We start from the raw sequence: 144,179 nt of genomic DNA, 5'->3' as shown, positions 1-144,179 counted from the left end.
CAACTCTTGATTTTGGCTGAGGTCATGATCTCCTGGTTTGTGAGATCAAGCCCCGTGTCGAGCTCTGTATTGACAGCCACAGCCTGCTTTGGAATCTCTGTGCCCTTCCCCCACTTTCTTTCAAAATGTATAAATATATTTCTCTTTCAAAATATATAAATATTAAAAAAAGAAAAGGTTATTTAACTTGCTCAGGCCAGCAGAGTAGACCCACGCAGGCAGTGGAGGATTTGACATTTGGGAAGATGTATGATGTGAAACAGGCCAGAGGAAGTGTTTAAAGACTCAGGTTGTGATGAAAGGAACCAGAGACCAGACACTGGCCAAGTGTGTCAGGGCTAAGGGCCAGTTTACTATCTGTGAAGAGGCACACAGAGCCAGCGAAAATTACGTCAGCCAGTAGAAAACGTTAGCATTTATAGTGCAGCAGCAACATGAGGGGGTGGATGTGCAGTGAAGGCAGTGGGGGGTTATACTGCAACATCAGCAATTGACAGCTGCAAGTCCTCTGAGAGGCCATCTCAGCCAATCTTTTAGAGCTGAGAAAGTGAAAACCAGGAAAGGCAGACAGGCAACGTACCCAAGTTCATACCATTTATTGGAGGTGGAGTCGGACTAGAAACCAGGTGTCCTATGTCCTAGGCTGGTGTCCAGCTCACACGTACTTGTGGGCACTTATGAAGTAAGTGAAACATAGACCCTATTCTTTCGTAAGAGATTATCACTAGCATGAAGACAACATACCTAATTGTATGCGAGCCATGAAAGGGAGCCTACTTTACAGTTGATGGGGACAGAATTCCAGAGAGGGTGAGGGTATTTCCCTAGGTCTTACCGTTGGTTAGTAACAGAGCTAGATCTAAAGTCAGGTTTCCCACATCTTAGCCCCATAGTCGTTCCCCTCTCTCATTCTTCGTCCTAAACCCTCTCATCTACTGCCATAAGTGCAGGTGGCCCTGGGTTCAACAAGATATTATGAGAAAATAATCCTTACCAAAATTGCAACTAATAAGCACCTCTTTAGAAGAACAGGAGTCTTCAATATATAAAAGAATGAATACTTAATGATTAGAGATAAATAATGGAATAATAGAGTAATTAAATTCAGGACAACACTGCTTATTGACATTTATTTCAACTATGCATTGATTGCATGCTGGACATGCAAATAACAATAACTGCGCTTATAATTATAACAACTACTATTTGTGGCCACAATCTTCATATGCTATCTCATTTGACCCTTAAAACAATCCAGTAAGTAAACATCCTCACCTTTGAGGCAAAGAATGCTAGCTGCCTACCTCCATATCCATCCTGCCCTTCCTTTTAGAAATATAGACAATGTCCAACTGGATATATTTTTGCTCAGTCAGCTAACTGTATTTCCTAGATACTCTCACACATAAGCATGGCTCTATAACTAAATTTGGCCAATGAAATGTAAGCAAATACTCACAAGTCTTCTAGGAAGTTTCCTTAAAAAGAGGGGACATGTCCCTTTTTTGCCTCCTTCCACCTTCCTTCTTCTTGGAAAATGCATGTGATATCTGGAGCTCTAGCTTCCTTTTTTGTTTTGTTTAGTTTTAATGTTTATTTATTTTAGAGAGAGAGAGACAGAGCACAAGTCAGGGAGGGGCAGAGATATAAAGAAACACAGAATCTGAAGCAGATTCACAGAGCCCGACGCAAGGCTCAAACCCACGAACCATGAGATCATGACCTGAGCTGAAGTCAGATGCTTAACCGATGGAGCCACCCAGGTGCCCCTCTAGCTTCCATTTTAAACCCTGAGCATAAGGGCTACATCCTAGATATAGTTAAGCACAAAGCTATAAGGATTCAGAGCCCCTGACCATTTTGTGGAAATTGTGTACCATTGCTGGACCATTCACTCTGAACATCCTTTTGTACACAAGAAACAAAGGAGAAAATGGTTAAGCAGCAGAACTTGAGGCTTTTTATTATATATGACCAAACCTAGTCCTAACTGATGTAATTCCACATTGCCAATGAAGGAAAGGGATCTGAGAGAGGTCAAGGACTGTGACAGATACATTGGTATATATGTAACATAAACCTATCTCACTTTCTGCCGGGAACATATGAAGAATACATTTCTGAGGCTCCTTTGCTGTTAGACTGAGTCCATGTGGCTGAATTCTGTCCAGAGGATTATGAACAGAAGTAATATATACCACTTCCAGTCCGGGCAATAAAATCCCCTCATTATCCTCCATACTTGCTCTTCTATTTGGTAGTGATCATCCATGCTGAAGATGGAGGTATCACAGGATACAAGGACTCTGAGTTCTTGAGCAACTGTGGTCAGCAGCAACTCCTGCCCTGCACACACAGACTAATATAACAGACACATAGATTGACATAACAGAGAATTAAGCCTTATAAGCCTTAGGGTGTTAAGGCATGGAGACTGTGGGGTTGTTACTGCAGCTAGTGTTAATCCTTACCAATTAAAAGCCATTGAACTAGTAAGTAGAAGAGCTGGAATTTGATCTCTGGGACTGTTTGACTCTAAAAACTGTGCCATGGTCCCTGCCTTGGAGGAGTTCACAGCGTGTCATGGGAAGATGGGTAGGTACATCATTAGGTTCAATGGAGTGTCAGAGGCCCATCACAAAGTCTACATTGTACACAAGGTGGCACAGAGGAGGTAACGGTCAATTCTGAAGGCCTGAGAAATTATCAGCCAGGGGTGGGAAATGGTGACATTATACCACGTTTGTTTGTTTGTTTGTGTTTTTTTTTAGGACACAAAGAAGCCTCCAGTGAAGCCCCTGCCTTCCATTACCCCATAAGCAGGCTATGGAAGCAGAATAAATGTAAATGAAACAGGAACATCAGTGGGAGGCAGTGCGGTGACTGAGAGATGAAGAGACACACACACTGAGAGCTTCTTGATGGAATCTGGAGCGGTCAGGGAAGGCTGCCTGGAAGAGACTACCTCCTACCTAGACCTGGAGGACAGGTGAGATTTGAATTGGTGGAAGGAAGATCAAGGAAACACATCATGGGAGACAAACAGCAAGGGAAAAGGGAAAAGTGGAGTTTCTCATTTAACAAAAATGGATTGAGCCCCTACAACATGGCAGAGAGCTTACCTAACACTTGAAACACAAAGATAAATCAGATGCAGTTCCTGTCCTGAAGCAATCTGTGGTCTAGAGAGAGTGATAATGTTTACTGATCAGTAATCACCACAGAATGGAAAGTTCTCTCAGAGGCATATACAAATTGTGATGAGAGCACAGCAGATGAAGGAAGACCAGCGAGGGCCTCAGTGAGGGTCTGGCCAAAGGGGCAGGAGACTTCATGGGATCCCCAGAAAAGAGTAGTTGTTTTCCAGGCTAATAAGATGCAGGCAGGGAAAACCATTCCAAACACAGGAAACAGCCTCTGCAGAAGAGGCAAGGAAGAATACGGTGTGTCCAAGGATAGTAAGGCAAGTAATGTGGCTAGAGTAGAGATTTGCAGTGGGGTAGAGCCATGGCAGGCAGAGCTGGATAAATAGAATCAATTTAAAAAGATTTTGAAAATCCAGGCAGAAGCATTTACATGAAATGTCCACAGCATATACTAAAGCTACACGGAGTACCTTTAGAAGTACGTATGGAATCCAGACCTTGCTTTTGTCATTTGGAAGCATGTTGGAAGAGGAGATGCATTTTCAATGTGGCTTAAAAATTTGCAAGGAAAAATGTCAGTCAAGTTAGAGTGCAGAGGGTATTTTCATCTCAGACCTCAGTGACCCACAGTAAGACAGAAAGCTGGTAGTGGTAGAAACAGCTGTGCACACAGGAGAGATGAGAACAAGATGTGGATGATAGAGAGGGAGGTAGTTAGGGGAAAGAAACTTCAATAGTGAAGGTGACTGAGAGTGGAAATCCAGGTAGACTAAAGGTACCTATTGTTTTTTCTTCTTCCCCAAATATGGGATACCTTCTATGCCTTTTTCCATATATGATTATGGTTTAGAAATGAAAAACCATAAGCGAAAGATCGGTAAATTAGACTTTACCAAAATTTTAAACATCTGCTGTTCTAAAACCATTTCTAGGAAAAATTTAAAAATAAGCCACAGACTAGGAGATGGGTTGCAACACAGAGATCAACACATGTGATGAAGGACTTTTATTCATAATATATAGAGTACTTAAAGCCCAATATGAAGAAAACAAATGACCCAATTTAAAAATGGACAAAAGATTTGAATAGATACTTCACCAAGACAGAGTTATGGATGACAAATAAGCAGATGGAAAGGTACTGAACATCATTAATCACTGGGGACATGGAAGTTAAAACCATGAGACAGTACTATATACTATTGAGATGGTCCAAATTGGAAAAAAAAAAAAAAAGACAATACCAAATGTTGGTAAGGATGCAGACCAAAAAAGACCACAGTGCTGGTGGACATACAAAAGTGTAGTCGCTTAGAAAGCAGTTTGGTAGTTTATTATAAAGTTAAACATACACTTAACACAGTACTAGTAATTCTGCTCCTAGGTATCATTCAAGAGAAGTGAAAACTTATGCCCACATAAAAACCTATCAGCAAACGTATATGGCAACTTTATTGATAATCGCCAAAAACTGTAAGCAATCCAAATGTTCATCAGGTGGTGAATGGATAAACCAAGTGTAGAACATCCGCATAATAAAACACTACTCAGCAATAAAAAGGAACAAACTGCTAACATGTGCAATAAAAAAGACAAAACTCAGTGTTTTGCAAAGTTAAAGAAACCACAGTCAAAGGTCTCAATATTCTGTGATTGCATTTCCATAACACTGTAAAAGCAGCAAAACTACTGGAACAAGGAGTAATTCAGTGGTTGCCCAGGATCGAGGTAGCAAAAGACATTCGAGAGAACTTTGTGGGGAGACAGAAGTATTCTACGTCTTGATGGTTGTGGTGATTGCAGAACCATTTATGTTATCACCATTCATAACTGCCCACCAATAAGGTAAATTTCATTCTAGGTACATCATAACTCAGTGACTCTGACTGAAGAAGTAAAAAAGAGAAAAACAAAACACTAGTGCAGAGAAGCACTGTTTCCTTAAGGAGCTGCATTCATGCTTCTTCCAAAGCAACCCCTGGCTGACTCTCCTTAGATGTGGCCTTGGATGAAGTGTGGCAGAGATCTTGAAACAGGCTTTCTAAACCACTGGGAAACACGGGACAGGGGCTTCCAAAGTTCTAAGTACCAGGCACAACAGGCAAACGGAATGCAAGATGTCCTTGGGGAGTTATGTTCAAGTTGCATTTTATAGCAAGCCCACTGGTCTTACTCAGGGGCTTACACATAGATTTTAAAAAACAATAACAACAAAACCTCCTGAGGAAGCTTTAGTCACACTTTACATATGATTAAGAAACTGTCCACTGTCTACCCCAAATGAAAAGTTTTAAAAATTTGCAGTGGCCTGGGAAGGTTGGCCACCCCATGGATCCCTCACTGCAAGTCGGCCTCTGCTGACATAAAGAAGAAATGAGCGGCCGTTACTTGCAAAGCTAGGATCTTGCCTAAGCTTCCCTCTTGATACAAATCCCTCAAGGAAGAGAATCTCTTTTGCAGGGGATTTGGACAGTGACCTCAGCAAGGAACGTGTACAGCTCCAGGAACCAAGAGTATTCAAACACCTTGATGCTGACCTGGACCTTGAGGGTTTACTTCTAACACAGATCATGTCATGCTGCTAGTAGGTTTCTCAGAAAAAAATTTCCTTTCCTCTTTAAGACATCTGAGGGAAATATTTTACAAATTGAAGTATGTTTTCCCAGAGGGGACAATTTCTTCATCTCATTTGATTATCCATGAGGTTTTAAACACCATAGTTTAAAGAGGTTTCACTAGAATAAATTTTTGAATCAAACAGCTCTGAAATCCCAATGGGCCCCCAACTGCTTTACTTTGGTAGCACACCATGAGCAACTGAAAATAAAATGGAACCAGCACCGATAATTTCTGCAAAGATAAAGCCAACTGAAAGGTAAAAATAAATGGGAACAAATCAGCCACACAGTGGAACATTCGCAGCTCCAGGAAAATATCAATTAAAAGTATTAGCTGCAAATATTTCCTGAGGAACTCACACTAAAACCCCCCACTGTGGCTCTCTTCCTATTTACCTAGGTGTTTTAATTTGTACCTAATGCAAAATGCTTGTCTTCATAGTTTTGGTTTCCCATTTGCTTTGTTCCTCTCTAGGCGGAATTATGACTGGATGTTTTAAAACATATGACTGTTTTGACAACCTAGAATAAAATAAGTGAGTTACCTCTTTATCGCTAAGGAACCTTATAATTTGGTAATTTGGCACTCAGCTACCTTCGATGAGAACTCAGCTTAGCTGAATATCAACCATGTCTCAGACGTTGTGCTAGGCATTGTGGTTCAAGAGGCAAATAAAGGCTAAGTCCTGTCTCAAGGAGCTTGTGGTCTGGAAGAGAGTGGTGGCATGTAAACAAATTGTTACACTTTTGGATTAGTGACATAGCAAAGGTGCATTGCATGGAGAAGGAAATAAGTTCCCCTGTCTGTGAGGAGTCTTTGAAGCTGTCTACTAAGCCCACCATTTGAAGGACGAACAGTAATTCCCCAAGTAAACAAGGGTGGAAGGGTATTCCAGGCAGAAGAAATAGCAAGTGGGAAGAGCAAGGAGTGTTGACAACATGATGCATCTCAGGGACCACAAGGACTCTGATATTGCAGGACCATCAAGTGCAAGGTAAAAGAGGAATATAAGAGAAGCAAGCAGAGGCCAGATCACAAAGAACTTTGTCTGTTGTGTCAAGGAGTTCAGACCTCACTAGTAGGTAATGGGGGCACCAGGGCAAGGGTTCTAAGCAGGGCACAGACATAATCATATTTCCACTATAGGAAGAGAACACTGTCAGCAAAAGGAATGTCAAACTCTGAACTAAAGCCCATGGCAGAGTAAACAGCAAGAAGAGAACTCATTAGAGAGAAAGCAAAGAGATAGAACGAACAGTCCTTGGTACCTGACTGGAAGTGTGGAGTAAGGAGAAGCAGAAGTTAGGATAAGTCCTAAGTTCCAAACTTAGAAGGCTATGTGGTTGATGGTGCCACCCCAAGAGATGGAGAATACAGGAGACAGAATAGATTTGAGAGGTAAAAGGTGGAGGTGGGGAAGATGATCACTCAGTTTTTTGAATGAGAAAATGAAGTATTCTTTGTAGGTAGAGGTATCTGGAAGTGATTCCCAAAAACCCTCAAGTGAAAAATCACCCAAGGAGTAGGTGAGAATAGTAGAAGACCAAGGCAGACCTGAGAGAATGCTCCCAGACTGTCCTGAGAAAGCAATTCCAGGCACAGGTGCTAAGGACAAGAGCAAGGTGTTCAAATTAGAAATATTCAGCCTCTGATTAGCTGATTGAGGGCCCTTTCCTTGAACAGAAACTTAGCTGAGGCCCACAAGTAGAGTTGTCTACCTGAAGGAACCCATCCTGTAGTGGATAGAGTACACACAGCCTGGAAAGCACAGGACTGAATGATACCATGAAAGTCAGGGAGCACAGACACTGTGTCTCAAACAGCAGGAGGTTTGAGGCACAGATCTCTCCCAAAAAAGTGAGTCAAGAAAAAGAGAACTATAAAGTTATGTCATTATAAAAAGTGCAAGACAGGGGCCTCTGGGTGGCTCAGTCAGTCAAGCGGCCAACTCTCGGTTTCGGCTCAGGTCATGGTCTCCCAGTTTGTGAGTTCGAGCCCCATGTCAGGATTTGTTCTGGCAGCATGGAACCTGCTTGGGATTCCTCTCTCTCCCTCTCTTTCTGTCCCTCCCTCTCCCTCCCTCCCTCCCTCTCTCTCTCTCTCTCTCTCTCAAAATAAATAAATAAATAACAATTTGTTTACATGCAAGACAAAACTGGGGTTTGGTTTGGAGCATATTTGACAATTATGAATATATAGCAAACATGTTAGTACCAGAAAACCACCTCCTTGTCTCCCATTGAAGAAACAGAGATGCAGAGCTAGTTAGTCAGGTTATTTGTCCTAGGTCACAGTCTAGAGAGTGGCTCAGTGAGGACTAAGTATCTAGGTCAAAATTCTTATTATTTCATTCACTCCTTTCCAATTTGCCTCGAACTGAAACCCAAGCCTGAGACAGAATTCGCAATTCCATCGAAAGCTCTTCAAGGGTGACAGCTCCAGGTTGTGACGCCTATCTTGATACCGGGATCCCGGAAGAGCTCATCAAGCACTTCCTGCATGAATGTCAGAGCATATCTGAAAAAACGCATTTGGGAACCTGGATGTTCTTCTGAGAACAGGAGGCCTTTTGACTGAAGACCATATCTTCACCTATTTGGCATTGACCACCTTGAACAATTCCTTAGTCCCATGTAGATGGTAGTAGAGAAGTAGAGAAGTATGAATACTTTTGCCAGTCAGATGGCAAAGCCAGCCAGAAAAAGATGATAGATGATCATCACAATAGCACTGTAGAATGCCAGCCTTCTCTGTGTTCAGTGACTCCAAGATACCTTGTGAGGATACCATTGCTAAGATGGCAGGACTAGCCATGAGACCAGAGTAGCGGGGGGGGGGGGGGGGTTGGGTCTTATGCAGGCAGAGATGGCAGGAACATGGACGGAAATGGAGGGCCGGAGCATGGCAGTGCTGGCTCCTCCCATGTCATGCAACCTCTCACTGCTACAATATCCTAGGAAGAATTGACCATAACCTAAAAAGAAAGCAAGGTTGAAAGATTTATTTTACACCAACGTTAAGCATCAGTCTGAGACAGATACTGGAAGAAGAAGACAGAGCATGCAAGCAATTTGCCTTTTAATTTATTTTGCTCTCTGGATGACATTAGTCTTTGGCTTTGCAGCACAATTCACCTCTAAGTTTGCTGCTGACTTAGTTTAGTGACTTAATGCTTGCTGTAGCTTTGGCACCATGAAGTCCCACCACCACCTCCCAACCTCCTTGTAGGTATGTGTTTTCCTCCTTTACACCAGTGGAGTGAAGATAAGGGGTTTTAAGGTTGGTCTGACATAGAATCTCCCTCACTTCAGTAACTTGTCTTGACACAGACTGTGGGGGTAACAAGAAGAGTAAGGATATAACTCATTTTTCCATCCAGAGAAACCCAAGTCTCTTTCCTGTCCAGAGGCACTATCAGTGGTAATTTCAGCAGACACTATAAAATGATCCAAAACACAATCTGGCTTGGGAGAAGAGGGTTCCACTCTCAATGTTCCCAAGTATTAGGATGTGGATTTTGAGGATCAAATATAAAACAGAGGTTAGCTAAAGATTGCTTAACTTCCAAAAGTCCCAGCAAGTAACTCAAGTTATTTGATGCCCTCTTAATGCTATTCTGGAATCCTGTTAGTGGAACAGAATGTTCCATAAGATTCCAAGAATTTCTACATCTGCAACACAAGTACAAATAATTTTCTGCATACTTTTTAGCCTTTGAGGTAGGTGGAATGGAGTCTATGGAGACTGCCACTGACTTTTTAAGATAAACGTGGCCTAAAAGCCAAAGGAGAACCTCTCAGTCCATCATCGGAACATGTCTCAATGTGGGTAGTATGAGTCTTATGTTTTGGGGATGGTCTACCAAGTAGCCCTTTTGGGGAAATGAAACGACAGAAAACTATAAGGACATAACTTTAGGCCAGGGTTCCACAACACAGGATCCAGCATGATGAAATACAGAGGCAATTATCAGTAACCAGGGTATGGATCTGAGTTCATCTTGAGGTGTTAAGAAAAACTAGGCAGACAGTGGAAAACGTAGTGACATGTGGGCTCCCTGCCTTTTGAGGCATCCTCATGCACTTTCCAGGTCTCAGAAGCAAATGAGAGCAAGAATACCTGTAAGCTGAACCAAGTGCCGCCACCAGGCTGGACTCTGGATTTGGCCTCAACAAGGAAGTTAAAGGGAATGAAGTTAAAGTATGATCCACGTTGACTGAACCCAGCCACTCTCCCTACTTACTTCATCCTTAGAGCTACTCATTAAAGTCCTACAAAAGCTCACAGAGGCTGTTTAGTAATAGCTGGTCATATTAGTCAGCATCTAGTGGGTACTATGTAGGCATTATATATACATTATACATACATATTTTACATATATGCATATACACATGCAATTCTTTAATTTGATCTTCACTAAATTCTTACATTACATGAGTATTTTCAACTCTATTTTTCAAATAAGAAAACAGAGGCTTAGAAGGGTCAAATACCTCTCTTAGAGCTACAAAAATAGTAGGCAGTATTCAAAGCCAGGTTGGTCTAGCCACATGCCTGTGCTCTCGCCACTCTAAAAGATGTGGGGACAAAATAGCTAGCCTAGTACATATCTCTAATGGACCACATTTCCAGTGTTCTTCTGAGGGATGCCTATCAGCTCACTCTACTTGGCTCATTCTGCTTGCCTTTCTAACCACCACCCCATTGATCCACAAAAAAGGCTAGAGGAGGCTCTAAGTGGTATTGCTGGCATTAAGAGTGGACCAGAGAGGATCCAGGCACTCTCTTCTGTTAGACACATGTTCCTGAATGTTGAGTCCTAATCAAATAAGTCCTGTATAAAGGGAAAACAACTTTCCCAAAGGAAAAGAGAGGGAGGTATAGACTGACAAAGCTAGGGGGAATAACATGCAGAAAATGGAACTACTCTAAGGGATCAGGCATAGAAAATTAAAGATGCTGGAGGGGAAGGCAAAGTGTGTGTGCATGTGCATGTGTTTTAAATGTTTGTGTGATTTTATGTGATTATCCAATTTTATATGCTATGTAATCAAACTTCATAAAAACGAGGAACTTTTTATCCCATATAGTCATGTCTACCTCCCATCTAGTGACTTCTTTAAATACAATTATAGTTAGTTGTATTTGACTCTATTTCCCTGAGGGCAGGGCTGGTCTTTTAAATTTCCGTTCCCCTTTCACGGTGCCTATCCCTGGGCTTCAAGCAGGAAGAGTTGGTCTCCAAGACACGGATGTTCAATGTATGAACAAACGGAGGAACGAGGGAGTAAGTGACTAGATTTTACTCATGGGATGAGTGGCCATGTTTCTACTTTCTTTGTAAAAATAAATTTTAAGCTATCTTTCCTTTTAAAAGAACCAGTTTCCTATAAAATCTTGCAGTTGGCTAATTTCATCATTTGCAGCCTGGGCAGAGGCACTGTGGCTTTGGCTAGTCTGGGCTGCAGAACCATTTTGCATGGCCTCTTTTTGATGACTGGTGCCTACCACTTCCCCCTTCTACAGAGAAGAGGGAATAGTCAAGTACTGCAACTGTCTCCCCAACCCTGCCTTACAACCCCTTACTCCTTACTTGGCCCCATGAACACCTAATTTTCTTGTATACATGATAAATACTCCCATCCATCTGTAAAGTTCTCCTATAGGATGATAAAATGTGAAACATTTGAGTCCATGGGAATAGAGGTACCAAAACCCATCCTCAACTTAAAAGAAACCACACAGGAAGCTGTAGAAACCTCCTACACAACCCCCAACACACCCCCACCTGATGCTATCTCATCTTTTACACTCCATGGCAGACCATATGGGGGAGTGCTGTGTCTTATGCTTAAATGCTACTTTCTTTGGAAGGGAAAAGCCAAGGTCTGAACTCAGGAGAGAAGGGAACAGACAGAAGCTCAGGTGGGTTCCCTGGGAGCACAGAACTATGAGCACTGATCAGAGCCTCAGCTCCATCCTGTTGTCAACCCATTACCCCTGGAATCACTGCTTTGCACAGATACCCCGGTGGTCAGAAAGACCCTGCCAACATGTACACTGCACTAACTCACATACCCTTACCCATTTATTCATGGATTTGGAAGGCAGTAGAGCAGAGATGTTAAGAACACAGGCCAGGCAGCTTGGGTTCCAATCTTGATTCAGCCACATACTAACCATAATCTTGGCTTAGCTTCTCTCGGTTTATCTGCAAAATGGAGGTGATGATGCTAACAATAGTACCTGTATTATCAGATGGTTATGAAGATTAATGTATCAGGTACTTACAAAGATCTTATAACCATGAGTTTGCCATGTTGAAAATCCTTTACTTGTTGGCACAAAGGGCTACCAAAAAACTCCAAGAAACTTAAGTTCTTCAAAGAGAAAAGCTATATGCACATTCACATCTAGAAGTCTAGGTCCCAAGTGGTAAGTTCCATAACAGAAATTTAAGGAAGTATTATGGGATTTCTGAGGAGGAGTCATTTCTTCCAAATTGTTGGAGTAGGGATTGGGAAAACATGGGAGAAGGTGGCAATGGAACTGCAACTAAAAAGGAATAGGAATTATCAATGCAGATATGGAAAATGTGGGCATTCCATGAGAAGAAAGTGTACGATCAAAGATAAAGAGGTCGAAGAATCTGAGGTATGTGTGGGAAGAGAAAATTGGTTGGTTGAGGCAGTCTAACTTTTTTAAAAACAACAATGCTTCAGACCCCACCCCATCCCCCTAGGTTCTGATTTAACTGATCTCTGTTAGGGTCTGAACATGAGTAAGGCAGTGGCAATGATGAGTAAAAACTAGTACTAACTAGAGAGGTATACAGGCCTCACAAGTGAAAGTTCTTGAGGGCTACGTAGGAGGAAGAGAAGGTGCCTGGGAAGACTCTCCAGGCTCAGACTTAGCTACTGAGGCTCAGAGCAAAGATGAAGAAGCAGAGAATAAGGAATTTGGGGAGGGCTCTCTGGTCTTCCTTGTCATCCCATCATACATTTGCCATATTCTGAGAAGAGCCGTTTATATGGAATTTACCCCATCTGGGGATGATGAGAACCACAAGTTTAGTGCCTATATTCTAAGTAACATTCCTTTTCTTGGTTCTAAGCCTACCTCTCAGCCTCTTCTCCATTTCAGTTCTTTCCTTTGTGACTCCTCAGTCACCCTTCACATATTTCACAGATGATCCCTGGGTACATATGGCTGGGCTCTGTTGGACATGACCTCACGCATTGGGTTCAATTCCTATGTGCATGTGTAGGCGGTTGACATGTTCCTCTTCTGCCTCAGTCTTTTCACATCAGAGTTTCAGCTTTTTCAATCATCCTCCTGTCCCTTGAATCACTGTCCTGCTCTTTCTCTGTACCTTTTCCAGCTATATCTTATTTTTCCAGATGTGAAAGGACCTCAAATAACATTCCAGTATCACAGATGTGGATTCTGTGTGGTTCCACATACAACCCTTCCTCCACCAAAGAAAGGGCTGCTCCTTTCTCACCAAAACCCACCTCCTTGCTGAGATCTGATTAGACCTCTGGATACATAAGCTTTCCCCCTATTGTATTTATGTTTGTATGTATGTTTGTATGTACACATGCACATATGTATGGTAACTGGTTCCAGATTAAAACTAAGTATGTGCTATACTCAAAATGCAAAGTAGAACTCTTTTAGATTAAAGAGGCTTATTTTGAACCAAGTAGAAGGATGTCCTGTCTTCAAGACACGAGAGGCCTCCTTTGATTTTATATTCCTTGGTCCCCATCTATCTGAACGCTGCTCAGCAAACGAACTTCTGCAGACGAGAACAAGCTGGGACGGCATCACTGACATCCTCAAAGAACAGAGGAACATTTTTAGCACAAGTACCATCATATGCATTTTCCACGGCTTCGATAAAATGACATGCACTGTATGAAAATGACACCTGCCATCTATTCTTAAGTACATCACAAAATAAGTGATTTTATACATAAATCTTTAACAGAGGAGGAACAATGAGACACGAGCTCAGAGTTCCTTTGTTTCCAGTGAGCCGTGGGTGTGGCGGCCACAGGCGCAAGGTCCGGAACAGGCCTGTCCCTGCAGCCTTACTGCAAAGGAGACAAGGAGCCACAAAACCTTCCCACACCAACCCAAGCCCACTGTTTTTAAAGTGTGATTTTTTTTCCCCTCATTTCAAAATTATCCTAAGACCAATTGGTTCCAGGCAGCTCTTTCTGTATATTAATTTTTAATTGGAGAAATAGCAATTAGATGGCTGCATTGATTGCTAGTTCCCGTAATCTTTTTTAATTTGAGATAACAATCTATTCAAAAAATGAGTTTGTCCCTAAAATATCTTTCCTTAATGGCAATAATAACTGAGGTTATATACAAAACCAGCAGAGCAGCCCACAGGGAAGGGGTCTAAATTATACATGGAATATTCTGCACCTGGTTTGTCAGTTACAACAAAAACCTTACCACGGGTGCCCTATGAAAACGGTCAATTTCATATGTTGTCTTTATTAATATCATTTTTGAAACAATCAGATCATCTCTGAAGAACAGATTTTCACGAAATGAGGCCTGTTTTTCTATACACAAGAAACTTAAGACATGTAGATAATAAAATTCTTACTTAGCTCCTTGCTGAGGACCCTGGCAAGAGGAAGATTATGAGAGAGAAAGAGGAATTAGAAATAGACTTCCCGCTTAGGAGAAACTCCCAGGATAGAGCTGAGCCAAGTAAACGTAAGTTCAATACACATACCTGCAAGTCCCCAGCAACCCCCAAATCTGTTAGCCATCAGGAATGTTGAAGGCTCCAAGGAAGTTTACGATAGAAAGGTCTCCTTTTCCAACCAGGCTCTGAACAGTTTGAGAAACACAAGAGTGGTCAAGAGAGAGGCCAAATATCACTTTTATTACTCACAGAAGCTAAGCAAGAGAATACAGCTTAGGTGAGAGTCCAGGGGACCAGCTAACTGCATCCCGGAGCTGGGAAGTCTTCTCATCAACCTGGTCCTAACAAGACAACCTGCCCAGGAAAAAAAATGTGGATGGAAAAGATAGGACCTCAACTGTTCTCTAAAAAGGTAGGGAGAATTTCCAAGACCAAGAACATAGGTGTTGCTTAACTGAGCAAACTTACTTACTCTTTCCACATTTACTAACCAGACAGGTCCACTGTACACACCCCGGGGGTATGAGAAAACAGAGAAGAGAGGCTGGGAAGCATGTATAGGGCAAATTATTCCTCAAGAAAACCAAGATTGAGAAAATGGATTTTCCTGTAAAAAGTTGATGGAATTGGAGTCCAGAAAAGGTAATTGAACGTGATTTGCTTCCACTCAGTAAGGTTTTTCTTTTTTGGCTCTCTCATTATTTTGTCTTAAAATTTCATAGGATTTTGTATTCTGTTCCACAAGTAAAGGTTTTGGCCAGATCATCTGAGAAGTTTTATGTTGGAGAGGTCATGTAAAGAAGTCTCTGAGATTGAACAGATCTAGGGTGGAATTCTGCCCTTCCAGGTGGAATAAGTTGTCTGTGTCTCAATGTCCTCATCTGACAAATGTCAGACATTTTCTCATGTCCTTTCTTAGTGGGACATTAAAAATGATTAGAAAACAGAGATCGGAGAAAAGGCTCCTGCGTGTGGCAAGCACATGGAATAAGCATAAATGTTATATGAATTAGTGTCAGTGATCATATTCTGGAATGATTTTGTGTTTATGCTATGCTCTCATGCCTCCTGGTCCCTCACTGAGAACCCATGGTTCGTGTTCTCTAACAAGAGAGGCTTTGTTTTTGCCCATTAGCTGAACATTCATTCTCTGCCTCCTGAGCCGCTCATCCTACGCCTTCAACCACACCTGGGTTCCCATCTATTGATGGTCTGTGAAGTAAAAGGCTGGGAATGGAGACGGAGAGGAGGAAAGAGATACAAAGATGACCCCTCAAGAATTTTTGTTCTGGCAAGTGAAAAAGCCCATTGTTCACAAGTACAGTAGGATGGAAACAGTACAGATGGAAATGTATTATAACCTGGAGAGGGGATGGGGTGGAAAACCCTCCCTCCCAGCTTGCTGTGTTCCCTCAGGAGTTTGTTTCAATGTGCTCACTGGAGACATTTAAAAAAGATGATTATCACCTATGATCAAAACTTACACAATTAGGAGAACACCATTATGAGCAGATAGGTTCACCAGAACCCATATGCAAATGAATTAGCCTCCGTGAACATTGAAAGGTAGAATAGTGGGGAAAAAGGATAGACAATTTATTCCTAGGGATACCTGCTTCAGAAACACGTTACCCACTGGGACTGATGAAGTCTAAGATATAGATAATTTAAATAATGTGATGGATAAATTCACAACTAAGACTCATACCTACTGTTTATTGTACAGTTGCTACAATACTAAGGATTTGACTTGCATTATCTCATTTAAAAAATGACAGATTCCCATAAAGCTTGGAACAGAAGGAGTATGTCTCAGCTTGAGCTCTCTAGGAAACAAACTTTAAGGCAGGGATTTGTAGGCAGGAATTTTATTGTGGAAAGCTGGCAGTAACACTGGTGAGGAGTGAGGGATGCAGGTTGGGCAAGAGGGAAATGGAAACAGTGCAGTCTCAAAAGTCTCAGGCAAGCCCATGATCCCACAAGGAGCTATGAACCTGAGATAGCCCTTCAGGGATATCTCCACACCAAGCAAGGGGGCCAGAACTTGCATCCCTGCAATGACCAGTCACTGGGTATGGGCTGCCCCTGAAGACAGGACATAACTTGAATGAGGCAGCACCCTTCAGGTGAGGGCAATCGCTAGGAAGAGATTCCGCTGTGAGCCTGCAATGGCCAGTGTTCCCGGTGATTAGGAGATTGAGTGTTTCAGTCCTCAAGTGGGGATCTAGTGACACACCACACTCTCCATGCCAGGGAGACAGGAATGAAAGGAGCCTAAATTTACTGAGCCCCTTCTATACCCCAGCCACTGTGTAAGGTACTTCCCTTATTGTCTTTAATCCTGCTCTACGGTATCAGTGACTCATTCCAACCTCCAGAGAGATTTCAAGATCCCCTGCTTCCTCTAACCAAGTGGGGGTTCTCAACTGGAGATAATTTTGATCCCAGGGGACATTGCCAGGGCCGCCTACAGGCATTTTCCTTGTCATAATTGGGAGTGGGGGTGCTACTGACATAGGTACAGACTACGGATGCTGCAAAACATCCCGCAATGCATTGAACTGCCATTCACAATAAAGAATCCTCCAACTCCATGTGTCCACGGTGCTGAGGTTGAAAAAGTCTGCTGTAACCCATGGGAAGGAGAACCATACTATGGAATTGGGCCCTAGCAGCAAGGCAAAGAGTTCTCAATCACGTCTTGTTCTCTTGGCTTTTTCCTCTCCTGGTTCTCTCGCCATCTCTGAGACTCTGGAATTTTCTGAGTGGAAGGCCTCAATCCATACAATTGGTATTACACGATGGGCCCGAGGCTGCTTCCCCTCTGGCACTCCTCCAGCTTGGTAGACCCGGTGGATTTCAGGACAGGGATCTAGGGTTCAGGAGACAGATTAGGCTGGTGTTACTCTAGCTCAGGGTGAGGGGGATGCTTCACACTTTGCTTTACGTTTGTACCTCTTCTTGCCATCAGAGAGGTAAGACTCTGAAGGCCCAGGTAAGGTAAGGGTTAAGGAGCTCAGGAGGCTACCTTTTTTCTGGGTCTTTGGCCAATGGAGCAACGGCTAACACCACGGTCATAACCAACGTGCATTTTCCTGGAATGACCCCTCGGCAGTTCTTCGACAAACACTTCCAGCTGATGAGGAATTCAGGATGCCAACCACCTCTACCTTTCCTATCGGAAGAGTAACTAAAAAGAGTCGTTACTGTCACCATGTTACACATGGGAAAAAAAGGCTCATACGAAGGTTATACAACCTGTCTATGGTCACACAGTTAGTCAACAGCAAGGTTGAGATTTATAAACCAGGTCTGTATGGTTACAAAACCCACGATCATTTGTTTAAGAGACACACATACTCTTTGAAAACAATCAGAGGGGACATGCATGTCTTCCTATATGTCCCTTGGTACCCTCAGATACAGCCTGGGTGGAAGCGTAGTCGCCTAAGCTTTCTGTTCTTTCCCAATTTGAAGTGTAAAAACTCTGAGCTTTCCCATTTCTAAGGGAAAGCAAGAAATGAAAGACAGGCTGGGTGATTTATATAAAGTGATAATGTGAGCCCATCTCCTTGCAGCCATCATTTTAGTCTGCAATAAAAATGACTGGTCTGACACCCTCCACTTCCTGAATATCCAGAAGGCCTAACTGCTTGGACTCTCAGACATAAAGCTCTCTGTTAATGGACCTGTCAATTTCTTAAAGTGAGCAGTTTTTCATAACACTCCATAAAACAGGGAAAAAATAAAATTAAAAAAGAACATAGCATTTAACATGAAAATAGGGGTATCATTTCTTGAGCATGAACTAAAAGCAGCAGAAAAAGAAACTAATAGAGGAACGGTGGCTGATGATGGAAAACAGAGAATTACCTTGGAGAGGGCTCTTTACCTACTTAACAGGGCTCCTGTTTTTAGCAACAACAATAAACAGACATTAAGTATTAAACTTTAAAGTAAAAGGCTCTATATTCTTCTAATAACAATCTAGTGTCCTTATTATGATAGATTTACTAACCTCAATTTAGACTCTGAGAGATCAGATTCATATCCCATAAAACATACAGGGAATATAATACTGAGCAAATACATAGTAATAGATTATATAAATATCTATGCCCTATTAAATTTTCAGTTATAAACTATGTTCTTTTCTTGAGCCATTTTAATTCATGAAATTATTTACAAGTTTACAGACACCAAGGAGCTGAATATACGGTGTTAGGGAAATGTATTTTTCCAAATATGGAAGTCATAAGAATGGAACACATTTAGTGATCAACATAAAATTATAAAGAATATTTCAAGGTTTCATTAATGGCAGCTGTTCACATGATACTTGGAAGTTTTTAATGATATTTATTAATGCTCTATACATATAGCTTATTTATAAATATAGCCATTTATTCATCCTCCTCTACATCAGCCTATTATCATTTGCCCCAACTTTTAACTCTGTTCAAATATAATTTAGAGGTTATGTTCCTACACAAAGTAAAATCTGAGAATGCAGAGGCTAACCTCAAAATGATGTGTTTATAATCTTTCTTTAGAGAGTGTAACACAATAAACAATCACTAGAGTTTGAGTCAGTAGAGAGGAGTTAGGATTTCATTCTATTGCAACCAAGCCGCATGACCTTGGGGAAGTCACTGAACCTCACTGTAGCTGTTTTTTATATGGAACTGGATGTACTAAGCTCTGCCCCATCAACCCCTTAGTGTTGTTATGAGGACATGTGAGATGGTTATGTGAAAATACTTTGTCCACTGAATGAAATTAAATAGGATATCATCAGGAGAAAAATAATTATGTTTTTGGAGAACATTCTGTTGGCAAAGAAGCCATGATCAAGTGCAAAAATATTCTCCAGTGAAAAGATATATTGCTTCACCATGTCTAGGGCTACCATAAGGTTAATGAAAACATACTGAATGCTGTAAAGCACTACTGAAATTGTATTTAATATGTCAAGTAATTTTTTTTTCAACCATAAGTATACCTCAAATACTGCATGGGACATACTTACACTAAAAATTATTCACTGTTTACCTCATGTCAAATTTAAATGGGCATGCTGGGTTTGGTTTGGTTTGATTTAGGGTGGGGAATGGGACTAAATCTGGCAATCCTAAGGTAGAAGGGCTTTGAGAATTCTTTACCCACTTCCCCAAGCAAGACAAACCACCTTATCACTGAGACTATTTGCTTCTTGCTTCATCTCTCATTTCGTTTATCTCAACAGTTAAGGACTTCCAAGATGCCTCCTCTTATGGCCACTCCGTATGTGTCTCTAGGCTAGAACATTATTATTCTCCAGTATATTCAATAGTTAATTTTTCCATCCAACTAAACAGTGAATTTACTGAGTGAAGAGACTTGCTCATTTTGATCACCCACAGCCTGGTTCAACGCCTGGCACATAGTAGGTAACCAGAAATGCCTTATGAATTGAAAATCACAACTTTCTTCCTCCTCTGTGCTCTCATTAAGGGGAACCTTGCTCATGTCTGCTACATAAATGATCAAGAACCAATGGACAAGTCCATAATCCATGTCTCTAATCCGGCCTTCTCTCTTCACTGACCTCTGGATTATGTCTTACAACAACTACTCGATGTCTCCATCTAGATTTCCATGAGCACCTCAAACCCAACATCTGCAAGACTGAATGCATCTCCTTCCCCTTAAAGCTACTTCTCTCTTGACATCTTATCGTATAACTCAGGTCAGAAAACCAGAGTCCTTCTAGATTACTTCCTGTCCCTTAATTCTCTCATCACTAAGTCCTTTCTGTCAAAAAATTTTAAGGAGCTTTTAAAAGGAAAGCTCTGACTCAGGTGGTTTGGCCTGTGGCCAGAGTATGGGTGTTTTTTAAAAGCACTCCACTCAATTCAGAGGTATTTAGGAAACAGTGTCCTACAGAACATAGCAGAAGACTTAAGAAACAGAATCTCTGTATAGGCTTACTTATCCCTTCTGAAATATGAAAATACTCCCAATTATTTTGTATTCATAATTTTGAAAACCTAATAGCTGCTGACTGTAAATATTATTTTCATTTGTGTATGGGATTTTTATTGTTTTTTTGCATTGTTGGGTGAAATTTGGGACAGCTTCCCCACATGCACACATACATACTTTAAGAATATATTTCTCATTTTATAAGGAAAATCATAAGAACTTTAACCTAAAAATTCATGTTATAAGTAGCATTTGTTTGTTAAAGTATTCATTTTATTACATGTCTTCTCACCTGAACTCTAAAAGCACCATTAATTAGTAGTAAAAGAAATAGGGAAAATAAAGATTTTGGATTATTGGCATTATTAGTGTATATACACACATGTGCACACACACACACAGTACATATATACATACACACCCACACGTATATACATGCACACACAGAACAATTAGGATGGTTTGCCAGCTAGGGATTTACAGATGTCCTGACTTATCTACCACCTTTCTTGTAATATGCTTCAAACCCAGAATGGTGATTAATTGTAAATACTCAAAAACACACCCAATTTGCTATACCTCTAGATAGCTAGCCATTTACCTCCCATACTGCATCCTCTCGCACAGAAATGGTAACTCTGAAAAATCTTACAATCAATGAAAAAATGTTTTTTTCTCGACTTTTAAAATAAATTCTTTTCCCAAGGGTAAGACCTTTTATACCATCTTAGGTAAGAGCAAATTTCCCTAGACAAATTGGCTGGCTGCTTCTTGAATTCTCAGCTGAAATTGAGGCACTCCTATTATTGATATCATCTGGCCATGCTTTTTTTTTTTAATCCACATATTTTGTTTCACTGGAAGAAAATTAGATTATATTAGGTTGTGTACAACACAGAACTTCAAAACACTCACCCTGTCAAAATAATTTCTTAATTAGTTGTACAACATACTTTTTTGAGACAGAACTTGTCAGAAAAACATCCTGCAGTGGAGAGCTTAAGCGAATTCATTCTCAGGATTTTAATAAGACTACATTTTGCCTCCTCTATGGAGGGGGAAGAAAGTAATTGTCTGGCAATTCTTTGCTTCCTTGGAGACCCACTTCAGGAAAAAAAAAAAGTTTCAGTTACTTTTTATAAAGAAATTCCTTAAGTTTTTGTTGAGAAAATAAAAAATGCATTAAATTATTATATGTTGGGTTGGTGACAAAAGTTATAGAATAAGGTGTTGAAAGAAAAAAACAAACCTTCTGCCTTAAAAATACTATCCACTTCTGAGTTTTCATAAAATGAACTGATTAAATACAGGGATCCAATTAAAGAACACACCATGCTGTACCCGCAACTGATGTAAAAATATTTTCCACTCAGTCTGTAAGTCCTTTAAAGGCATTGCTTTATTTATATTGAGCATCATCTATCATAGAGTTTCAGGTTTAGAAAACAGAAGATTTGGATTTTCGACCTTCAGTCAAGACATTTCTGAGTAATATTAAGAAAACCAGTTAACTTTTCCAGACTTCCTTTCATTCATCTATAAAAGAGCAATAGTAAATGCACCCTACTTGATTTACAGGGTTATTATGAAAAGTAAATATCATGACTGTGGCCACACTTTGGAAACTCAAAAGCAGCACATATCAGATGCCACTTACTTATTAGGTGTCTACCCTAAGCAGGCACAATTTTAGATGCTTTATACTTTATCCTCAGAAATGAAATATGGACAAGGAATCTTCAGCACTTAAAAGCTGAGGGCAAGTTGAGATTCAGAGAGGTTAAACAACTTTCTCTGAATCAAACATCAAGGAAACAGTAGAACCGAGATTTGAACCTGTGTCCAGAGGACCCAGGCCTGTCACCGCTCTTTTCTACCCTTCCTTAGTTCCTTCTCCACTTTTACCTCTCAAATTCCCCTACTGGGCTTTGGTAGAGGGCAGAGAGAAGAGCCTAGGACTAACCCTTGACACAAGATGATCAAGATATGTTGTTCCTAGAAAATTAGTACCTTGGAGTGTTGTCAATCACCACCATGTAGATCAGCCTGAAGTGGGATTTGGGCTTGGCTACTCAATCCTAATTCAAAGGAAAGTTTTAAATGGGACCTTTGGGATTCAGATTTGGGATTTACAAAGCCACAGATGGCACAGTTTAAAAACAGAGGCATTTGTCCCCTCATTACCATCCAGTATGGTGGCCATGAGGTAATGATAGGTCTTATTGGTCAATGCAAATATTAATGAACACTTGCTTTGTACACGGAGCTCTGATAGGTATCCTAAGGAATATTTAGAAGTTTGGCCATGATTCCTGTCTTTATAGAGGGCAAAAAGGCAAAAATAAACACATGAAAATTAAAATGGCAATACCTGATTAAATTGTTCAAGAGAATGGATAAGAAGCCATCACAGGGCAATACATAAAGGACTGTCATTCATGTGATTACAGATAATAAAGTGTTGTGAGAAGTCAGATGGGGAGATATCTTTCAGGCCAAGAAGGTCAGAAATACTTTAAGGAAGAGATCAAATTAATCCTTTATGACATTTTAGGTACTTTCATTCCCTCCCACCCTAAGAAGAGCATTTATTCTTGGCTCCTTGCAAGAAGATATTGCAAGATATTGCACTATCTTTTACAACATACCCATTGGCCAGAGGTCCTTGTTGTGTGTGTAAAGGAGCTATACGAGCACATCAGGGCAATGTATCATTAACGCCTACTTTATTAAGAATCACAGACCCAGACCACAAAGCATTAAGTAGACCCTGTAGAATAGATGGGAGAGTGGAGAAAAGACTGTGGGTGAGAGGCAACAGCATGTGCTAAAGCAAAGAGAAAGATCATGGCAACATGTCATCACAAGAGTGAAGGTAAGATTACACGGCGGCAGAAAGAAGAGCTGTAGAGAAGAATGCTCATAGGAGAGGAAAAACGCTGGAAAGTAAGTTTGAAATGGTGACTTAGAGGCCCCTGGGAGCCAGGCTAAGGAGTTAGAATTCCATCATATGGGCAAAAGGGTATCACTGAAGTTTAGGAGCTCAGCATGGTCAGAGATAACTGCACAAATGAATTTAGGGAAAGTGTTCAGGAGAGATGTGGTCCAGAAGACAGTAATGAAAAATAGCTCAGGCAACATATGATGAAGGTCTAGGCAATGGGTGTGGCTGGAGTGGTGTGAGCCTGCTAGAGAAGAGACTGGTGTAAATAACTGGATGTGATGAATGACTGCCTAGGAGGAAGAGGAAGGGTGATGGAAGGTATCAGGAATTCATTCATCAAGTATTAAGTGCCCTTTATGTGCCAGGCATTATTTTATTATTTTTTTGACAGAGTGTGAGCAGGTGAGAGGGGTAGAGGGACAGAGAGAGAGAGAGAGAGAGAGAGAGAGAGAGAGAGAGAGAGAGAGAGAAAATCTCAAGCAGCGTCCATGCTCAGTGCCAAGCCCATTGCAGGGCTCGATCCCATGATCCTGGGATAATGACCTGAGCTGAAACCAAGAGTTAGTTGCTTGACAACTGAACCACCCAGGCAACCCCAGGCATTATTTTAGATTTTGGGGGGTGGGTCCATCAGAAAAGCATAAATATCCTTGTTCTCATTGGAAGCTATATTGGAATAGGGATAGGCAGAGTAAACAATAAACATAATAAACAAGTACAGAATATGCTAGAATCTGAGTATAGCTGGGTAGGATAAGAAGGATTGGGAGCACCAGGAGTAGGATAGGGCAAGTTTCATGGAGAAAGTGGCATGTTAGCAAAGATGTGAAGGTGAGGGTGATAGCTATGCAGATATCTCCAAGCAAAAGGAACAGGTAGTGCAAAGGGCTTTAGCAATGAGTATGTCATGTTCAAGACATGTCAAGGAAGCCAGTGCATCTGGAGAAGAAAAAAATGAGGAGGATCATAGGAGATGAAGAAACAAGTGGGGGGAGGCTTTGTATCATGTAACACCTTATGGATCACTGTAGGAACTTGGGCTTTTACTCTGAGTGGGATGCAGATCCACTGAAGGGTTTTGAGCAAAGGAGTGACATAATCTCTGTTTTAAAAGGATCACTCCAGCTGCTGCACTGAGGAGAATCTGTAGGTGGCAAAAGGACAAAGACCAGCTAGGGGATCTGAGAAGTGATTCCAGGGAGAGGACACAGATGCTTGCACTAGAATGGCAGTGGTGCAGTAGTTCCCACGGTGGAAACAGCAGGCAGAACATACATTCCAAGGACAGGGGAGGGGACAAGAGGCTTTGCTCAGGTGCAGCTCATGGGCAACCTGTAGTTATGTCTTCTTGATGACCTATTCCAACACTACTACTGGCTATTTTGCTTATGACTTTATTGGTGATCTATTTATCCATTTACTAAGCATTAACTATGCACAGAGATACTACATGACCAGTCTGGTGCGCTGGGAATACAAAGATGAGGAGGGTGCAATTCCTGTTCTCCAGAAGCCTATAATTTCTACTCCTCTCTTCACAGGCCCATCTTCATGCTACTGGGAGTTCAGAGTTTCCATCTCTACATACTCATAGCTAGCTACAGGGAGAAAAAAGGAAATAGGCAGAGAGAGAAATTATCTTTTTGCCATCTTTGCTTATCAAAATCCTACTTAACCCCTCCATGGCCCAAATCAAATGCCACCTCCTTAATGAAGTCTTTCCTAATAAACCCAAGGTGACCTTTATCTTGTTTAAGCCAAAGCTCTTTGGGTGGGGGTTTCATATGGCCTTTAATGCACAGACTCTAAAATTACATGCTTTGTATACATTTGCATGTCCCAGCTAAAGTCGGAGTTACTGGAGGTCAGTGTTCTGATTTCTTTTTCTGTTTCTGACTTACTTTTACGTCTGACAAAGATGGAATTCAAAGACAGGTATTAGGTGATCAATGAACATTTGTTGAAAGAATGAATGAATGAACAAAAACATAACTTACTGAAGGCCTTCTGCTTCCTCCCTTACCCCTTTCCTTTCTTCCTCAGCACTAGTAAATGCTGAGATTTTCAAAAATATTTTTGTATACTACTTATTTGTTTTTCTGACGATAGAAGCAATATATGCATTGGAGAAAGAGGAAAATGTAAAAGAACAAAAATACCCCTAATCCCAGAATATAGCCACTGTTTAACATCTTAGCATATTTCCTTTCAGTCTATGCATATGCAAGATTCAAACAAAATTGCCATCATGCTCTTTGTAAAGTTTTGTATTCTAGCTCAGAGATATGTCACAGCAAGAATGTCAATGCCCATACATTTCAGGCTGAATTAACACAAGTTGGAAAAGGAGGCTGCCCTAGAATATTCTTGGACCAAACTAAAGGATGGGTTTCTATCCATTTGTTTCACAATCTTCTCATGTAATGGTATCTCCTGGAACCTCAGTGATTGTTCATTTATTAAACTGGGAAAGGGGCACCTGAAGGACTCTGAGGTCCCTCTGCTTCTGAGACTGCTGTATGACAATTCAGTTGCATTTTATGGGGGGAAGTGGGCTACTGTTGGGTGTAGTTACTCTGAAATCTTGAGCTAGTAATAAATGATGAAAAAAACCTGAATCTCAAAGAGGCCAAGTTCATGGCAGAGTTCAGCTTCAAAGCACTATTGTCTAAATCCAAGTCTGCCCATATTTCTTGGTACTGGAATTCTTCTCATTTAGAACCAGAACTAAGATGAGGTCATGTCTAGCTGCTGGTTATGGGAAAAAATTAAGGGGATCATCAATGCTGAATCAACTTCCAAGCCATCTGTGGTGTTGTTTTCCAACACTAGGATAGATGCTGGTTCAAGAACGCAAGTGAGGTAAAATCCTTTTAAAGAAGCTTAGATTCTTATTGAGAGGGCAGGCTTGTGTCAAAACACTATCACATACTGTCCATGGTTATTTACTAGTCAAGAGCCAATAAGCATTGCAGGACATCGATGGTGCAAGCTGTCAAGGCCAGGTGGAAAAGGTAAAGCCAATGACTAGTGGGAAAGTCAGGAGGTTTGAAAGCCAGGAGAGGGAAGTGGGATGCCAAAGCCCGGGAGCATAGCAGGAGTTTAAAGCAGGGGAATGGCCAGGTGTAAGCAATCAGAATAGCCAACAGAAGACATCGAAGCCCCAACTCAACAAATCCAAGAGATGGGCTTCTTTGCCAGTCTGGGTTCAAGCAGCCAATGTGTACTCACTAGGACTGAAACATTGCTTTGGGTCAAATTGCTGGTATTCCTTCTGAAAAATCTGTGCTCCTGAGACCCCACCTGCACTCAGAGCCTGATGTCTAATTCCATCTGACCCCCATTTCCAGGACCTGTATCATAGTAAGATGGCACCACAGACCTGGGCTAAATTTAAGCCACATAGTTTTGGGTAAGAGACTCCACTTCTTAGCCTCATACTCAGACTCCTTAGTGTAGCCACCCTTTAGACCCCATCTGATGGACGTTAGCAATGTCTATGAAGACACAGTATGGCAAACATGAAAAATTTCGTTTATAAAGGAGCTCACCGGTTAAACTAACTGAAAGAAAGTTTCTAAGCACATTTTCAAACCTAACACCATACCAAGGGGTCATGAAACCAGAATTTTGGTCACTATAGCTCCTGAGGTTTGGAACTCTGTTTCTTTCTTTTTAAAATAAGAGAAATAGATTAGATTATCTCAAATTTCATTTTTTAAATAAGTATTTTATTTGAAATAATTTCAGATTTTGAAAAGTTGCAAAGGTAGTACAAAGAGTTCTACTTTCACCAATTTCCCCTACTGTTCACTTATTACATAACCATGATCCATTCGTCAAACTAAGAAATTAACATCAGGGCATCAGTATTAACTAAACCAGAGACTTTATTCGTATTTCACCACATTTCATTGTGACTCCAAAATACTGTTGCTTTAAGAAATGAAGGCATCTGGTTTTATTTGTTGTTTGTTTTTTGATGTAATTTTTAAGGGCCTATTTTGGGGTGGAGGAGGTCTAGCGGTGATGTACTCATACTTTGGGCACAGTCTCAGGAAAAAGTTCTGAAATGGGAAACAGATGCCAATCAGAGCTTCTAGGCTGAAGATCCAGGGACAAAAGAATTGGCTGGTAGGGATAAGGGCCAGCTATTGTGGGTAAGAAGTGAGTATGTGGTATGGTTTTACATTTTACTCAAATAATTCCAGCCTTCTAGCCCCCCACCCTGAAATCTCAAAGTCTCAAAATACAGCAGGGAAACCTCGCTTCTGAAATAGCAGAACTCATTACCTATGTACTTGGCAATCCATTCTTTTCAACTTGGTTGATTTTGCTTTGTGTTTTCATTTTTAACAAGGATCTAGTCTGGATTAAGATGGTAAAATATATATAAGTGGCCTCTAATTTACATATGCTCACCAGAGCACTGCAGTAATAACCATAAGCTAATCGATCTTACGTTTTTAATCGGTTTGGTATTTTCTGCCTTTCTAATTTTCTAATTCATTCTATTTCTTGGAAATTAAACATTAATAATTCTGAAAGGAATTTCTTCAAGTGACATCACTGTTACAGCAAATTAGTTAATATGTAGACTAGCACAATAATTCATTGAAGGCTTAGGAAGACCTCTGATAAGCATGCAGGTAAAAAAAATGTGAGTCACTGTAATGACAAGTTTATAAATATTAGCTCCTTTATTCCTTTATTACTATTCCCATTTTATAGATGAAGAAACTGAGAATTATGGATATAACTTGCCCAATTCACACAGCCATGGAAAATGGTGGAACTGGGATCCCACGTTCTCAACTTCCCTGTTCTGAGAACTAGTTCTAAGAACTAGTTGTAAAGACATGATTAATACACATGAGACAATTAGAGGGACATTCAGTAGTGTAGCCATCAAAAAGAATTATGTGTAACGGTACTCAGAACTGCACACAGCTATACAGCATTAATGTTTGTTTAATGTTATTTTTTGATCCCAAAGACTAGAATTATCATTTCCCCTCCCCCACCCTTAAGTTTTAAACTGGCACACAATTACTACAGTTAATTAGTGGTTACTTACTTTTCCATCTCCTTTGGTAGAATACCAAGCCCATGGACCAATTGTAACAAAAAAAGATGAAGGGGATAGAGGCAACAGGAAAGGGAGAGGGAAGTATTTTACATTTTTCAGAACCTGAATAAGAACATCTAATGTTTTATGACTGGTTCGAAAGGGAGAGAATACTTCTGGAAAAACAAACAAACAAAGAAACAACCTTTCAAAAGTTTCCTTTTCAAAGAGATTATCATTTCTAGAGACAAATCCCACTCTCCCTTTCCAAATCCATCCTTTTTTCCTTGAGAAAATATTTTTTAGAAAATAAATACATCTGGACAGTTTACAAAGTCCTCAGAGGCTGAAAAACTAGCTATAACAAGGACTGTACTTGACACATTTTTCTTCAGGCTAAGTTACTTCATTCAAGGTTTTAATGTTTAAATAAACTGCTGCCCAAATCAATAATCTACAAAATCATTCACTCGGGGAGAGGTCTTCAATCCTTCTGCCCCATTTAAGGCTGATTTGTATGGTGAATGAATGCATTTTATTATATTTCAGACAGTCCGCTCCTAGCACTCCTGAAAGAGTGGGGAGTATATTTTCAGTGAAGCTAAGGCAAACCTCATACTATGGTTCCACAAGTAGTACTTAGTACAACTAAGAGATTGAATCTGATTTGGGAATGCGAGGGGGCAGACCTTAGGAAAATGTTCTTTGTTCCTTGTCACTCACACAGGCAAAGCAGTGAGGGGGTTGAACTGGCAGACTTTGAAGCAGGCTGGACCAACTCTGTTTAAATTCCAGTTCTGCTAATTGCTCACAGTGACACTTTAAGTAAGGGGCTTAACCTCTCTGTACCTTATCCTTATCTATACAATGAAAAGAATAGAATACTTACTTCTTAGGTTATATAACTGATATACAAATCTTAGCCCATTATTATTTATCATAGACTTATAGCAAAATAAATTTACACAACTTATATTCCTAAAGACTATAGTTTCTGAGGCTCGACCCTGTCCCAGCAAACCCTCATCTAAGTTTTCTAAGGGAGAATTGTGTGCCCTCTCCTGAGACAGCTCTGCAATCCGCTCTCTTCTTGCTTCCACACAGAGCACAGAGTATTCCCATTGTAGATCCCAGCAACCCCAAAATTTAAAATTATACTCTGTAATAAAATTTTCTATCTTCCTGGTCAATAGTTATTATTGGGAAACAAACAATGATCCTATGAAACTTATGTAACAGTGAGGAAAAGTTCATTAAAAAGTAAACAGGTGAATACTTAGCACCCCTCTCATCCCCAGACATGTTATTTTATGCTATTTTATATGGGGATCAGGGATGACCTCTCTGACAAGGTGGCACTAAAGTAGAGAACTGACAGATGTGAGGAAGTAATCCAGACAGAGGCATAAACAAATTCAAAGGCCCTGAGGCAGGGATATACCTGATGTGTTCAATGAATGGCAAGAAGCCTAGAATACCTGGGAGTCCAGCAAGCAAAAAGGGAGAGCAATGGGAGAAGAGGTCAGAGAGAGAGGCAGGCATGGCCATAATGGGGCTTGTAGGCCACAGTAAATGGTTTGGATATTTCAGTGGGGATCCACTGGAGGGTTGTGAGAAGAGGGCTGACCGATCTGATATATGTTTTCGAAGGCTACTCTGGCTGCTGGTGGTGTAAAGGTCATTAGGGTTCCTTGGCAAATAGAAGAGAGGGACCAAGGAGGCAGTGACTACAATGTGTGATGGTCATCCAAGAGGATAGTGGCTTTGGCTGTGATGGAGAGGGACAAAAGGGCTAGATTCAGCTAATATTTCAAAGACAGAGGCACTAGATGTGGTGACACGCTGTGCGTTTGACGGTGGGTGAGTGTGTGTGGAAAGGGGCAATGAGAGAAAGAATGACAGGGTAACCCAAAACTTTCTTAACATTTAATGAGACAGAGCTGATTACATGAGTCTCTTAGCCATCTTGATTTGTATCACCAAGGCTGAATACACAGTATCAAAGCCACATCATCATCTAAGAGCTTGGTTGTATTCATTCACTAACTAAAGGATCATTGATTCAACAAACATTCCTACCCACTTTGTGCTAGACACTGTCCTAGGTGCTGAAGATGGAGTGCTAAAATAAGACCCTCTCTCTATACTTAGCAAAGTTTCCAATTACTCCATACCACAGCTCTTAAAGTTGGCTGGGAGTAGTTAACAACGCAAACATGAAGTGTGGGGATTGTGAGGATCCACCTACATACAGTTCTCTGAGATCCCCATGTGAGTTCCCTGCTCCATGACTGCATATTCTGCCAACTCCTCTCCATCTTGGCTGGACAATCCTGGTCATTTAACCCAATTAACTCAGCTTTATCTACTCCTAGAAATCCTGCCCTGAATCTTCCCTGCCCCCAGAAATGTTGAGTCCACTCATCATTCTTTGTGATCTGCTCCTTGAGAGCACTCCTTAGACTTCCTATGGTAATTATTAGTTTGCATATCTATTTTCCCTGAGTACAAACATCTTTACAAGGACCAGGTCTTAATTTTTGTGTTTGTAGAGCCTAGAACAGGACCTGACACATAATAAACACTCAATAAATATACAAGGGGAAAAGGAATGAACCAAACAATCAGATATAACTGCCAAATATGCCCTCTTTTAATTTCACCATTGATTCCTAGAAGCGAGGGACTATAAATTCATACCTCTGAAATACCACGGTGTCTACTGCTTTAATTTCCACCCAGAGAGATCCTAAAACTTCATCTGTTCAAGATTTATTGAAGATATGACCTTGAGAAGGAGATTTTTGAGTATTCACTATTCCTTGAATGGGGCTCAAGTGCTGGTATTTTCTAAGTTAGAGAATCTGGAAAGAAACTTATTTTTCTCTAGCCATGAAAATCTTTCTGCAACAGAAAAAAAAGGAGTCAAGCCAAGAAATTCAGGCTTCACACAAACCTCACTGTCTCTAGAGAAGAGCCTTTTTTTTGTTTGTTTTTTGTTTGTTTTTTGTTTTTTGCTATTAAGTATAGAAGAGAATTCTTAAAAAGAAAATTAAAAACTAAGCTTCAGATAATGGTGTTCATTTTTTGAGACTAAATATCAATGGGGAAGTAAAGAACATTAAAGGTCTTTACCATGGAATGTGGTATTGAACATTAAAAAAATAGGCATTGGGGACTCCTGGAAAGATGGCATTTTGAGGACATGCGTCTGACTTACTTCCATTATCATCTTTGAAATGATAAATAGAATATAAAAATGAATAAAATGTCATATCAAATTATAAATCTGGAAAAGAGGACATAAGAAACTTTGAAGACTTTTGATTGATAAAGTTCAGGTGGGCTACAGGGAAAACCATTTATTTTGGGGGTCAGCAAACAAAGGGCTATTTTTGTAATTCAATTTCACTGGAAGCCACCAAGCTGATGGCTGTCTTCTCAATAAAACAGCAGATGGAAGTAGTTTTTACAGAGATAGTATCACCTGAAAAGCCTAAAATATTTACTATCTGGCCCTTTACCTAAAAAGGTTGGAGCTCTTTGATCTATTCCTACCCCTCCCAACCCATAAAGGAATAGCTTACCTAGGAAGTAAGAGTAAGACATCCACTGACTGGGAGGGATGAGGGCTAGAAATTAAGGCAAGCAGATGGACAATCAGCCTCTGCAAACACAGAAACACCAATGGCCATCCCAATGAGGTAGGCCACAGCTGTGTGACTCCTGAGCCACCAATGGTATCGTGGGCTTCCCTCCACTAGGCAAAGACATGAAGTGGTATCCAGATAATTCCTGCCTACCATCACTAATCATTAATTTTTCAGCTGAGAGGTATAGCCTCCTGACACACAGCCTCTGAATTTGGCATCTCCCCTATACCCCCAGGCTGCTTCAAGTACACACTGGCAAAGGAAAAATAAACTTCCCCCTTTGGCTAAGAGATTTGAAATAGAGCACACACAGAATCTGACAAGACCCACCTCAGTCCCTAGTTTTAGAAAAGCATAAAACTCCTTTGGAAAAAATAGGTACAGGTAGAAAAATCACTAAAAAAAAGACCAACTTTCTACAGTTCACAAAAGGAGGACCCAGACTGAGAAATCTGAGCTAATGTCTTCCAAAGAAAATTGCTGTAGAAGAAAACAATTTTGAAACTTTCTAACTTCATTCTCAACGTATTCTAAGAGGCTGTTGTGTGTATGAAACTGGAACAGGTAGTCACAAAGAGGGAAGAAAAAACTTCACTGAAGCAAAAAATGCCATCGCCAAATTGGAAAGTACAATCAAGTCAGTAAACAGTGTTGTCATGCCAAAGCAAACCCGGCCTCCCAAAAGACAAAGATCCTTTCAGTTTGTAAAAGGTTTAAGATGTTGGCAATCCGAAGATATACAGAGGCATCATGGGAGCAGAAAAGGCATTTCTATAGGGACAACCCCAAGGAGGAAATATGCACCAAAATACATACAGTTTATGCTTTTACCCACAGAGTAATAGCTTTCCCCATTTCCAACCATTTTACCTCCATTTCTTTTTCCACATCCATAGCAATTGAAAATATTACCACGTAAAGTAGGAGGGGAGGGTGTCTGGGAGTTTAATTGTGTAAGCATATTCCATTTGATGCTTTCACCTTTTTTTGTACCCTGACATCTAAAGTACTTGTCAAATAGCACACCAAAAGACTCAGACCCGACTGACTGTAATGTCCTAGTATCAAAACCTCTAATTATATATATGCATATAAAATACACATATTAGGTAAGAAAAGTGCCACTTTTCGATAAATCCCATAGTCATGAGCAGGAAAGGAAGAAGCTCAGTGATTCTGGCCCAACTATATCCTGATCTAGGGGTTCTTAAAGCAGGGTCTCCAGGGCATCTGCATCACCTGGAAACTTGTTAGAAATGCAAATTATTGGATCTTACCTCAGACCCACTACATCAGAAACTAGAGGGAGGGACCCAAATCTGGTTTTAAGAAGCCCTCTAAGTGGTTCTGATGCAAATCACAATTTGAGAACCTCTGCCATCACCACACACACAAGATAGGCTAATGAAAGGCCTTAGGACAGTGGTTCTCAATCTTGGTTGCATATTAGCATGACCTGAGGAGCATTAAATATTTCTGATGTATTCTGAACCCCAGAATAATTAAATGTGCATCTCTGAAAACGGGTCCCTAGGACTCCAAAAGGGAATCCCAAACGTGAGTAATGGTGCCAAGGTAAGAAATGAAAATATGTGCCATTGAAGAAGGTACCAGTTGATAGAGACAAGAAACAAACCCAAGCAATAATGCAATTTAGGATTTGAACTGTGCCAAAGAAATAAAGAAAGATACCTATAAACTTACCTGATCTGAAGAGCAAATGGAGAGAAAGTCGAGCTGACACAGGTCATTGAGTTTTTCTTTCTGTTGGGTGCACAGGGGAGCACACCTAAAAACAATGAAGATAAAAGAGAGTCATGGAAAGCGAATTCAGGACACGCAACTTATCTGTGGTTCCCAAAGTTGTCTGCATGTTGGAATTCCCGGGGAGCTCTGAGAGCTTCCATGTTCCGAACCTCCCAGAGAATGTAATTCAGTAAGACTGCAGGTGCCTTGAACTATGGATGTTTTTAAGGATCCCCAGGTAAACTAAATGTGTAAACAAGTTTAGGAACCACTACGATATATGTTGAATAGAGATTCTAGGAGAATATGACCAAGCACATGGGAGAAGAGCACAAAACAGCAAAGAGAAGAAAATGCTCCTAAATGAAAAAAGTCTGCACCTCATCATCAAAGGCGCTCACCAGTGCTTAGGAACACGTTAAAAGACACCAACTCAAGTAATACCTTCCTGACTTGTTGAATTTCAGTGACAAAGAAAATATCGGAAAAGAAACCAGGCAGGGAAAAAAATCATGTTAATATGCAACTCAAAAAGAAAAAGGAGTGACATCTACAACTTCTAACCAGAGATAGTAAGACATAAATAGTAATCTGAACACAATAACCCACCAAATTCTCATTCATATGCAAAAGAAACCAATGATATTATCTTTGGCTACAAAATCAGATAAGAATCGTGAAAAGAAGAATAAAATTGAGAAGTCAAAAACGAGGGTGTTTGGGTACAAAAAAAAAATGGTAGTAAGTGGTGCAACCACTAAACCAATGAGTTCTTAAACCTGGCTGCACATTGCAATGTCTGGGGAGCTTCTAAGAGTACCATTTCCTTGTTGCTGTGCCCAGATATACTGACTTAATTGGTCTACAATGGACTCCCCCAGAAGTATTTTTAAGTAGTTCCCCAGGTGATTCTAATGTGCAGATACAGTTGAGAAGTACTGTACTAAAATACAGTTAATTAAATAATTATCACTAATAACAATTATTGAAAGATGTATAATGAAAATAATTAAATAACAATTTGGCTCTAAACTTCCATATTATATTTACTCCTTCCTCGAGGGAAAAACAATTAAGTCAGTGTATTATTCCAGTCTAAACAGTTCTGCCTGAGGGACGTTCTCAGTGCCCACAAGCAGCAACCTTGGCTATTGTGTATGCGCATATCCCTCAGAGGTCAGGGAATGTCTGTCTCCTGCCTCCAGCTGAGACTCAGATCCAGTGGGATAACAAAGTGGGGAGGTAGGGAAGGCTGGAGCTCAAGAGGCCACTTGTGCTTTTATTTGAGTTAGTCTCCATCTGTGAAGGGAATAGTATCCCTTATACGTGCCACTCTCAAATAATGCCTCAACTCCTGGGCAGCATGCTCGGGAAGGGTGGGGGCGAAGTAAATAAGTAACAGAGATGTTTCATCAAACTTGGGGGTGTTGATTTTTCAATAGAATAAATCATGAGAGATAAATTAAGAAAGAACATAGTATGAGGCGCCTGGGTGGCTCAGTAGGTTGAGTGTCTGACTTCAGCTCAGGTCATGATCTCAGAGCTCATGAATTTCAGCCCCGCATCGGGCTCTGTGCTGAGAGCTGAGAGCCTGGAGCCTGCTTTGGATTATGTGTCTCCCTCTCTCTCTGTCCCTAACCCACTCGCATTCTGTCTCTGTCTCTCTCAAAAATAACATTAAAAGAAAGAACATAGTATATATACAATTCCTTTTCTTTTTGTTTTCAATTTTGAAATTAGAGGAAAAAAGCATGTGTGATGGTAAAATTTACTTAGCGAGTGTAACCAAACAAAAGTGTAAGCCAGAATTTCTTGACTTCAGCACTACTGACATTTGGGGCCAGATGATCCTTTGTCGTAGGGGTTGTCCTGTGCATTGTAGGATATTTAACAACATTTCTGTTGTCTACTTACTAGATGCCAGGAACACAACCCTTCCCTCTGTTGTGGCAACCAAAAATGTCTCCAGACTTTTCCTGATATCCCCAGAGGGGGTCAAAAATCACCCTTGAGTGAAAACCAGTGGTGTAAACTAAATTTCTGTATTCTTTTAGAAAAATCAGAGATTCATTTTCACCCTCCCAGGTTTGTAGTTAATAAGATGCTGTATTTTTATGTTTTCTTCTTGACATTAGAGATTAAAAAAATATTGGTTCATATACATTCTGGAATAATGTAAAGGTAACCATTAATAGAAAGAAAACAGACTTTATATCATCTAAATCACTTAAGATAGAAAAAATAAAAAACCAATGCCTACTGGAGTGCCTGGGTAGCTCAGTCAGTTAAGCACCTGACTCTTGAATTCAGCTCAGGTCATGATCTCAGGGTTTGTGGAATTGAGCCCCAAGTTGGGCTACACTGAATGGAGCCTGCTAGGGATTCTCTCTCCCTCCCTCCCTCCCTCTCTCTCTCCCTCTTCCTCTCTCTCTCTCTCTTTCTCTCTATTTCTCAAAATAAAAAATAAAAAAAAAACAATGCCTATTTGTTAGGGAATATAAATTACTAAAAGTACAAAGTTAAAGCACAATGACAGAGAACCAAACGTAACTAGTAAAAATGAATGTGAATGGGATAAACTTCCCCATTAGAAGATGAAGAAGTGCATGTGAGGGTCAAAAACCATGTATTTGACTATTAAGGAAAAAAAAAAACAACAATTAAAAGTCCATGCAAAATTTACTTGGCAAAGCAAGCCAGAAGCAAGTAGGAGCAGGGATACTATTTTTCAGACAAAGTTGAAGTTAAAGCTTAAAGCTTTAGAACCCAAAAGATTTATTCTATAGTTAAATTAAAATAGTCTTAAACACAGAACACAGACTAATGAGCTATTATTATTTTCTTCTTTCTATACTGCTGTAATTTCTAAACTTAAGTTCCTTGAAGGCAGCAGCTGTATCTTATTTATTGTGTATTCACAGTGCCACCGTGTCTGCCAAGGAAATCAACCTCATTTATAAATGTTTGTTGGCTAAATGACTATGTTTACATGATCCATGCATCCTGATTAAGTTCAATGATTCATTCCCAAGTGCCTGCATTTCCTGGTCTATAATATGACAAGTCTCATCTCTCCCACCTCTATATTGTGATGTTTTATCCTCCCAGCCCCTACTTTTTTAAATGCCAGTTGCCTAAATGATGCCTTGAAATTAGTGTCAAGCTTACAGGACATGCAGACATTAAGGATCTCCCACATTAAGCAGTTTATATTGAGAAACCAGTTATTAGTCTCAAATGCTATAAGACCTACTATATTCAGCAAAACTATAAGGTAGTGTTGCTATGAGAACAGTCATGTCAGATGGGATTACATTTTGACAGCTCTTTCTAGCCCCATATCTTTCAGAGAGAATATTGCCTGGGAAGGATAGGCAAGCCTATAAGCTCTTTGAGATTAGCCACACTGTTTTCGAGTTTGCTATCCCCGAGCATGGCTCACAGTAGGTGCTTAGCAAATGGGTGTAGAAGGTGAATTAAATAAAGGTCCCACATTTTTCTTTCCTGGATGGGTCCCTCAAAGTCCCATTCTCTCCCTCTAAATTTCTTAGTAACTTGAAATGAGTCTTTTAAATATACAACCTACATTTGAATGAGGAGGGTGTGACTATATGGGACAGTCTTAATGGCACCCATAACATGGTGACATTCAATTTGTCACCACTGAGCTAAAACTGCTGTACAGAGGAAGCCACAGAAAAGAAAATCATGACATTTACGCCCAGCAATTGAGTGAAGCATGTACCCATCTCTCACCCATCCTTCCTGTTTTCTGCCCCTCCAAATTAAATAACATAGAAGAAAAAAAATCAGTCTAACAAGGGCTTATTTAATGTTCCAGACTGCCTCAAATCCATATTGATCAAGTTTCAATTTGAAGCTGGAGCCTGCAGCAATAAGTGAGATCAATATGAGGCCTTCATTCAAATATCTCATCTGCTAACAAAAAAAAAAAAAAAAAAAAAAAAAAAAAAAAAAAAAGATTCTAACACCGTACAAAATACTAGGTGGATGAAAAAGTCAGGTTTTTTTTTTAATAAGCTATTTAAAAAGATATAACCAAGTACTTATGCTTATGATAGATTTGAACATTTTCAAACAGAGGAGAAAAGATATTTTTAGGCAGAAAAAAAAAAGGAAATCACTAAGACTTGCTTAAAGCTCTTACTGATTTAGGTGCAAGGTTTACCTTCTGTGTTTCTATGTTTTTTTTTTTCCTTAATAAAGTTCCAAAAATACCTTTTGTGGATGCTGAACATGGCTTTTTACATTTACTTCATCAGTGAGTTCCCCTTATGTGCCCAGCATTGTGCACAGTGCTAAGAAAGATCCCAAAGGAATAATGCATGACATAGCCCCTATTGTCGAGATAGTTGCACAGTCCTGTGTGGCAAAGGGAAATGGAAAAAACAGAAATGATTAAGATATAAAACAAGACAATAGTGCATTAAAAATCAAAATAAGTGATCCAAATAAAGACTTTTTAAAAAGACTAAATAAAAGCCTTAGGAAGGCAAGTAAGGAATAGCTTGAAGAGTGAGATTTGGAAAAAAGAGACCTCTGCCAGTAACTGTTTCCTTAAGATAATTTCCAACCTTTTCGTGTACATTTCCTCAATTATAAAACAAGGAATGTGATACATCTACATCATGAGGCTGTTGGTGGGAACAGGTGTCAAGAACACAGCTGGCAAGTGACAATTTAAAGAAAGGAGATCTGTGTTTATCCTCACAAACCAAAGACCTAGTACAGGAGGAATGCCTTATAACCTGGCAGAATTGGCGAGGTAGAGAAAAGGTGAGTTTGGGCAGGTCATTTCCTTTTCTGGGTCTCAGTTTTTTTAGCAGGGTAATGAATGCATGTTTTAGCACACTGCCTCTAATGCTGAGAAACAAGTGACCCCAGAACGTAGTGGCTTAATACGACATTTAGTTTCTGCACTAGCTGCAATGTAGGCAGTCCTTGGTGGGGACATTTGTCTCTTCTCTACAGGGAATCAATCAGGGAAGCTTGAAACCTGGGGATTTCAATCATCTGAAGGTGGTTGATAACTGTCTGGGGTCTTAGTTGGGGCTGTTGGCTAGAGCACCTACATGTTGCTTCCCCCTGTGGCTCATGCTTCTATATAGCTAGTAGCTGGGTTCCAAAGGTAAATGCACAAAGAGTGAGAAACTGTACCCTTTCCTATGACCTAGCTGAGAAGTGAAATAGTTTCACTACCCCTACATCTTAGTGGTTGGAGCCTATGTTGGTTCACAGAGACGGAAAACTGACATCACCTCTAGATGGGGAGTGGCAAGACCTGAAAGAACATGTGACGCTAGAAATATCACTGTAGTTATTTTGGGGAACTACAGTGTGCTACACCTAATGTACTTCTTAAGACGTTTGTAGTCAGTAGTAATAATAACAACAGTACTAAAAAGGGGACGCTTGATGAAAGATGTCAACAACTAGCAAGGCATTCAGAAAACATGTATTTATTATGGACAAAAATATAAATAAGACACAGATCCTACCCTCAAGGGACTTAGGATCACAGAAACAACTATAACTTAACATGTTAAATTCTAGAACAGAGAACATGAAAAGCACTGGAGAGAAGCAAAGAAAAGAAAATTTTACGGAGATGGGACATACTTCAGTGACACGGTGGCCACCATGGGGTTCAGGAGCAGATCCAGGTTTTGTGGGGTCTGTACCTTATACAATTTGAGGGCCCTTCTATAAGAAAAATAATATAGGGACACCTGGGTGGCTCAATCGGTTAAGCATCGGACTTGGGCTCAGGTCATGATCTCATGGTCTATGAGTTCCAGCCCCATGCTGGGCTCTGTGCTGACAGCTCAGAGCCTGGAGCCTGCTTCAGATTCTGTGTCTCCCTCTCTCTCTGCCTTCCCCTGCTCACGTCATCTCTCTCTCTCTCCCTCTCTCAAAACTAAACATTAAAAAATTAAAATAAATTTAAAAAGAAAATTAATACAAAATTACAAATGCAAAATCAGGTACAGCACCTTTCAAAAGTCCTGTGAAAGTAAGGGGCCCTGACACTTCAGCTTCAGGATCACGGAAAATTGGCTCTAAGGATATCTAAATCAAAGAGGAAAGGAAGTGAGACCAAGAGGGAATGGACAGAGTTGGAGAAAACGGAGGGATTGAAGGACGAAGGGCCTTACTAAGGATGAAGAGATCAAAACAGGGAATAAAACAGTGAAAGGGCAGGAAACATCTTTGGAGGGGAGGCAACAGCAAGGATTAAGGCCCAATTCAGAGCTGGCTCTGGTTTGGAGAGCCTGGAATGTCAGGAAATACAGTATGAACAACTAAAATTCACGGGAAGATTCTGAAAATGGGAGTGAAATTATTTATGAAGTTTAGTAGAGAGAAAGGATCGGAGTGGGGAAAACACTTGTCACAGACAATCTTTTGATACCTATGAGCTATTTGTCAAAGTCTCGGACCAGATAATTGGCATTTAGCTTTACTGCTTCTGTTAAACACATCAATGGGTCATTCATAATGGCCCAAGATGGCAAATCAGAGTATTTTAAAACATGGAAATGTTAGGTTTATTTTTGGCATATTTGTCCTTTGGGACATTATTATGCAATTCTTAAAATTATATTTATGAAGTCTTGACAAACAGAAAACCCTTAAAATTTCAAGTGAAAAAAGCAGGATATAAAATTATGTATCTGTATATATATACATATATGTGTGTGTGTGTATACCTATATATCCCATGTATACATGTACTTTTAAGTTAAATACAATATATTTGAGTACATATAAAACTACTCTAAGAGAACATCTCAAAATAGAACAATGTCCTTAATTGGTTGCCAAATGGACATTTTTCACTCTTTTGTCTTTATGTATTTTTAATAATGTGCATGTATTGATTTAATAATTGGATACAAAAAAAAATTTAAAACATCATTTTTCAAGGTCTATTCCCAAATACTACCTCCTCAGGAAGACTTTTCTGATGACTGATGCCTCTCCACATTACCCCACGTCCCCAGACCACAAACATGCATTCTTTTCTTCCAAACCCATCAGAAGTGCTTGTATTTCTCGTCACAAAATCATAGTCAACATTCTGTGCTAGCCTCTGTAATAGTGCCCACAAGCACATAAATCCCACAAGGAGGTACTAAGGCTGCAACCCTATTTCAGTACCTTGAACATACATGGTGTTAAATACTTACTGAATTGAGGGGCACCTGGATGACTCAGTCGGTTAATTATCTGACTCTTGATTTTGGCTCAGGTCATGATCTCATGGTTCGTGAGCCCCACGTAAGGCTGTGCACTGATAGTACAGAGCCTGCTTGGGATTCTCTGTCTCCCTCTCTCTCTCTGCCCCTCTGCCGCTCATGCTCTCTCACTCTCAAAATAAATAAACTTAAAAAAATAGTTACTAAATTGAATTGGGTTCAGGATATGTTGGCAATTATGTAGGACAGAGTACAAGGTATTCAAGCAATAAGGTACATGTGACAAGTTCCATAAAGGGAAAGTGCAAAATACTTTCCAATGACCAGTGACCATTCAACTTAAATGGTAACAATAATAATACTAAGGCAGTTGGCATCTGCCATCTCATTTGACCCTTGTAGGAGTTCTGTAAAGAACAGATATTCTTTTCCATAAGATTATATGAAACTGTATATGTGAGGTGCTTACATGCCTGCACTGAGTAGGTTAATATGGTAACTGTTTATTGTTTCCTGTGATTTGTTCAAAGTCACAAAATTCAACAAAGTACTAGGACCAGAATTTTCTAGCCCTATCTCCTACTTTTCCATTCTGGTCCCTTCATAGACCTGGAAATCAATGGTCTTTCTTGTCTCTAAGGACTCCTGGTGCTGATCTGCTCCTGTAGCTAACAAGGGTGAATGGCCTCTTGATATCTTGTGCTTTTTAATCCAATGATTCAGTTACTTCTCTAGTGACTCTGATCACCATTATGGTTCCAGAAAAGGCCATTAGACATTTTGAAAACTGAAAAGTATTATATTTAGTATCATCAGCCCACAAACTTCCCAACAACAAATACAATTCTTCTTAAAATGAAAGCATCTCTCATGGCCACTATTCTGCTGATAATAGCATTCATTTACTGAATGACCACTATGCGTTCTACCAGGTAACCTACATGAATTAGCTCCATGCGATTATTAAAGAAACCCTATGAGGTATGCATTAGCATCTTCATTTTTCACGTTTTCATCGAGGCTCAGGGAGGTCAACTAAATTGCCCAAGTTTCCAAGCTAGTAAATAGCACAGAAGTCAGTCTTGCTGCAAAGACCATGCTTGTTTCATTTTGTTATATAGTGATCAATACGCTACAGTATTGATCATATAGTAAGCAATCAACAAATACACCACAGTAATGACCATAGAGTAGGTAATCAATAAGTACCATACTGTAATGACCGTGTAGTAAATATAGGTTGAGGTGACATTAACTGTGACCTTCTTGTCACCACTGATTCTGCCATCTACACGTAAGGTGGACGAGAGAAAAGAAGAGTGAAAGATGTTCTTGTCCCATTAAAACTGTTCCATTTATTCATCTCCTACTAGACTCAAAATGAGTATCAAAACCCAGAAGCCTGATTGTCAATTCAATGCTACTTTAATTGTTCTCCAGGTCCTCAAAGTAGAGACTGGACATCATTAGCCCTTCTTTTCGCAGACCTTGACCTTCCCCTCTCCTCCCCTTTCCTAGCTGTTCTCTCCATGCGCTCCTGGAATGTTGGCAGTCACAGCAGGCACATCAACAAAAGGTGAGGAAACACACTTAGAATGAACAAGGGGCTTAGGGGATTAGGTCAGAAGCTGTGTATCTGTCAACTTGGAGGCAATGGGAGCAAAAATGGAAGCTTCTGAAGGGTGGAGAAGCAGCCCATGGTTTTCAGAAGCTCAGCCCGGTTGGCTGATGTGGCAGCCCCTTCTCTTTGGGAAGGTAGTGGGCAGAATAATCACACTGCTCCTCAAAGCTGAAAGTTTGGGTTTTCTCCTTTTGTGTAAAGCTGCAGGGCTGTTTCTACCACCTGCCAAGGGCCAGCTGCCAGCTCCTTTGGGAGGCATTGTTTCGTTTTAAAGCAGGGGTGGAGGGAGATGGAGCGACTCTGGCTCTTTTCTTTCCGGAGAGCATTTTGTTCCTTCTGCTGTCAAGAAGCCTTTGTACAGACAGGTCTTTATTCCCAGGGCAGAAGAACTGGAGACAAGCATTAGACATTTGCCAATTCTTGGTCACTTTCCTCACCCTTTATACTTTGTTCTCTTGAAATTTGTTTAGACCATGTCTTTTCCCTGAAAGGCTTTGAGACCTTTTTCAAAATAAGGTTTATCTACAGTAAGGATATAAAAGAGGAACAGAAAAGAGGAAACCCGAGTCAAGGGAAAAAGTGGCAGTACATATTTTAAATGTAAAGATAAGCAAAGCTGCTGTGCCTAAGCTTTAAAAATTAAGCTTTGCACTGTAAGTTAAAAATCAAGCTTTAAAAATTGTCTCTGAGACAAAAAAAATCTAATTGTCTCTGAGATCCCTGCCAGCTAGGACAAGAGGGGATACACAGCATGTTACGTAACTGTCATACTAGGATCAGACAGGAATATGATGTTAGATGGCCACTTTGGGCATTTGTTTATACCTGCCTTAAAATAGTCCAGACTACAGTCATTACGGCCATGTTGCATGGAGTAGAACTCAGCAGCTCTCAGGAGCCATTCATATGGGCATGAGAGAGAATAGATACAAAATTACTTTCTATGTTCAACCCTGGTCCAGTCAAAGAGGTGGGTACTCTTCTGTCTGAGATCCTTAGTTCTCTTAAAAGGGTATTAACTCAGCCTCCTTTTCAGTTGGCTGTTACAGCAAATGGCACTACACTTAACTGGCAACATAGGAGAACTCTACTCTTCATGTTTGCTGAGGAGTCTGACCTCAAGCTTTCTAACACCCTGAATCTATCAAGTTTATTGAGGGAAGCAGTATTTATTGTGGGGAGGGGATCATTCAAAACTTCCTTGTCTACCTTCTTCCAGATACACGACACCTACCGCGGGATTAGGTCAGGTCAGCTAGGCAGTGAATGATGTCCATAGTGACAAATTAATGACTTCTCCCCCACACCTTGACAGGACCTTCTATGAATTGCTTAAATAACTTAACTGAGTTGCCTCTTAGTGTGATGCCATCATCCTATGGTGAGAGGTGGCCAAAATAAAATAGGGACGCCTGGGTGGCTCAGTCGGTTAAGCGTCCAACTTCGGCTCAGGTCATCGGCATCAGGACCTTGCAGTTTGAGTTCGAGCCCCGCACTGGGCTCTGTGCTGTCAGCTCAGAGCCTGGAGCCTGCTTGGGATTTTGTGTCTCCCTCTCTCTCTCTTTCTCTCTCTCTCTCTCTGTCCCTCCCCTGCTCATGCTTGCTCTTTCTCTCTCAAAAATGAATAAACAGTAAACATTTTTTAAAAATATTCCCATTGAACTCATTTCTGTATCTCCCTGCAGACGCTGAGGCAGACCTCTTCCAGAGAAGCCTTGAGAGAAACGTGTCCCTCGCACCAGGAGCAAGTACCCTTCTGAGGAACTGGCATGATTTTGTATTTTGGACACAGAGTGGTAGGACTGATCTTATTTTTCCTTTAGAATCAGCTGATTTGAAGCTCAGGACAGAATTTGGTTTCCAGTAAGAAAGTATAGAGGACTTCATCCTACTAATGCTTGAATAAGCCTTGATGCTGAAGCCCGTGGATGAAGCTACTCAAGTTCTCTCTCTGCCTCATCTTTTTTTATCCGTCTTCAATTTTGCAAAGATTTCTTTATTTCATTAAGCTGTCTTTAGTTCTTTCTGGAACAAAGTGAGATATAATAAGCACACTTACTAAAAGAAAGGAGGATGCATACTAATTTCTCAAGGGAGACAAAGGTTTTCCCTGGCACGAAATTCTGAAAGAAATAGCTAAAATGAGTGTATGACTCAGAGGTTATTGAATGATGGAATGGACAAGATCCTCAAAGATAATTTTATGACAAATACAGAAACTGCATTTTTACTTTAAAAAAAATTTATATTAACAAAATCCAATATAATTAACATAGAGTATTATATTAGTTTCAGGTGTACAATATAGTAATTCAATAATTCTGTACATAACTCAGTACTCATAGGGATAAGTGTACTCTTAATCCCCTTTATTTTACCCATCCCCCAACCACCTCCCCTCTCACAATCACCAGTTGGTTCTCTCTATTTAAGAGTCTGGGTTATTTTGGTCTCTTTTTCTTCTTCTTTTTCTTTTTCTTTTTTTTAAGTAGGCTCCACACCAGCATGGAACCCATTGCAGGGCTCAAACTCCTGACCCTGAGATCAAGACCTGAACTGAGATCAAGAATCTGATGCTTAACTGACTGAACCACCCAGGTGCCCCACTTTTTTTTTCCTTTTAAAATAAGTCTTCAACAAAAGCTAAGAGCCTAGGTAGTTGCTCAGTGCCCATGGACAGCAAAATGGATAAATAAATCATGATATATCCCACAAGGGAATAGTATACAGCAATAATAATAAACAACCTACAAATACACACAACAGTATAGATAAACATCAGAAAGGTAATGTTCAGCTAAGGAAGGCAGACAAAGGAGCACATATGGGTGATTCCAATTACATCAAGTTCAAGATCAAGCAGAGCATCTAGGGTGCTAAAGGGCAGAGCGGTTGCTTCACCTGGCAGTGACAGTTCTTGGAAAGGGACACAAAAGAGGTTAATGAGATGCTACTACTGGTCTGTTTCCCGATTTGGGTGCCAGTTACTTGGGTTTATTTACCACACTTAGGATTTAAGTACTCCACTATAGGTAGTATTTCAATAAAAAGTTGTTTTATTTATTTAAAAAATTTTTTTCAATGCTTATTTTTGAGAGAGAGTGAGCAGGGAGGGGCAGAGAGAGAGGAAGACACAGAATCTGAAGCAGACTTTAGGCTCCAAGCTGTCAGCACAGAACCACGCTTGAACTCATGAACCACGACATCATGACCTGAGCCAAAGTCTGATGCTTAACCGACTGAGGCATCCAGGGACCCCAATAAAAAGTTGTTTTTTAAAAAAAATCAGTACTGGGGAGCCTGGATGGCTCAGTTGGTTGAGCGCTCAACTCTTGGTTTCAGGTCAGGTCATGAACTCATGGCTTCGAGGGATCAAGCCCTGCCTCAGGCTCTGCACTGGTGGCGTGGAGCCTGCTTGGGATTCTCCCTCTCTCCCTCTTTTGGTCTCTCTCAAAACAAATACATAAACTTAAAAAAAAAAAGATGAGTACCTACACTGAGTGAGGAGTAAATTGAAAACCAGCCTCACCCTTGGAATTGGCCATAAATCTGGTTTCAGCCTCAGTTTTGAAAGGCCTAATAAACAAATGCCTACTTCAAAGTCATCTCTGGCTTCCTTGAACTTATGCATGATCAATGATCATGTGACTATAGGCATTATTGCTAATTATTACATTATAATTATATCAGCAATACAAATGAGGTATGTCATTTGATTTCATTGGTATTTTCAAACATAGGAGAGGCATTCTAGCCATAACAAGAAAAATCTTATGCGGTTTAAAGTTGAATATTATTAGTCAATTAGTGTATGATGCATATTTATTACTTCAAGAGCAAAATGCTGCAATGATTAATTCTGCACAAAATTTTTTGTATCAAAAACAATTTCAGCATTCCATTGGTTAAATAAATAGAAACATAAGTTCACAATATAAATGCTAAGAGAATATGGTAGCTAGTTAACTTACATCCTTTTTGAGCCAACAAATTATTTAAATATAGAAATTTAAATAACAATGCAAGGTGGAATAATAAGAGATTCAATTGTATCATATTTCTAATCCTTGTAGAATTGTTTGGTGTATTAGCATCCATTATATTGAAAAACCTTTAAGAAGTGTATTTAAATTGTCATTATTTAATTCCATTTAGGCCAAGAATCTTTTAAGAAAAACTCTTATTTGGGAATTCTTCACATTTTGTGAGGACAAATTAAAAGGAGAATGTCAAATGCACCGCATCAAAATTTCATGAGGAGGAAAAACTCCAGAATCTTGTACAATAACATCCACAAGAAATTACCTTTGGTCTGGACAACATGAAAAATGAAAAGAATATGGTGGGAATGTAAAGTGGTACAGCGACTAATGGAAACAGTATGACATTTCCTCAAAAAGTTAAAAATAGAACTAGCATATGATTCAGTAATTCTACTACTATGTATCTACCTGAAGAAAACAACACTAATTCAAACAGATGTATGGACCTCCTTGTTCATTACAGCATTATCATAGCCCAGCTAGGGAGACAATCTAAATGTCCATCAACAGATGAATGGATAAAGAAGATGTGAGGTATATACACCTGATAGATTATTAGTCAGCCACAAAAGAAATGAAATCTTGCCATTTGCAACAACATAGATGAACCTTGAGTATTATGCTAAATAAGCTAGAGAAAGACAAATACTACATGACTTCACTCATATGTGGAGTTTAAAGAATAAAACAAATAAAACAAAACAAACCCAGACTCATAGATACAGAAAATAGATTGGTAGTTGCCAGAAGGGAAGATGGTTAGGGGACAGGGGAGAAATGGATGAAAGGGAATGGACAAGTACAAACTTCTAGTAGTAAAATAAATAAGCCATGAGAATGTAATGTACAACATAGGGAACACACTCAATAATTTTGTATGAACTTTGTAAGGTAACAGATGGTAACTAGACCCTATTGTGATGTCCAGTTCACAATGTATACAAATGTTGAATCACTATGATATATTCCTGAAACTAATACTGTATGTCAATTATACCTCAGTAATAATACAGCCAGAGGGCTTAGAATGGTGTCTGGGACACAGTAAAAGCTCAATAAATGTCAACCATCATTAAAAAAAAAGGAATATGAAGAAAAAAGGAAATTAATACAAATAAGGAATCCAAAGAAACACATTTTATTTTCACCAAATTTCAACAGAACAATTGATTTGGCAACACTATATAAGGAAGATAATTCTTAAAGTATTCCCCCCCTCCATGGAAGTAAACCTTTAAACAAAAAGATTGTTTAAAAGATGTTATACCACATAGTACTAAATACAAAGCACTTTCTTTATTTGAAAGGAAAAGTCTTTTAGATTGACCAATCTATGTGTCCTAAAGACAAAGTTCCTTTTAGAACATGTGCTACTGAAAACCTTTTATCTTGAATTATATTCTGTTGTGTACATTAGTCTAGTGATGTTATTAAATATGTCAGTTTAAACTGAGTTTCTATGTAGTACTGGAAGTTCCTGCACTGTAATGACAAACTTTAAAATCTGACTAATAAAATTTTAATAATAAAATTGTCATTGCACAGCAAAGGAAACCATCAACACAATGAAAAGGCAACCTACAGAATGGGAGAAAATACTTGCAAATCATATATCTGATAAGAGATTAATACCCAAAATAGAATAGCAACTGAATAACAAAAGAACAACCCAATTTTAGAAATGGGCAGAAGAGGGGCGCCTGGGTGCTCAGTCGGTTAAGCATCCGACTTCAGCTCAGGGCATGATCTCATGGTTCGTGAGTTCGAGCCCCATGTTGGGCTCTGTGCTGACAGTTTAGAGACTGGAGCTTGCTTCAGATTCTTGTCTCCCTCTCTCTCTGCCCCTCCCCTGCTCATGCTCTATCTCTTTCTCTCACAGATAAACATTTAAAAAAATAAAGAAAGAAAGAAATTAAAAAAAAGGGGCAGAAGAACCAAAGAGACATTCTTCCAAAGAAGACACCCAAACAGCCAACAGGTTCATGAAAAGGCACTCAGCATCACTAATCATCAAGGAAATGACAGTTCAAACCTGTAAGGTATCTCCTCACGCCTGCTGGAATGACTATCATCAAAAAGAGAAGAGATAACAAGTGTTGGGTGAGGACGCGGAGAACAGGGAGCCCTTGTGCATTTTTGGTGTGGATATAAATTGGTGCAGCCACTACAAAAAGCAATACAGGGGTTCCTCAAAAATTTAAAAATACATCTACCATATGATCCAGCAATTCCACTCCTGGGTATACATCCAAAGCAAAGAAAATCAGTCTTGAAAAGATATCTGCACCCACATGTTCACTGCAGCATTATTTACAATAGCCAAGACATGTCCTCAAAAGCGAAGGAAGAAAAAAGGGAGGGAATCCTACCATTTGCAACAGCACAGAGAGACCTCGAGGGTATTACACTGTGTGAATTAAGTCAAAGACACATTCTGTACAATCTCACTTGTAAGCAAAATCTAGAAAACCTGAATTTCTAAACACAGAGAACACTGGTCGTTGCCAGTGGCAGGGGTTGGGCATTGGGGAAAATAGGCGAAGGGTGTCGAAGGTACAAACTTCCAGTTATAAGTAAGTTGTGGAGATATCATGTACAGTGAGGTGACTATAGTTAACAACACTGTGTTGTGTATTTGAAAGTTGCTAACAGAGTCAATCTTAAAAGTTCTTATGGTAACAAAAACCTGTTATTACATGAGGTGATTGATTTCAACTACACTTACTGTGGTAATCATTTCAAAATACACACATATGTCAAATTATGTTGTACACCTTAAACTAATACATGTGACACGTCAATTACATCTCCATAAAATTGAAAATATGACCTATTTGATGACCTAACTAGTATGTTAGATTAACTCTTATCCCCTAGAAGTTCATTCAACCATTACGATATTTGGCTTGAGTACTAATTTTAACATTTGGTCAGTTTTTCACTCAGGCAACATTTCTACTTAAACTGCACACATAATTTAAGCACAATGTAGATAGGCAAACCTGCCAGGAGCTAAAGTCTCCTGGTCAAAGTATTTGTCCTTGTGAAAGCCTTAGCTGAACCCGCCTCAGGGCCTTTGCACTCACTGCTCTGCCTGAAACACTTTTCCTCAGGTTATTAACATCACTAGTGTCTTGTCGCCATTCAGGAATTAGGTCAAAGTCCCTTTTCCAGAGGCCTACTCTGACATCCTAGTGAAAGCAAAAATGCACCCAGCTGCATCACATTCTTTTTTTTTTAATGTTTATTTATTTTTGAGAGACAGAGGGGGACAGTGTGAGCAGAGGACGGGCAGAGACCGAGGGAGACACAGAATGTGAAGCAGGCTCCAGGCTTTTGAGCTGTCATCACAGAGCCTGATATGGGGCTCAAACTCACGAACATGAGATCATGACCTGAACCTAAGCCGGACAGTTCACCGACTGAGCCACCTAGGTGCCCCTGCGTCACATTCTATCCCTGGCCCAGCACTCTGGATTACTTTGTTCCCCTGAGGATTTATCACTAGTTGCAGCTTACAGGTTTTTTCCTGTTTGTGGTCTGTTTCTGTTTAATCAGGGTCTCAGTCCTGAGGATGCCATCTGAGAGAATAGACTCTTTCTCCTTCCTCCCTCCTCACTGGTGCTCTAGAAGTTTCTGTGTAGCACCTCCAATCATTGTCTCAGTGTTCCACCGCCCAGAAGACGAGGTGTGATATCACAGAGCTAGGCAGCAAGCCCTGACTCTACCATTCACTAACTCTGTGACTTTGGACAAGTTACCCAGCTTACTTGAAAGGCTACTTTTTAAAAGCTCTATTTTATTTCTTAAGCTGTGTGATTAGGTATAGATTGTTTTAAATGTATATATATACACACACTCACACTCTCTTTTTATGTATTTAAAAAATCTTTGAGGCCCTAGTACAAAGCACATAATCAACAAAGTTTAGCTTCCTTCCATACCCTTCCTCCTCTCTATTTTTGGAGCATATTATTTTCCCCTGTCCAAAATGTCCCCTTGCCTTCCAACCACTTTTCTATACAGAAAGTTCCTACTTATCCTTTTTCCTCTTTTAAAGTTCCTACTTATCCCTTTCCTTCTTTTAAAGGAAGTCTTCCCAGGGCACCTGGGTGTGGCTCAGTCGGCTGAGCGTCTAACACTTGACTTTGGCTCAGGTCATGATCTCACGGTTTGTAGGACTGAGCCCTGCATAAGGCTCTGGGCTGACAGCGGGCAGCCTGCTTGGGATTCTCTCTCCTCCTCTCTCTCTCTGCCCCTCCCCTGCTGGCGCTCTCTCTCTCTCTCTCTCTCTCTCTCTCTCTCTCTCTCTCTCAAAAATGAATGAACATTTTAAGAAATACAGGAAGGAAGTCTCTCCTGTCCTACTGGCAAAGTTTGTTTTGCTCCTTATGTTGCCCCCAACTTGTATGTGCTGCATTAAGATGTAACTATTGCCTGCATGCTCACCTTCTCCACTGATCTATAAGCTGATTCAGAGCATAAAATATCCTTTATCCACCTCCTTATCCTCAGCACTGACCCCAGTCTCCTTTGTAAAGTAGTGACTTGGCCATTACTACATAAATAAGTTAAGGTGCTGTTAACTACCCATGTAATCTTGAGCAAATTACTGTATCTCTCTGTACTGTGTACCTCAGCTGCTTCCTTTGTAAAATGAGGATATTATTACCCATATTATAAGGTTGTTTAGAAGAATCATTACAAAGCTCCAAGAGGGCAGGGACATAGGTTTTTTTGTTCACGGCTGAATCCCTTGTGCCTAAAACAATGCCTGGCACACAAAGTAGGCACTCAGTAAATATTTCTAACATGACCCAAGTCAAATAATCCATGCAAAGTGCTTGGCATAGTGCCTGACCTATACGTGCTCAATAAATGTTAGCTATTATTAGTAACTCTATTTTGGCCAGTGTCTGCCTCATTGAACACACATGAAGGGTGGAAAATTATCAGACACTCTTTCAAGATGACATTTTCCCAGTCATGTAGCAATTCCCTCAGTCACCTGCACCAAGCCCTCCCTCCTTCACAGATCATCTGCCTTCCTCAGTTCCCAGGGAGCATCATCTCTTCTAAACTAGACCAATCTGCATTGCTAAGGACCCAGGCTGGACCATGGTCATCCTGAGTCCCCAGTGAGCCTGTGAACTCCATGAGGTGCTTTCTATTACCACCCCCAGCAATGCAGAGTGACTGATGGTTGGGTCCTTCTATTTATGGAGCTGGCAGGCTGCCCCATGACCCCCTACCTTTAATATACCCTCCTCCATCTCCACCCTCACCCCCCTCTTCAACCTCTCTCTACCCCAACCTCATTTCCTTGAAGAATTCTACCCACAATTTACAAGATTCCATCTGTGGGGCTTGCTTCAATTCAGTAGCTCACCACCTGTTTCTCATTCCAGGACTCCCCTGCCACCCCTATAGGACTGCACACATCCCGGGAGATCTGGCTTTCTTTGGGAATAGTGGTCGCAGCTGCAGCATGCCTCAGGCCTGATTCCACCCTGCCTGAGCCCCTCATGCTCAGCCCAGCCCATCCTCTCTGTATCTCCATTAGGACCTGTGCTTACTGCACATTCATAAGGTGCACTCTCTGGTCTCCAAATGTGCCCCATTTGCCTTCCAGGGAAACTCCATCCTCCACCTACCCTGCTCAGGCCCTGGCCCACAGATGTCCCCTTGGTGTTCAAAAGGCAGTATTTCTTGATGAAGGGGCTGAGTGAAGAACACAGCTTCCCATTGCAGGGGGCTGACAGGTGGGCTGGGTCAGAAGGGGAATAATGACCTGAGGCTGCCCTTCAAGGGAAAGGCTCCAGGAGCAGACAGCTATGGTCTCCCGGAAGAGTTTTAGATACCTTGTACACATAGAGAAACAGCTGGCCCTGGGGATGTGCAATGGACCAACTTGTTTGGGTTCCTGCTGCCTAGGACCTCTGCACTATTGGCTTGAGGCCCCAGGGTTCCTTCCCAGAAAACCAACTGCATCTCTGCCCTGGGCCCTTCCAGCCGCTACATGGCTCTGGGGCAGCACATGACCAGTTCACTCCCCTAGCCTGGCCTGTGGTTCCTCCCCTGTACCTGTGGGCCAGGCCCTGTGAGACTAGACGGTGCTGCTCTATGACTGGGTGGGTTAGGGTGGGGTTTGCAGGATGGGTGGTGTGTAATGAGACTTTAAGCTATTTCTGAGGTGTGGAGGGTACCCTAGCTGACTCAGACAGAGTTCTTAAGGTCGAGGAGCCCAGAGAAGTAGAAGATATTTTCCCAGCCATTCATATTTATCTCACCCTTCAGAGGCCCGTGAGGAAATGCCGCACTCTAGGAAGTTCCTCTCCAAGGAAGCCCACCTCTGTTCTGAGTATCCCTTTCTTCTGCGGCCCCTCAGGGGCTGTGTATTGCAAGAGGGGTGGGGACACACATTCTGCACTTGTACCTGGGGTGCTCTTGGTAGACAGGCTTTCCCTGAGGGCTTTGGAGTGCTGGGAACATGCTCAGCATCTGCGTCTCTCACAGGAGCTCCCGGCATGCAATGGGCACTTGATAATTGTTTGTAAAGTACTTACGCAGATTCTAGTCCTTCCTTAGAATCAAGCTGATGAGGGGCACCTGGGTGGCTCATTGAGGTAAGCATCTGACTCTTGGTTTCAGCTTAGGTCATGATCTCAGTGTTGTGTGAATTTGAGCCCTGTGTCAGGCTCTATGCTGCCAACATGAAGCCTGCTTCGGATTCTCAGTCTCTCCCTCTCTCTCTGCCCCTCCCTTACTCATGCTGTCTCTGTCTCTCCCAAAATAAATAATAAATAAACTATAAAAAAAAAAAAAAGAATCAAGCTTATGATTCTCCAGGGCATGGAGTTGCTCTCTCTGTTACACAGGAATACTTAAAGGTCGCCTCAACTAAAGAAGTAGGGACCATTGCTTCAGAAAACCCACAAGCCCTGCCAGGAACAACCCAATGACCTATTGACAGTGTCCTGTTCCTGCCTCTACTGTGAGTATTTAAAGTGCCAACTCTCACAGCTGGTTTCCTACCTGTGATTTATGATCTATTTGCCCTTGGGAAAGCTGACTCTTTGAGCCTTGGTTTTCTCATCTGTAAAATGGAGGTTAATCTACCTTTCACAGTTGTTGTGAGGATTAGAGCTGGTGTTTTTAACAGTGCCAAACAGTTGTAACTATTCGTAAAAATTATAAAACATGTAGGCTTTACTAGGTACTCATCACTGTCCTAAGTACTTTATACATGAAGGGGATCAGAAAATGTCACCCCCAAATATGCCACTTTAGCATGAGGATTATTTGGAGCTGAAGGCAATTGAGAATCAGCAGACGCAGAATATCTGCCCTTCCTTTATCTGCCTGAAATTAAGGCATAAATTTTCCTTTGTGAAGGTGCTTCCCTAGCTGCTCTGTGTACCAGGAAAAGGTGAGCAACTCTTATCACCAGAGATGGAGAGTCAACACACAGAGGAGCTTGCATAAACAGACTTACTAAAATAACCCTTATCTCCCATTAGTCCCACATTTCCCCCATATACTTCCTCATTTCTTCCCCACAGTGGATCATCCCTCAAAGCCCAAACCCCCTCTCCTTTGTTAAAATGGTACATATGCCCCCAAATGTAACCATTTCCTTGAGCTTAGTTCTTTTCTGTGAACTCCCATGCATGTAAATATTAATAAACACTGTGTGCCTTTTCTCCTGCTAATCGACCTTTTGTTAGTTTAATTCACGGGTCCCCAGATACTGAATCTAAGAGGGCAGATGAAAAGTTTTTCCTCTCCAACACATGAATGCGCTCATTTAATCCTCGTAACAACCGTATGAGACAGGTGTTATTATTTTCATTTTACATAGGAGCAAGCAGGCACACGAGAAGTGACCTGCCCAAGGTTGCATGGCTGAGATTGTAGAACTGGTGAGATCCAAATTGCTCAGGCATTCTGACTCCAGGTCTTAGCCCTTGCTTAATAAAGAGTCGTTTTTACATGAGCTAACAATAAACTGTAGTTACTATTCCCATAGCTAAAAATATACACATTCTCTACCTTCAAGGAATACTCTGAAGATAGCCCTTTGTATTTCTCAATTTAAAAATATTTGAAGGTGGAAAAAAGCCATAGTTTATTCAAAGGTGAAGCCCCAGGGAAAACATGGACATTACTGTGTGGAATGTTCAGGACCCTGAAATATTATGTGCAAACCTTAAACTTCTCATTAAACTATTTGCTAGAAGATGAAGTTCCCACATAAAATACTACCTAGAACATACACTTCTGCCTCAACAATATTAATTTTAAAGCTTCCAATTTAAATAAAAGCTGTAATTCCAATTTTCTTTCCAGGCCCTGTGCTCTTTTTGACTTCCCCAAAGTCTTCATACAAATCCACTTTATCGTTCCATCATAAATTGTGGATCTATGGTTTTCCTGGAATTGAAGAGAGAATTTATTCAAATTTGACCTAAAACTATAGATAATAAGCCACTGAAAACAGTTTCACCAGACACACAACTATGTCCCTACCCAATATAGTAGCCCCAAAGGAATTCTTATGGCCTAGTTATATCCTCCAGGGATGGGAAGTCGGGGGTGGGAGGGAGTTTCAAACTGAATATGCTGACGCTGCACTAACTATATAGCAGGCACCCTGTAATGACACCTTTGGATAACACAGAAAATGATTGTGTTCCAAGGATGGGCTGTAATGAGAGGGGAGGGTACAGAGAGCCACAGGCGGCATTGTTTCCAATCTAACAACACAACTGGGGGCAGGGGCACGTGTATGCTTGTTTTCGAAATAACAAATACTGCTATGGTGTTTCTGCATGGGCTCTTGAGGAGAGCACAAAGTTTGAAGGGCCAACCAACACTATTAGATTTCTAGTTCCCCCTCAAAGGTGGAAGTAGGAAGAATGTCCTTATCCATGTATTTATGTATGGCACTTTTTGGTCACTGACAAATTTTTCAACCAAGAATTTACAAAACTTCCTCTCTGCTGAAGCTCTATTACTTAGGCAGACAACTGGGCAAAGTCCTTCAGCCTCAGTTTTTTTAGCTGTTAACTGGAGATACATTATTATAGCTAACTCATAGGTTATTGTGATACACACGCCATATCTACGTAACATTTTTATGTGTTGGTAGGTAGGTTGTTAGGTAGGTAGGTAGGTAGGTAGGTAGGTAGATAGATTAGATAGATAGATAGATAGATAGATAGATAGATAGAATCAACTTAAACAATACTTGGATCATAGTAAATAAATAATAAATGTTAGCTCCCCCATGTCCCCAAAGTTTCCCCTAGTTTTGATAGGAAAAGAAAAAGCAAAATCAGCCCATTCGGCATGGCAATGAAACCCAACCTTTCACATGCTTTATGAAGACAAGATCCATTCCGTGTAAAGAAAGAGCTCAAAGTCAAAAAGCATCATTCTATAATCCTTTACAGAATGGTGACACTTGGCTGATTTGTCAAAAATTCTGCTACATATCCACACTGGGTGCTTTTAATGAATGTCAGATTTTAAGAATCTACGACATTGACATTACTCCATGGAGCAAAGACTGACGGCCCAACTTATAAATTCCCTGATGCATGTATTAGCAAGGAGGCAAGATGAGTTTTCTGTTCCCTGGTCTTGTTCTGCTGTCAAATTCTGGGGGACTTGCATTTCAAGCAATATATCTAATCTCTTTAAATTAAATTATCTTCCTTTCACCAGCCACACATTTTTTTAGAAGAATATTATCAACTAAGTGGATCAGAAAATGTGGGTTTAAGTCTTGCTTCCTTGGTGAAACGATATTAAAATGAATGTTATTCCCCAGATAAATGATGTGTTCCAAGGGTCATGTACTACAGCTGTTAGAAACGGTTTTAAAAGAAACTTCAAATCAAAGGAGGAGGAGATATAAAATTAGAGGGAATTTCCTTCTTCAAAGGGATAGTGGGTATAATTTGCCTCCTATCAGAACAATGATCTCTTCCCCCACCTCAATTTGGCTTCTCTGTTGATTCTGTTTAATCATCGCTGTTGAATTATTAGAATATATGTAAGATATTCTTTTGTATGAAAAATACTCTCAGCTTATCACCGTTCATTCGGAATCTGTTTTTAAACTAAAACCCCCACGTATCTACCACAGTCATTAAAAACCCTAACTTCTGCCTATGTCTCCTCTCTGGTCATACAGTCTCACTACAACATAAAGCTTCTTGATGGTGATGGTCACAATAGTAGATGCTCATTTTGAGTTCCCCTAAAACACATACTTAGACATGAAAATCTTCCTCGTGATTTCAAAGCTAAAACAATCCAGGCCGAGTTTACATCTAGTAGTTGGTAATGTAGGACCAGAAGCCAGTTCTCTTCATACCCTAATGTCAAACCAAGCTGAAATCACTGACAACTGTACTTTTATCTTTGCTTTTAGGCTGCTATATTAGAAAAACCTTCCTCCATAAAGTCTAGACCAGGGGTCAGTATGCTTTTCCTGTAAAGGTCAAGATAGCAAATATTTTAGGTTTTGCGGACCATGTGGTTTCCATCCCAACTAGCCAGTCCTGTGGTGTAGTGAAAAAGCAGCTATAGACAATAAGTAAATGAATAAGTGTAACCATGTTCCAATAAAATTGTATTTACAAAAATAAGCAGTGGGCCACAAATTATAGTTTACTGAGCCTTGGTCTAGTTCATATTTGTCATTTGCATCTTGGTTAGGTTCATAAAAACAAATCATTAGCTATGCTCATATTTTACTTTTGGGATTAAGTTTGAAATTTGTTAGAGTACAGAACCATCTTACCCTGTTCTGACAGCCAACCTAAGTCATCTAACACAATCTTGACATCTGGTGGTTTCTTTTCCTTTTTTTTTTTTTTTTAATGTTTATTTATTTTTGAGAGGAAAGAGACAGAGTGTGAGCAGGGGAGGGGCAGAGAGAGAGAGGGAGACACAGAATCTGAAGCAGGCTCCAGGCTCTGGGCTGTCAGCACAGAGCCCGATGCAGGGCTCAAAACCACAGGCCATGAGATCATGACCTGAGCCGAAGTAGGACCCTTAACCAACTGAGCCACCCAGGCACCCCACATCTGGTGGTTTCTTAAACAATACCTGGTAAATGATCAAGTGAGGGAGGGAGGCGGGAGTGTATATACTTCAAGAGTTCCTCCTGGAAACTTCTGGTCACTAGTTTCAGCATGTGGCCAGATAGTTTTAGTTTTACATATGATAATACATATATTGCCATGTTCTGAGAGAGCTCTAAGGATCTTAGGATGTTTCACTCATTTCCCCCCTAATTCACCCAATATCTATTTTTTTAAGGAATGTTATTGCTAGTAAATAATTCTAGAAAATTAGATTGCTAGATTAAAATCACTAAATTGCTTTCTTAGTAAATATTAAGAACACACTTACTTTTAAGTGAAACTTTCCAAAAAATGAAGGCTGAGAGGATAAAACAAACCCTAAAAAAGATGCCACCATGCTTGCACATATTGGCACCATGAGAAGCCTCCAATGGGCTACATATTTAAAGCAAGATAATATTTTCAGTAACTTGATAGCTCTCTGATAGTACCCCTTCCTATTTCCATATTATCACAGAGAAAGCATTGAGTTTAATGTGTGGCCATGGATATGCTGTCTCAAAGATAAGAAATAGATTGTGCAACTTATAACTCATGCCATTTTGCACTTATAAATTACCAAGTAATTACTAAATGACAGACAATATTCAACTACTATCCCAGTTTGTTCGAGTTTTCTGTTCTATAATCTAGTCAAGTCTAGACTGCCATTACAAAATGGACAATGGTTTTCACCCCACAATACAGTAAGAAATAAAATAACCTTGGGAAGGCAGAATTTTTTCCCCTCCTACAAATGAACTGATACATTGGCGATTTTAGCGCTCTGTAAGGTAATTATTTCTGAAGGCTTATAATCTATCATGTGTAGTTTTATCCTCTCTGAGGAAGGGGATAAAGCTACCCCTGCACGAGGTCAATATCAAAACATATGACTTTACCATGACCAAGGAGAACATGGATGAGTTTTAAAAGTGAGATCAACAGCTTTTCATGAAGAATACGAAATTCTATATGACTTTAAAACATCAGCCTCCTCACTTAGGATGATAACAAAGAAAGCCATGGGTGTAGCAAAAAAAAAAAATGACAGGAGCCTCCACAGCCCAATAGAGGAACACTGAACCATAAATCAGGAATAAGGTGAGGGACTGGAACTTGAACACAATTTTTAAATTTTTTTTTTTTTAACATTTATTTATTTTTGAGACAGAGAGAGACAGAGCATGAACAGGGGAGGAGCAGAGAGAGAGGGAGACACAGAATCTGAAACAGGCTCCAGGCTCTGAGCTGTCAGCACAGAGCCCGACGTGGGGCTCGAACTCACGGACCGTGAGATCATGACCTGAGCCGAAGTCGGACGCTTAACCGACCAAGCCACCCAGGCGCCCCGAACACAATTTTTAGATTCAAATGACTAAGATTAACATGGATTTTATGAATGATTTTAACGCTGAAAAAAAATCTAAAAATCAACTTTAGTGTGGAAATAGTATAGTGTATTCATTTAGAGGTTAGATTTTAGCTCCTATCAACCTGGATGTAAATCCGAGCTCAGCCCATTTTCAGCTGGGTGACCTCTGGCAAATAATTTGAACACTCTCAGGCTCATTTTATAGATGAGGTGTTAATCTAAATAAGAGGGATAGTCCTATAGTACTCATGTTAAGGGGTTATTTTGAGAATAAGCAGAACAATGTATCAAAGGTGCTTGTCCCATGTCTGCAGCACAGAAAAAACAAACATGCAAGACATGGTCGATTTTACAGGATACTTGTGGCGAAAGTTGAATAAAGTACACCATAATTTCAATAACACTAAAAGAACACATAATTCTAGAAGGTACCTCCACCATAAAACTTGACCTGGCTGTGCCAGTGCTTATTGTTGTTATTATTATTATTATTATTAATTATTATTATTCCCATAGGCAATACTCAACGATTCTTTCAACAAGATTTTACTGAGCATCTGCTATATTTTAGGTGCTTTACTAATCAATGATAACAACAAATTAGACACTTTCTGTTAGCCTGGGTACTCTCCCAAGTCACTATCAAGGAGGGAAGGAAAAAAAAAAATCTAAAAAGAGGAATGTACATATTGGACACAGAGATATGAACACTGAACAAGAAGGTGGGGGGGTAGAAGGAGATAAAGAGAATCTGATTGGGAGAAATCACAGGCAGCTTCCCAGAACAGCTGACATTTGACTTGGGAAATAAAGGATGAATAGGATTTTGATAGGCAGAGAAGCAGTAGGGAGAAGTGAATTCCAAATGGAAGGCTCAGCGGAGGAAAGTGGCAGATGTGATCAAGTACTGGGCCCACTGAGGGTCCATTGAGTACTCTAGTTGCACTGGATGACAGAATGGGTGGAAAACAGTATTAGGTGAAGTCATTGGGAAGGTACGGTGGGGCCAGTGCATGGACCCTGAGTGCCAGGCTCATTCAGAAGAATCTGCCCTCCAAGAGGCATGCTTTCAGAAGAAATACCCACTGGTGGTCAAGTAGGATAACGCCTGAGACAAGGCTACAAGTTCTAACATTAGGAAGCCACCAAGTGCAGTTGCTATGGGATAATAGGGGCAGGAGCCAAGTGCAGAAAACTGAGAAGTTAGAAGTTGGTGAGGAAATGTATTTTGACTTCTTTTTCAGAGAAGTCTGTCTAAACCTTGATAACAGAAGAGCAGAGTTCTGTGATTGTTTTTGTCTCAAGAAAATAGAGGCCTAAGCATATTTTAGGCTGAGGAAAGGCAGCCAGAAGGGGCAGAAGAAAGAGAAAAAAAGAATGTATAGTAGAACTATCTCCTCCAAAAATATACTTCGTACCAGTCATTGAAGCTTCCTTATTTTGAAGAGTTTGAATTCTGTGAAAATGAAGCTATTTCTTTTGCAGACATAGGAATGAGAGCAGGATGGTGAGTAAAAATCCTGAAAGTTTCTGTGGTTAAAAGGCAGTAGACTAAAAGCTCTTGAGTCGTATAGCCTTGAGCAGTAAAGATGATGGGTTTTCATCTTCTGTAAGTGCAAAGGAAATAGACAGAGGAGTCTAAGAAGCCCAGAGAAGGGTTGGCTCAGCCACTGTGGATAATGCAGCAGGAAGCTGACAATATATTTATGGATTCAGAGGCCAGCTGGGGGTAATATAGACCAGCTATTTAGTGGACCACATTACCACCATTTTCATGACTTTCTCCAGTCACGGCAGATGAGAGGGCAGTCAATAGAGGTTATTCAGGTCGGACACTGACAAGGATGGATGGAGGACATCACTGGTAGTGTGAGAAGATCGGGAACAAGAGATCCCATGACAGGTGACCACTGGGGCTTTGGCCAGAGGAAAAGTAAAGTGGATCTGGAAGAGGAGTGATAGAGTGGAAGAACAGGGAGGGCTCACGCCATTGATGGTCTTGATGCTGAAGGCCAACAAGTGCCTCATTAGGGACTAGAGAGAGGTAGATGGTAGAAGGTGAGGGAATCTTCCCAGAAAAAAAGAACTTGCAACTTCTTGACCTTTTCTGGCCTGTGCATTTTTGGCACTGCGAATGCTAAAATTTAAGGTGGCCAGATCTTGCTTGTATTAAGTTCTGTGCTTAATATACACTACCAAATATATTATGTAACACCTTGTTAATGTAATAGGATGGTGGGTTTCCTAAGGGCAGGTGTAAACACACTCCTTTCTTCGATCATTGTTGAAATATGTATTAGAAAGACAGCTTATTATCAGCGGCCAATAATTATAGGTGAATTGAAGTGAAATTCATTGACAATCACGGTGCTTGCCTCCTCAAAATCACTGTTTTTCTCCTCTGTAATTGCCAAGGATTCTACTATGAGACATGCAACCAGGACATTGTACAGGTCCCTTCCAAGGCATTTGAACTCCACATATGGCACTTAGGATCTAGAATATGCTTATGGATCCATGGAACAACTGTTAGTAGCTTTGGTCCACCCAGGGATTGAAAAACAGCTTATTGGTGTGGTTTTTAGAAACCAGCAGCCCTGGGTTCTAGTCTGAGCTCAGATGCTTATTAACACTGTGACCCTATAAATTACTTGGCTTCTGTAATCTGCTGTTTCCAACCTGTTACAGAGGAAAAAGGGGGGAACAGTATAAGCTTCATAGGATCTTTGTGCAAAGCATTTAGCACAGATCCTGATGTATAGAAAGCTGCCAATAACAACAGTGGCTGTTCAGGAAAATACCCTGCAATGCTTGCACTACCTCAAAGCTTTAAGCAAAATTCTGGAGAATTTTGACAGGAGAGAGAGAAATCATACGGTCTCCATTAATCTTAACCTCTCTTGTGTCAATCTCCTTACCTGAAAATAAGAATAATATAATGCCTACTTCAGAGAGTTAGGGTCACTCAATGAATATTAATTAATAGCATAAAATCCTTGGAACAGGGTCTGAGCACAATCATCATCCTTCAGATATTTATAGGGACTCTGGGTTTGTGATGAAAGTTTCTACAGTCAGCTGTCATTTGCAGTTTCTTCTCAGGAAGATTCTTTGAGACTAATGATGTTAGGAATAAAATTGTGGCCATCATTCTGTAAAGCCTGGACTACAAGCCAACTTCTCAGAATGGCTTGTCTGAACAGGCTGTAATCCCCATTATCTTTATATAATAGTCTAACAGAAAATTACAAACTCTTCTCATTACTAACTTCTTCTTTCCAATTCCCATCAGAATCATTTTGGCTCTTCTCCCAAGTCCATGGCATACATCTCCCAGGTTGCTAGAAGCTGGGTTTAAGCATCTTGCCCTTACGATGGCAGCAGATGTTCTGTGTGTGTGTGTGTGTGTGTGTGAGACAGGTCTCATAAAGGTGGCCAGTTCTACCTTTGAAGCTCCTGTATTCCTCCACCATAGGACCTACAAGTGGGACCCGCAGGTAGAATAAGGTGGGAAAATGTCAGATGACTGGAGTTCAAATCCATTCTGCAATATTCTAGTTGTATAACCCTGGGCAATTTGCCTTGCCTCTCTGGATCCCAGATTCCAAATTTATGAAACGGGGGTGATCCCACTGATGACGAGACTTATCTCAGAGAACTTTTGTGAGCTGCAAATGAGCTAATATGCATAATGATATCTCACAGATGTAAACTATTACTATAAGTGTTCTCATGAACCCATCCTAATTGCAGAAAATGGGTCATTTGTTGTTGTTTAAAACAAGCGAAGCCCCACACTGTGAGAAAAGTGGGCCAGATTCTGCCCCTCTTCTGGTAAGACGGTAAGGTGGCCAATGAGCGTTCTGGTTCACATCTCCCCAGTCCGTCTGTCTCTCCACCTCAGAGAGGGTACAAGGAGATGCCACCTCCAGCCAAGTCAGCCCACAGGACCCTGACAATTCATCAGCAGAGTGACAAGTGCTCTGCTAGGTCAGCCTCAGAGCTCAGTTGAGATGTCACTTAGAGGAGAACGATTTGAAGGATTAAAGAGGAAAAGGGGGGTGTCTTCTTTTCATATCTGAAAGCAAAACCACACGGGCTAGTCTTGGCAAAATTGCCAAGTAGGTACATTTCGTAGAGCAACACTTGACTCCCTCCCCTCTGCTGTCCTTTCATGCCTATGACTGCCACACTTCCATCTAATGCCTTGACTCCTCCTGGATTTTTCTGGCTCCCAGAACCAGCAAAGTTGGCGTGGCTGGCCAAGCACAAGCTTAGAACACTCATAAAACAGACAGTGACATAAAATGCTATGGAAATATTTTGGCATCATAGGAAAAATCAAAACTGATTATGACTTTCTTACACTAATTTTATAGTATAAAACTGTCTTTATTTTTGCATTGCATACTGGAGGCAATGGACCACTTTGTTTTTTAGCGCTTGGGGCTTCAGGGCTCTGAAAGCATTTGCCTCTGGCCTGCGCACCCCCCCCCCCCAGGTCACTAGCCCCACTGGTCCCTCAGGGCCCTGATACAGATTGCTAAAGCTGATACCAAATGTTTGTAACTACCAGTGACTTAGCAGGGGAGTTCCTTCCAGAAAACCTATTTGTATCTTAATAGGGACTTCAAGAACATAGGCAGACAGACAGACAGCTAGATTAAAGCAACGGAGAATTCCAAGCACCTTTAATAGATGAGAAAAGTAGATATTTCTAGAAAGAAATGTTTCTACTTCTCTCAAATCTTATTGCATCAGTGGCTGTGGTTGATCTTGGAGTCTGTGTTGCAGACTATTTTCATCTAACTTTCCAATAACAAGTCTGGCAATAGCGCTGGTGGGTAAGGGTGGGGGAAACACATCATTTGAGTCCTTTACTTCCACTTGATCTTCAGTTATCCACAGAAAGTAACCCTAGGCACCTTTCCTACTGTGCTGTTAGTTTATTTTTCTTCTACACTCTGTACCCAAATATATAATTTTTCCTCTTCTTGGTTTGCAAACGGCTCAGTCATGAGGGGAAAAAAAGCACAGCGATTACCAATGAGAGATGCCACTAAAGTTCCAGCTGCGAACAGGAGAAATCCAAGATGACCCATCATCTAAATGTCACGCAAACACCATGCCATTCAGAATGAAACGAGGAAGGCTGCGTGCAGGCAGCCAGAATATATTACCAATTGCATATTTAGCTCCAGAACTCGCAAATCTTTGCAGGCAAATTTAGGGGTTTCTCGCTTGATTAAATAGCCTATGATGGAGGGTTCAGTTGTTCCCCACAATAGCTACATGCAAATGAGAGATTCACATGAACTACAGCACAGAGAGCCCTTAGGGGGCTGTACATTTTTAAGTAATTCTGCCATTGTTTTTGCATAGTAATTGGAAATGTACATTCTATTGTGACGTGATTCTTATTAGAAGAGAAGGTAGCTGCTCTCTGCTACAGGATTCTATTCATTTAGGGTCACAGGGACTTAAAAACAGAGGAAGAGTCTGCACTTATGCTCTAAATGGGGGTCTGTATTAAACACCAGCGATCTCCAGCCTGCATTAAAAGCTAACTTCCACTCTCTATTTTCCTGTCTCTTTTCCCAGCTTCCTATTATTTATTTAGCCTGATTCTGCTTTGTGAATAAATGACTCCCTAATGACCGAGTAGTAACTAGAGTTAAATTAGTCATGTAAGAGCAGTAAATTAGTAACGGCACCCCAGTTACCAGAAAGGCTATTTCATGCCATGTGCTTAACGTACTATTATCATCTAGGAGTCAAGAGCCGTCCTGTACAGATGACTCTCAGTGGGGTCCCACTCACCGTGCAACATAAGACCTGGCCAGGATGGAAAGCTGTGGGGTCCACCTAACCATACCCTCCCACTTGTTTCTCTCTGTGCTTCTTAAATATTTGAGTCAACGCTGGCCTGGGTCAGGGTCATGGAACATAGCTGACAGCTTCACGGGAAAGGTCAACTCTGGGATATTGTGAAACTCCACTGACATAAATGAGTTCAATCAGCCAGTAACTCAAGGGGCGGGGGTGGGGGGGTGGGGCGGGGAACAGAAGTACTCTGAATCGTTGCTACTCAAAATATAGGTCTTTGACCAGCAGCACTGGTGTCACCCAGAAGCTAATTAGAATTGCAGGATTTCCAGCCCCACCCAGGCTTCCCGAATCTGCATTTTCACAAGATCCTCAGAGGATTTTCATGCACAGTAATGTTCAAGAAGCACTATCTTACATCGCTACATGTCCACATCTAAAACACAGAGACCCTGTGAGCCTTAGGCAATCCTTTGTTGACAGTGCCTGGATCAGTGCCTGGCACACAATAGGCACTCAAATATCTGTGATACAAATTGAATGAGAATGAAGGGAAGGAGAAGATCTGCATGGTAACATAAAACAACTTGTGCAGAGAAATCAAGTTCCAAAGTAAAAATGAAAATCAAAGGCGGTAGGAAACATACAGAGGACTCCACCTGGCTGGTGGAGATGGGCTGGGGCCCCACCTGCTGGCCAGAGTCACTGGTGTGCCATCCTTGTCCATGACCTTCATTCTAAAGTCTCTACCTCTCCCACCAGCTTTAGGATGCTGGCCTCCTATCTGGCTCCACCAGGCCTGTTAGCCACGGTTATCTCTTCCACACAGCACTATCAGGTCACTTCAAAGCTGAAGCCCAAATGCACCCATGTCAATCTTTACAATGTCTTTAAAGTTCTGACCTCTGGGTTTAAGTGGATAGGAGGTCAATGATGATTTAAAATAATCAGTCTCCTGGGGGGGCTCATGAGCCCAGAGCTTGAGCTTTCCAGCAAGAGAGGAATCATCAGGACCCTAAATATTAGGAGAGAGAAAATAAGTCTATGTGTCTGGGAAGACCAAAAATAATCAACCACAAACCTTGCTTTGCTCCTCAATTCCCTTTTCATCTGGTCGTATGAGGAACTGTATGGCCATACATATGAAGCCAGCACTCAATGTGCACAAAACTGTGGTATGTGGAGAGGAGGGTGTGTCTGCCTAGAAAACTCTGGATTTTCCTTGACACTGCAAAATAAAGACAGTAATTTAGCTCCCAAATCAGGTTAATCCAAATATCTGATTGTTTTCAATTTCTTAATTAAGGCTGGTATAGAAAATCACAAGGTGAGTGGATTCACTGGAGTAAGATGCGTTTGATAGGACAATGGCTAATATTTCTTAGGATCATTTGGACACTCGCCACTTTATAAGCAGTATCTCATTCAATCTTAACAATCCAATGAGATAGGTACTATTATCATCTTTTTATATGTGAGAAAACGGAGGCACAGAGAGGTTATGTAACTTGCTAAGGGTCACACAGCTGATAACTATGTAGAGAGTAGAAAATGCAGAACTCGATCCCTGGTCTACATTGTCGTGGCCAGTGCTTTTAACCTCTCCACTATCCTGCACCTCTCTTATGCTGTCTTAATGAGGAGAAAAAGAGAGAGACACTGAGGTCAGAGATGGTTAGGAAAGAGAGATGGAAGATGGAAAATTACTCCGGGTGGGTAGGACTTATGCACACTGTATAAAGAGAAAAGGCTTTTGAGGAGGGTGATGGTTTTAGAGAACTATTTGCAAGGTTGAATTCACCTCTTCTAGCTACTCAGAGACAATTTTTTAGACTTCAAGAGTTATTTAGCAAATGGATCGTAGTGACCTGAGGAGAGAAAATGCTGTTCTTAAGAAGGAAAAATGTATTATTTTCCTCTGGTAGGATCAGGAGCTACCACTGCTTTGAGAAGAGAAATGGTCTCTAAAGATAAGACAATAAGAGAGAGTCACAGCTCTGTCTTTCTATGCCCAGACCTTCTGTGCCTGATTGAGCCAGGCCAGTAATTAGTCTAACTCCATATAAAATGTAATCACCATTCTCTGAAGGGGTCAAGCTCACAACGGAGGAGATTCTGCAGTCTAGTTTGCCTAACTTCTCATTTTTTGTGGCCATGTTGAGGTATAGCTCTTTTGGCAATGCAGTTTAATAATTAAAAAATAACCTACTGGAAACTAAAAGTAGCATTTCAAAATTTGCAATGCATATAATTCTATTATGATTGGGACCTCCAAAATAAGTCATGGCATTTATTTATTCATGCACCACATACTCTGTGGTCCTCTGGGAAAAGAAATGTTTAAATTAAGATGTATTATAAGACAGCATCCAGTGTCTTGTGTGCTCAATTATAGCTCACTAGCACGTCGCTTTTACACAGAATACTTGCTCCCTTGTACTCTGGCCTTGATGCTAGGCATTTTTACACAAAATTTGTCCCTCCAGACTCACTCCAATTTTGAAAACCTATTATTATTCTTGCTATCATCATCATCATAATAATAATAATTATTATTATTGTTATTATTACATATACTTTTATTTTTCATTTCTAACGAGTAAGGTCTAGTAACTTGAATGGCAGGGGGAGAAACATCAAAAAGAAACTCGCAGTACATGCAAATATAGATTAAAATCCTCTTTGCTTTATTACAATTTCCACCCTTAGAACATGTACATAATTCATGATGGGGGATAAGGGGAGAATATCAGATGTAGGGCTGGGGACCAACTTTTTAAGAGCGACCTAGTGCTGTGAGAGTAGAAGCTGTTTTTCTAATGACTCAAGAGCATAAGAGAGAAGCTCAAAGATGCAATGCCAGTTTGATCTATCACCTTCACATCTTTGGAAATGAGGAGAATAAAAGAAAAGTTTACCCTTTAAATTTTCTGAAATGACCACACGGTTAATGAACTAAAATGTCAAATATTTGAATCTTGGAAGAAATCTTGCTATTTTGCTTGACACGCAAGGTAGTGTTTTAAAAAATACTCAGCAGATGTATTCACATCCATAACCTTATCTTTCTAAAGGGGAAAAAAAATGCATGGAAGTCCGGGGGCGGCGGTGCCTGAGTTGCTATTTTACTGCACTTCACCTTGCCCAAGGACAAGATTTGCCTTCAGGGAGCGAGACCTTGACCCAGTCAAAGGGAAATGGCCACTGTGAGAGCAGCCCTTCTTTTTCCTGGACACAAGTGCAAACTTTAATGAATCCTCTCCCTCCACCACATGCCCCAGACGGCGATGGGAAATCTGAGTGCACCTGCTGCATCTCCCTTCATATCACGTTGCTGTTATGAAAAATAGTTTGCTATTTTGGAACCCCCTGGCAGCCAGAGTGAATCGCCGAGGGCCCCAAGCTCGTTTATCTTGTGTCAGAAGCAAAGCCAAATGAACGCCACCTCACCCAGCACCTGAAGAATGGGAAGAAGCTCGGAGAGAGTAAAAATAACCAAGGGCTCAGGGAAATGGTGCCGAGATGAGCGGCCTGTGCAGGTTAAGTAGGGCTTCTCACAACCCACTCGGACTTTTTGGAACACCGCACTTTGAGACAGTTAGAGGAGAGCTTTTCCCACAACGAAGTGGACTTTGTGGGTCCAAGACTGAGGTACAAAGGGCTGCTCCTGCCCCATTTCATCTAGTCCTGGAAAGCTGGGGCTCTGATGACAGGAACCAGAACCCCTGGTGGCATCCAGGCCATTCAACTAGGGATCTGCTTGGCTTGAATGGCAGGGATGGAAACAGAGGAGTGCACTCCAAAGACCAGCCTCAGGCTTCATTCCCTACCCCTCCTTCAGACCACAGAATGGCTGAGGCTGAGATCAGGAGAGTGGATTTGAACTAAAAGGAGTTTTGCTTTGTTTTGTTTATTTTTAAGGCAGAGAGATAAACAGAGAGGGAGAGACAGAGAGACAGGTCGAGAGAAAAAGAGGAGCTAGAGAAGGTATATGGCAGAGACCGAGCCAGTATTAGACTTTCTTTTTTTTTTAAGATTAAAAAAAATTTTTTTTAATTTTGAGAGAGCATGTGTGCACCAGCAGGGGAGGGGCAGAGAGAGAGAAAGAGAGAGAGAGAATCCCAAGCAGGCTCCTCACTGTCAATATGGAGCCTAACGCTGGGCTTGATCCCATGAACCGTGAGATCATGACCTGAGCCAAGATCAAGAGTCGGACAATTAACTGCCTGAGCCACCCAGTATTGGACTTTCCAGGATGCATAGGATTAAGCTTGGAGAAGAGGAAGATGAAGGTCTATCAGTAGGGGTGTGTGAGGGGGGGCATAAAAACAAATAGGTAGTTGTAATAATGAGCTTGCTCTGTGCAGACCTGAATAATTCTAGGTGAGATTCTAAAGAATATATTAGATGTGCACATTCTTGGGCTTCGTGCTAGACCTACTGAATCAGAATCTCAGGCAGCCAGGTATCTATGTTTTACATGTTCTCCAGGTATTTTTTTCTGGACACTAAGTTTGAGATGTAGGCTGAAGACAAAATGTCAAGATTTGCTGACATGGAGAATAGGGTGGCCTGGAGAAGACCCAGGTTCCGCAGACATGAAGCTCAAGCTTGTTGAGTCATGAAGACTGGTATAAATCCTTAGCTCTCTTCCCGCTTCGTGTCCCCACTGTCATCTTGAGGAAGACATTAGGCTAATGAGGAAAATCATTTCACAAAAATTGAAGCACAACCCAAGAACAAAGCAGTGATGCTGCTTTTTTTTCCCTTCCAGTCCCAAACTCTATGACATTGGTATGATTGTAGCAGACATGAGAAAATATTTGGAATTTTATACAAATGTTACTGCCCTAAGAGTATAATGGGTCAGCAAATCCACTCACGACTTGATTAATACGTGATTTTTTTTAAAATTGAGCTCTTTCAAAACAAAAGTAATTTCCCCCCTACCCCGAAGAAAGAACAGTTTCATGAGAATTATGACTGTGATTTCTTTCCAATAATTAAATCATGGAGATTCTTTTAAAAATGGTAAGTTCCAGCACTTAAAGACTATGCTGGCTCAGGGATTGGTATAGAAACTGAACACGACTTTAACCAAAGTTCCTATCAGTCTGGCTAGGTCCATGAAGAACCCAAACTTGCCCCTAACCATCTCAAACACTCAAAGTTCTTGTGTTAAGAGACTAGGAAACAATTTTTAAAAAAAAGTTTTTTTAAAGGAATCCTGTGGATCCAGACGCAGGAATTCTTTATCCAGAGGAAAGACTATATTCACATGTCTGGAATAGTAATGACAGGCAAATTACTTAGTTTGTTTTAGTTTCCTCACAGGTTAAATTGAAAAAATAAAAGTAACTACCTCTAAGGGTTGTAAAAATGACTTAATTGGAGGCATCTGGGTGGATGAGTTAGTTGAGCATCTGACTCTTGCTTTCAGGTCAGGTCATGATCCCAGGGTCACAGGATTGAGCACCCCATCAGGCTCTGGGCTGAGCATGTGTATTGCCTGGGATTCTCTCTCTCTCTCTCTCTCTGTCTCTCTCTGCTTTTCTCCCTCTCCCTGCCCCCAAATAAAAAAAAAGACTTAATTAAAATCCTACCCATCTCTCAAGGCCTACCACAAGGCCCATTTTCATTTTCTTTCCAGAATATTCCAGCACACAATGCTATTTTTCTAAACACAAACCACTTTAGAGTAGGGTCATCAAATGTACAGCATACTCCAGGAATTTACTACCATTTGATTGGTGATTATAGGAGAGGTGAAATGCCTTTACCATCTTTGACTGAGGGCCTGAAAAGCTTATTTGACAACCGTTATTGTACACTCACTGCATAGCATGAAACACAGGGTTGTTAATTAGTTCAAAGGAATATAATACAGAAGCCATGTCCTTGGAGAGTTTATATTCTATTGGGAGGCATGTCACAGATTCTTGAAAAGTTAAAGATTGAAATTAAACATGAACACAAGAAATGACACAGAGCCCTCCAGTCTTGCCTCAAGATAGTAGGTGAATCAGAAGCTCAGAGAAAGCAGAGTCCTTCTGACAGTGGGGCGTGTCTCAGAGAAGGAGCAGACTTGAGAATGTTCCCCAGCAGTAAATCAGTTTGCAGAGAGAGGGTATGATAGCTTACCTGGAATTCACAGTAAGAAAACCAAACCAGATCACTGCTAACATCCTTCCCTGAGATTCTATCATCCTCTGGACTAGACTTAAACTGGAGGATCAAATACCAAACTGTAACGGCATGATGCATTTTCCCACAAAATTCAAAAAGATAAACACATTTGGCCCACAGTCTACTTTAACAGACAGATGCTCTGTTTTTCCAGGTTGTGCTGCTGGTTCCTAAAATGCACCACCAGATGGTAAAACCTGAGTCAAATAAGTTATCAGGGTGGAATGTTGTACTGAGACTTCTCATCAACTTAATTCTTAGGGTACAGGCATTTGCCTGATCCTTTTCTGAGAATGGACCGACAGTGAGGGAGGAGATTTGTCAAGTACTTACCAGGCACTGGTACTTTTCAAGAAATTTAATTGGCATTATTTTATTTAATCCTTACAACCTTATAAAGTAGATATTATTATTCTTCTCATCTTGTAGATAACGAAGCTTTGACACTGAGAAATTAATTAATTCTCAGGATTCACGTCTACACCTCTATCTCCAGGGTTTAAAACAAACCCCTTTCTCTGTGTTATACTGAATAGGAAGCACTTAAAACTATAATATGAGCATTCTTGAAAATTAACAACTACCAAATCTATTGAAGATGTGTTACCTGTCAGACTGTGCCATGCACTTTGTATACATGATCTTTGGTTCTCACAACCCTATAAGGTAGGGATCATCCTCATTCTCAATAAATAAGGAACTCAGAGAATAGAGAATTTTAGGGTAGTGAAAATACTCTTCACAATATCCTAATGATGGGTACATATCATGATATGTTATTTATCCAAAATAACAACGTACAACATCAATGATGAACCCTATGATAAATTATGGACTTTTTATGATGTATCAGTGCAGGTGCATCGTTGGTAAAAAAAATGTATTCTGATGAGTGATGGCAATCGCGAGGGAGGCTCTGCATGTGTGTGGGCAAGGACTATACAGGAAACCTCTGTACCTTTCTCTCAATTTTGTTGTAAAACTAACACTACTCTAGGAACTCCGTTCAAGAAGTAAATGATCTGTCAGTAAATGCTGCTTTTAAAATTCACAACCTGATGTTTTGGTTCCAAAACCTGATACTCAAGTTCTGACTCTGTATTTACTTTCTGTGGCCTTCAGCCAGTCACCACTCCCTTAATAAACTCCCAGTTTTCCTACTCTTTTTAAAACAAAAGGAGGGATAAATATTCCTACCATATACAAGTCAGTCACTATGAGGATTAAGCTGGAAAATTGAATGTGTCTAACAAAATGCCTAACATGGAATGAGTGCTAAGTAAATACTGTCAAATCATGGAGGTAGAGTTTTGAGAAGGGGCAGCATTTTTGAGGAGAAAAGGCAACACTAGAGAGGAAAGCAGAAATCATAGAGGAATTCATGAACTACCTCTGGTCATTCAGGAACCACAAAACTGCAGCCACAAGTATAGTGACCTTCAGCTTCCTCTATAATTCTGGAGTTATCCAAGAAAAAAAAAAGGAGTGTACAGGCCCCCCAACACCTTGAAACAGAAACAAAGTCCGACAACAACAACAAATCAGAAATGATGCTGGGTTCATTAACACCAGAATTTAAGAGTGTTCTATAATTTCAGATTCACATTTCAGCATTCTGGTGTCAATCATTTACAATAATTAAGCAGAGAGACAACACTGAGATTATGTAAGCTAGAAATAAATGTGCGTCTTCAGTGAACGACCCAAATCTGTTATAGTCGAAAGGTACTGGAAGGCATTGAGATCTTAAGGCATGAAACCCCTCTTCAGCTTTAAGAAAAATCAAGCCCAAATCAGCAGAAATGGAAAGTTTACCATCTGCTTGTTGGCTTCTGACATGGTTATTTCAGTTCAATTCCAAAAGGAAAGTTGTATCCAATACAATTATTTTTAGAATATCTCAAAATTATCCTTATTGGGGATAAATAAAACAAGGAAAATGTTATTCAGCAAAATTTAGCCCATTAGTTTCAAAGACTGTGTCCTATCTTTCTGCAAGCAATACAATCTGGCAACAATAACAATCCTTGGATTTGAGGACCAAGGACATGCAACAAGGCACTTCAGTGTTTCCAAATGCCCTAACCAGTCATTCCTGTAGAAATGGGATGTATGGGGCATACAGCTAACATAGGCAAAGTACTGGAACAAACTGGAATACGTTGCTTGATGCAGGCCTTCAATCCTACTCAGTTGGAGGTGTGGCTGTAAGTCAGCTATGCTTAACAAATTGTAAGTGCTGTTGCAATGGAAGTGTGTGGCTTTTTATAGGCAAGGCAGGTAGCACACTTCAAATGTCATGTGCACGCTCCAGGCATTCAGGTTACACGTTCATAGGAGGACAAAGTGTGACAAGGTCCAGCTCAGAAACCCCTCCCAGTTCTCTTGACAGCGTTTTCAACCTATCACCTTGTGCCCAAAGTGAGTGGGATGGTCTCAACCACAGGATACCTATGACTGTTCCTTTCAGGGTTACACAGATGACTTATTTTTAAACAAGCTAATATCCACTTCTAGAAACAGTTACCTAAAGAAAGCTGCCTGAAGTGGTTGTTTGCAGAGGGTATTTCTGTGCTATTCTCTGTTGGTATGGATCTTCTGGGAATTCTTCATAGGTGTTCTGTGAATGGATGCTTAGAAAAGTCAGTGCGGCCAACAGTTCTTGGAGACCAACCTATGACCAACTCATCTGTCATGGCACTCAGAGCTTCATCTTACATAACAAATGGTTTCCTTAAGGGGGACACATCCATGATAAATTTGTCTCTGATCCTGAAGTACCTGAATTAGTTGAACACCTCCGATTCATCCTTCACTATACTTGGCCTTATATTTCAGATTTGCTTGAAATGTTCTTTTGTACTCAAACTTTTTGTTTTCAGAAGAAATGCAGAAGTATGTACCTATAATTTTATCATCATGCATTCTGATTGCAACTGTTAGACACTGATCCTTATACCAATGTCTCTTCAGTCATTCGGTAGATTCCTTAGCTGTTCCTGGAGTTCCTACATGTATATAACATGTTGCTACAATTTTTATATTTGAAGAGGTGTAAACTGGCTGGGTATAAACTCCTTGGCTCACTATTTTTGTCCTTGAATATTCCAAATATGCTTCTCCATTGTCTTCAGATAATAAACCATTGCTTTTGGAAAGACTCAGAATATGATTTGTTTTCCTGTCTTGTGAACAATGCAGTATAATGGTCTGGTTGCTCAAAGAAGCTGTTCTTTTTTTAAGCCAGTTTGGCCACACTGGATTGATTTTCCCAGAAATAATATGTTCCTCTTCAGTGTATGATTTTTATTTACCTTTTATTTCAGGAAAGTTTGTGTGAATTACAGTTTTTAATATTAATTCTATTCCATGCTTTGGTTTCTTTTGGGGGGGGGGACTCCTATTACACATGTATTGGATCTTTACTGCCTATTTTCTGTGTCACTTTCTCTCTAACCTGTTTTTTCTTCATTTCTTTTTGATTTAAACATTTTCCCCCTCTTTTCCATCTTCTAGTTCTCTTAAGGGATTTTCTATAGTGGCTATTCATTCTTGTGTCTCTTCTCATTTAGTCTTCATTACTAAAATAGTATTTTATTCTTTTGTTTTAAATTTTTTAATGTTTATTTATTTTTGAGAGACAGACAGAGAGAGAAACATAGAGAGGGAGACACAGAATCTGAAGCAGGCTCCAGGCTCTGAGCTGTCAGTGCAGAGCCTGACATAGGGCTCAAACCCATGAACTGTGAGATCATGACCTGAGCTGAAGTCGGACACTTAACCGACTGAGCCACCCAGGCACCCCAACTAATACTTTATTCTAAATAATTGTCTGAGCTTGGACAGATCTTTTACCAACCTTATTTTTATTTTTTCTTCATTTATATCATTTCTAACTTTTTCTAATTCTTTTTTGTGTTGTTCTTTCATAGCTTTTGTTATTTCCTTACATCTACTTTAAAATATTAGTTTATAATTTTCATCTATTTTGTGGGCACACTGCTCTGGTTTCTCTGTCAAGACACGGATGCTGTTCTGGTTTTTGTTTCTTTTCCTTATGATACGTTATATGGGATTTGCCCACAATCACATTAACTGAGATCTTCTGGCTCTGCATCTATTCCCTGCTTTTGCTTTTTTTCTTAGTTCCTCCTGTCCTTAACCTAACCAGTTTGGATTCTACTCGCAGAAGTTTCTTCTCCCAGGAGAAATCATCTCATAAGGATGATTTGGACGGTTGCTATCAGAAGTACCTAGGTCCCAGACTTCTCTGGCAATATCAGCCTTACTCATGAATTCTAGTCTGCTAACCTCCTTTCTGGATTTGGCTGCTCACCTTACATTAGCCTGCTAAGCTTTCCAGTGAGTGTCCATTGTCAGTTTGGGAATTCTTACTCAGTTTATCAGATTACCCCAATTACCCCACTCTGCTTCCTCCTTACTATACTGGTCTAGTTTATACTGTTCAATTTTTGGCATTTGTGAAGATACCCTTTCATTTAGTTTTGTTATATATGTTGTACATGGGTTTTGGGTTTTGCTATCCTACTCAGATTTGTTTTTTCTTTTACAGATGGATATAAAGAGATTAAAAAACTACATCATTGCCACTGCCATCATCCGGATTCCAACCAATACCATTTTAACTACTGTCAAAATGTAATTCTGGGGGGTGCCTGGGTGGCTCAGTCAGTTAAACATCTGACTTCGGCTCAGGTCATGATCTCATGGTTCATGAGTTCGAGCCCCCCCCCCCCCGTTATTGGGCTCTGTGCTGACAGCTCAGAGCCTGCAGCCTGCTTCAGATTCGATGTCTGTCTCTCTGTTTGTCTCTCTCTCTCTCTCTCTCTCTCTGCCCCTCTCCTGATCACAATCTGTCTTTCTCTCCCCCCAAAATAAATAAACATTAAAAATTTTTTAAAAAGTAATTCTGGGACTACAATACATCAAACAATTAAAAAACAAAAACTACTGACACATACAATTATATGGATTCATCTCAAAAGAGTATGTAAGCAAAATTAGGCAGACATACAAAAAAGTATGCACTACATGATTCCTTTCATATAAAGTTCATGAGCATAAAACTAATATATACTGGTAGAAGTTAGAATATGGTTAGTTCTATGGCAAGCATAATTACCAGGAAATTACCAGGAAGGAGCATTTTATCTGGGGGATAAAAATATAACTTGATCTGGGTGGTGGGTACCTGGGTGTGTGTGTGTGTGTGTGTGTGTGTGTGTGTGTGTGTGTGTATGTGTGTATGCGTGTGTGTGTATACATATATATATATATATATATATATATATATATGTATGTAATTATCTAACTAGATACTTAAGATTTATACATTTTACCATATATAAACTATACCTCAATATAGAATTAAAAATAAATTTTTTTTAATCTTCATTTATTTTTGAGAGAGAGAGAGACAGAGTGTGAGCGGGGGAGGAACAGAGAGAGAGGAAGACACAGAATCCGAAGCAGGCTCCAGGCTCTGAGCTGTCAGCACAGAGCCCAATGCAGGGCTCAAGCTCACGAACGTGAGATCATGACCTGAGCCGAACTTGGATGCTTAACCGAATTAGCCATCCAGGCTCCCCTAAAAATAAAAGTTTTAAGTAATTGTGATTGCTCCCAAAAGAACTTCAAACCATATCCTAGCTTCCTTCAGCTTAGCACTATGCCTGCAATGTAATAGGAAGGCAGTAAATAACTATCAAATGAATAAAATCATGAACCATTCACTGAAGCCGTGAATGACCTCATCTCTCACTACCGTGTGTCAGCATCTTTTCCAAAATCCAGTCTCTCCATTTCTTATTAGAGGACTTGTTGATGACTGCAGAAGGCCATAGTCATTTCTTTTGTTCGATTTAGAGTATTTGCATGGTGTATCTACTAAGTTTTAGGTATTGCTTTGGGCACCAAGGAGTAGAAAATCATGAATAAAACCATTCTTGACCTCCAAGTTCTCACAACAGAGCCCAGTTTTTTAAATAGCACTCCATAAATTTCAAATGGGAAGATCCTCTTCTACTACATTAGAAAAAAGTTGCAAACTAAACAATGGATTTCAAGATCATTGTTTCCAAAAGATATTGATCAATGTACAGCTACTAAAAAAATTCTCCAGCAAAATAGTAGGCATCATTAGGAAGGAAATGCTGAGCAGGAACAAGAATTTGGGTATCAGTACTGCTAGTTGGATGCCGGTGACAAAAAAATCACAACATTGGGAGGGAGACATTTGCTCCAATTCTCTGAAAAACTCAGCATCCCAAAGACTAGCAACTTTGGAAACAACAGGAGACAGAACCACAGACATGGTGTTCTCATGATGACCACATTTAGCAGTGGCTGCAGTATCAGCCACGCCTCTTCCAGTATATCCCCATTCCTGGCCCAATTAAACCAGCAACACCAGAAGGGAGAACAGTACGTGTAGTTCTCACAAGTGTAGATTCAGAACAAATACATAAAATGAAATTCTTCTTCATACAGACAGGAGTCAACATAGGAGCTTATTGAATCAAGATGAGATATTAGCTGAGATGATAACCTATAGATTGATATTTGAACAATGTATAATGACGCCATATGAAAGGTTGTTTAGTTTCTATTCCTACACTTATGATGTCAGCACTGACAGTCCTGAAGCTGTTGGAGCACATTTTGAGCTGGATAGAATATATGTCTGACCCTAGATCCCATGTCTTATGATCAGTTAATATTCCATGGGTGATGTGAGACAGGAAATCTTATGAGAATAGAACAGGGTGTCTTAATATCATCCCTCCTCCTATCAAGTCCCAGAGCCTCTTCTAAAAGGCCAAATGAGCATGTATCACATCCCACTATTCTCCTTGAACATTAAAATCTTCAATATGCGGATGTCAGATGAAGCACATGTGCCAAAGTTAGAGGTGTCTTTGGTGACTTTTTTCCTGGATCAAGGGGGCAAAGTCACTTGGGGAAATGAGCTGACAGATCAACAAGGTTCTAAATCATTCTTTTGTTGTTGTTGTTGTTGTTGTTGTTGTTGTTGAAGTATAATTGACATACAATATCCTATTCATTTCAGGTGTACATCATAGTCATTCCTAAGTCAGTACTGCAATTAATTTACTATCACAAACCACCAAAATATTTATAGCTATTTTTTCCAAAGCTTAATGCACATATAAAGTAGTTTTTACAAATAGCAATTAAATACATCACTGATGTTAATTATAATAATTTGCATTAATAGAGAGGAAGTAATTTGAGATTTCCTAACCAAAGATCACAGACTGCTGACTACATTCTATACTCTAGGTTCAAAGTATCACTTCAACATGCCCCATGAGGGTGAAGTGGCTGATAGGAGTTGTACAGTTTATGACTGATTAACTTGGCTAGTTACCAAACTTCTAAGAAGATCAATTTCAATGATGTGAGCTCCACTTGAGCCATTTAGAACTTCTCTGCCTAGACAAAAAGAGAAGAGACCTATATTCTAATCTTGATTCTCCCATTTTCCAGCTGTGATGAGTCTGGACAACATACCTGACCTCAGTGCACCTGTATCCATAAGATGGGGATAATAAGAATTCTTTTAACTTCTGATAGATTCTTTTGATGTCTACTTCTAACTCTATAGAACCCTTTGATTCCAACATACTGACCCTCAAAAATAGGATCAGCCATTTTGAAAATGTGGCTACAAGAGATGCTGGGGGAGCTTAGTACAAATACTTGCCTTCACTGTGAAAGATTTAAAAGCCATCTTCCTGCACAGAGACAGCATTCTGGGATGGAAGGAATAGTTCTTTCCTAATTGAAACAATGGAGTTAATTAGTGAGAAAAAAAATGCAATTCCCCAAATTAGGTTCTGGCAAAGACATTTCGATTCAGGATTGCCAAGAAATCCTTAGTGGTCACAGAAAGGCTGTTTCTACACTAGCAAAGCAAAATGTACCTTGGCAAAAGCTCCATAGACTAGTGACAATGGAGGTATTTTCTCAAAACATCAGGCCACACATTGGAGTGTTAAAAAAGAAGTTACTAAAAAACTTTTTGCTCATATATTTCACTTTATCACAGAAATAATCTCTGTATTATCACCCCCAAAAAGTTATTCATGCTATGTAAGCAATCATTATACCATACTAAGGTTATTGGTACAATTTCACCAAATACTCTTCTTGAAAAACAAAAGTACAATGTTGCTGGCCTTGGTTTACAAATATGTATCATCTTAGGGGAATGAGGACAGAAGTGTGTGATTCTTAACAGCTGTTGGTGGTAGCAATCATGCTCAAGCAGAAGTTCATAGAAAGACTATAGCAACTTTCATAATTAACACAAAATAATCTTAGAGTATGTGTGGGCAGTGTGTAAAACTTGAGAGAGATACAAGGGAGAAGTACCCACCTTCTAAAGAAGTGACCATCTATATAAGGAGACAATATCAATACACAATGAGCATCATAAAACAGTATGTATTAGTTCATGACATACAAATTATGAGTCAAAGATTCTGCAGTATTTTCCTAAGTAGGAGCCTGTTTTTATTTTCTTCAAGGCTTACAATTATCTATAAGGAAAAGAAGAAGAAAGAGCTACAACAGAATCTCTTATAATCAAATATGCAAGGCTTTGAGCACAATCAGATTTTGTAAACTCCTGCCATGGGAGCCTATAAAACAGCATGAGGAAGAAGGGAAAAGATTGTGGAAAGGGGGGAGGGAGTTAGAAGTAGAATCATGTGAGGCTCATCTATCTTGTGTCCTGCCCGAGTCTTACTCATGGGGCCAGAAGGTCCAGGAAAGGCGCTCTGCTTCCAGGGACTATGCCCAGCCAGAAGAGGTGCCCGGGCAGGACTGCAGGCTGCGTGACTAGAGGAGAGATCAAGGAAAGAAACCAAGGAGGAGAGCCAGAGAAGTAAGGCCAAGTAAGACTCAAATTCAAGGGACTGGGTCATGAGGCAAAAAGCTGGTAAGATCAGAACAGGAGGCGCTGAAGGCAAGGTGAATCAGGCATTTAGTTCAAAACTGATACCCCAAACGATGTTGGTACAAGGAAGCCTATCCTAATCTAGTGCCCGCTTTGCAGCCTCAGGGCACATGTAACAATTCTAAGAATAGAGGAGCACTGAACAACCACAAGAAGAAAGTCTGCAAAAAAGCAGGCAGCATAAAATATCTTAAAAACAAAATCACAGAAAATGCAACCAGGTTTATTTAATAAGACATTTTGGAATAAACATCTTTTCACTACCCAGCTGATCTTTTCCTAGCCCCTTTTTCGACTTCTTCATTGTTATCTGGATTGACATTACTTTCACCATAACTTATTTCCCAACCTACTTTCTCTCCATGCAGACATGTGTATGGAAAACCATATGAACTCTTTTCCAACAATGTCATTGAGGTTAAAGGATATCCAAATACACCGTACTACCTGGGCCAGATAGAGTCAGGGGATACCTAGCACTGCTTTGCCTTATGAGGTGGACTTCTATCCTCTGGCCTCACTATTGTCTCATTCTACCATTTTTGTGTAAAATTACTTCATTTCATTTGTGTATTTTTTTGTATATTCTCTGTAAATGATTAAACAAGGGACCAGTTTCTGGCTTCCTAGTTCCAGCCATCAGGGAATATCTGATGTAATCTAAATTACCTACTTAACTCTATCACACCTTCATTTTATACCTAAAAACCAGACCGTGGTTTTTTAGGGTACAGAATAATGGCCAAGGACAAAATCTAGAGCATAGATCGGGAAGTGGACAGCTCATCACACCCAACTTGGAGCTATATGTCTTTTTGGAGTAGATTTTATAGAATTTCTAGCACTTGCATAAAAATCATCAAATATGTCAAAAATGATTCAATCTGACAGATTCAGTGCCAGTTATTAAGGTTAATGTTGAACATAACTTCATCATAAAGTAAAATCACATTTGTTTCATTTGCTTAATGTCTAGGCTCTTCAATTTAACATACACTGAATGTCTACTATGTATCAGGCTCTGCTACACACGGGGACCATAAATATGAATAAGACGTTGTTCCCATTCCCAAAGCACTCCAAGTCTTGCAGAGGGAGATAGACCCATAAACCAGTAACTAAAATACAATGTAAAATTGTTACTGTGGAATATATATATATGTACATATATGTACATATAAGGAATCAACTTTTAAATTCTATTGGTATTGCATAAAAGAAAGGAAAGAAAACCATAAGGAAGGTAAAAAATATCTGTTCTTGTTAAATTATTTCATTATCTTATCTGTAGACTTAATCATTTCTATTTATTTAATGGGCCTAAAAATCTTTACATACTATATTATTCTAAGCATGACACTTTATAATAAGTTACCCTGTTCCAAGATCACAGCAGCCTTCTCAGGTAGGTAGAAGATTATGCCCACTTTACAGATGAGAGTACAAACAGGAAAGGTGAACTGGAGTTTGGAAATCAAAGAAAATCAATTTGAAACCATTATTGAAATATGGCTAATTCTGCCTAATTCTACCCCATTCTGAGTTTCCCTGGAAAAGAAAGGTAAGGAGAAAAACAAAACCCTGTGAGTCCACGCTCTATGAGCTGTGAGAACATGACCTCCCTCCGCCATGATAGACCATCAGACCAATCTCACCCAGCCTGACTTCTGTTAAATGCTCCCTGCCACCCCAGGTTTTAAATTATTTAAATAATTAACAGGCTCTATAGATGTAATGCTGTGAATGGCCTTGTGATCTGGGAAGACAGTTACACCTTTGGAGATCTTTAGCAAATAAACTGAAAACTCGGCTGTGTGAATTTTCTCTCTGCCATAATTAGCAGCAGATGGACGACTTTTATGGAGCCACCTGTCAGCAGGAAGACTCTCCTTACAGTTTCTAGTTTCTAGAAGGAGCAGGATTAAAATAGACCAGTGCCGTTTGCTTCAAGTACTCTTAAGGGTCCCAGATGTAATCGGATCTGCCAGAGACTGACAGGATTCAAGAGGCAGCCACTCCTCGTGGTGCTGGCTCACCTGTGAGGCATGAGGCAAGAATAAGACAGAACATTATTTCTCAGCAAGTTTGGGCAGCCAATCATTTCCGAAAACTTGGAGAGCAAGCCAGGAGCCAGCCTGTGCTGAAACGTTCCATTTTACTAACCTTTTTATCCAATTTGGAAATACAAATAGAGCTCTCAGGGTGTAATTAGCAGCAATGACTCTTAATACCTGCTTTCCAAATTTGACCTTAATGGACATTCATTAAAATGCGCTCTGACTTCATAGCCGCATTAGCAGAAAATGGAAAAGTCCATCTATCACTGTCAGTTCCCATTTTCTGCGTAATCATTCCTGGAAGAAAGAGGCCTGCAAGTGTGCAGAGGGGTGGTGGATGTAGCTGTAGAGGAATTGCAAAGAGCTTCGCCAAGAGCTGGCTCTTGAGTTTCCCTAAAGATCACAGTGCCTCAAAGAGGCGTGGCCCAGAGCATTGGCCTGAAGTAGGGGACCTGGGTGCTAGTTTCTGCTCCATCTTGGCTTTGCCATGTGAGCTGAGGGGAGTCACTGCAGAAGCATAAGACTGTGCTTTTACCACATCTATTATTTCTTTAAAAAAAGGATAATAATGTCACACCTGCTGCATGGGTTTTATGAGGATCAACTGGAATCACGTATGTAAAAATGCCTTGAAAAGCATAAATTGCTATGTAATTGCACAGATAGTTCTTTTTAAAAAAAAAAGAATGACAGTGTCAGTGACAAAAGGTACAAGCTATAAAACAATCACAGGTTTGGATAAGTCCACTCTGGTGGGAGGATGCACAGATTCTATACTACAGCATAGATTTGGGGTGGTTTCCTTGTACCAGACTGCAGTGAAGAAGGCATTTTGCCTGACACAGATGAGGGGTTAGGCAAAGTGGTCCTGGCTGAAGTCTTCAGGGGTCTGATGGGACAGGTGTGCTCTTCCTGAGAGTACAGGTTAGAGGAGACACCAGACCTGGGCACCTGAACGCCAAGTGGTAACTAAGTGACTGAAGGAAGGAGAAGAGCACTGGGCCAGGAGTCAGCAGATGGGTGGACCCCCACAGCTCTGGCCGTCACTCACTGCCATTTTCCCAGCATATGACTCTATGACTTCCCGATGTCAACTGAAATCAACAGAAGTTGCTTTGTGGGTCAGGGACATAGCTAAGGGTAGGAGGGAAACTGAGGAAGTTGAGGGTAAGTTGGTTCGTATTTTAAACAGGCCCCAGTAGAGGATCTTTGAGGCAGATACTGACATGCAGCCTCACAGGGACTCACTTCTCCAGCCCCAAAACCTGCTAACTCCTTGTGTCAATAAAGATTTAAGGTCCACAAGGACAAAAAGGAGTCTGAGAGAGGTAAATGTTGGATAAATTAAAGAGAAAACAATTCTACACAATGGGTGGTCAAGTGAAGCAGCTAGAATATTGAAGAGTAGGTCCAGCATCTAAATTCACCTAAAAAATCTCCAGGGTGGATATTTCATACAATTTAATTTGGATAATTGAAGAGCCATCTGTTCTAAGCCATGCTGCCTGAACCTTATCTGATGTAGATTTGTTAGAAGTTTCTGACCCCTCCACAGCCTCTCCAAACTCAGTTTGGGCCTCATTCACTGAGCACTCTTTATATATCAGGCCCTGTACCTAGTGTTTTCATGAACCTCGTTGACTTTAATCTTCTTAGGGAAATCATAAGGAAAGTATTTATGGCTCCAGTTTTACATGGAGGAAACTGGAGCTCAAACAAGCTAAGTAATTTAACCAGAAAAAAAATTCAGAATTTAGACCTAGCTACCCAGGGTTGCAATCCAATTCTTTTTCCATCACTGCAGAGGTGATTCCAGCAAAACCTGGTTTTCCCTTCTAAATGGCCAATTTTACAGCAAAGCCATTTCTTACATTTACTGAAATGCCATGGTTTTTGTCAGTTACTTGGTCATTATACATATTTCAATGTAGCTTTCTATTGTGTAAAGGCAACATTATTTGTAAATATCTTGGTCATCTGATGTTCCACTGATCATCACTGCATCCCCAGGGCTTAGCAGGAAAAGGAAAACACCTAAGTGTTCGACAAATGAAAGAATGATAAGAAACTAGGACTACAAGGTTGCCCAGGCACCTGGTGTGGCACCCAAGTGTGAGGCTGAGAAGAACCAGGATGCAGGTACATTCTTATAGCCGGCCACCTGCAAGGCCCTCAGGCCTTTGGCAAGGAGGTATGCCAAAGCTGTGCTTTGAGCTTCTGGGCCCTCTGAGCCAGGTCAGAGGAAAACAGAAACCATCACATTGCCAGGACACAGCTGAACTCATGCACAGCCCCTGGTTTGCCTCATGTCAGTTCTTGGGAATATTCCTTCCCAACTCCTTATGATGGAGTCCGTGTCCTTAACTGACAGCATTTTTGTCCCTGGTATAAAAATAGCTGAACTTGACATACTGTGCTCATTTGAGTTTAATGACAACTTCAGTGTACAAAAGAGTAGTGCCAAGTCCAGGCTCCAACATCTTTGTTTATATAATGGCAGCATCTGATGTCCAGAATCCCGTCCCTGAACTGATTACATTTGTTGTTGTGGAAGAAAAGGACGTGCATTTACTGAACACCGACCATGGGTCAAAAGGTTTGCATGCATTCTCTCATGTAATCCTGTGAGGAGACATTATTATCCTCATCTTAAAGATGAGGAAACAGAGACCTGGAAGGGTGATCTAGCTTGACCAAGATCACTTATCAGTGAGTGGTGAATGTGGGATTTAAATCCAGCTTGAACACCACAGCGGAGGTTTCTTCCGAATTCCAAGATGCCTCCATGGTTCAGATACCAAAAGAGAACCCAAATGTGTTGAGAAGGGATTGGGGAAGGCTGAGCTGAGGAAGAACAGGAGGAAAAACAGGTTCCCATAGATCGTGGAGATAATTTCAGAACGAGGAGCTGCGCAGAATGGTCTGGTTTCTGTGCTAACAATGGTGTCATTCTGGGAAGGCCATACCACCCCCAAACTTAGTTTACTTACTAAGGGACGTGGCAGAGATGGTGTTTAGACTTCTTCTACTTCTCTCCCTCCCCCCACTATGGGGTAGAATACCCCTTTTTTTCAAGATGGGGAAGTAGATGAGGAGCTTCAATGTCTGTAGTGCTTATAGCTAAGTTGATGTTTCCAAAGAAAAGTATAAAGGCTTCTTTTCTTCATGTCTGGCTGGGCCCTACCCCATTTCCTACCTCTGAACCTGCAACCTGTTCTGATAAGTGAAGGGGAGTCAAGGCACCAAGGCTTGTGCTGGGCAGATTGCTTATATGATGGCTTCAGGGTCTCAGGTAGGGTCTATGGTGAGATGCCATCACCTTATCCTAAAGTATTCTGTATGCTCCCATGGCACACCACTTCACCATCCCTTCCCTTTTCATCTACTGCAAGGCTAATCTGTTTTCCTGAAGTAAGGGAAGGCAGGAGTTTGCCCCTATTTAGAAGATGTCACCTCTGAGCTTTCTTGTTTCCTGCTACTTAGAGAGTCACGGACGAAATTTTCATCATCTTATCCAGACTTTGAAATGACACTGCATCATATGTGCCACTATGGTTTTGGCCAACTCAGATCTCTATGTTGGAAATCTGCTCAGCCTCCAAAACACACACACACACACACACACACACACACACACACACACACACAAAGATAAGGTGTGTCGAAAAGCTTGAAAAGCTGGACGGCTACTTTCCTCCAAACACATCTGAAGGAAATTGAGATGAAGTGTAACCTTGTCACTTGGCCTTCCGCCAAGAGAAACTGACTGAGGGAGCACACCAGGCATCTCCCCGAAGAGGCTGTGCTCCAGTGGGCATGCTCTCCACCTCCAAGTGCTGATGACTCTTCATTTAGGAACAGCATCCTCCGGGGAGATGCCTCCCCAGGACTTCCTGCAGTATCAGGGGATTGTCCTGCCCAAGACTGGACCTCCCTTCCAGCGCTCCAAGGGTGTCCTCTGCTGAGCTGCAAGAGCTGGTTATTTATCCATAAAACATGACATTTGTGGAGAGGGTGGTAGAGAGGCAGAACAGGGGAGAAAGGGAATGCTGGTGAAGGGAGCATAAATAGTTAATTTGATGATGATTTAGAATGACTCTGGTTGCTGTTTGAGATAAAAAAGCTGCAGTGAGTTCAGAAAATACTAAAATAAGGCCTCATACAGGCATTTCATTTAGATTTAATAAGACTGAATATTAAGAGCATATTTCATGGCGATTAAGAATTCTGACAATCTCCCATCCACCAACTTTAATGTGCACCACAAAAATTAAAATACTTATTTATACAACTAAAGTGCTAATACGTTCATTTTGAGAAATTCTCTGAACTTGCCTAGGCTTTAACTTTTTATAGGGGAAGGAGTAAGACTCTGAGATGGTAGGATCTAGAAACCAAAAAGAAACTTGGGAGAAACTGTAGTGAGAGTCCCTGCCTCTATCTCAGTTATCAAAAGAGACAGCCCAGACCCCCATCTCCCTCCATGGCCCAATGAACACACATACACACACACATACACTCACGCACATTAGTGAACACATACCTGTGCTTGTCAGCTGCCACCTTATTTCCTTGGCTTTCTCTAGCTTCTCAGGGCTGAGTGCACTGTTGCCCTACCCTCAATCCATTCCTTTGCCTCCAACCTACTTGTAAGCTGATGTTACTTTGAGGCAAGAACCAAAATAGCCCACTCCTTACTTTAGGAAACTCTTAGATGGTTTCTGCACACCCGATCCCATAGGGTTACTTCTTTTGCAATAAGCCTGTCTTGCTGCCTCCACTATTCCACATACAAGGCACAAGCTTAAAGGTGCATGGGAGCTCCTACACACAGCTCCGGCCATCTCTAGTGCCAGCTTGGGCTACACAAGTGGCCTCCGCCTCAGTCCCCACCCAGTGGTCTGGCTATCTTCCTTGGCTAATTCCCTGCTTGAATCTCTACCCTGAACCCCAGATTGCTTGACTGAGGCTCTACTTCCTGACATCTCCCCTCTCCTACGCACTGGCTCAGTGTCCCCTTGTACTCCTAGGCACTGGCTGAGTCCTGCCAGATATGGGCAGATATGCACACAAATGCTCAGGCAGGGACTAAATGGAGGGACAATGAACTCAAAGCCCAGGATGTGACTATCAGTCATGCTCCTCATGGGCTGTGAAATGAAGGGAAATTCCTGAACCTCTCTAAGTCTCAAACTCTCCTTAAAAAATGACGCCCACCTCATAGGTCTTTTGTGAGAATCAAACAAGATAATGTCACTAAAAATGTTTAGCACGGGGCGCCTGAGTGGCTCAGTCAGTTGAGCATCCAACTTCGGCTCAGGTCATGATATCATGTCTTGTGGGTTCCAGTCCCACATCAGGCTTGCTGCTGTCAGCAGGGGCCTGCTTTGGATCCTCTGTCCCCCCACCCCTCTCTCTGTCTGCCCCTCCCCTGCTCATGCACACACTCTCTCTCTCTCAAATCAAACATTTTTTAAAAAGTTCAGCACAGACCCTCTCATACAGAGTAAGCACTCAATAAATGGTACGTATTAATATTACCGGTGACATGATTTATCAATGACAGTGATTAATTCCACCTAGCCTGCCTTGATAACTGTTCATTGCCCTTTGCTGAGTCATATTTTGGATTTTAAACCGTTTTTCTAGTCACCAACCAACCCCATCCTAGTTTCCTGCCAGCTTTTACATTTGCGGAATCAGAGTCTCAGTATGCTTGGCATCCTGGGTGCACTTCAACTATTATCTGAACTGTCAAGGGCTCTTTCCTCTTAGTTAATTCCTATTCCCAGTCTTCAAACCCTGGGCCCCAGCATTGGATCAAATATCTTGACTTCCTTGTAGGACCTCAAATAGTAGAAACTTAGTACATACTGCCTGTTGACAGTGGGTGTCTTCATGTGGGCCTCATCTCATAGTTCTTGTCCCCAGTGTGCCTAGTGCTACGGCCCCCCCGTTAACTGTTCCACTCCTTCTCTGCAGCCATTCCCTTCTATTCCTCTGAACGGTGAGATTCTTCCCTATGTCTCTTTTGCCTGCATCTGTGCCTTTGCTCATCCAATGGTCTCCACAGGCCTGGTTGAGTCCAGGTGGTGGCATCCAAGACTGCAGTGCACTGAGTGGTGCCCCCCCCCCCCAAAATGTCCATGCCCTAAACCCTAGAACCTGTAAATGTGATCTTATTCAGAAAAAGGTCTTCACTGATGTGATTAAGTTAAGAATCTTGAAATGAGATCATCCTGGATTTGAGCCCTAAATCCAAATGACAGGTGTCCTTATAAGAGAAAGGTAGAGGGAAGTTTGAGACTCAGACACACAGGGGATAAGGCCACGTGGAGACAGAGGCCCACTCCACATGGTTCAAAACGTGCAGCCCCAAGCCAAGGAAAACCTGGAGCTACCAAAAGCTGGAAGAGGCAAGGAAGGATTCCTTGCTAGAGCCGTGAAAGGAGCCTGGTCCTGCTGACACCTTGGATTCAGACTCCTGCACAACATAGCTGTGAGAGAACAAATTCTTACGGTTTTAAGTCACCCAGTTTGTGGTAATTTGCTATGGCATCCCTGGGAAACGAAATGCTGGCCAGGAGTCAAAAGCTTTGCTTCCATGCGGGTATGAAATGCACCATTTCCCCACTCATGAAAAGGCAGCTGAAGGAAGCTATGGAAAACAGAGGGAGCTGAATCAGAGGGCAGAGGGCACTGCTGTTGACCTTGACCCTGGGGAGTAATGTCTGGCTATGCCACATTGGTGCACCTTGTAAAGAAGGCCCCTGCATGATCAACACGAAGTTGAACTTTTAAATATTTAGACATACAGTATATGGGTCTCCATTTTCACTCTTGCTCTGGTCCCCACAAACATCAGGGTGGGGCTAGCTGTAAAGACAGTAGCAAAGCTCAGGTGTGGAGACCCCACACACATGGTTTTCTCTCAGCTCTGCCACTGGTGGCTTTGTTCATTTGGGGGAGTGACTTCACCTCTCAGAACTTCAGTTTCCTCCTCTGTAAAATGAGACAATATTCTCCTTGAGGGTTAAGGGGGAGAAATAGCAAAGGACTGCACCCTCTATAGACACCTATAGGCACAGAATCAAAAATGTTCTTTATTATATCATTAATATTTTGAGGGGTTTAAAGACCTATAAATTCCTATGCTTTTGTATTTCTTTCTCCTTCTGAGGAAAAACTAGAGAGGGTGGTAACTGAGAAACTAATCATTCTACCTTAAGCATTTAGGAGGAAGGCCTTTGTGGATTTCACCCATGGCATTATTAAGAGACATAGAATCTTGGAATGTGAGCGCCAGAGGATCTTTAGCAATAATCTATTTCAAGCCCTTGATTGTGCAGATGGAGAAACTGAGGCTGAGGGGAAGGAAGTTGCCCAAGTCATCATTGTGTCTTCCTAACTAAGCTGGTGTTAACTGAGCCTTCTGATCCCTTGCTCTAGCTTCATTTTATTTCACCAGATTGTGGTAGTGCAGCAGCAACTTGGTGTGACTCTCTCCTGAGGATGGAGATCTGTCTGGCCATCTGAACACAAAAACTCAGCTGTGTGAGCCAATGTCCAAAAATCCTTTTAAGACTTCCTTCACATCCCACTGAAAAAATTAAAATTTCTTTTGAAACATACCTACCATGTATTCATTAGAGGCAGAAAATTTGTATTCCCTTGTAATTTATATCAAAGACTACTGTAGGTGAATTAGTTGGGTTTCATCTTTTTAAAATGTCAGCCCAGATGACCCATCTCTGTGTAGGCATGCGAATATAAGGTAATAACAACATTTGAAAGGATCCTAAAAAAGTGGTGTGCCACAGTTAAAGTGTGATCAAAACATATCATTTCAGGAGTCACAATATTTATCATTTTAATATTAATAATGCCATTTTGCATAAAACACCATACAAGGAATAATTCTATTAGGACTAGAAAGATTTCCATGCTGGAAAAAAGGGTAAAATATTCAGGATATGTCAGAGAGAGACAACCAGCAGTGTCACTAACACAGAATCCAATTTCTTTTCTTTGCAGATATTTAAGGCAACCATGCATTCCCAAAGATAGGGACAGAAATTGACAAGGAAAAGGAGCAATTTATTTATGAGTCATCTATCCTGCAAGTCAGTAAATGAAACTTACCCAAAAAGGAACTGTGTTTTATGGCTTATGGTCCTGTAAATTAAGCTTAGTGGAATTCTTCCAGGAAGCTTAGAATAAAACCTTCTGAATTAGTGGCTGGTCAAGGAGAACACATTGATGGCATTTCCCCCAGACTGTTATGACATGCAGTATCTTTATATGCAGGACAAAATGGAAATCAAAGGAAACACTGGACCAACCAGCTGTGTTGGTGAGAAACCAGAAGCATCAATCTCAGTTGGAACAGGGCTTTTTTAGTAAGACCTTCTGGGATAGGATGTTGAAAGCTTGACTATGTTAAAGATGATGTGACTGTAACCATTGGGTTTAGACTTGGGCTGCCCCAGTTTGAACCATGGGTGCAGCACTTACTGGCTATGTGAACATGGATACATTATTGCAACTGTCTATCTACAACACTTTCCTCTTCTATACAGTAGGAATGATACAACTACCTACCTCATAGGGTTGTTATGAGAATTAAATCAAATAAAACCTGCAAAGAGTTTAGCACAGTGCTCCATAAACACTACTTCTTATTATCAGGATTATTTGGGCTCTACCTCATTATTCTCCAGAGGACCTACAGTGGGTAGGTCAGATGATCTGACTAGAGAGCTGGTACTATCATCTAAACAATGAAACATCTCTGTTTCCAAGTCTTCATCTGTAAAACTGGAATAATGCAAAAGGCATGGTACTTAGAGATGGTTAAGCCTAAACTCAAATTCTAGCCCTGCCACTTTCGAGCTGCAGGCCCTCACCTTATCTCTGCAATAGGTCTAGAAAGCTTGATCAGCAGGGCTGCCATAAGGATGGGTATTTTACTGTAGGAGGATGTCCTGTGTATTTCACAGACTCAGTAAAAGCTACTTCCCATCCTCATTCTGTTCCCTCCTTTAGCCATCTCAAGGAGAAAAGTCTTCAACTCTCAAGCAATACATGTAATTTCTTAATGTAGTATCTTCATCTTGAGAATGTTTCCCAGGCAGAAACACTCAAGACATATTTTTACTTTATTTTCATGGCTTACATATAGCCTTTATTCCAGTCTACAATTTGTGCTTATTAACAAATGGGTGTTCCTGTTCCCTTCACAGAAAGGTCACTTTCTCCTACAGTCATTCAAGCATTTAGCATCTTCTAGGCACATTCTCCATGCTAAACAATTATCCGACCCATGAAGACATTTAAAATTTCTCCACAAGAACTTGAAAATTCAGAATTGTTTTCACTACCAACCACCTTGACAAGAAGTCTCAAACTCAAGAAGTGAACTTTGTGGTCACTTAAAATAGATTTTTCCAAATGCTTCATAAAACTTAGCTTCCATTTGCTTGCTTGGGAAACTCCCTGAGTAGTTCAGCCTCACTCATAAATGATGCAAAGAACTTCTGGATCTCCGTGCTTTGTGTGGATTAAGATGCTGAAATTCTTCACTTTCATAGGATTCAAAGTGACCAATCCCAATAGAAAGCGATGACCAAAGAGAACCTATGTCAAAACCAGAATTAAGCAATAGTTTCTACCCCAACAACGAAAGTTTTCTGATTAGCCAACTGGTTATCTTTGTTTAAAATCCACATCTGCACAAATGGAGATAAAAACCAGAAGCTAGACATGATGGGGCAGTTTCTGATGACAATCTCAGGATGCAACCTGCAGGTGAAATCATGCTACATCCTCCCTTGAAAACTCTGACTTCTCACTCAACAAGTCCTAAACCCTCCAGCAAAGCATTTCAATTCTTCATGGCTTGGCTTCACTCAGTTTCTCCAGTCATTCCTCCAAGGACATGAAGCTTCTGTCACAGCTACAGCTCACCACTGCCAAGTCACTGTGTAAACTTCTACTCTTCCACATTCTTCATCTTTGGCTATTTCCATAAGTGTCTTTCTCTTAACAAATGAGCTTCTATTCATCCTCCAAAAGTCAGCTCCAAAGCCACCTACTATGTGAAATCTTCCCTAATGTCCCCAATCAAAATGGCTTATCATGTTCCTGCTTAAAACAGACAGACTTGATCCTGCTTAAAACCTCACAGACTTGATACTGAACTTCAGATAAAGACCACAACCCAATCTATCTTACAAAGCTCCTGGCAGTCTAGCCTGTCCTCATTTTGCACAGTGCACTTCGCTCTCTCTGGATTCCAGCCTCACTGACCTTGCATTTATTCACTAATAGGCATCAGGCTATTCCCTGCCACTGGGCCTTTGTATGTGCTCTTGCTGGTGCCTGGAGTTCCCTTCCAGTCCTTACCCTTTCACCTAGTTGACTCCCATTTTTCTTTATCAGGTGTTATTTCCTTAGGGAATCTTTCAGAGCTCTCTCTGACAAGGCCAACTATCCCCTGTAATATTCTCTTAAGGTACATGTCTCCCATCCTTTAGCTCATATCTCAGTTGCAATTTTATATTTGTGCAAGTGTGTGTATATATGAATGTTAACTTGACTTAATCTCAGTCTCCACACTAGCCATGAACCCTGTCTGCATTTGCTTGCCCATGAATTCCCAGCACCTAGTGCACTGCCTGCCATACAACGGGTGCATCATCAATATTTGTTAATGAATAAATGATGAAACCTAAGGATGAAGGGGGGGGGCGCTTCATCTTGTAAATAACACTAGTGTTACAGTACAAACTGAACCATATCGGAGTCACAATTCTGTATCAATTCCTTTTTATTGCTTATATTATGAGTTATAATTGCCTACATCCCCTGGACAAGAAGCCTCTGAAAGGCAGGGACTATTTCCCATCCTTTATTATCTTCTGTCACCTACCTACACCTGAGTTCTAACACAGTGCATGGCACCAACAGGTATCCAATAAAGTATCTGCTGAAATGCAAGAAGGTTGAGTTATCTGACATTCACATTGCTTGTTCCATTTGTGTAATTGGGAAAGTCATGTCAGCCACCTATAGGTAACCTAGGATTTATAGCAGCGTCCACAGCAGGTTTCAAGGACTTTGCATGCTAAAGAGGGAAGGAGGAATCACATAGAAGCTACAGCTCCCCAGAGCAAGAGGACCAAGAAAAATCAAGGTCTTGCTGAGGAAGCAGTACAGTCAAGTACCTCAGACCAGTCACAGAAGCCCAGGAGGTTCACAGGAGTGCCTGGGCCCCTGTCCAATTATCAATTGTACAGTGAACTCTGCTGGCCAGGGAGCTTATTCTGAATGGGATTTATGCAGTTCACAGAGACCAAAATGCACTTTGTGGTTTAGAACTTTCTTCCCTATAAAAATTCACCTATGTAAACAAAATTTCCCCCTTATTTCAGGGGATTTCTGGCCCTGCAACTCCCTCCTAATGGTCTATGTGTGAGTAGGTTAAGAATTCCTGGTTTAACGTGTAAAGAAAGCAAAAACCCAAGACATTAACAGACATTTAGAATATGCAGGGATTAATTCTTATGTGTACAGGAAAAAGAATCAAGGTTCCAAAGTAAAGAGATTCTGTGGAGAGCCTCCTGCAGTGGGGCCCAGTCTCACCCCAGCCTCACCTTCCCCAGGCCTCTAGCCCACACCAGGCCCTCTTACTGCACCTCTAGCAACTTTTAATTCATGGCTTCATTCTGTAGATGGCAAGACTGAAGAGTAAGCCTTCCCTCTCTAATTCATCTTGTATTTTGATGCAAAACTTAAAAATATTTTCTTAAAAGCATGCATTAATTCAAAAGCATCCTCCATTGTCTAGCTATCAAAGACTCCTGACATTTCATTCCAAATATGCTGGTCCTGGCACACCCTGAATAGCCACAAACAGGGAAAGGCAGCTTCTGAACCAGTCAATACCAATGTGATTACTCTTCATTACAAAGTGTACTAGCTGAGTGAACTTTGCAACTAAACAAAGCCTCTTCTTTCATAAACATCTTACATGCCAAGTGCTTTCATATTCAGTACCTTTTAACTCTCAAGACAACCCTTGTAGGGTCACGGGTCATTATCTTCATTTTATTGATGAGGGAACTAAGGCTAGATAAACTTACTCAAGATGACAGAGATGAATGTAAGGATTTTGAACTTGAACCCAGGCAGGGCCTTCTGACCCCAAACTCCTGCTCTGTTGTTTTACTGTTTTTTTCAGGTGTTAAAGGCTATTATATGAAAAAAGTGTCCTATGGTCATATATGCTTAGGAAAAGCTGTGGACTTAATTGCAGAATTACTCAGGAACTTCAGTATTCTGGTGGGCATACCCAGCCATTGTGAAGCCTCCAATGGCCACAGATCCCTTTTGCTGCATTCTGAAGCCGTTGGTCCCTGAGATGCTTCTTAAAGGGCCATGCCTCCTCATTCTGGCAGTTGTGCCCACTCAAAATGCTCTTTCTCTTTGGGATGTTTCCTCTTTCCTGAGTAGAAAAAGGCCATCTGGGAGGACATCTGTGGAAGAAGCACCTTCTTTTTGGAAAACCAGAGTGGACCTAGAGTAGGAGTCCTGGGTTGGGGCTACTCTGATCTTTGGGAAGGTCTTGATACATGATCTCACTAAGCAACCCCAAGGGGGGGTGGGTAGGAGGGAAGGAAGGAGGGAATGTGGAGGCAGGCATTTGTAGTTGAGGAGGCAGCCAAATCCCAGGACAGATATTTTTCAGGAGTACCATTTTCCTGGGGGCTTAGGAGACAGAAGAAGCATGGAGATCGTACCCTTGTGAATCTCATAGGGAATGGCTTTACCTCACTGAGGAGGTCACAACAAACATGGTGTTAGGTGCTGACTAGGGATATACAGACCACAGAAACCACAGTGCTACTCAGCAAGAAATACACTGGCCATTCAATGAAGACAATCCAGTATGTTGTACAGAAAGTAGGGGAAACAATAAGATACCAATACTGATGGGATTTTTAAAAACATACCAAAAAACTATTTCCTCTTAGGCTTACCCATTCTGACAAAAATAAGTTTATCAGAGACCTGTATGTCCTGAGCCAAAGGTAGGGCACATTGTCTGACTAAAGATTTAGGCCTTTTTTTTTTTTCCCTGGGAGCCTAAAGCAATGTAGAAGATGATGTTTATATGACCAAATACTGGGATTTTCAGCACTTGATTTTTATGAGGACAAAGAGACATCGTATTTAAAATTAGGGCTGCCCCAGAAAACCTGGGCCACATGATGATCTTCATTAAACTAAATCACTTCAAATCAGGTGGGTATACACCTGGATTGCTCAATGAACTAGTTGATTAAATCTCAAAGATTGTCAAGTTGTGAATGTGAGTGTGGAGGCAGGGTGAAGGGACCACAGCCAGGGATGAATTCATAAACCAAGTCAGGGAGAGGCAGGCAAAGCCATGGAGGGAAGAAACCATATCCAGGGTCCCAGAGTTGAGCTGGAGGGCTGGTGGTCAAGGTAGACCCAGATGGCAGAACCCAAGGACACAATAAAGGGTCAAGAAAGACAGAAAAGACAGACGATTCTGGGGGAGACAGCAAGGGTCTAATGATACCCACAGGTCACAAGTCAAGGTAGGGGGAGGGTCTGCAATTAGGTCAAGTGCCAAAGAGCTGTCACAGTGTGCCTGCAATAGGGGAGACTCAGGGAGTAGCCCAGGCTCACACATAGCAACAGGAGGGCTGAGGTGGGAAGGAAACGGCCTGACAGACAAATCCAACTCCCAAGTGGAAAGAAGAATGCCTGAGCCTGAAAAAACAAAACAAAACAAAAAACAAAACAACTTCTGGAACACTTACTGGATCTCTGGCAACCTTCTCCCCTAAAACTAACCAGCATGAAATCATGAAAAGAGATTGACTTGGAAGCTTGGCTTTGTCACTTACTAGCCATATGACCTTGGAAAAGTCACTTAACATCAGAGATAAGCTGGTTTATATTTGCTGACCTTTTTTTAAGAAAGCATTTTATCCTTAATAAGAGTTCTTGAGTGGAATTATTTTAGAAGTCTAAAATACAATAAAACAAGTTTCTCAAACAATAAATACTTTAAAATATATACATGTGTGTAATTGTAAGTATTTTTAGCACCCCCTTTTACTCTTAAAAGTGTCCCAGATTGGATGATTTCATCTCTAAGTCTTGGTATGCCTATCTAGAAATAAGAAAATTGATTCTTTGGCAAGTTTTTTATGGATCATGTATATAAAGAACCCAGCAGAATACTTATAATTCTCTTTTTCCTGTTAATTCCTTTCTTTGGCTTTCTTAGAAAACTGTGTCTGAGGGAATGAGAAGATGTGGTGTCAGGGAGGAGACAGGGACACAGAGAACCAGGGCTAAGCCCCTCCCTAAGCCATGCATTCCCCAGGCCAACTGGCTGTCCACACTTTCAGTTTCTATTGAGCTTAAGGAGATAAAAAAGCTCCTGGGGGCAGAGATGGAAAGGCAGCCAGCCCTTCTAACAAGTTCACCTAATCCTGAGACTTGGTTCACTTAATCCAACACCAGGTCTCTGACACTCCTTTGGCTCCTATCCTTCCAGACACCATACCGTAGACAGCCTCATTTCAGAGGAGTCCCCGAACTGTGGACCCTGGGTGACCCCAGGGATGGTACCATCCTTCATTCAGCAGATGGATTCAACTCACTTTTTTCAGAGTTGCCCTTGCCAAGAGAGGGCAAAATCAGCAAGGAGGTCCCTGGTGCCTGGGCAATACCTAGAGGCAGTTCTTCCCATTGGCTCAGACTCTTCACAGTCAGGTGGGTGACAACATGGTGGATATAGATTGGGGACGGGACCCCAGGCTATGGCTAAGGGTCTCCAGCACAGTCTCAGTGGGCAGGAGAGTTTTTATTGAAACCATTTCTTCACAGTAGTGCAGTAACAATGCAATTTAAAATCTTTCAGCCGCCCAGATGACGAAGGGAAGAGAAACCCAACAATGGCTCTTTGAAATCAGCAGTAAATGTTCTGCAATGTACATATTTGGTAGACAAAAAAGAAAAAGAATCTGAGGATTAGGCAAATTCGAATATCAGATTTCTCATAACCATTCTGAAAAACCATTCTGAGGCCCTAGGAAGCCTCACAAAATCACTATTTAGGTAACAGGACAGAAGTATAGGCTGGTTCCTTGGGGATCTGGAATTTCCTTTCACCGAGAAGGAAGTGAGGTCTGTCTCTATCAGAGGATTGTTTACCTGCAACCTTGCAGAGGAAGGCCTGCCCCAGCTTCCACTCAGAGCAGGCAGAATTCCAGAAGCAGCTGTGGAATGGGGCTTGGCTGAGGGGGAAGAGGTTTCCCATACTGATGCTGGGCTTCCAGTGCTGTGGACCTGCCTGAAGGCCCCTGACAGCTCTTGGGTGAAATCAGAACTAGGGGAGTGCTCTGAGCTGAGGAAATACCTGGGAGTCACAGAAAAGAAAGTTTGGTGTTATCGAGGAACCAAAGGGAGGCCTCCTTTGCTCAAACTTGAACCATTTTTTGCTTTGAAATCTCCACAGCATCCTCTGTCTTCCCTAGATCCCTCCCCCTACCACCTGTAGTTCTGCTCCATTGAATTTGCAAGAAGCCTGAGAAGCTTGCTTCTCAGCTTTCCTATGCTTTCCTATGACTCCAACATTTGGCCTTGTCTTGGCCAGCCCCTCTTGTGCGGGTAGGTGGACCCTGCATCTTGCCCCTACAACCACTGCCTGAGGTCTTACTCCAAATGAACAGGCCACCACCACCAAACCTCAAATATAACTAAGGACACTCTGCGGCCCTGTGATATAAGTGCAGCCTAAATTAAGCCCAAGTATGCCATGGCCCTTAGGACTTGAACTTGAACTTGAACTTGAACCATGACTGCCCCCCATCCCAATGTCCATACCCCAGGAATACAGAAGGACTCCATGAGCATGAGCATGAACATGAACATGATCATGCTAGGTTGCTTTGTTCCTCCAGCCTCTTCTCTCTGCCCCACTGAGCTCTACCCCCTACATGAAGACTTTCCATCTTTTCCCTAAGACCCCGTCCCCACCAGAGAATTGATCCCTCCCTCTGTTCCCCTCCATTATGCTTGCACTGGACTTGTGATAACAGCCTCTGAAACACTTTGTGGCATCTTTGCTGTCATGCCTCTCCTCTAATTAGATTGTGAGCTCCTGGGGGGACAGGCTCTGGTCAGATTCATTTCTTTTCCTACTACCTAATCAATACAGAGAGTCTTCCTTCCTTTCTTCCCTCTTTACTACTTCTTTGTGGATAATCTAGAGTCAAGAGAGCAATGTAAAAACACATCCAGAACAGGGATCTGGGGACAGGGAGGCCGTCAAGCACCAGGAAAAAAGTAGAGCAGTTGGTCAGAGCCAGGTCAGGGAGAAAAACCCAGGCAGCTGGCTGGGGTCCCAAACAGCAATGCTGGGGAAACAGTTCCCTTGGGAGTATGTTGCCTGCTCCTGATTAGGGCAGAAGCCTGCACACCTCTTCACTCAGGTGAAGGGAGTGTGGAGGCAGAACTCATGGGCAGATTCAACCATCACTCCTTCAGTGAGCTTAATATTGTCTCACCCATGGAGAGCGTACATATGTCTCCAAGGTGACTGGGATGGTGTGGGACCTTTGACCAGGAGGACAGTCCAGAGGGTTCTACACAGGCTACATCATGGGGACTGTGAAAAGCCCCCACCCTCGATCAATCAGAATAGGCATGGCAGATGGCATCAGTATTTCACATACCACAGAGATCAGGAACCCTGCCTAAGGATGAGGATCTGCCACAATGCATTCCCCCACCACCTGGGTCGGATCATCCAGTTTTAACAGAACTCTCCAGTACAGCTGAGAAGCAAAAGGTTGCCAGTTTAAAATGACATCTGGTTCAATACAAAAGTTTATCAAGTCAACATACTACACACCTTAAACTTATACCATATGTCAATTATATCTCAGTAAAGCTGGCGTTGCTGGGAGCAGAAAATGGCACCCGGCTGAGGTCAGGGAGGTCTATGCTATACAAATCCATCCTATCAGTTGCCAAAAATATACATATGTTGAAGAAGAGCTCCCTTCAAGTCTCCTAAATTCTCATGATTCCTCCTTTTTTTACATGGGAGAAAACACTGCGTTATTCCATAACAGAGAGCGCCAGAGAAGTGGGTTACTTTCACACCTAAGAAAATCGATGCCTGAGAGTCCTCATATTTGTGTGTGACATTGTTTATGGAGAAAGAAGGCAAAGGGTTATTCATTTTTATCAATGCTTCCAATCTTCTATAAAACTAGGTTTCCTGTCATTCCTGGGGTCCCTGAGAAGTAGGATTTTGTTTGTTTAAGTCTAAAGGTTTGGTGTGGTCCTCTTATGGGCCTTTCTGCTCAGTGGCTTGAACACAACACAGCCCCTGAGAGATCTCCGGCCCTACTCCTTCTATAGAAACAATGCCACAGTTTCCTACTTAACACCCTGCCTATTGAATTGCCCCAGGAAGGCTTATTCACCAAAGTCATTCACAGCCCTGAGAGCTTCAAGAATTTCTCCACAATAACACACTTTGCTGTCCCCAGCCTCTCCTCTGTTCAGCAGCCCACCGCCGCGCCAAAGGCATCAGCGGGTAATTTCAGACTCTACACTGAAGAAAAGTGCCAAGTTCAAGCAAGCATTATGATTATGATTATTGCTGCTTCCGCAGGAAAATGGTCCCCACGTGAGGGTCAGCACACATTCAGCATCTCTGTGGTGTGTCTTCCTTCCATCAAAAGGCTGCTTCTCTGATCCCATGAAGAAAAGGACTAGAGAAGGCGGAGCTGGATTTAAATGGAGAGAAAATTAATGAAGTGATTTCTCTAAGGAGTAGAAACCTTATTCCTTATTATTTCCCATCTACAGCCCTCTCCATTGGCTCACCCTCCACACGAACTGCAGGACCTGGTGTGAGCCGTTTAAACTTTCTCTTCCTGGGCTTTTTATCCATCAAATGAGGGTTCAAAAATTTGCTCTAACTACCTAATGGGGGCAGATTCAATAAGACGAGGTCACTGGAACTGCTTTTTGAAGACTTAAAGCCCTATAGAAACATAATTCTTCATCATCGTCTTCATCAGGTGCAGCCTCACAAAAACCACCTTTCTTTTCAAATAGAAATAATTCTGTTTCAGAGTAACAAGCAATTATGTGCCCCATCTCTAGGTATGGTGAAATGAGAAGCCAGTCTCTGCCATCCTTGAGTTCCCTGGCCACTTACAAACAAATAACTGCCATGGAGCGATATGAGTAGCAGGGGAGCGTGGAGGAGGGTATGGTTAATCCTGCCAGGGGATTCAGGGCAGAATTTACAGAGAAGGTAAGATCTGAGCTGCCTCTTGAAGGTGGAAAAGATGAAATTTTTATTTAGGTTAAAATATTCACTACAGAATTAAAGGCCACTAAAGGACTATTTAAGATGGAAGGGATCGGTGGGGTCGTAAAAGAACTAGAAAATTGAGGTCAAAGTTTAAAACCACCAGTCTGTCATTACAACAGTGATAGCAGAATGCCAAGTAAATGGATTCTCAAATTATCAGCCAAGGCTACCAGCAACCACCCTCTCCACCCTCTGCAGGGTGCTGTACTCACCTATCAGGGATTGAGAGGAATGCCTCAAGTTTTTATAGCACTTGGCACTCTTCAAAGGGCAGGCATTTGTACCATTTGCTCCTTAAAGATCTCTTTCCTCTATCACTATCAAAAGTATTTACACAGGATACATATTTATCCTGGAACAAATCATCACATTTGTCAAACAACTCCAAGTTTATTAGGACTGATGTTGCAAATAATTTCCTAATTATGTAAATGAATAAAATCTGCTTGTAATTAATCTCTAGGCTTTACTTGCATTATTAGAATAAAATCTGTTACTGTCTTATTATGGAGTTGCTATTTTCAACAATTACCATGAAGACAAACATTGATAATTATCATATATGGCAGAATCGATTCATCTAACAAGGTCAATGGTTCAGTGGCAATTCTAAGAACTCAAAGGAATCTAACAACACTCCCAAACTCATGAAGTACAATGACCTTAAAACAGGTAGAATTAGTGGGATTCAGTTCAACTTCAGTTCAACTAACTTTGGTCAGTAGGCTGTGCTTTTCGGGTAAGCCTTCTACCTGGTACAACACTCTAGTTCCTTCTTTACAGTGTATATGTTATACACATATACATATACATATCAAGATGGTACCAAACTGTTCCCCTTTTGTATATGTACCTTAATATTTCCTTTGCTCTTGATTCTTTTCTTGTATCCCAGACAGCCCTTCGGTAATGATTTTTCTTCTTGCAATAGCACATCATTTAGAAATTTCCTAAGTGAGGGTCTGTTGGTAGTGAAATCTGTCTTCCTCAGCTTTGACTTATTCACCTGATTTACAAAATTATTATTTTGCTCTCATTCCCTTGGTTTTTAATTGTAGGTTGAGAATTCCTTTTTCTTCAAGACACTGATGGCATCAGCCTCTGTCTACTGACTTCGAACTTTACTGCTGAAAACTCTTCCCCAGTCTAACAGTTTGTGCAGATGAGCACTGTTTCCATCTCAGCTCCTTTTAGGATCTTTTCTCTGTCTTTGTCCTATAGTTTTACAATGATGTGTTTAGGTGTGGATTTCTTTTATGTATCTTCCTTGGAGTTCAATAGACATCCTGAACCTGTCTTTCTTAGAAATTATTCATCCACTGTGTCTTTTAGGACTCTGCCTGGACCTCACTCTAGCTTCTACATCTCTGTCATTTTTGTGTCTTTGCCTCTCTGTGCTGAATTTTGTCTATTTTCCTTAGGTCCAGCTCATTAATTTTTTCTTTGGCTGTGTCTAATCTGGTCTCTCAAAAGAACTAGAAGATAGGGCCACCGAGGTTTCTGTTATGTAATATTGAAGTATGACAAACACATTTATCACAGTAGATGCAACATCTCTGATGACATTACACAGGCACACACACTCATGTACATGAAGAGAGAGAACATTTCTAACACTGCAGCCTGCCCTTAATGTCCCTTCTCAGTCAACACCCTCCCATGTGAAATAGTTGTAATTCTGACCACAATCCTCATAGATCTACTTTACCTGTCTTTGAACCTTCCAAGCATGGAATCATACAGAATTTGTACTCTTTGTCTGGATTCTTCTGATTCACAGTATAACCATGAGCTTTATCCACATTGCTGCATTAGCTGTAGTTTGCTCTTTTCCATTGCACTGTAACATTCCACTGTATGAACATACCACAGTTTCTTTATCCCTTCTACCATTGATGGAGTTCTGCATTGTTTTAGTTAGGGTTCTTATTCTAATGAATTTTTAATTTCTACTATTATTTTTTTATTTCCAAACATTCATTTATTACCTTTTCAAATATCTTGTTATCAGGTCATTTCTGATAGGTTCATATTCCTTACTCATATTTTCACTATCCTTTTTTATTTCTTTAAACATATTAAACATGTTAAATGTGTGAGGTCACTGCTATCACTGTCTGTCTCTGTTGATTCTCATGAATGACACTTTGTTTCCTCATATATTCCATAATTTCTACTTATGAGTACATGTTCACTTGCACTCAACAACCCATGGGGAATTCTTTGCAGGATGGATAAAATGTGGATTCCTCCAGAGATCTGTGTTCGTGCCTACCAGATCTGCTTCAAATCCACCATCAGCAGCCAGCCTGAATTGGTCAAGGTTCTGTACTGTCTGCCTCCGTGGAGTGGATATTTTTTCTAATTCACCTTTTCCCTGAGGATGTTTCCCTTCATGAGACCCAGCTTCACTTAAGAGTCCCCAACTGGCCTAACTCCCCAGGAAGATCTTTTTGCATACCCCCCCCCCCTTACACATAGGCACAGCCACTGAAGCCAGAGCTCCTGGTCACCTGAAATTTATTGGTGGTTGCTGATAAAGTAGGCAGCAACTTTACCTCTTTGGACTCCTGCTCCCGTTTCATTCTTACCATTGGAGAATTTCTCCTACTTTCCTGTATGCTCATTCTTTTATTTAAAAAAATTATGATATAGTAGGGACACCCGAGTGGCTCAGTTGGTTGGGCATCCAACTGTGGCTCAGGTCATGATCTCACTGTCCATAGGCTCAAGCCCTGCATCAGGCTGTTAGCACAGAGCCCGGATTCGGCTTCAGATTCAGTGTCTCCCTCTCTCTCTGCCCCTCCCCCACTCATACTCTGTGCCTCTCTCTTAAAAAGAAAAAAAAACATTAAAAATTGTTTTTAATTGTGATATAGTCAACATTTTCTTAAGTATATTTAGATAGTTTAAATACTTTGTCAAGCATATTCACATAGTTTACAAATTATCTAGTCCATGGTCTCTCCAGACATAGTAGTCTGGTCAAGCTTTCTGAACCTCCATTTTCAACAAGTCAGATGGAATGTCCTTCAATATTCATTTTCTCAAACATCTCTTAAGCATCACCGTCTCTCATCTCCTGCCCACACAAAACTTAATCCCTCTCTTCTCGGTACTTCTTGATATCTTTCTCTCTTTGGTTCTCTGTCAGCCCACAGGCCTGCATCTTTCACTGACTTCCACCAGAGTCTAAGGCCTCAGAGGTCAGGACTCTGTGTACATACAGCCAGGCACATACTCTCACATAGAAAGAGCTCCACAAATGCTTATTGGAATGAATGGAGCTGATGGTCTGATGTCAACAGCATGTCCCTAGGGAACTGAATCCTGGAATCTTCAAACCCTCAATCCTCAAACCCTCAAACCCTCTATGTAGAAAGCAAAGGATAAACCACATACACAGAAGAAGCCTCCCCATACAAGCCCTGTGGAATCAAAACTGGAGTCACAGCAGGCCCAAATCCAGAACTTGATTACACACAACAACGGCAACAAGGCTGAGCCCTGGCGGCCATCATCACTCATTCCCTTGGAATCATTTGCTCCAAGCCTTAAGTTTCAGGGTATCAAAGTACCACTATACTGTTTCTTAAGATATTTACAAAGAGGCAAGGAATTTTGCCTGTTTTGGTGGATGGTGTTATTATGCCATCATTTTTACTGAAATTACAGGAGGGAAAGAAGCACTTTTTAAAAAAAAATTGTTTCTACCAGACTCTTCACTGTAATTGCCCAGGACAGCCAGAGTTGAGTAATGAGTTCTAACATTTTGTGCGTCCAGCTTGATACCAGATGCCAAGGTCCTCAGATACCCTACAGCATTTTGTTTCTTCATGAAATAAATTGTACTATGAAAAACCACTGATATGGTAACTAAATTGAATGTTCAAGCCTAAAGCTTATTAGCCCAGAGAGTTGTTGTGATGATACCACCATGATCTGATTTCAAGGATAAGTAAGATCAACTTAGTGGCTCTTTGGAATGATAGTGATGAGAGAGGCCTACAGATGCCTTTGTCATGGTATTTTAAGGGCTGTATAAATTCTAATGGATGTAACAGCTATTTCTCCAGGCCATGCCAGCCTGGGGGCACAGGGAAGGTAGAAGATAAAAATAAATGAGTCATTCCGTAGCTCAGCCCTCACTAGCTACTAGAATGCCATCTCTGACAAATGCCTCCTTCAGATTCAAAAGCTGGGCATGGGGATATGAAGGGGACAACTTGGTAGTATGTGGTCCCTGATATGTCATGTCACCTTTCGGCACCATCTGGTACCATGGTCATACCAAGAGGATGCCTAACTGCTCCTAAGTAAGCTAGATAACCAGAGCTACTCCACAAGAGATACCCTCCTCCACTATCCTTCCAAGCCTATGCCAATAGAGTTGTTCTATGGAGCCACTGTGTCTGACTGCAAAGCCTGGGTGGTAGATGGCTACAATAATGAACTCAAATTTTTCATGTACCTTGTCTCCTCCCACACTGATTCTGGGCTTGGTCATGTGACTTGCTTTGACCATTGAGACATGGAAAATGCAGAGACTTAAAAAGTGTCTGCACATTAGAGTTTGTCCTTTTTCTTATACTTCTTAGAATTCTTCCACCACCATAAGAACAAGTCTAGGCTAGCATTCTAGAAAATGAGATGGAAGGAGTTGAAGTGAATCATCCAGCTGAACACTGTATCAGACCAAGTGCCCTAGCAAATCTGGCAGCTGACTTCAAGCACAAAAATTAGCTCAGCCAAGAAGAAAAGAATTACCTAGCTGAGCCCAACCTAATTTGCCAATCCACAGAATCATAAGCTAAATAAAGACAGCAGTTTTAAGTTACTAACTTGAGGGAGATTGTGATGTAGCAAAAGCTAATTTATACAGCTTTTCACAAAGATATGGAAAACATAAAATATGCTCATGGAATGGATGGTGGAAGGGTATGCATAAAGTGGAACCTGGGATCTGAAGCAAGAGGTTGACGGCCTTTGAAAAAAGTATAAAACCCAAGAATGTAGCCATTAACTCCGTGGTACAATCTGAAGAGGCCGTTACAAAGTCCATTTATTCCAAATATCTCTCTCACCAGTGAAATACGGTATCAACCGCCTACCTACATCAAATCTTGATAATATTTCCAAGCAGTGTAGTATAAAGGCAGACAGCAAGACACCATAGAGTTAAGAACTCTGGAATCAGACAAAGGAATCAGCTCTGGAATCCTCAGTTTCATCCTTCATAAACTGGGGAGATAATAGCACCTAGCTCACAGAGCTATTGTTGTAAAGATTAAATAATGCATGTTCAGTGCTTGGTGAAAAGCCTGATACATATAAGTGCTCAAAATATTAGCTTGTCTTATTAGCCATAAGGTTGGGAGTTAATAAAAAAAAATTAGCTACCACTTATTGGATACTTAACGTGTAAAAGTCACTATGTTAAAAACCCTGTGTGCATTACCCCTTTTAATCCTCATCATAATGAGGTACTTATGGTTCCATTTTAGATATGAGGAAACTGAGGCACAGAGAAATTCAGTAATTTGTTTAGTGTCACATAGCAGCTTGGAGATGGCAGATAGTAACTTCAAACCTCTTAGCATACCATGCTGCTTCCCCTCCCATCATTCCCTCCCATCATTACAAACCAATTATGAAGTCTTTTCAAAATGTGGCCCCATGCTACATTTTTCACCATTTTAATAGGCTTCCAGGACTGTGCCTATACTGGGCTCTCTGCGTGGGATGCTCTCCCCATCCATTTTCCTCTCGCACCCACTTAAAAAATCCTTATCATTTTAGGCCCAGTTCAAAAGCTATCTCCTGCTGAAATGTTCTTAGATTTCCCTAGTGGGTAAAGATATGAGCTCTGGAGTCAGACTGCCTGTGCTGAAATCCCAATTTCTGCCACCTACTAATTATGTGAAGTTGGGTGAGGCGTATCTCTCTAAATCTCTAAATCTTGGTTTCCTTATCTGTAAAATTTGGGAAATGGTGCCTATTTCACAAAGATGATAGATAGATAGATAGATAGAGATAGAGATAGAGATATATAGACAGACAGAAGGAACCAAGCAGAGTGCCTAACCTGGAGTTAGCACTCAGTGTTAGTTTTCACTTTTTTAAATCCACCACTGGGTTCCCATAACACTTTTACTTTTAACATGTACAGATAATTATATACCTTTCTTGTGTTCCCTTACTAGGTCTTGCAACCTTTGTGGTCAGAGATCATGTTTCTTGATCCCTCTCTTCTTACCCAGCCACAATAAACACATGTTGTATGATTACTGAAATTCATTTACTCCAACTGACCCTGAGTCCTTAGTATAGGCATTTAATCTTTCTGATGGAACTTTAGTTTGCTCAGCCATGGTTCAATTTTAACCTGTTGGGCTATATCAGTAATTTTCAAAGATTGTTGTTCCCTGTTTACAATGATGTTCTTTTCTCAAACAAGATTTTACACACTAAAACATGAAACAGATTCTGTGCAGAGCTGCTGCAGTTGAAGAGGGCTATGAAGGGCAGATCTTATCTATCAAACAGAGATGCCTCAATTTCTCAGGCACCTCTGAGAATGCCTACATCTTACGAGCACCCATCTGGACCTGCCCTCTGACAGTTCAGACTTCTCCATAAAGTAGGCGCCAGATCCCCCGACTCTCCATCCCCTATGTGAATCCCACTCTGAGCATTAACCCGCTAAGGATGAGGAAAGATGTTTCTGGAGGGAAAAACAAACCCCCAAATCATGGGAAAGTGCTTCTTGGTATAAGAATGCCTAATGCCCATTTGTCAGCCCTAACAAAGAGTAAGCATGATGCTCAAACCATGGGATCTTGAATTAAGCCCTCTTGAAGTGTCATCTCAATTACAGGACACAGGATAAAGTTGGTTCTTGTTAGCTATATATGGGGCCTAAAGTTTTAGGTACCAACAGGAACTGACAAAGACTGTAGTAATGGGGGTACAGGAGCTATTTGAATATTTCAAGAAACCACATGCCAGTGTGTGGGCTGAGACACCAAACTCTTTTGCAACTGGCAGGAATGACATCAGTGGGAGAATTCAAGCTCATTGGAACTCTAATTGGCAGGTGTACATGTCTTTGATGAATAAATAAATTACTGCTTCATAAAATGAAGTTGTTTCTTAGATATTTTTTTCTAAAACATAACATCTGTTCAGAAATCATAACAGAAAATGTTTATCAAGTGTTCACTATGTGCCAGGTGATTTATGTCCATGCCTCATCAAGCTTGTGAAGCAAACATTATCAGCTTTACAAACAAGGAAACCAAGTCTTGAAGGCCACGTTGGTTCCTCATTGTCCAGCAGCAAGCAAACAATGGCACAGGATTTAAAACTGTGCATCCTTTATGCCTGTACTTCCTACCTTACTCACCAATGGATCACTTCTCTGCTGATTAAAAGGCTGCTAATACCCTAGCCTCTAACAGTGACAACTGAATGAACTATTTGATAATATTACTTCTTTCTTAGTGGTTCTCACAACATCTAAGAATCACCTGGGGAGGTGTTAAAATGCAGACAGAGCCTTTGCCCCAGAGAGTCTGATTCAGTAGGGCCTGGGAATCTGCATTTTAACCGGCACAGGTGATAATTCTAAAGCAAGTTGGCTGCAGTTTCCTACTTGGAAAACATTGCTTCAGGGATACAATCAATGTTATAAATAAAGAGGATGTTCTGAGAGTGTTAGGCTTGCCTTTTATTTTACTATCTGAAAACTTTCAAAATATTTAGGAGCTTCCAGATCAAAAGTTGCTCCTTAGAGTTAATAAGGACAGAATGTGGCTGGTATAGAGGGCAATCCTAAATTTGTTCCGGTCCCCCATCATCCCAGCCAGGAAGATGTCACTAATCTTCAGAGCTAGCTGTCCCAAGACAGTGCTTGAATAGGAAGAGAAAGAAAGGGCATCCCTGTCTTCCCTCTTTAAAACATAAAAGTAAAGACAGCAAGGAGAATGCTGATGGTGACAGATGTAAGAAGTTTATTATGTATTGCAGAGATCCAGATTAGGAAAAGCTTTCTAAATCCAATTTTTCTGCTTAAAGCAGAAAGCAAATAAGGCCATCCTGGTGTGCCACCGGTTTCACAGAACTCATTGACAGGAGGTGTGCAGGCTGTTTGGAAACCTGGCTATGGTGCCAAAGGGATGGAGTTTTGAGGAAGTAATCATGGACCTCATCTTTCTCACTCAGAAAGAATCTGATTAGGGTAAAGCAGGGTGGGGACTTGTTTTGCTGAGATGAGTTTCAGGCTAAAGTGATTGGAGATGATGGAATCTGAATGGGATGGGGAGCATCCCGGCAGGCAAGGACAGAAGTGACCCTGTCTGTGAAATGATAACAAATGACACTCGCACCCCTCCTTTTCTACTTTCTCCCCAAATTCAACATTAAATTGAGCATCAGATGGCAAGGTGCTGTCAAGATTAAGTGGAGAGCTCAAATAAATGCCTTTTACAAACTCCCACTTCTCAGATAATCAAACAAATTTTATCTGCCTGGCTGATAACTTAGCTCTTTTTCCAAGTTTGAAAATAAAATCATGAGAATTCTGCAAGGATGGCTAAGTCATGAAAGTACAAGGAAATGCCTCTCCCCAATATTCCTTCCAATATCTGTTAAACTTTATGAAATGAAACATTTGTACAGCCACATGAGAAGCAAGAAACAATGGTATGTGGGTAGCATTGGGAATCAGTGCAATGATGGCTCAAAGATTAAGAATTAGCCCCTTATCCAAATGTCCATTGATGGATGAATGGATAAAGAAGATGTGGTATATAATACACACACACACACACACACACACACACACATACATACATACACACACACACACAATGGAGTATTACTCAGCAATCAAAAAGAATGAAATCATGCCATTTGCAACTCTGTGGATGGAACTAGAGGGTATTATGCTAAGTGAAATTAGTCAGAGAAAGACAAATATCATATGACTTCACTCATATGAGGACTTTAAGATACAAAACAGATAAACATAAGGGAAGGGAAGCAAAAATAATATAAAAACAGGGAGAGGGACAAAACATAAGAGACTCTTAAATATGGAGAACAAACAGAGGGTTACTGGAAGGGGATGTGGGAGGGGGGATGGGCTAAATGGGTAAGGGGCAATAAGGAATTTACTCCTGAAATCATTGTTGCACTATATGCTAATTAACTTGGATGTAAATTTAAAAAGTAAACAAATAAAATAAAAAATTAAAAAAAAAAAGAATCAGTTCCTTGTCAGAGGCAGTTTTGAGTCCCATGTATCTGTTTTCTCCAATTCCGATGAGCATTCGGTTCACTATCTCCAAACATCTGTATGTTATATGGTCGAAGTCCAACTATTCTTTGACTGAATCTGCATTTCTCAAACCAAAAGACTTCTCAGACTCTCCTGAAGCTTCCCTATGCTTCTGTGGACCAAGGATCTCCAAAGACCAGGAGCTGCTGGCTGACATCTCCCTTCTCATCTAGATTCACAATTACTCTTCTTTTTTTTAAATGTTTGTCTTTATTTTTGAGACAGAAAGAGACAGAGAATGAGTGGGGAAGAGGCACAGGGAGAGAGGGAGACACAGAATCTGAAGCAGGTTTCAGGCTCTAAGCTGTCAGCACAGAGTCCAACGCAGGGCTTGAACTCATGAACTGCGAGATCATGACCTGAGCTAAGTTGGAGGCTCAACCCACTGAGCCACCCAGGCACCCCTAGACTCAGAATTAGTCTTGCAACGGATATTTTCTCCTCAACCTGAATGCTTTGAGATGCCAAGAGCTCTGCTGTCCGATATGGTAGTTACTAGCTCTACGCAGCTATTCGTATTTAAATTTAAGTTAATTAAATTTAGATTAAATTTAAAATTCAGCTTCTTGACCACGTTAGCCACATTTTAAGTGCTTAACAGCTACATGTGGCTAATGGCTACTCTATTAGAGCAGATATAGTACCATGATGGTATAGTATCATCTCAGAAAGTTCTGCTGGACATCCCTGGAGGGCTGGAAGAATTTAGAATTGGGCAAGACAAGAACTGCTGTGGCTGACCTGAGAGAAGGAGTGCAGAGTGCTCAGACATAACACAAAGGGATTGACGGTAAGCCTCATTTTTTGACTCTTTGCCACCACTGGGCCAACATTTCTCCTAGTTCAAGAACAAAGTAATAGGAAAAGAATAAAATCAAATGAAGTCCAAGATAATACCTAGCACAAGGTAATAAGAACTAATTCCAACACCATCAGGGTAAAATTCTTTCACTGAAATGGATTTGCTCCAAAACCATACCAACATTTTGAAAAACAACTGCTTTGTGTTTTCACTAAGATACCATTTGACATGGCTTTTACTGAATCAAAAAGACTAGTCCAAAATAAAACTTCAGTAGCCATGTAGTAACCACATTTTGATTAATGAAGCAGAGAACAAATCTGAAAAACACTCCTAAAATTCAGAGGAAGTGAATGAAGAGAGTAAAGAGACTGCTCTGTAAGAGAGGCCCACAAGGGAAAATAGAATAACAGCTTGTTTCATACACACACATGCGCGCACACACACACACACACACACACACACACACACACACAGCTAATACACCATACTTCTCAAAATCTGCACCAGCTGTCAATCTTGATTGATCTCAAAATATGAGATTTCTACTTATAAAAACTTTCACTCATAAAACCAGAAGATAAAAAAAATCATGGCATAAGTGAAGAGACCAACAATTTGAAAGTGGAGAACCAAGCTGAAAATTTTGGAGCAAGTAGTTCCCATTGAAATAGGCAGGATTCAGGAAACAATATATCATGCTTCTTGAATATACGTATTTATATACTCAATAAAACACAAGCAAATGGAGCAAATGGAAAATATAGAAGTGTTATTGAAAAATGCTATAAATCATCCACCCCTCCCCTTTTAAAGAAATCAAGTAAAGACAATGAAGAGCAGGAACAGGAACAGTACGTAAAAAAGAAGGAGGGAACATTTTAAAAGACTGGCTCATGAAATTTTTGTAAATGTCAAGAAAAGATATAAGAAGCAAGGAAGATGGATTCAATAGATTGAATTCTTTTATACCAGACATTGAGGACAGAAAACTAGCAAAACTCAGACTTCTTATTTAAAAAGGAGGTGTGAACACATGCATTTAGGAATACTAGAATCCCACTAAAATGACAGGAAAGAAAAAGATGAAAGATAGGCTTAGGAATTCTCTCCAAAATATAGAGGAAAAATGTAGCCAAAGAGCTAAACAACAGGGGGGAAATGTAAGAAAATCAGAAGACCAAACTGAGAGAATAGGGACCAGGAAGTGTGTATGTGTGTGGTAGGACTGGGGAGGGAGCTGCTAAAAAAATGTCCATGATGAGAATGTAACAGGCTCGAGATATAATAAAATAAGCATGATAATGAAAAAAAAAAAGAAGGTTAAAAAACTAAGATTTGAATGTAGATGCTTCTGGAAAATAGAAAAATATAGTCAGGGGGATTGGTTGGTAGGGAGAGGGGTGTTCCTCATAGCAAGCCTGTGGGATTACTGGGCTCTTTAAAGAATGTGCATGTAAAACTTTGGTAAAAAGAAAAGCTAAATTTTAAGAAGCTATGAGGCTTAAAAAGAACAGAACATTTTCCCAAGAAATATTTTACTCTTCATATTAAACAGAGCTGACTGTGTTGAAGGCAAGATTATTGTTGAAAGAATTGACCTAGGCATAATCTGGGGAAATACAAATTTCAAGGATAAAGAGGAAACATTCCCGTTTCCAGATTGGAAGAAAACTGTCTACAGATGAAAGAGAAAACTGGGATCAGTGTAATTTCCTTCAATAATTCTACTGCCCGCTTCCTAATAATTTGCGTGTGTTTGTGGATAGCTTTTGTCTTTGGACAGTTGAATTTACTAAATAAAACCAGTATCTGGATTTTTTTTTTAAATATGAACAAGATATGACATAAGAAGCAGAAAACCTATAAACTGAAACTGTTGCCAAGCCTAAAGGGTTTGTCAAGTGAGACTTCTCAGAAGCCCCCTCTTTACCCAGCCCCTCCCTGGCTGACCACACCTCCACCTCGGGCTATAGCACTCAGCTCTTCTACGGTGTCCAAGCATCGAGCATCGCCCAAGCCCAAGATAATCTGGATGAAAAAGATGGACATCCAGGGTGACCCCAAATACCGCACCCTCTCTGAGTAAGGCATCTGCACCCTAGAGATCCGGAAGCCCAGCCCCTTCTATCCGGGGTCTATACCTGCAAGGCCATCACTGTGCTAGTGAAGGCATCTGTGGACTGCCGGCTGGAGGTTAAAGCCTCCGCCATGCACTGAAGAGCGACAGGAGTCTGTGATGAGAATGGTGCTGCAGACCTGGGGGGTTGGGGCCACCAGGCTCAGGATCAAGCTCCACGGATGCCCCAGACCCCCATTTCCGTGATGAAAGTGGATGGCCTTGCTCCCTGGTACCTGCCTAGCTGCCTCCCCCAGAAGCTGGAGCCCAGTAGCCAGGGGTAGGCCTTTGTTTTGTTTTGTTGGGAATGAAACTATTAGCAACAGATACACAGGTTATAAGAATGAAATAATACTATTATATTTGAAAACACCAATGAATTTGGCAACATTTTGGAAAAAATACTAAAATTGAAGTAAGATAAAACCTGAATGGAGTAATAAATAAAGATACAATTTTAAAAACAATATCCCTCCGAACTCCCTGGCATGAGTTGCTCTTACTGGTGAATTTTTAAAAAAATTTCTAACTAAAATAAAGAAAACAAAAGACCACTACATTCTTCATGAAATTTGATGAATATAAAAAATATTAAAAGCCATTCAAGAACCAAAGCATAAGAGACTCTTACAAACTGAGAACAAACTGAGGGTTGATGGGGGTGGGAGGGAGGAGAGGGTGGGTGATGGGTACCGAGGAGGGCACCTTTTGGGATGAGCACTGGGTGTTGTATGGAAACTAATTTGACAATAAATTTCAAAAAAAAAAAAAAAGAAAGAAAGAAAAGAAAAGCCATACAATTCCAAGCAAATGCAAAAGTGATGCAAAATCTGAAGTGCATAGGATAAAAACCTATAGAATCAATATTACGTATAAATACAGATATAAAAATCTCAACTCTACTAGTAAATGAAATTCAATAGCTAATTTAAAGAGCTGGCCATTATAATAAATAGGGATTATTCCTGGAAAGCAATGACTGATCACTACTACAAATTGTAATAATTTCACCAATATGTCACATAAGAAAATCAGACAACTTTATCATAACATAAGAGATATTAGGTAAAATTCAAACCCCACTATTCATAATACATCTTCAAATGGTGGAAAAAGAAGCATGTCTCACTCAACATATAAACATTTGTTTTAAACCAACAAATACCAACATTAGAAAGGAAACAGGAAAACTATACTGTTTACAGAAATCCATTGAAAAAAGTTATTTAAATTAATTTTTTGAAACAATAAATTGCTAGATAAAGATATAGAACATTTCATGGGGAAAAAAAAACCATTCCCAGTAGAACACAAAATATAAAATATGAAGATAGAATCTTAATGGGAAATGTGTGTGACCTAGATTGGGAGAGATGGGGGTATAGGAGCCTAGAGGATTTTACTAAGAAATATAAAATAAAACTTGACTAATGGAAAGACTCAGCATGTTCCTCTATGAAAAGTCTAAATATTTTAAGAATGTCAATTCTTTTCAATTAATATATTTCATTAAAGCAATTTGAATAAAAATCCCAGTAGGGCTTTCGTTGTTGTCATTGTTTCAACTGGATAAAGTTATTATAAAATTAATTTGGAAGAATAATCAAGGAAAAATATTTTCTGACTATATTAAAATGTAACGTGGGAATGAAAGAAACCCTTCCAAAGGCCAGAATATACAGTAAAATTATCAATAATTAAAATGGTCTGGTACTCATTCCAAGATTATCAATCACTTGGAGAAAGAACAATTTCTCAACAACGTATTAGCCATCACTGTGGTTGCATTTATGGTTCCAGAGAAGCAGAATGACTTGGATACATGGGACAGGGAAGCCTCCTTAGTTTGACTTTACTGAGTGGCAACTTTCACACCGTTGGCCAAGAGTTTCTCCAACATCCTTCAATGTCAAATTATCTAGTTTCATTTCTACCAGAATAACTTAATGCAACTGAAAACCGTACGGCACGGAATACTCTGACCTGGCTTCAAGGACCCACCTCTCTCAATTCTGCTCCTTACCATGACAGGGCTTTATCTTCTGAATCCTTTTTATCTTTTTGATCCCCTACCTTATTCCTCACCTTTTGACATTTACTAACAAAATAATGTGATAACAGGGTTAACTGTTTATATGCTTTATATCATGCCATGGGCAAGATAAATTCCAGATGAATTAGTTGGCTAAAAAGTTTTTTTAATTACAAGGATAAAACTGAATGTTCATGAGATGATGATACAAGATGATACAATGTGCTGAATTATAAAAGGATGGATTAATTACAAAGAAAAAGATCAATAAATATGACTACATAAAAATCTCAATATATATCTAAAATATTGTGTGAAAGAAAGGCAAATAAAAGGCTATCAAAATATGTTGAAGAAAGCATAGGATGAATAATTTTACTATAAAATGAGCTCATGAAACTGATTATATGAAAGCCTTAATAATATCTCATTAAATATATAAATAAAAGACAAAAGGCTAGTAAATAGATTGTTCATAAAAATAGTCAACTTACCAGTATTAAAGAAATAGAGATTAAGACCAGTAACATTAGAAAAGTAACAAATTTTTAATGGTAATACCAACTGGTGACAAAGCTTCAGAAAAATTGATATTCTTTGACTGCTAGTGGCAGTCACATTATTACAATGTATTTATAAAATAAATTGGCACTCTTGGCCAAAAGCTGTCAAAATGTTTTTGATCCAGTAATTCCATTTCTGGGAATCTAGCCTAAGAAAACAATCTGAAGCCTGGAAAAATATTATTGCATGAAGAAGTCCAACTCAACATACTTACTGCAAAAACATAACAGTATATACAAAGCAAAAAACCAATACAGTAAGTGAGGACAAATCCCCTGGAATTAAATATCAAGTACAGTTCAAAATCATGGTGCTAGAGATTAGGCGGTAACATGAAAATATGAATAATTTTAGATGATTAAAACTCTAAAAAAAACATGACAACAGACACATGACAAAGTACTAAGGACATGAATACCAATATGAATACTACTATTACTACTACTAATATATTGAGTATCAACTATGCCAGGCATCTAACAAGCAAAATCTTTAATATTCCTACCAACTCTAGGATAGAGAAGCAGGTAACTAGGTAATAAACTAACAAGAGCTGCTGCTTCTTCCATGATGCACAAATATGCCACCCAGATTACCCATCAGGCAGCTGATCCGAGTGCCTCAGCCATCAGGGATCCCAGAAACTGCTCTCAGCTGTGTCACTCGAGGCCACACCCCATTCCCATACTCAGTGCAGAGCAACCTATATCCAGTATCTGGTCATTGCAGAGATAGAAAGGTCCAGCTCCCCAGCTCTAATCAGGGACAGTGCCCAATGGCCACCCCAGCCTTCAAGCCCTCGTGCGGTCAGATGAGGTCTCTGTTGAGACTGCTCTGTAGCCTCCATTCTGCCTCCACCCAATCCTGCCACCTACCCTTCCCCACAGATGTTGATCCTCAGAGTACTCGCTAATAAAATCCCTACGACTGATCTCTGTCTCAGAGGCTGCCTTCTGGGGGGATCTCAACCTACAACAGTTAGTGCCAACAATGGTCCAAGATAGCAATATTAAGTTGGGATTGGGAGCCAAATTAATGGCACCAATGGTAGGTGGAGCACAGTTTGCAGCTAGCACAAGCTTGCTGTGCAACTGGTAAAACGTTCACAAGTGCTGAACTGGGATCTGGTGCCTGTGGGAGGAGGGCAAAAGGTCAAATATTTAGGAACTAGACGGCAGTGGAAATTTTAAGGACAATAGAATTGGGTGGCAGTTGTGGGGGACACCTGAGACTACAGAGGAAGAGAAGGAAATGCTGAAAATGCTAAATCATCAATGCAAAGCTAAGTGTGAAAACCAAAGGGCTTCCACGGGGGATGCAAAGGTAAAACTGAGCATCGGGATGAAGACCAGGACTTGATCACAAGAGCAGCAGAGCTCCAGAGAAGGTTCATTTCTCAAAACAGGCAGGTCTACTATGCCAAGGTTAGGGCCATAACTAGGAAAGAGTAGGACCCTGAAATATATAGTGGAATCAACTGGGTTGGTGCAGTAACATATTTTGATCCCTAGATTTCCCTGCAGAGGGGCCCAGCTCCTCCTATTTGAGGGCCAGCACTTGCCATCATGACTCACACATGTTGCAGGGGCCTCTCCCCTATGAGACAGTATACTCACCCCACCACCAGGATCTGCCTCCACTTCTCCTCATGCCCAACAAGCAGGATTAAGTCCAAATATGAGCCAGGATTTAAGGCTAGAAATTATAGTAAGAAATAAAGAATGATAGTATCCTCAGATAAAGGGACCACAAATCAAGAACATGTAACAGACCGTCTTACTTGGTTCTCTTTGTTTCTCTGAATCTAAACATTCCCACTAGCCATTCACTCTCATTACCCTCTCACCCATCCTATAACTGGCCTCTGGCTCTGTCCTCCTTGTCCAACCCAATGCCCATTTAGTTAAAAGGCACCCTCCCTGCACCCTCCCCACCGCCCCAGAAAATCAAGTATTCTGGTCAGAATCGTGTGCCCACACCAAAAGGTTGCAGAGCCAGACCAAAAACGGACAAAACGTGGCACTGAAACTTCAGTCTGTGGCCCATGACTTTCCTGCACAATGCCCTGTAGATCTTGTCAGGAATGAAAAATTTTATTGGCAAGTCGCGATTATGGGATCAGACAGCCCATATTAAGCAGTGCTTGACTTGTGAAAGTTTATTTTCTTACCGACCAGTCTAAGGTTGCATTGAAACCACTAAAATTTGCACTTAAAATAATTTGTCATCCATATGTTAACAGTAATGGCAATATTTGCTAGATATCTTAATATCAATGTAGTCTGCCTTAACTACATCAAGGTTTCTCTCATCCCTTTTTTTTTCACTGCTATATGACCCAAATTCAGATGCCCCTCTAGTATTAAAGAAAATATATGAAAATATTAAAAAAATCAACAAAACATCTAGGGGTGGACTCAGAAGGATGGCATGCCATGATGCCTCTTTAATGCCAGGATAACCTGTGCTACATAGGAAGCATTGATTTTAAATAACTGGTCCTTTCTTACTTTCTAATCTGGCAGCTCCACTCTACGAATTCTGCTTTTAAATTTTTGTTGCTTATTTCCCTCTACTCATGTATGTGCCCACCCAAAATGACCTAGGTGTTTGTAGCTGTGGACAGTCACTGCATTTTGAAAATGCAGTTGCAAGAGAATAACAGATAGCCAAGGTTCAAAATGCTCCAATACGAAGCTCATGTATTATGAAACCAATACTGCAATCTAGCTTTGTTTTGATGCTAAAATCACTCCTCACCGTTCCAATCGGAGGACAAGATCATGCAGGGGTGCAGGAGGGGAGAGATAGATATGCGCTTGTCATATCAGAGAAGCACCATTGTTATACAAGTAGCCATCTTGTTTAAGGATTCCAATGCTAGAGGTTTGAGGTCCATGGTACACTTTCCATTTTTCACTGAGATAGCTAAAGAATTGGTGCTGAAAATAGAGGATCAGCAAAACAAAATGTGATATATTTTATGCATGTAATGTATTTTATGGAATAAGGAAATAACCTATTCTTGGCCTCTAGAAAATACAAAATGGGATACATCTTAATTCTAAAATAGAGTCTTCAACATGTCCTAATTTCTATTTAAATTGTTAAAAGGCTTGGTGTTAACAGTCTACCTTCCAATAAAATGTTCATTATCCCTGAAAGATTGTTGGAAGTTGTCAATGGAAGAGTGATCATCTAATAGTTTTGCCAGTGATTGATTTATTTTTCTTCAATCAAGTTGCACAAACTAATGAAAAAGAAATAATATACAATGACCTACATGTACCTAAAACATAGCCTTGAAATGACAATATTATGGGAATAATAAATGAGCTGTAGTTGAAGATGTTAACATACTTCTTTCAGAAAGCAACAGATGATATAGACAATGAATTAAATGTAAAAACTTTTAATACCACAATTAATAAAAGTTTATACAAAATGGAGACTATGAATTCATTTTTGAGAAAAAAATAGAAACTTCATAAAAATTACGTACATACTGGCTTCAAAGGAATCTTTCATAAATTCCAAAGCATTAATATTTCACAGTCTATATCTGTGACCATAATGCAGATATCAATTATAAAATGATAGATTTATAAAAACTTTAATATATCTAAAAATGAAGTAGGATAAAGAGATGATCACATAACAAATAATGAAATACAGTCAATGATTTTATAGTATAGATTATGTGTTCCTATAGAAGTGCTGTATCATGGAATTTCTCACAATGCAAGTAACAGGACTCAAGGGGAAAAGACTGGTGAAAGGTTATGGTAGGCAGAAGTTCAAGGCATGACCCCAAATATTCCACTATCTAATCTCTGGTATCTGTGAATCTGATGCTATATCATTCCCAGTGTTTGTTTCTATTACATGGAACAGCTGACCTTTAAAAAAATGGAGATTATCCAGGTGGGCCTAATTTAATCACACAAGCCCTTAAAAGGAAAGACTTGTGGTAGAAAAGAGGGGTACAAGAGGAAGTCAGAGAGATTGGAAGCATGAGAAGGGTTGCATGAGCCACTGTGGCTTAAAGATGGAGGGGACCACCTGAGAAGGAACGTGGGTGGCCCTAGAAGAGAGCAAACAACAGCTGACCGACAGAAAGGAAATGCGACCTCACTTCTAAACAAGAACTGAATTCTGCCAATGACCAATGAGATTGGAAAAGATCCTATGCCCCACATGAGAACTGAGCCATGGTGGATACCTTGATTTTAGCATGGTGAGACTGTAAAAAAATCCAGCCACACCATACTGGACTTCTGACCTACAGAAACTTTTGTGCTGTTTTCAGCCACTACATATATTGTAATTTGTTACACAGCAAGAGAAAACTAATATAAACACTTTACAAACATGTAGAGTTTTGTATAACATGCTAAAAAAATTTCAAAACTCGTTACCCAACATCTTAAATAACTAGTAAATAAACACTATAATAAATATAACATATACTTTCTTTAATTTTTGGCTACAGAATTCCATATATCTTCATTGGATTACACCTGTTAGTTTTGCTATTCAAACTATCTACATCTTTGCTAATATTTTTGTCTTTCTGATGTATAGATAAACAAAAGAGGTGAGTTGAAATTCCTCTCTATGATGGGGGCTTTATCGATTTATCCCTACAGCTTTATCAAGTTTTGCTTTATATATGTCAAGGCTAGATTATCGATTGCATACATGTTTGGAATTGTTATATCTTCTTGGCAAATCAAACCTTTTATCATTATATAATGAGCCTTTCCAACTGTAAGGTTGCTTTTTTGTTTAAAACCTACTTTTTCTGCTACCAGTATAGTTATATCAATTTTCTTTTGGTTAATATTTACATGATGTATCATTTCTTATCCTTCTATTTTAATTTTCTATTTCAGTATGACTTAGTTTCTTATAAAAACATAAAACTGATTCTTAATATCTAATGTGGCAATCTCTTTTAATTAATTTATAATTACAAAGAGTATTTATATATGAGGATATGTTGTTACAACTTTAATTTCTAATTTAAATTCATTAATCATTTTCTGTTTTTTAATCTCCTCTCTTGACTTCTTTAAAAAAAAAAATTATACCTATGGCTTCCCCGTAGCAAAAGAAAAATTTCATCTGGTTCTCCTATCCCTTGGTTTCTCTACCCATTCACGTTCTCCATTCCAAACCCTCTTGTTAACATTGTGTAGAACTTTAATTCTAGGTATTCAGGATATACTTTATCTTTTTCTTTCTCTTAGCTTTAACTTTAGAAACCAAAATACCCAACCTATGTCAAATATTTAGTCATCCTCGTTTTATATATTTCTTTTAGTATCTATTGGATTTGTTTCTCTATTTGAATATTACCTTCAAAATTATTATCAAATATATCACTTGCAAATATCTTCTCCCATTCAGTAGGCTGCCTTTTCATTTTGTTGATAGTTTCATCCACTTTATTTTTTTTTAATGTTTATTTTTGAGACAGAGAGAGACAGAGCATGAACAGGGGAGGGTCAGAGAGAGAGGGAGACACAGAATCTGAAGCAGGATCCAGGCTCTGAGCTGTCAGCACAGAGCCCGATGCGGGGCTCGAACTCACGGACCGTGAGATCATGACCTGAGCCGAAGTCGGACGTTTAACCAACTGAGCCACCCAGGCGCCCCAGTTTCATCCACTTTAAAAAAGCTTTTTATTTTGATGTAATCCCAATAGTTTATTTTTGCTTTTGTTTCCCTTGCCCAAGGAGACATATCTAGGAAAATGCCACTAAGGCCAAGGTCAAAGAACTTACTGCCTATGTTTTCTTCTAGAATTTCTAGGGTTTCAAGTCCCACATTTAGATATTTAATCCATTTTGAGTTTATTTTTGTGTATAGTGTAAGAAAGTATTCTGGTTTCATTCTTTTGCATGTAGCTATCCAGTTTTCCAGCACCAAAGAGACTGTCTTTTCCCCATTATATATTCCTTTCTCTTTTATTATAGATTACCAAAAAAAAAAAAAGACCTGAATAATGTGATTTAAAAGGGGCAGAAGACCTGAATACACATTTTTCCAAAGAAGACATACAGATGGGCAAGAGACACATAAAAAGATGTTAAACATCACTAATCATCAGGGGAATGCAATTCAAACCTACAACAAGTTATCATGTTACACCTGTCAGAATGGCTAGAATCAAAAGAACAAGAAATAATAAGTGTTGGTGAGGATGTAGAGAAAAAGAAACCCTGGAGCACTGTTGGTGGCAAACGGATATAACAACTGTAAAACAGTATAGAAAATTAAACATAGAAATACTTTATGACCCAGTAATTCCACTACTGGGTATTTACTCAAAGAAAACTAAAAAAACAAAACAAAATGAAACAAAACAACATTAATTTGAAAAGATATATGCCCCATTATGTTTACTATAGCATTATTTATAATAGCCAATATCTGGAAGCAACCTAAGTGTCCATCAATAGATGAATGGATAAAGAAGATGTGGTACACACACACACACACACACACACACACAGAAATATTAATCATGGGGTGTCTGGGTGGCTCAGTCAGTTAAGCCTCTGACTTTGGCTCAGGTCATGATCTCACAGTTTGTGAGTTCGAGCCCCGTGTTGGGTTCTGTGCTGACAGCTTAGAGCCTGGAACCTGCTTCAGATTCTGTGTCTCCTCCTATCTCTGTCCCTCCCATGCTCATGCTACGTCTCTCTCTCTGTCTCTCAATAATAAATAAACATTAAAAATTAAAAAAAAAGAAATATTACTCAATCATAACAAAGAAAGAGATCTTGCCATTTGCAACAACATGGATGAACCTAGAGGATATTATACTAAGTGAGGTAAGTCATAGAGAGAAAGACAAATACCATATGTTTTCACTTATATATGGAATCTAAAAAACAAAACAAAGAAAGAAAGAACAAGCAAACAAAAACAGCCTCTTAAATGCAGAGAATAAACTGATGACTGCCAGAAGGGAGGTTCGTAGGGGAATGGGTAAAAGAGATAAAAGAGATTAAGAAGTACAAACTTCCAGTTAGAAAATAAAGAAGGCACAGAGATGAAAATTATATCATAGGGAATATCGTTAATAACATTATCACAACATTTTTTAGTGATAGATGGTGACTACATCTATCATGGTGAGCACTAAGTATATGTTGTACACCTGAAACTAACATAGTATTTTATGCTAATTATACTTCAATAAAAAATATTTTAACATGAATATTTGTTTTTTAATGTGGATTTATTTATTTTGAGAGAGAGAGAGAGAGAGTGCACACACAGGTGGGAGAGGGCAGAAAGAGAGGGGGAGAGAGAGAATCCCACACTAAGCATGGAGCCTGACATGGCGCTCCATCTCACAACAGGGATATCATGACCTGAGCTGAAATCAAGAGTCAGATGCTTCATCAACTGAGCTACCTAGGCTCCCCTCCAATGTGGGTATTTGTATTTGAAACCATGTGCAGTCTTGTAGGCCTGAAAATATTATTGTTATATGTTCATATTTGAATGATGATGTGACTGGATATAAAATTTTAGGTTTAAAATACTAGGTCCTTATAAGAAAAAAGATAAGAGATTTGACATATAGAAACACACAGGGAAAGTCTATGTGAAGGTGAAGGTAGAGGCTGGATGCATGCAAACCCAAACCAATGAACAGCAAGGGCTGTCAACAATCAAATCTAACAAAAAGGCATGGAAAGGATTCTTTCTCAGAACCTCCAGAAGGAAACAATCCCACCTACACAGTGATTTCCAACTTCTGACTTCCACAACCGTAAGAAATTTCTGTTGTTTTAAGCCACCCAGTTGTAATTTGTTACAGCAGTCCTAGGAAACTAATACACAGCGGTTAATTGTTTCTTCCTGTGAGAACAGATTGCATTTTTCTGGCTTTTAATATGTTGAATAATTTTGAATTGTATTCTAGCAATGTAATTATTAAGTTGTAAAGACTCTGAATTATGCTCTATTTCCTCAGACTGCTGACACTTTTGTTTTAGTAAACAATTTTCTTGGTTAGACTCAGACTACAAAGTGTCACATCGGAGGTGGGGAGAGTTCAGACTTCCATTCAGTTCTTGGATTTAGTTGCATTATGCTTCCAGTTTGTCCCAAGCCTTCATGATTTAGAGATTAGTCAGGAACTTGGGCTGTGTTTAAACACAGAATTTGGAGTTTCTTCTTCTCTAGTTCTTTCCTTTTCAGGATTTCCCACTAATACCCTGGCATCCCTAATTGACCTGGGTTCTTTCCCCTACTTCCTCTGCCTAAAACTTCAAAGGGCTTTGTATCACAGTTTCAGCTGCCACTGAGTCATAGGCTAGGCCTCATGGGAGGTTGCTTGCTTCAAGGTTCAATTCACCTTCAAAATCTGCCTACTTTATTTCAATTTCCAAAGCCCTTAAGGAATTGTTTCTGGTATTTTGTCTAGAATTCACTTATGGGATTTTATTTATGGGATAATTGGCTTGTTAGATGTCTGCTTCTCCAAGTCAGAACCTTTAATATCAGTGTGAAAGTGATCCCAATGTACAAGGTAGACAGGCTGTATTCTAAGGTTTAATCTATGGTTGACTTCACGGGTGGGAGCCAGTAGCCTATGTCAACAAGCCACCTAGGCAAGAACTAGAAACAAAGGTACAACATGGGCTCATTTGAATTTACCTCTGATTCCTGAGCTGAAACTCTTAAAGACTCTCTTACAATTGGTCAAAATCAAAAGTAACTTCAGTTTTAGGTTGTAGTAATTGTGGAAATATTGGATCCTTCTTAGAAACTAGGACTCGAGATTCTGCTTTCTCCCCCTTTAAAATCAGTTTTGTCTTAATACTAACTTCCAAAGTAATGTGAGTCATATATTTATTCCTTTATATTCAGACCTCCGTCATACCATCCATCAAGAAAAAAAAAGCCAACTTACACCTTTTACAAGCAGATAGTCCTCTGTGAATATCAGAAATCTGTATTTACAACTCTACCATTCAGAGCATTATGAGCAATATGGTGTTTAATACTGTTAAACCAGTTCAGGCTGCATTTATCAAATGGCTGGTAATAATTAATAGACTCCATGTGAAATCTCATTTTTTTTAAATAGCAGAAAGAATTTTTCCCAGATCCCCTAGAGGCAACTTCATCAACCATTATTTCCTTTGTCACTTAAGGAAAACAGTGAGCCCAGGCAAACTCCAATTTGAATGTGTTCATCTTGGCCCCTGCCTTGCATTAGAATTGAAAACGTAATTTCCAACCCTTCTTCACAAATGGAATTGTTGTTATTATTCAGTTTTCCATATGTGAGAAGCTGTCACCTCTGTCAGCTTCAACGCATCTCCATTTGTGACTCCAAAACCAGACTCACAGGTCTGAACACACGCTGTGCATCTCAAGTGAAAAGGTAATTTCTCTACTAACGCACCAAGAGCCCTACTGATAAAAGCCAAGTCCCTGGTTTGAGTATTTGTTCCCCTCATCTCCTAATAACATATTAATGCATCTAATGTCCTCCACATATGCCAGGCATCTCTACTCCTTGGACAGTTCCTGTCAGGGGATCCAGGAACTGTTATTATCTAGTGCTAGAAGGATGCTGCTTAGGGCAAGATTGTATTTGATTCTCAGTTCTGCCCCATGGAAACTAGCCTCTGGATGCCTACGGTCTTGTTAATATACCCCCTCTCTCCCTAACTATGATCATAACCCAGTCCTTTTCTATATAGAACAAAGTCCATTACTCTGTAGTTCCTACCTCTTGGGAGACTGACCAGCTGGAATAGATCCGATATTACAAACAGTCTGAGACCCAGGAGGTAACTTCAGAGGTGGGCATGAAGTTGTTAAAGGTATCCTACTTAAAGGACATGAGCTAATAATCATCCTAAGCATAATGGATCAAAACAAAACACTGTCTATAAGCATTTGCAAATTAGAGGAGTAAAAAAATATATATCTCAGAAGATAAATTTTTGAAGGTTATAGGCTCGCTGAACGTTTTCTGCAAAGAAGGGGAGAAAGTGAAGCAAAGAAGAACGGAATTGATCTGCATGATAAAGTCCTTTGAGGGGAGAAGCTATTGTACTATAAATTGAGTTGAGGTTTCCCTGAGATATCAGGAAGAGGGAGTTTCAGAGGGAGGCAGAATTTAAGTACGAGAGAAAATGAGAGGGAGGATTCTGATCTGAATGAATTGAAGAATGGGCCCTTAATAACATGGAGGCAGGCAGGGCTTAATGACAGGTCCAGGAGGGGCTTCCAGTGATAGTGCATGACTAGTGATGAGCTCTAGGGGCAAGAGTATTTGGTTGAGTCTTCTGTTCTTATCCCCCTAGCTGACCCCAGTCCTCAGTCAAGTATGTTAAACACAAGTCTTGGGACACAGTGGGGAAGTTGGGGTCCATACTTGAGGCAATGAGTGATGGGGAAGGCAGTCTTGCTTTTGTTATGCATCTTCTGGAGCTAGCATGAGGTAGCAAAGCATCCAGAGAGAATGGGGGTCTCTGGTATATTAGCAAGGGCTGGGAGTTATAAAGTGACAAGGAGAAGAAAACAAACCACTCATTTCTCCAGTATACCAGAAAGTCAAGCCTTGATCCTTCCCTTATGTGTCTAAGACACAGTCAGGTAATGATACCTAGGTTATAGTGAGTCCAGTTTGTGAGCAAGGATATGTCATGGGAAGTGAAACGTGGCACACAAAAATCTGAGATCAAGCATGGAGTCTTATGTGCATTTCACTTAACTGCTGACCTTGTGCTGCAGTACTTTTATGGGCTCAGCTACTGATAAGTTTGCTCTTGTCCTGAGTTCATATTAAAGGTACTTCTCTCATAATAGGCAATGCTATTATTGATTTGCACCTGGAGTACCTTCTTACTCAGAAAAGATCTAGCTAAGGCCACAAATGTTATATTTCTACATTGTAAGGTCCCTAACCACCAAATTCATTGAGTGTAAACAATACCAAAGCACCCATAGCAACACCGAGATTATTGAAATCAATTCCTAAGAAGCTTCTCCAAGCAATCAGTGAAGAGGAAACCTTTTGTTTCTCATCAAAGATTATCTGAACCTTATAGACAGACATAGCAGAGCCAGATGTTCCGAGAAACTGCAAGTATCATCAGGTAATAAGAGTCTCAAATTGGTTAAAAATTAGAAAAGAAATTGATTTTAGCCATTCTGACAGGTGTAAGGTAATATCTCATTGTAGTTTTGATTTGCATTTCCCTGATAATTAGTGATGAGCATCTTTTCATGTGTCTGTTAGCCATCTGTATGACTTCTTTGGAAAAATATCTATTCAGGTCCTCTGTTCATTTTTTAATTGGGTTGTTTTTTGGGTTGTGTAACTTCTTTATAAATTTTGGATATTAACCCCCTATCAGATATATCACTTGCAAATATCTTCTCCCAATGGCTAAAATCTAAAGGACAAGAAATAACAAGTGTTGGTGAAGATGTAGAAAAAAAGGAACCCTTGAACACTGTTAGTGGGAATGCAAATGGTACAACTGCTGTGAAAAACAGTATGGAGTTTCCTCAAAAAATTAAAAATAGAAACACCATATAATCCAATAACTCTATTACTGGGTATTTACCCAAAGGAAATGAAAACACTAATTAAAAAGGATATATACGTTTCTACAATCATTGCAGCATTATTTACAGTAGTCAAGATATGGAAGAAACCTAAGAATCCACTGATAGATGGATAAGGAAGATGCCGTGTGTGTGTGTGTGTGTGTGTGTGTGTGTGTGTGTGTGTTCCATTATATGTAAATGTATATGTAATGAAATATTACACAGCTTTAAAAAAGGAAGAGATCATACCATTTGTGACAACATAGATGGACCTAGGGGGCATTATGCTAAGTGAAAAAAGTCAGACTAAGAAAGCTAAATACTGTATGATTTAGCTCACATGCAGAATCTAAAAATAAATAAATAAATACACAAAACTCAAAATTAGACTTGTAAACACAGAGAACAAACTGATAGTTGCCAGAGGGGAGAGAGGGAGGGAACGGGGAAAATGGGTGAAGGGAACTAAGAGGTAATAGTCCCCTTCCAATCATGGAATGAATAAGTCACAGGAATAAAAGGTACAACATAAGGAATACAGTCAATGATATTATAATAGCATTGTATGGCAACAGATCGTAGCTACACTTGTTAGCATAGTGTAGTGTTCAAACTTGTGGAATCACTATGTTTTACACCTGATACTAATGTAACAGTGTGTGTCAAATATGCTCATACAACAAAAAACCTTTTTCTAATTAGAAGAGAGCTAATGTTTGTTGAAGTCCTACTTTGGGCCAGACTAAGTTAGGTATTTTCCCATATATGTGATCACCCAATCCTACAATTCCTCTGCAAAATAGGCATTATGAAGAAACATGAGCTGAAACAAGTATGGATCATGTTGGTCCCTGGGCTAACCCCAAAGCCCATGACCTTTCCACATTGACATTCTGCCTTAGAAGGTGCACACGTCACAAAGGTACAGCTAAATGACTCTTCACAGGATACCCTAATATCTCTGGATGGCATGGAATGAATATTCTAGTGGCTCCAAACTGAGGGTTACAACCTATTTCTGCATCATGACTTCAATTTAATGGGTCAAAACCAACATTTAAAAATAGAATGGAATGGAATGGAATAGAATAGAATAGAATAGAATAGAATAGAATAGAATAGAAAATATCACAGTACATTGCACAAAGTATAGGTAAGTACTAATTGGTGAATAAAATATAAATATATGTCACACAGATATGTATGAATTGCATCATTATACAAAATATGCTTTCAATGAGGAGGGCACTTGTTGGGATGAGCACTGCGTGTTGTATGTAAGCAATGAATCACGGGAATCTACCCCCAAAACCAAGAGCACACTGTGTATGCACTGTATGTTAGCCAACTTGACAATAAATTATTTGAAAGAAAGAAAGAAAGAAAGATTAAGAAATAAAAATTTTTAATGTTTATTTATTTTTGAGAGAGAGAGAGACAGAGACAGAGCACAAGCAGGGGAGGGGAGGGACAGAGACAGAGTAAGACACAGAATCCGAAGCAAGCTTCAGGCTCCAAGCCATCAGCACAGAGCCCAACGCAGGGCTTGAACTCACAAACCGTGAGATCATGATCTGAGCTGAAGTAGGATGCTTAGCCAACTGAGCTGTCCTGGTGCCCTGCAAAATATGCTTTTTAATGTGAGTTTTGTTCAAAAACATTTGAAAAACAGTAATATAAATTAAGACAGGAATTATTGAATAAAAGCATCTTAGGAAATTTTATTGGCTTCATAGTATTCTTTATGTAGTGGGAGTCAGGAAATATCCTAAACCAATCTGATTCAGAGAGAGGGCTTCAAAAAGCTATCTGTGGCCAAAATCTCCATAACATTATACTCTTCACATTACTGGTTCCAACCTATGAATGCATCACCATCAGCCCTGCTTCCATGAGGGGGAAAGAGGAGTGGGTGGGTGGATCCCATGAATAGAGAGGCTATTGCTGGACCTAGGAGGCCCTGACACCACCTTTTCTACTGGCCATAGGAGTCTTCATAGACCTCAGCCTATGCTATGCCTGACCCTCTGATATTCCAAATGGGCCACAACCAGGAGCCACAGGCCTAACCTCAAAATTCCTTAAAGCCTAACACTTTTATGTACCAGATAGGAACAAAGTAGACACTCCTCCTGTTTGTCACCAATGACCTTGTTGGCAGCCACTGGGAAGTACTTAGCAGAGGTAACCCAGCTCTGTCTGGACTAGCTACAAGTATTTCACCGGGTTTGTCCTGTCAATGCCTTCCTGCTTTGAGACACTCTTTAGCAATGACTGGGGAGGGGAACAGCTTTGGAACATGTTCCATGCCCTCTCAAAGTTCATCATTAATTCTGCTTTAATATGGCATATCTGTGTGGTATTATAACTGCAGTGAACACTTGCCTTCCAGCCCTTCTAATCTCCCCACACTTCAGCATCTCTGAGCAAGCCTCTCAGCAGTGTATGTTATGGACAAAGAACAGAGGAAATGATCCTTGCTCAGAGCAGTAATTCCTCACAATTACACACAGCTTTATAATTAACAAAACACACTCAATGCCTTATCTCAGTTAATCATTGGTACAGTAGGCATTAACCTAACAGAATTGTCAGAACCTCAAAGATTATAGAGGCTAAGTGCCACGCCCATGCTCACAGAGACTGTGTGCCCAAGTCATAAGTGAAGCCTGACACTGCTAATTCTAAGTTCCATGTTCTTACAAGAGCCAGCAGGACTCATGGCCGACAAGCCCACCATTCTGGGACCTTTATAATAACAATAACAATGCCCCACACGATTCAGAGTATATGCCGGGCTCTGCTCTGTGTTGAGCATGTTCCAGGGAGCACCTTATTTGTTTTCTACAACAACCATTTAAGTTAGGGAGTCTTGTTTCTCCCATCTCATAGATGAATCAAAGGAAGCTTAGAAATAGCAAATGCACTTATCTGAGACCCCTTGGCTAGGAAGGAGCCAGCTAGGACTTGAGCTGGGGCAGATTCGTGTGCTACATCATTCCACGCACAGTAAGATCAGTCTCCTGATTCTCAAAATGGAGTAAATAGCCATTTCTGGGCTATTTGTTTTTTTCATTTCCCTGAGCCTTGGTGTATTAATTTGGCAAGGACTGCCATAACACAATAGCTCAGACTGGGCTTAAACAACAGTTTAAAAGACTTCTCACAGTTTTAGAGACTAAAAATCTGAAATCAAAGCGTTGGCAAGTTTGGTTTGCAGACAAGATCTCTCTCTTTGGTTTGCAGCTGGCTATCTTCTCCCTGTGTCTTCACAGGGCCTTTTCTCTGTGCACGTGTATCGCGGGTGTCTCTCCCTCTTCTAGTAAGGACACCAGTCCTGTTGGATTAGGGGCACCCCTTATAGTTGCATTTAAACATAATCACCTCCTTAAAGGTTCTGTCTCCAAACACATTCACACTGCAGGTTAGGACTTAAACATAGGAATTCTGGGGGGGGACACAATTTGGTCCTAAACACTCAGTTTCCTGATGGCTACAATGGGGACACTATTGTACCCCTCACCCACCACTCTTCTAACTACTTTAAGGATCAAGTAAGAGGGTGAACAGAAATCATCTGGCACAGTGCCCAGTTTAGGGCAAATGCCTGATCAATGGTGATTTGCTTCCACCCTGCCTTCCAAGTAGGGTAGTGAGCAGAGGATGGAGGGCTGAAAAATGTGCTAATGCATCATCGCTCGGAAGCCAGCATCCTGCTGGTGTCAGGGGAATAACAAGTTCTTGAGAGTAAGAAAGCAACTTACTGTTCGTTATGCTTCCAATTGCCACAGTTGGCATATTATATTAAAGACACTTAGAGTCGGAGAGAAGAAAGCTGCTTTGCAGGCATAAAGAACTTTACGGAAGTGGAGATTTTAGCATGCTTCATGTTGACTGACAGGATGTCTTCTCTCTAAGTGAGAACCTGTCAGGCACCATATTGTTAAGAGCTTATCAAATTTGTACACAGGATATTCTTTATTGCATCATTCCATCAGAGCCTTGCAATATTCATGTAAAATCAAATGGAGATTCATGCAAAATGCTGGACACTATGTGACAAGATCTCCATTGTCAGGTGAGTACAAGTCTCATCTTTTTAGAGCCCAATGACCAAATGACCACACTATGGAAATGTTACAAACCAAACGAAAGGACCTTTTCTTGGGTTCTAACGCTTGTCTAGGTGCCCTGAATCTCCATTTTAAAACATAGAAATACAAAGCAAAGATGGATGCCAGTTACAGTGGACACATTAAGTATGTGTCCATGTGTAACCACGAGCCCCTCACGGTAAAGGGAGGTGCAGGGAGAATATGAGTCAGGGTTCTAGCACGGGTTCAATCACCGACTGTATGGGCACTTAACCTCTCTGCTTTCACTTGCCTCACTTGCAAAATGACACGGTGCACTGAATGATCTCCATGGCCCACCCAACATGGACCACTCAAATAATGCTAAGAAGGCCACTCTTCCCACAGGCAGGCCTCTCCCCTCCCCTCTTCTCTGTCTACATCTGCATCATCTCCTTTGCCCATTCCCTGTGGGTCTAGAGTCTGCCCCTTCAGCCCTGACCTCGCTCTTAAGCATCAGTCCATGTCTCCCAGGGACCTGAAGCAATTCCCATTGTCACTAAAATTCAAGATGTTTAAAAATGGATGCGGGACTGTTTCTCCAATCTGTTCACTCATTTTGGCTTCTTCAGTTTTGTCAGTGGTATCCACCAAGGAATAGAGGGAATACCACAGGCCCTGGCGTCCTATCTGAGTATGAAAATGGCTTCCAGAACTTTCAGTTACTTCTTTCGTTCCCAAGGATTGATTTAGTGTTTACCCTGTGTCAGGATGTTTTGAAGATACGCAGAATAACATATCCCCATTCTTCAAGGAGCTCCCTATCCAGCTGTGGGACACTGAGAAGAATAACCAACTGCTCTGAGGCAGAATGTCTCATATTTTAAATGGGAAAATACCCACCTCTCAGGGCTGCTCTGAGCTTACCAGCATAAGTTAAGCACTGCATTCCTTTTTGCTGTTTTTTCTCCCTTATCATTCCACACTAATTTCTCCCTCTGCTCCCAGGGATGGAAGGCCTAACTGCTCTCTGGCATGGCCACACACTCCCTGGCCTACACTCCTTGGACAAATGCTGTCTTATCTCTCTAGATCTCTCACAGTTCCTAACATACATAAGGAATTCAGTCAAGGATCACAGTCACTGCACTGTAAGGATGACAAACTTCAGGATAGAGAGCTCTGGAGCTCCCTGAAGACAGGGCATTTGGTTCTCTCCTCTGGCCTCAGGGCAAAGCACAGAGCCAAACACACAGTAGGCTCTCAATAAATAATAATTTTCATCCCATAACAGAGAAGGCAAGGCCCCCGATGTTCACGATTCTTCATCTAAATACAGGAACCCTCATCTCCCTCTTGCGTGTGTCGAGGAAAATTAACATGATTTGGATGAACAACAGGGAAGCCAGCACAATTTCCCCTGACTTTGCGATCACAATTAGTAATAGACTCGTTCTCTCATTTCTCCTTCCCTTATCTTTTCATTGTTCAGTAAAGAATGAAATGTGCTGATGAAAACTCACAAAAGGTGCTGAAGCCAACTGAAAAGGCAAAGAGAAAAAAATAAGATTTTTAGGAAAGAGGGAAGTACAATAGTAGGAATAATAAACCAAGGCACCAGGAAAATCTCTGCCAGGTGGCCACAAACGGTTTTCTATTTCTGTCCTTGTCAAGTGCATCGTAGGATGAGACCACGCACAAATACTTCCTCTCTGACAAGAGATACTTTTTTGTGCACCGAGTCCTTCATTAGTTCTGTTATATCAGGTGAGCTCATGTTCCTCTGGGCAGTTTTATTAGCACTCTCGATCCTCAAAACCCTTAAACCGAGTCACCATCACACTGATCATTATTAGCATTGCTCAAAGTACACGTTCTAAAAACTCATATTAAAAATGCCCTGATTCATTTCCAACTAAAGAGTTTTTAGCCCAAGGAACTTGGCACATCTGTGTTAGAAATCAGTCATCTATGAAAGGCTTTTCTCTTCTGTACATTCTGTAGGCAGAGAGCAATAACCCAGCAGGTTTTCCTTTATCTTTGGAAAAAGGAGTCAAAATTCCATTTATAAAGGAATCCTTAAAATAACTTGGAGAAACATCTGGCTCTGGTGAGTGGTCCAGGTCAGGATGGCAGTCACCAATTAGTTAACCATAGGAAAACAGATGGATTTTCAAATCCATTTGTCAAGAATTATTTGCTAAGTGTCTGCTTCACATGCCAAAGCTGTGCCAGGTATCCTTGCCCCCAGGTTAATGATCACCTCACTGGGAATATGACAGTGGCAGGTGGGAAACTGATATGAACAATACAAGGCCAGGTGGTCATACTGGAGGAGGTGGTATGTGAGCTGGACCTGAAACACTGAGTAGGACCTGGAGGAAGGGAGGGAGAAGGGGAGGCATTAGTGAGGTCAAAATGTAAACAAGGGCCTAGAGTACCCTTTGCTCATCTAACTCACCTTCTACCTGGTGCCATTGTGGGCAGGTCCAGAGCCAACAGGACAGAGGCAGAGTAGCCATGACACTAATGAAGATTAAGGCCATATAATTTATAAAATGGCACAAAGTAGTTTAACTTCAATTGGTTTAGTGATGTCTTTTACCAATTCATTTTTACCTCCATTGTCTTTCCCCTTCAGAGCCAGTGGCCACTGGAGTGGCCTTGAGCATCTGCGGAGATACAGTTTTAGGGAACTTGAGGTGGGGAAACATTTTGTGGAATGTTTAGATTTAGTGGAATATATTTATGTAGAACATGATAACTTCCAAGTATAATTAAGTTATTGCTAACCACGCTAGCCTCCAAAAACATTCCTAAATGTTTTTGAGCACTGACGGTGACTCAGTGAACAGGAAAAAGTGAAATGTCCTGAAATCTTAACAATTCTGATAGGGGGGAAAATAACTTGATTGTTGTTTTCCCAAACTTGACAAAAATCCTAAGAATTTACATAAGTTACCAATAACAAGGTATGAAGCTGAATGAAACTATTCTAAATCATAAATAATAAAAATCAGTTTCAATCAACTGTGATAGAGGAAAGAATGAATAATCTTTCTATTTTCTCTATAGACAATATTACAAAATCATTCTCATAGGAATAAGTGATCAAAGAGTGTGAAACAAAAAATGTACAACTAAAGAAGCTTATCAGTTGATTCATTGATAAAAACAATGAGCCATTTCCCCAAAGCTTTTGATGTTTGTGGTATCTGTCAGCTTTTCAACTTTTGTAATTTGTTATGATTCCTTTTTTCATTCTAAATTGATAATTTTATGCCTAGTTTTGAATTCTTTCACCTAAAGTGGATCCCCTAAGATCACCAGGATAACATACATGTTATTTAAAAAGCATGTAAAGGCACAGTAAGGGCCCAGAGAAGAGATCTCCTAAGTCAGCATGAGGTGCTAGAAAAGAGGACACATGAGGAGAGAAAGGGTAGCATTTAGGCAGGTGTCCCCCAAAATGACAGCTCAGCAGGTGGGCCAGGGCCATCTGGGGCCAACCAGGTAGATGGTTGGGTTCTGTTTCACCCAATAACACAGCTTCCTTGTTCTCAAGTAATTGAGGCCCTTTGAATCCTGCACCTTCTATCCATGATTTTGTGTGTTGTCATTTTCTCTATTTACTGAAGAATATGTTTTCACTTGCCAAAAATTTTTAAATGAATGTCATCACTTTTTATATGAGTGGCAACCATGGAACCAACATATACTGTTCTAATATTTGCTCCATTATTAACACTCATGAAATGAGACTGTTGTTCCTGAACCTGTCCTTGCTGAAAATCTCCATCACAGGCTTTCCAGGCATCCTCAAATCGGAGCCTGCTCAGTTCCTGTCTATGCCCTCCTGAGCAAGGAGCCCCTTTATAAAGGGGCTGCCCCATCACCCACCCTCCACAGTGATAACTAACCCCCTGATAAACATGTTGCTATCGGTTCATATATCTTTTTCCAGAGTATACACAAAAAGGAAATTAAACAAGGAGAAAGTGTGTGATTGTCTATGGGCAAACATTTCCTTTGTAGAAGGATCCTAGATTGTGCCTCTAAAAATGAAAAAAGAACTAACATTTCTTGTGTACCTGCCATGTGCTACACATTATGTTATAGACATTACCATATCTATTTCTCATTCCAACCCGTGCAGTAGATGTCATTATCCTTGAGAAGTTAATTAACTTGCCTGAATCACACAGCCCGCTAAAAGTGATTGGATTTGCTTGACCTGAAATTCGGCTCATTTCAGTAGTACATCCATGCCTCCCCTTTTGGGTTTCTCTATCTCCAAGTCATTGAACATAAAATAGTGCCACACTTTGCGTAAAAAAAAAAAAAAAATCACTTTTCAGTGAAAATTCCCCAAAACACAGGAGTATCACTAAGATGGCTACTTGTCTTTCTCATTGGCCTATTCTTAGTTAAGCCATGTCTTTGAGTTGATCTTCAGTTGCAAGTATGGAGGAAAACCTCATTTTAAATCAGCATTTGGCCAAGAACAAGACTACCTTTTCAAGGTTTACCCCACACTCAGTGTTGACGAGCCATCCTTTAAAGGCAGCAGGAATGGCAGGGTTGAGAGATTTTAAACCAGGCACCACAAAAGCTCCTATTGAAAAAGAAGAACAGAATCCCCTGCCTCCTGCGGCAGATGCCATTCACTCCAGGGACTGGATGTCAGCACAAGCCCAAGCACATTTCATTCATCCTTGTCCAACCCCAGGGAGCCAGGGCACTTTATTCAAGGCAGAATTTTCAAAGCGTCTACCATCCTCCCTCCTTGCCATCTCCCTCCAGCCAGGTGGCCACCTGATTCTGATTGATCCCATCAATGTTTCTTCTCACAGCTGAATTTCACAAGCATGTGAGGAGTCTCAGGTGTGGGTTTTCCCCCCCAGTGCTTCTAATAAACCAGGTCCTCACACTTGCAATAAAGCCTGCTTCAAGAGACTCTCCCTGGCTAGCCGTGCAGCCCTTCAGCAGGTGATCCCACTCTTCGGGGACTTTCAAAACTTCAGGATCTGAAAATCAGACGCCTGGAATGACAGCAGATGACATGACCCTAGAGGAAATTTGCTTCCCTTTTTTGTGGGATGTCTGCTGCTTTAGAATTCTCAGGGGGACACTCTCCTGGCTGAAGGAATCTTCAGGGGATGAAAGCAAGGAAGATAGAACCAAGAGATTTCATTATCATCACTGGCAAGGGGTTTGGGTGCGGGAGTCTTGCCTGGAAGGCCCCCTGCTGTCCTGGGTGCCATAATTCTAGAGATTTAACAGCCACGGCAGACCTGCTGTGATGGGAAGCCAGGATGATCAAGGGTAGGCAGCCTCTGCAGTGTTAGGAAAGCTTTCAAACGATACAGCTTCCTCAGCCTGAAAAGGCCAGGACTCAGAAACAATCCAATCAAAGTCTCCTAAGATAATGATGAAGGGAAGTGAGAAGTTGTACATGGCCTTGTTCAGCTAACCCTACACATGAGGACTGGGGAGCAGGCTCCAAATTGGAAGGAAGCCATTTGGGAACAATTGAAAGGAAATATAACCTCACACAGCAGGTAGGAAACTTATGGGACTTACCAGCCCTGGAGGTGGTATAGGCCACTTATAAATAGACTCAAAGCACATTTAGAGGCATTTGTGAAATAAGAGATTCACTGTAGATCACTGAGGAGAAGGCAAGGTGTCTGACTGGGGTTTACCATAATCGTTTGAAACTGACCTAATGTGCAGTTACTAAACTTTTTGTCCCATGGCACACAAGATGGATGACATTCACAAACACAACACACACTCTCCATGGTATCTCCAAATTTTGGCTCCTGGCATAAACAACATATGAGCAGTACCTCCACCACTTTATCATTTACTCAAGCAATAACACCTAGAATGCATGTGAATCAGAGTAACATAGGAGGCCTATAACCTGAAATTTGTTAGAGCACAGATTATTTGCAAATTTCACTTAAATAATTCCACCAGCTTCTTTCTCTTATGCATGTTCCAACTCAGGAGCGTGCTAAGATCCAATGATGAGACCTCAAGTACAGAGAAGTAAACTGGGTCTGGAGTGACACTGAGATGCTCTAGGAGGAAAGGAAACACGGCCGTGGCTTTCAGTATTGTTAAACTAACATAGCAGTATAGTACCTGGCAATAACAAGTGCTCACAAATATTCATTTAATTTACTAATTACCCAATAACAGTAGTCTCTCTCACTTGCCAACCCCAGCCCATCGGAAGGATGTAAAAACAGCGTCAATCATAATGTCCCCCCAAAACCTGGTAACATTAGGGTATGATCCAAGTTGACCTCAGTCTTTAGGGAGACTGCTCAAACAGATCGAGAGCACTGGTCCACTAGCAAGTCTTGCTCCAAGCACGTCCTTCCAAATAGGCATAGTACCACTGCCAGGAGCCAAGACTTCAAGAGTAGGAGCCTAGTCCCTAGAAGGAACAAGAAAGGAGCCAAGCTGCCAACCAAGTCAGCAGACCATAGATCTGGTCTCTGGATGTGGTAACAAACCGGAAAACCCAACCAAAACAAAACATTGTTATTATATGGGAAGATTACTGAATATCGGGACCTAGGGCCCCAACTGGGGTGAGCCCATGTTAATGAGTGACCCAAGGCAGATCAAACAACAGGTCTGCAGATGATTCCATGGCAACAGGTTTCTGAAACACTGCCAGGTATGCTCTCTACAGTCATTATGACCATGAGCAACTCTCTTATGCCACCTGAGCCTGTTTTCTAATCTATAAAATGGGCATTATAAATAGTAACTTGCAGTGTTTTTCTAAGGATTATATATCTATAACGACCCTAGAAGAGTCTTTCATATATTGGAGGAACTTGATAAATGGTGGCTATGATTATTTAATGCTTGTCAACTTAGCTGAGCCGGGTAACGAAGCTAATAATGCAGCCATGAAATTGACTCCATAGAATTTGACTGGCTTCATTGCTAACATCTTTGGTGGCTATCTTGTCATGTGAGGATACCTACATCAAAAACAATATTTTGAATCTGAGGGAGGGGGTACTTCGGTCCTTCTAGAACACTGAAAATTTTGTTGCTTGTCATGGGTTGACTTGTGTCCTCTCAAAATTCATATGTCAAAGTCCTAACCCTCAGCACCTCAGAATGTGCCCTGATTCGGAAATAGAATGTTGTAGATGTAAGTGGTTAAGATAAGGTCACAGTGGAATAGGGTAGGGTAGGCTTCTAATATGACTGGTGTCCTCATCAAAAGGGGAAATTTGGACACAGACTTGCGTACACAGGGAGAATTCTACCGAAGTTCTGCTCCCACAAGCCAAGGAACTACCGGAATCTGAGAGAAAGGCCAGGAACAGTTCCTCCCTGGCACCTTCAGAAGGAACATGGTCATGCCAGCAGCTTAATCTTGGACTTCTAGCCTCCGGATCTGTGACACAATAAACTTCTGTTGTTGAAACCACTCAGTTTGTGGTGCATTGTTACAGCAGCCCTAGAAAACTCATATGTAAGTTCACACAAAATGTCTAAATGCAAATTATTAAAAATAAACCGGATGGAATCATCTTAGGAGTGTTCCCATGAGAAAGAAAGTTAAATTCCTAACTTATTTAGCAGTCAAATTTTGTCTAGATGGAATGGTTTAGTCTTTCTGAAATCATTAGTGACTTATTTGAGACTGATTACTTTGTACAGCACATTAGGATGAGAAACAACCAATTTTGAAAACTCCCAAACCTTCCTACTGAATTACATGAATTCATGAGCAAAGACTAAAAAGAACCGGAAGAACCCAAGAGCTTTGGTATTAAGTAAGCGTGGCATATGGTGATTCTATTTGGAAGATACAGATATAAATGTATAGACACAGACACCCACATCCACACATATACACACATACACAAAATATGAGCTATATACACACATATATAGGTACTCATATATTATCTTTTTAAAAAGATATATATATATATTATCTTTTTTATAACATCTCTTTATAATATATATGTTATCTTTTTAAAAAGATATATTCATGGAGGTATACACACATATATATGTACTCACATATTATCTTTTTAAAAAGTTTTTACTTATTTATTTTGAGAGAGAGAGCAAGTGAGTAGGGGAGGGGCAGAGAGAATCCCAAGCAGGCTCCACACTGTCAGCACAGAACCCGACATGGGGCTCGATCCCATGAACCAAAATGTGAGATTGTGATCTGAGCAGAAACCAAGATTTGGACACTTAACCAACTGAGCTGCCGGGCGCCCCTTCATACATTATCTTTAAAGCTATGCTGTCTTCTTGATGTTGGAGAAAATCATCAGCACAGTAAGATGCGTTGCATGTTTACCCTTCAGCCTCATGTCCTGCCTCGTGTCTAGGCCGGCTCACGTGTGTTGCTCCCAGAAGCACCTGTTATCAAAGGGCCTACCCCATCCCTGTTGATTCTGAGGGGCAAACTGTTACCAAGAACATGCAGCCTCTAAAAACTGGACCCAAAGAGCTAAGGGCCCAGAAAATAACTGCACTTTAGATCAGGTGATTTGGAAGGGAAAAGGGGAGACTGAAAGCAACTGAGAGAGGGGAAGAGATTGATTCTTTCCTCACAAATGAAGTCAAGATTATTCATTCTTGCCCTTTTTTAAGGACAATTAATAAGGAATTTCTAAAACTCAGAATGTCGAAATCATTAGTGGCTGATCACTTGAAGCAAGAATGCAGCTGTTATGATTAATGGCTGAATTTTAAATACTTCAGACAGATCAAAGAGCTCTCCCACACCACCCTGCTTGTCATATGTGCCTCCCCAGGATACTACAGACTGTGATGGCATCTCAACAGGTTCTTTCCTCACCAAAATGTTGTGTAATTCCCCCCGAAGAAATCCTCACTAAAATTCAAATTCACTCATTCATCAGACAGCATGAGGTAGGAGGGTAAAGTAGAAAGAGTACTTATGAATTTAGAAGGGAAAAAAACAGCTTTTGGTCTTTGCTCTGCCATTTTACACAATCTTAGGTATACCATTCAAGTACTTATTTTGTAACCTGAAGAATGGAAGTGGGGATGATAAAGCCTTCCTTTCCTGATGGGTAGTTGATTCGTGCAAAATATTAAGTATTATTCAAATATAAAGTATTGGTACCTGCTATGATCTCAAGGTCATTTCAGGCTGGTAGGCACATAAAGTCATTTCACAAATAATCAGAATTTCAGGTGGAGAAAAGGAAATAGCAGAGAGGTGGAGTCACTTACAGCTTGGGGGGTGGTGAAGAATCCAAGAAGGCTTCATGGAGTAAGTGATATTTGTGATACAAGGCAGCTGAGACTTGGAGGTCATGGTTTCTGAATTTTGCTGAGTTTGGGGATCCAGAAGGGAAACCAATACCAGAGAGGGAAAGTGAAACCTTCCAATTCCCTTGTTGAAGCAGGAACCCAGTGTTCTTGTTAAGCCGCCTGAAAGCATGGCAAAAATAGAACAGGTCAAGCGTGTCTCCATATCAAACCATTTCCATCTCTCCAGCGTTACTAAAAATGAAAGTCAGGGCAATCATCTGGATGGGGATGATATGCCCTTGTTCTTGTCTATCAGATCCTTTAAAGCCCAAAAAAACCCTTGCAATACCTCAGATGAAGGAAAAGGAGACTGCCATGGTGGGTGACTCTTTTTTTAATTTATCTAAATAGAGAATAGTAAAATCTAAAGAAATAGTTAAGAAGATGGAAACAATGGGGGAGCGTGACTGGCCCTCTTCCCTTGGAGCATGATGAGAGTAACCTGGACTTTCCATTCCAATACACCCTCTGCACCTCTCTCAGGTTCATCTCCTTAAAAGCCAGTTTTGATCACATCACCATTATTCTCAATGGACATGGCTCCCGGGTGCCTACAAAATTAAGCTCACATTTTTTAAAATTAAAATCCTCCACAAGAGGATCCCAACCGATTTTTCCAACATTACCTTCTTTCTTTATCTTCACTATATCTTCCCTTTGTTCCAGCCAAACTGGATGACATGCTCTCCCTGAAAGTGCTCTGAACTTTCCTGCTCCCTTCATGTTCAGACTCTTGTTCCCTGGTCCTTAAAGCCTCTGTCCTATATATACCTTGCAAAATCTTGGCCATTGTTCTAGGGCCAATTCAAATCTCATCCCCATCCAATTAAAAAAATAACAACACTGAGCCCCTTCCAGGAGCTCCTTCCATTTGTTCACTGAAGATGCAAAGATGAGTGGCATCTGTCCTGTCTTCTAGTTGCTTCCTAAGAGAAGGGAAGGCAGACGCATAAACAATTAACTATAACACACTGTGCTTCTATGTGTAATGCATCATGTAGACACAGACAGACTCTTAAAATATTAATTGAAATGGGAAGGCTCGGAGAGGCGGTGGCATTTCAGCTGAGGCTATGAGGAGCAGGGGATTTCCAGGGAATGACAGGAAGTAAGGGAATGGTGCCTGCCAAGGCACAGAGTCAAGTGCAAAACATGATCAAGAACAAAGGCAGGTTCAGAGTGTTCGGAGCCCAAAGTGTGTGGATCAGGAGTAGGCCATGACTCTGGAAAGCAATTCTGGGACCTGGTCTGTCGGGGTATGCCAAGATAGAGTTTGGACCATAACCCATAGATGTGGGGGTCTTTTAAGGGTCATTTTAGGATTGATGTCTGATATTACATGTTAGATGTTACCAGGTAACATCTGGAAGCAGTATGGAGGGCAGACTAAGCACAAAGATAACAGTTAAGAAGCTATTGTTATAGTCCACACAAGACATAGTGGGAAGTTCACATCATAACAGAGGCAGTACACATAAAAAAGAAGGGACATGTACAAGACATCTATTAGGTTTCCTAATCTATCCCTCATTCTCGAGCAGATATTATTTCTCCCTGCTATTTCATTTACACCACAACTCACATCTTTACATTTATTAGCATTTTTGGCTCATCTTGCTGTTTTAAGTTTTATCTTCCCAGTATTAAACCAAAATTTCCTGAATCTGAATTATGATAGTTGCTCAAGAAATGGGTGAAGGAATTTGTAAAAAACTATCTTAGGATTGTCCAGTTGCCAGAAATAGAAGCCCACTCAATATAACTTGAGGAAAGGGAGGTTTGTTAATTAGGATACAAGCATAGCTCATGGAAGGCAGGGACAAGAAACAGAACAAGACCTCGAGAAGGAACTTCCAGGTTGGAGACAATTATGAACCATCTCTTAGGCTCAAATTCTCAAAAGAGAAGATCTGACTCTGTATCCCAGGTCCAATCAACTGTGGCAGAGAGGGATAGGATCACATGATACAAGCATGGCAAAGAAAGCCTACCCCTAATGCTAGTGTTGATCATTGCTTGCCTAGGTTAAGACATCTTTCCTAGAGATAATTTTCAAAATACTTCACAGACAGTGGTCTCAACTATTCATAAACCACAATCCTGTGACATAGGATTTTTACTTAATCTCCCTTTACAAGCAAGTTAAGAGCGTCAGAGAAGTTAAGTGATTTGCTCAAAATCACACAGGAAGTTGTCTGTAGGATCTAAATCTAGGAATACACATTCCTCAAACCCTAGACTGTTTGTTTTCAGAATGATTTTTTAAATGTTTATTTATTTTTCAAAGAGACAGAGAGTGCAAGTGGGGGATGGGCAGAGAGGGGACAGAGGATCCCAAGCGGGCTCTTCACTGACAGCAGTGAGCCTGATGTGAAGCTCAAAGCCACAAACTGCGAGATCATGACCTGAGCTCAACCGCCACCCACGCACCCCAAACCCGTTTTGATCAGATATATAATGTTTCAAAACATTCATAACTCATTCATTCACAGAAAAATATTTGCAGGGCACTTATACGGACACATTTATAAGAACTAAACCCTGTGCTTGGAATGTGCTTGGGATAGGGTGGGGGGTAAATTTTTTAAAACAAACCATTTTACTCATGCTGATCACGGAAGACAAAAGATTATCTTTCAGTTTACCACTCAAGAAATGGGCCTGGTGGGAAAGTGGTTGTATTAAAGTACTGAAACTTCTCTCCAAAGTTTCTATAATTAGTTCAGGTACTTAGCAATATTCTAAAGTTATTTTATTCGGCAATAATATTTAAGATTAATATATTCTTTCTGGTATCTATAGTAACCGGTCTTTCGGCATAGTATTAAGATTGGGGATTTATTTATATTTAGGCTTCACCCAAGAGGAAGATTTTTGTATAATTTATTGTTACATTTAGAGAGCATAAAACCTTTAGGCCACAATGTGTAGTTAATATTCAGAATTAAGTCAGTTTATTATGCATCAACTGGTAGGTCAAACTCAGCTTTGTGTGCTATAATTTATAATACAGGTTTTTGCCTGAAGCAACATGGAAGCCCTGGAGCAGTGCTGTGAATTATTACAACTAAATCGGGCACTACCTGCCAAAATATACACTATTGCTTGTATTTCTAGTGCGCGGAGACTATAAACATGATTTCCGAGAGCTCTGTGCTGCAAGGACATCTAAATAAAATATCAGTTTCATGACCGGTGTCAGCATTAAGAAACTTCTTTCCTTTATTTGCAGCTGCTGCAAGTCCCGGTTTCTGTGGCAATTCACTTCTTAGCCACTTACAAAATGGCAGTTTACGGGTTTTATGACTACACAGTAGAAGCATATTTCTCTCTTTTAATGCGTGCACCAACTACACTGCAGTACATTTATGATCATTATTAAAAGTGTATTTGAGAAGCAACCTTAAATATGGCATTTAATAAGCCAAAATATTTTAATAAAAGGTTCAGTGCCTACTTAAACTATATTATGAATGTCTTCTGTTGAATACCGTTTGCGTTTTTGATCACTGTTCGCCCAACTCCTGGGCGAAGATTGCTAAACTAAAACACGGACAGGCTCTTTTTGAATTGTGAGTTTCGA

General features: G+C 40.5%; 1 long non-coding RNA gene across 1 annotated transcript; it reads right to left on the bottom strand.

Moving 5' to 3' along the window:
• Window positions 1–33,769: 33,769 nt before the first annotated feature.
• Window positions 33,770–140,710, bottom strand: LOC144616564 (uncharacterized). Its single transcript, XR_013555917.2, has 3 exons — window positions 140,516–140,710; window positions 117,197–117,275; window positions 33,770–33,857 (listed from the first exon to the last, which is right to left on the bottom strand). It is a non-coding gene; the product is annotated as an uncharacterized LOC144616564 (long non-coding RNA).
• Between the last annotated feature and the right edge of the window lie 3,469 nt (window positions 140,711–144,179).

The sequence above is a fragment of the Panthera onca genome, chromosome B3 (assembly GCF_046562875.1).
Source record: "Panthera onca isolate mPanOnc1 chromosome B3, mPanOnc1 haplotype 2, whole genome shotgun sequence".
Lineage (NCBI taxonomy): Eukaryota > Metazoa > Chordata > Mammalia > Carnivora > Felidae > Panthera > Panthera onca.
The sequence above is the reverse complement of the archived record's forward strand: the minus strand, read 5'-3'. Positions and strand labels throughout refer to the sequence as shown.